Genomic DNA, 144179 nt, shown 5'->3' with positions numbered 1-144179 from the left:
CTCAAAACTAATTTAGAGGAAAACTTTTTCCAATTAATTACTCCAAATATTCAACCTATTTGGTCATTGAAAATTGGAAGGAAATATTCTCCTCTCTCCCATCTTCCTCCATTTAAACATAGGGTTAAATCCTAAGTTCTAAATATTCTCTAGCACAATTATTTCAAATAAGTGTGCGCGCGTGTGTATATATATATATATATATAATCAAAGTTATATCTTAGAAGCTATAGTTATACCAAGTGGCTCTATGTTTCTATTCCATGTCATGCAATTGGTTTTGATCACGTGACTTATTAATTATTAAGATAATTCTCAATAAAAAAATATTTGACTTAAAAAAAATGGATAATAGATACAACTTAACTATGAGAAATAAATAAATAAAATTTAAATTACAGTACACTATTTTCTATTGTCCAATTTATCTTACTTCCATCTATACGTTGTTTCTTCTTCTTTTTTTTCTTTTCTTTTTTTGATTTATACATTATCTCTTTGCTATTAAAGAGTAGGAAACTCATGATGAAATAGAAAACTTCCTCCAACTAACCACATAGTAGTTGAAAGATCGTTCACGTGTAATTTTAGTCACATGACCTTTATAACAAGTCATGTGACTTATTTAAATAATATACGTGCATAGTTTTATAAATTATTATTGGAGGAGATTTCTCAAAACTAATTTAGAGAAAAACTTTGTCCAATTAATTACTCTGAATCTCCAACATATTTGGTCATTGAAAATTGGAAGGAAATATTCTCCTCTCTCCCATCTTCCTCGTTTTAGACATAGGGTTAAATCCTAAGTTCTAAATATTCTCTAGCACAATTATATATATATATATATATATATATATATATATATATATATATGTATATATATATATATGCAATTGTGAGACCTAAAAAGATTATGTGCCACGATATTATGAGGTCAACCTATCAAATATCTTTAGTTTCATATATATTATAGATTATAGATAAATAAATAAAAGCAGCAATAGAATTCATTTTCATCTTCAATGATGATGGTAGGTTAATCTTATAGGGTAAGGCTTGGCTCCAGTGCACTAGAGCTAACACTATATGAACACGTGGCAAGAATTTGATGTGTTTGCATCATGTTGGCTCTAGTGCATTGGAGGTAAGTCGTGTCTAATTATATAATGGTGTTCAAGAGCTTGGAACCAATTTGACAAAATTAGCTAATTAGGAGATACAGTTCATGCTTCCATGTATTTGATGAAAAAAATTAATATTTTTTAATATAAAAGAATACTATAATTAATAAAACAAATTATGAGAAATTTTTTTGAGGTGAAACACTAAATGAAAAAATATTCCTCTTAAAAAATGAAAATTTCTATTTCATTCTCAAGGAATGTGTCACGTGTTAAAAACTTGGGATAGCTCATATTGGACAACTTATATTTTGAAGATTTATCAGCCAACATGTTACTTTATATACTTGGCATTTACATATTGGCAAGTCATTTATGTTGCACAATAACATTATTTATTTTGGAAATTTTTGGAACAAAAGTGTGTGTATATGTGTATATATATTCAAAGTTATATCTTAGAAACTATGGTTATACCAAGTGGCTCTATATTTGTATTACATGTCATGCAATTGGTTTTGATCATGTGACTTATTCATTATTAAGATAATTCTCAATAATAAATATTTTACTTATAAAAAATGGATAATAAATACAACTTAACTATCTCTTTGCTATTAAAGAATAGGAAATTCATGAAATAGAAAACTTCCTCCAACTGACCACACAATAGTTGAAAGATCATTCATGTGTAGTTTTAGTCACATGACCTTTATAACAAGTCATGTGACTTATTTAAATAATATGCGTACATAATTTTATAAATTATCATTGGAGGAGATTTTTCAAAACTAATTTAGAAGAAAACTTTGTCCAATCAATTACTCCAAATCTCCAACCTATTTGGTCATTGAAAATTGGAAGGAAAAATTCTCCTCTCTCCCATCTTCCTCCATTTAAACACAGGGTTAAATCCTAAGTTCTAAATATTCTCTAGCACAATTATTTCAAAAGTGAAGCAGGTTAGCCATCAATTTTGGTTCATTAGAGAAATAGTGAAGGAGGGGAGATTAGTAGAGGAGAGAGAAGGGGGACTTAAGGGAAAGGAAACAAGTGAAAAAAATGAGAGAAAAGAAAAGACTCAAAAGAGTTTTGTTAAAACCATAACTTTTTTTAGTTGCTAAACTTGGCATACATTTAATATTTAATCATTAAAATCTTGTAATGGTCAATTAACACACTCACTTTTGTGTGTTTCGCTTTATGTTTCACAAAACATAACTTCACATATATTGGTTTGAATTTTCTTATAAAATAAAATCAAACACAGAATAAGTTGTGGTTGACAAAGTATAAAGCGGAATAAAAGAGAATTTGTATTCCATTAATAACATCACATATTGAGTAAAATTGATGGAGAAGACACGGATCCCATCATGGTAAAATAGTAACTACACTAATACACCACACTGGTTTTGAGTGGGATAAATTTGAGCTATATATGGTGCATGCACCGCACATGCACATGCACATGCACATGCACATGACAAGTAGTAGTACCACAGTTCACAAAGTATTATTCCTAGCGTGACCATTTCGCATCAATGAGCTGTGAACCATATGAGTCATGAGAGAGAGAGAGAGAGAGAAGAAGTTTCAGAGAGGCAACCAACAACAACTACAATTGTGATTTGTGTGCTCAATGAAAATTACATTTATCTTTTTTCAATTTTTAGCGGCTTTAAATGAAACACAACACTACTATACTACTATTATAACTTCGAATTGGATGAGTGTATTGCATAATGACATTAAAGAGAAAGTCCACAGACTCCATGATCCTACACAGCCAAACACCCCTTAAAAATTGGCTTTTGCACATGCCTGCTGCGCTTCAGTCTTCTTGACCGACCTCACAGTAAAAAATAAAAATAAAATTAATTGTCACTGTCTGTCATTCCAATCACAGCTTGCCACTGCTTAGGAAGACATGGGTTTTCTGCTGTCCATTTCATTCAGATATTATCGGAAAATATCAGAATGCCCACAATTCTTTTGCTGTGCCAATGACCACCACCCCCCATGCTTCACAGTGATATTATTGTCTGTTAAATTCTTTTCTTGGTTTCCACAAATTCTTTCTCAACCACAAAACTACTAATAAACAATTTTTTTTTTTTTTAAATCTTAAAAACAGAAAAAAGTTAGCTTTTAATTGGTTACTAAATACCCTCCGACACGACTTAATTGCCTGAATTAAGGAGTAATTAAAGAGCAATGCTACTACATGCATAAACATTATACAACAGTTGTTTAGCCAATTCCCCTGCTGCTTGTGCCCCCTTTTGTAATTGTTCTGGTGCCTGGGAAGCACGGTGCGGCTCCCGACACGCACCGAAACCCCGTGCTGCAGCTGCACGCGCGTCCGTGGCGATTTTTTTTTTTTTCTTTCTTTCGTTTTCCGACAGCACCACTTAAAATTAATTACAGTCAGCTAAAAACTGAAAAGAAAAATAACACATTTGGATGCCATGAAGAAAGAGAGAGAGAGAGAGAGAGTTAAAGAAGACTGCAATAACTTAAACCTGAGAATCTGAGATGTTTCTATAAAATTAAATTTCCAAGCATTTACTGCCCTATCTGCTTCTTCCACTTTCACCCCCCACACAAACAGAACATGCAAAATCTAATAATACCAAAATACTCTCTTCTCTTTTTCTCTTTTTTTTAACAAAGAAAGTAAACTATGATACAACATTGTCGCTATCAGTACTAGATCCATAAAACTGAAGGAGTCTCTGCAAAATCACGACCTGGGTCTTCAAGAGAACGATGTAGTCTGCGGTTTCTTGAAACAGCTGGTCGGGTTTCACTGTTTCGTCAGTGTAGGCTGGAATGAGGCTCTTAAGGGCCTCCAACTTGTCTGAGACCACCTTGGACTTGGAGCACGTGGTGCGCCCACCATTTTTGATGTTGATGGAGCTTCTCCGAGCTCTACAAGAAGTACTACGGGCTTGCAATCGTCTTCTTGAGCTGGGTTTTCTTGTTAATCCTCTTCTCATTTTTCTCACGAAGGCTTTGGGCTTCGCTGGGGTTGAGCTCATTGTGTCAGTGAGTATGTGCGTGTGAGAGAGAGAGAGAGATAGAAACAGAGTGTCTCTGTGACTGAGTTTTGTTTATACGGTGAAAGAGGAGGGGGCTTGGGATATAAGTAATGGCGGATTAAGACAATGCCACTTGGTTTGGTCATTTTTACGGAAATGCCAATCTTGCTTTTCTTTTCTCTTTTTACCGCTTCTTATTTTAATTTTGGCTAAATGGCAAAATACAGCCTACATTTTTTAGGGTATTTGGATTTTAAATTCTAAATTTTTGAAATTTTATTTTTATTATTGAAATTTGGAATATTTGAATTTTTACACTTTGAAATTTCATTTCGCTAATATCTGGGGTGTTTGAATTTTACACCCCTAAATTTTTAAACTTTAAGATGTAAAATTCAAATACTTCCAAATTTTAGAGGTTAAATTCAAACATCTCTAAATTTTAAGGAGTAAAATCCAAATTCTAAAACTTCTAAATATAAAATCCAAACATCCCAAATTTTAAAGGATAAAATCCAAATTTTGAAAGTTTAGAGTGTAAAATTTAAATACTTCCAAACTTTAGAGATGTAGTTTGCAATTTAACCTTTAATTTTTTTAATTATAATTTTCAAATATATATACGCACACCAAGGGAAATTAGTTTTAGGTTAACTAGAGGTAGAAATGAGAAGTTATGATTGATATATACATAATTTTTACATGATTGATATATACATAATTTTTACATGAACAGATTGACAGCTTTTTCATTATTGCCAAATCAACAATTTATATTTTTCATGAAAAATTTGTGTGAATAAAATTATTGTTTTAGTGTTTGGAATGTCAAGGATCTCTAATTGTGTATCTCATTTGCATACTTGAATAGTATACTTGGAGAGAATTTGTTGAGTACATCTAATTCAGTTGCTACACTCTCCTCTCATAAAAATGTGGATTCTATGTACGGAACTCATATTTGGAGTTTATATGTCCATGAGAAGAGAATATAATACATTGGGTGCACCAATCAATTTCACATACTTAGAGAAATTGGAGGCCCATAGGCCTATTCCACACCAATCTCCTTCGTTTAGCCCTTTATTTTTTCTTGCAAGTCTAGACAACCTTCCATTGCCATCACTGGACGAGCTACCCAACTGGTGGTGCATCAACACTACTTAACCAAAGTGTGCCACATGAGATATAGCGAGAGAATATGGAAGAATTGATTACATAAAAATAAAAAGTAAAAAATAAAAAATAAAAAATAAAGAATAAAGGGGCCTCCACTTGGCATAATCACAATGTGTAGAACACAACAATATAATATGATTTGAAAATGAACTTATGTAATTTTAATGTACATTGTTTTTAGGTGAAAATAACTAAATGATTGACTATTGTATAATAACTTTACAACTCTCATATGGTGTATCACAAGTCTTATAAGTTTACATTGAATGATTTTTTTTAAATAGGTTTTAGTCATAACTTGTGTGAATATGTTACTTTTAATTAAAAAATTATGATAATTCGATAATTACAACGGGGAGGGGAGACTTGAACCTTAAACATCAGAGACACGCTAAAATGTACCAACTAGTTAAACTTCCAAACTCTTGGCTTTGTTTGCCTTTTCTCATTTTAGATAAAATCAATAGAATAGGGTTAAGCCCTATTCCATTAACTTTCCAAAAAGAAACCCATTCCATTATGCTTCTTAAGATACTATTTTTTTTTAATACCAGATAAACATGCATTAACAAAAAAAAGAAAATAAGTATACAAGGACATAACCAATACATCAGGCTTGTACAAAATTTGGATTTAGCCTACACTTGTGAACTGGAAAACAAGTAGTAACATAAGCTAGGTCTATTACATGAGCAATTACATCCTTAGGAACAAAAGGGAAGCTTGTAGTTAAGCCCTAAAGTTGAAGGTGGTCTTTTTGAATCGGAACAGGTACAACCCAGTTCATCTGATTACTACAGGGAGGAACCTAATCCGAAATATAAACCAAAAAAGTAAATGCTTGAGCTTGAGAAGCTTCTGGTCCAGTGGGCCCGTAAAACTCACTAGGATAAGCGGTATTATTGAACCAAACAAAGCAACAAGCAATAAAACCAAAAACAGCTAAAGCACCTAAACTATAAGACAAGTAAGCCTCCCCAGACCATACAAGCGCACAGCGCGCCCATCCTCTTTCCTATTTAACTACAATGCTCTCTATTAGCTCAATCAATACGGGCTGCCGCTTTTTCATTTGCCCTATTTCTAGCTGGTAGATCAGACTAGTTAGACGATGTGCCTTCTTCCTTTTTCGGAATATAGTCTTGTATTTCTGACTTTAAGCTTCATTTCGAGACAGTAAGACTGTTCAAGCCAAGATGGTCCTCTGATCTGGTTGCATACCTGTATGAGACCTTTACAGCTACTCAAGATAAGGATTCCATTATATCCCAATTCCAAAACATTGACCATTGCTTCTCCCACAGCATCCTGAATTGCAAGGTAGTAGGGATTTTTACCACAACTAGTTCCTCTTGTGAACAAAATGCTTTCTACCACTGTTATTGCCTCAAAGGCATATCCACTCCTCTTGGTTCTTCTATTGATGAAAGTTGCAACCTTGAGGACAAGTTGCCAGTTCTAATTAGTGAAAAGCTAATGTGGTTGATGTTTGCAATTAGACTTTTGGACCTGGTTGTTTTTGAAGGCCTCTTAGTACCAGCACAAGAGAGATTGGGAAGTTAGAATACCCTCCATAAGATTTGGCACTTTTCCTTGATGAAGAACCAAATTTCTATGGTTCCATATGGACCAAAGGGTTGTAAACAAGGATTGCAGTAAGCTCATTCTGTCATTTTCCCTTAAGTCATTCTGCAACACACAAGCTTCTACCCATTGTTTGATTGACAAATGAAAACTATCTAAAGTCCTAATCTCCAAGTTTGATCCATGCCAGATAGCCCGAGCAGAATGACATTTCAAGAATAGATGGTTAATGGATTTCTCCTCATCATTGCACATAAGGCATTTGCTTGAGACTATGATGCCCCTGTTAACCAAACACTCAAAAACAGACAAACTATCATGCAATAATTTCCTGATAAAAGTTAGAATTTTCAAGGGGAGTTTGACTTTCCAAATTCTCCTCCAAACATTATTGGAAATGCCAAAAGATCTGTAGTCTTGAGAATGAACAGGGTAGTAGTTTTGGAGAAGCATTTGATATGCTTTCTTTACCTTATAGTCCCCCGAATTTGAGTATTTCCAAATGAGTTTATCCTCCAAATTAAAAATTCTAGATAAAGACAGATGAAGGATTTCCTCAACATCATGGGGTTGATAAAGCCTCCTAACCAAGTCCACATTCCATGTTTTTGTATCTTGATCATTAAGGTCAGCAAAAGTACCATTAAGTAAATTGTTCTCCATTAGAGCAAGATTTGAAGTTTGATACCAATCTGGGTGGGTGAGAGGAATTTGATGCTCACTTCCAACCAACCATCTACCTTGGTGTAAGGATGATAATTGTGGTACATCAATGTTTTTCCAAGTCCAAGAGTAGTTTGGTTTAGGTTTATACTCTCTTAAGGAAGCTGTTGCGAATTTTTTTTGTTTTTTTTTTGGTAGGTTCTAGCTAGTAAGGAATTGGGGTCTTGTTGAATTCTCCAAAATTGTTTAGCAATCATAGCTTAGTTGATTAGATTGAATTTTTTCAACCCAAGACCCCCCTGCACCTCGGTTGACAGATTTTATCCCAATTAAGTAGATGAAGTTTCCTATCACTCAAATCATGTCCGCACCAAAAAGCTCTAGTGATAGAATCTAACTTATTGCAGATAGTCTCAAGTATTCTAAGGCAAGAAAAAGTGTACAAAGGCATGGCTTGAAGGACTGAAGAAATCAAAGTAATTTTACCAATTTGGGATAGGAGTTTAGCTTTTTAATATCCAAAATAGCTTTTTCTTTCCAGGGAATACCATTAACATTTGATCAAAGATTATCCAAAACCATAGTTTTTTTTTTTTTGAAAGAAAGAATCAAGAATGTGGCATTACTTTAAGCAGTCCCCCCCCCCCCCCAAACAAATTAGATGTCCTAAATCGTTTAATTGCAAACTGATGAGGAAGGACCAATCCAATTAAAATTTATAGGCCATGAGGCCCTACAAATGACAAATGTAAAGATATTTTCAAGCAATGAGGCTATATCCGTAATTTTAGCTTGGAAAAGGACACCAATTTTGTATCACAATCACAATTGAAAAGAGAAAGCGGGAAGAGGGCACAACTAGCGATTATCAGCCAGATAGGTTGAAAGCTTGCCCGTCTGTAACGGCACATGTGAAGTCCGGGACCTTCAAATTCCTCATTCCCAAATTACCCTTTGAATCATGTCAAATCATTTTAGAAGGATAAAAAAAATAATAAAAAAATAAAGGGAAAATGGAAGAACAAGATTTTGTATAAGAACATTCCCATTTACAAGGAAAATTTAGCATAAAGACATAAAAAGAACCCAGCAACCGAACTTGTAAAATCATACAATTGTAAATTTTTTTTGCAATTGTACTACAATGCCATCCTAAATGTAGGATGACACTATAGCACTTTAGTAAAAATTATAATATATTTTAATTAATAAAATAAAAGAGAGATGGGAGAGAAGAAAGAAAGAGAAAGTTGTATTGAAATATATTATATTATTTTAGTGGGTAATATATATTATTTTAATGAGTAGAATAGGAAAATAAAAGTTGAAATGTTGGATATATTGTAAAATAGTATGGTATAATTGATAAAGTAGCTTTTTGAAATTGTAAAATATGATAGGATGGTATTTTTCATTGTGAATGCTCTAAGGATTGCGACTTGGTAGTGGGTAGTTAAGTTTAGATAAGGTTGAGTTTTTTTTTTTTGTTTTTGTATTTAACCAATTTTAGTTTTTTCCTAAAGCAACTTTAGGATACACACGGTATTTGTTTATTATCTTTTCCAATTTATTTATATAATGTCATCTATTTGATTTCTCCTTAACGAGTGTAAACCAATATCTTAATTAGTAACATAATGCTTCATCCTCCCACAACCATGATAAATCTTACTAAATTAAATATATAGCAGAAATTATCATGAATGTCTGAAAAATAAACACCATCTCACGGTACTCCATAATCACCTAATAATTTTCCGTCATTAACATATTCCTTTAATTTGTCCTTATCAGGCATGCATGTTCAATTTGACTATGCAGCCACACTATCCAAGGGATGTGTGTCCCATTGCAAATATTATATATATGTTCATGATACTGCCAAAACACAAACACAGCACTGTCTGCAAACAAAGATTAATAAAGTAATTGAAAAATTAAGTGTCAAATCATCTAGAAGAAAAGGTTAACACTTGGTAAAAGAATGATGATTTGGGATGACCGACAAGATATAAGCGAAGACAAAGCATCCCTTTAAACTTATATACAATGATAGTTTAAATTATACATAGTAATTTGATAGGTGCAGAAGGGCATTGAGTCAAATTGCTCAAAAAGAAAGGTAGCAAAGTTAGTTGTATTGGGGCTGTGATTTCCATAGAAGGCACATGTGAAGGTGATATGGGCCAGCAACGCAGTAAAGCCCCATTGGAGAGAAAGAGAGAGATAGCACATGGGAAGCACATGCAAAGAAAATGGTTTTGTGGTGTAGCTTTGAGAAATGAGAGCATGTGACAAAGGAGAGACAGTAAGGCAGCACGAAATGTACAGCATGTTCTGCACATTCCCTGCATACAACTGAACCAGTGACAGCCCCTTTGGCTCTTCCTTTTTTCTTTTTCTTTTTTTCTTCACATTTATAAAGCACTTTGTTTTTAGTTATTGTTTAGTACTATTTTTTTTTTTGGTTAAAGTTTAGTACTATTATTATCCTATATGGTTCCTTGCTTTATTAATCAACGAATTCAATTTAATTAATATATCTTATATAACAACATTTTACTTGATTTGACGCACATGTTTACACTTGTATTTCAAGCTATTTCAATCCAGCATGTGTGACATGTGTATGTAATGCATGTGACTTTATATTTTTTGATATTAAATTCATCAAGTTTGAAACTCCCTTGTTTTTTCATGAAAGTAAGTAATAACCAGGACAATTTACAGAAAAGCGGTTTATTTTTTACCTTGAATGTTGATTTTGTTGTTGGTTCACATAAAGGTAAGATCGTAGTTTCATTTTGTTTTTTAAATATATAATTACATGAGGATTGTTTTGTTGGGTGAAGCTTTTGGTCAAATACAATGACATAGTTAGAGCACTCACAGCAGTGGTGGTATATTGCTATATTGCTATATTTTAGCTTCTCAACCACTAAAACTGATGCTCCAGCAGTGGAGCTATAGCAAAAAAAAATTTTGCTTCCAGCTACAGTGCACATCTAAAGATAGATGTGCACTGTAGCTTAAAGGTAAAAAAAATATATATTATTTTATTAAATTTCTCTCTCTCTCTTTTATTTAAAAAATATTTTCTCTTTCTTTCTTTTTCTCACTCTCTCCGGCTTCTCTTCCTTCTTCGTTTTTCCTTCTATCTCTCTCTTTTTTCTTTTTTTTCTTTTTTTTTCTCTCCCTCATCTACTCTGTTCTTCGCCGACCTGTTCTTCGCCGGTCCTCGCAGACCTGTTCTTCGCCGGTCTTCGCCGACCTGTTCTTCGCCGATCTTCGCCGACTTGTGGTATTTTTTTGATTTGTGGGTGTATTATTTTATTGTAATAGAAATATTATTTTATTGTGATGTTTATATTATTTTATTGTGTTGAAAGCTAAAATAGATCCACTGCTGCAACATGTTTTGTAAAATGTATAGGTAAAATAGATAAAGTAACTTTTTGTAGAGCTAAATTGCTAAAATTTTAGCTCCACTACTGTGGATGCTCTAATGCCCATCTTTATGGACCTTAATTTCCATGCATGTAAAACAATTTAGTTGCCCTTTTCCTTTTTTAAATACCATATTACCGCGACTCCCGTGGCAACTCTACTAAATTACACTTTGGCAACATTAAATTAGAGACACAATAAAAATTCATGATATTATTATATTAGTATTAAAAAAAGTTTTAAATTATATGTTGTGATGTGCCCCTATGTGAAGTGGTGTAAAGTGGTGGACTAATTTCAGAATGTTATGAATAATATTTATGATTAAAGAGCATATGGAACTTGAAAGTAAAAAAGCTAATGAGTTAACACATTTGTTGGACATATAGGCGTGTGAAGCATTGAATTAGGGTCGATTTTTTTCTCTAGACTCTAGAAGGTCAAAAAAATGAGCATAAATGGAAATGACTGAGAGACAATCGTATAGTACATGAAGTTTCTTTTATATATTTTTGGGTTAATAGGCAATGATCTTACAAAGAGACGTGATGTAACATCTTTTTTGGTTCATCAGCACCCTCTTATTATTTTTATAGATATATAGAGAGAGTTTCAGCTGTGTGAATCATGTGCAGGTTTTTTTGCTTTATTCCTTTTGTTTTTCGGTCGGCATAGGCTGCCAACATCAACATGCGTCACTCACCCTTTTCGGTTGCAAGCCAATGACCCACTTGTTTTGTCTAATGTGAACCAATTCTGAGCCTCTGGGTTGCTACTTTTCTTTTCCCATTCTACTTTTCAGTTTTGTTTGGTTTTAACTCAGATTCTTCGGTTTAGGGGTTCAATTTAAGTTATTCTTATGTTCTACATCATTGGGTCAAAATCAATAACCAAAATTATCATTCCGGGATTTGAACCACCCACTAGTTCATTAACTTAGGTCAATTTATTTATTTGATGTGAACTTAGGTCAATTTAGGTTTAAAAGAAAAGCCAACCACAGTGATGATGATCTATTAGCACCTTTCTAAATATTTACGGAGTGTTTTTTAATATAAGCCCTTAGAATATATATTAATCTCCATTCTAGGAAATTTTAAAAAAAAAAATTAGAAAACCAACCCTTAGGTTGAAAGGAAGTACTGGAGGAGAAGGAGGTTTGGGTAATAGTGGGCGATTCTAACCGAGCTTTAAGAAAAATTAATTAATTTAAAAGAAAGATGATTTTCTAGTGAAAATAATAATTTACCATATATATTTATTCGTTATTATTATTATTATTTTTGGCTATCTTTATCTTAATTCTTAAACCCTTTGTTTGATAAATTAAGGCATGTGGCTTCATTTCTCACGTAGGTAATTGAAACTGGACTTATTAATCCACAGACAATATCTATATTAGGACCATTGGCATTTGGCAATTTACAGTTGTAGTTATCGACAGACGCAAGTTGTTCCAGACATGTACTCTCTTCTTTGGGAAAATATTTGAATCCGTGAACCTTTTCCATCAACTTGCATCCACCTTTAATCAATGGGGTTTTCTACTTTGCTTTTTGAAGATAGGTAGAGAGTAGGACAATGAAAGATGAGATTCAAATTATAAACATAATGCAACACACACACACACACAAAAAACATTATCGTTAAACTATCACTTTGAACCACATTAATAGTGTCTTCAATACATTTTTAATTAGAAATTATATGAACTTGCTTCAGAAAGTAGAGATCCTTGGTTCAACTCAAGCTTCCACCATTTAGCAAAAAGAAAGAAGAGGGAGAGAGAATTAATTTAAAAATTATATGATCCTATGAGATGAAAGACAAGGCTTTTAATTTTTAGAAATTATATCATGTTTATATTCTCTATTATAAAAGTTGAATTTGAAAACTTAGGAAGCATAGAATGATTACTTTTTGTCTCTTTCTTAAAACATATTTGGATGACATGTGCATATTTTAAAGCACATCATGTCCTTTTCTCTAACGCTAATACAAGAGAAAATTATTAAAATGACTATCATTTACTACTAAACCATTTCACTTCTCCTATCAAAAAAAACCATTTCACTTCTAAATTGTCCAAAAAAATTCCCTTCATGTTTACTGTAGAGATTTAGACCCCTTAACACAATATGATTAACCTAATATTAAGCCAAGTTGATTAACAAGTTTGTTAATTAACACTAGGTTAAACCAATATGTGGAACATAAATATAATGCGGAAAAATATAAATAAACACAAAGATCTAATAACCCAGAAAAACCAAACAGGTGAAAAACCTGAGGAAGATTTAACCTAACTATCCTTAAGATAAAATAGATCCACTATGAAAGAATTGAAGTTTGTACAATAGAACTTAGACCACTAACATCCTATTGCTATATCGAGTAGAAAACTTATTACCACGATCACGTAACAGCTCTGAGTCCACGGACTACTTCTTTCATTTGATCCACAACAACCACAAGTTCTCTTACTTGTGACTTTGAGACTTCACTCTAAGATTTCAGATTTTCGTTAAGTTCTTTATGCAGCAACCAAAGTGATCACCAAATTCTTGACATCAATCTTGATAACCCTAAGTATGTATGAAGGTAAACACCTCTAGATCTCACAAAAGATTCAACACACAGCACATTTAAGACATTAGAGAGCTTTTGGGTACAAAACCCTAGATTGTCAAAAGTGACACACTCTTTTCTCTCTAAAAAACATTTTAAAAACGTGCTTAGGGTTTCCTTTATATACTAGAAGAAGTAGACCTGAAATTTTAATCCTTAATGGGCTTGAACTACTATTTGGACTTAATTAAAATTTTGTAGATACGACTCTCAATCGATCAAGCCTGTCTCTCAATCGATTCAACCAGGCAGTTTCTAAAGCAAGCTAAGAAACTGAAAAATAACTAACTCCTAAAAAAGGGGGGGAAATATGTTATAACAGAATTACAACTCATCTGTACTCCAACCCTTAATTAGCTTTCTAATTTCCTAATATACGTGGCTTCATTTCCTGAACTGAGTGGATGACTTAATCATAGTAAGGCATTGATACCATCAGAACCATTAGATCTTCCTTTGCCAATTCAGATTCTTCAATAGTTGTTTGATCAATGCCTCTTCCTACCTTTTCATCTTGAACTTTGCTCTGATGCTATGGGCTGATTTGATTGACACAATGCACTTCACCCTGATGCATGCAGAGAGCTACTCTGCTTTGTAGTTTTAACACTCCCCCTCAAGAGCAAAGCTCTTGCTTCTTGATTGTGCTTTGTGTATTCTGGATGTTGAATTTGGTAAGCAAAAATATTAATAACTTCCAGTCTTGCTAGCAATCTTGAAAAAATGTCAACTCCTAGTGCTTTAGTGAAAATATCTGTCAATTGGTTCCTTGATGACACATAAAAGGTTTTGATGGTTCCATCCAAAACTTTGTTTCTAACTATGTGACAGTCTGCTTCTATATGTTTGGATCTCTCATGAAAAACAAGATTGGCAGAGATATGTAGGGTTGTCTAGTTGTCACAGTACATCAGCACTGGCCTTTCATATGGAATATGCAAATCAAATTGAGATTGAGAAAAAAAAAACAGTTTGGAAAGAAGTGTGACCATGATAAAAAGTGTTTCTAATGTTTGTATGATCTAATAAGAAGTCTTTTTCTTGCTTTCAAAAAAAATAAGAAGTCTTTTTCTTCTTAAAAAAATATAAAAATAAGAAGTCTTTTGATTGGAAAAAGTATAACCTATGTTAATAAAATGCCTTTTTAATCTTAATTTGTATTGCCTAATCTGTCTCTGTTTTTTTTTATCCTTTTCTTTTCTTTTTTGGTTCGGATCTAATAGGCCTTTTAATTTCAAAGAAGTGATTGGCCTACGTTAATAAGAAGTCTTTTTATTATTTTATGGTTTAATGTGAGAAGTTTTTTAATTAAATGATATTATAAAAATATGCAAATCAATTAGCTAGATATAAAATATAGATAGATGTTATTTTTTTTTAATAATTTGATAATTGAGGGTGGGAGGGATTTAAACCCTAAATATTTTTGTTGGGAACACAAAACAACCCTAATCAATTGAGTTACAAGGTTGTGGGTTGTATAGACATAAATATAAGAGCAAATTAATTAGACTAAAATACAGACAAGCATCTCTTGTATATATTTGCCGAATTTGTGTGTTGTAATGGGAATTCTTCTTTATCTTTTCCTTTCCTCCTTTAAGTTAATTTTACCATTTTTGGCTCTCTGCTAGCCTAATTTCATAGGTATTAAAAAAAATTATACCTCTCATTAATTATTATTTCCTCGGTCATAAAGTCCTTATTATTAATTCCCACCATTGTTGCTGTTGTATTGCTATAAGAATCAAAATCATATCTTTTTACCTAATATGTCTCCCTTTCCTACCTATAAATACCATTTTCTTGACCTTGATTAAGGATGCAGTAGTCTCTCTTTCTATCTATCTTTATCTATCATATAGCCATGGCTAGGTCTCAAAATTTGTTTACATGCATAATTTTCATGACTCTTTTTGTGATAGCCATGAGCAGAAGAATCAGCATTGGCGAGAAAATAAATAGTAATTGGATTGATGCACATGCAACGTTCTATGGTGACATGACTGGTAGAGAAACCATGCGTAAGTATATATTTATATTGTCATAACTAGGGGTGGAAGGAATATATATAGATATAACCCTAATTTCTTAATAGTAGCGTACAGTTTTAGTATTTATTTTGTGTGTTGCTTGTGACTGTGAGTTGTGAAAAAGTCTTAGCTTTTTAGTTTCTTACATGAATATAAATCTTCTATACCACTTTTTATGTTCTAATTTATGTTTCACCAATCATAACTTATCATGTATTTATTTAATTTTCATTATAAAAAAAACCAAATTAAAGTTTTTCTCTCCAAAAAAAAAAAAAAAGCCAAAGTTTAAACTATTGTATTCTTCTTACACTACCACCTACTAATTCTCTATAATTTTTATTGACATTTTAAATAACTAGCTCTTTCTCTCAAGCATATGCATAAATACATGAAAAATAAACATAATTAAATGCATATATATTAAACTTTTTACAAGAGTTAAATACCATTGATGATTATTCTTAGATTTTGTCCACTTTAAAAAAACCCTTGTAAAATACTATTTGGTAGAACATGCAAGTTGTTCATTCTTGGTTTTTTTTTTTTTTAAATTGCTACTTCTTAAATTAATTTTTGTTCATATATTTTTTTCGTAAAAAAAAAACCTTATTTTTGTTAGGATGATGCAATAAATTTATTTTATGTGTACATCTTCAAATAAGATATGAACAGCCAATATTTTGAACATGATATACTTTTCAATTAATATTTAAAATAATAATAATTTTTTTTACGAAAATCTAGACTAGTTTTAAGAGATTAGAAGTTGTTTCGAATGTGATCTAAATAGAATGGACTAGACGTAGTTTTAAATGTATTTAAAATAATTTTTAATATATCAAAAATATTACACATTCATACGTATAATAAATTTTAATTGAGTCCTTGTAATATAATATTTATGATTTTCATAGTTGGTGATTTTTTCTTCAATAAATTGCATATTTTATCATCGACCTTTGATATTTGTTTTTAAATTATTCGTGTACTTTAAAATGTTTCGATTTAATTTTTATATTTTCAAAAATTGTTTCAAAAAGATCTTTACGAGCATTAAATGGATAAATAAATAAATAATTGATAGGTTATGAGTGTTATTTGTCATGATTATGATTTCTAACTTGAAACTTTACGTGACAGAGGGAGCTTGTGGGTATGGTGATCTTTTCGAACAAGGTTATGGCCTTGCGACAACAGCCCTAAGCACTGCACTCTTCAACAATGGAGGCACTTGTGGTGCATGTTTTGAGATAATGTGTGTCAATGATCCACAATGGTGCATACCAAATGCTGGCACAATCACAGTCACAGCCACCAATTTATGCCCTCCTAGCTCTAACCCTAGTGGAAATTGGTGCAACCCCCCACTTCAGCACTTTGACTTGTCCATGCCCATGTTCACAAAACTTGCACCATTTAAAGCTGGAATCATCCCTGTTAAGTATCGTCGAGCCCCATGTATTAAGAAAGGAGGAGTTAGGTTTCAGATAACAGGAAATCCAAATTTTTTGCTTGTACTGTTGTACAATGTTGGAGGCGCTGGTGATATTTCTGATGTCAAAGTCAAAGGCTCTAATACCAATTGGATTCAGATGACACACAATTGGGGCCAAAATTGGCAGACTGGCACACCTTTAGTAGGACAAAGCTTGTCATTCCAAGCGACTACTAGTGATGGAAAAATGTTGGAGTTCGATAATGTTGCACCTCCTAATTGGCAATTTGGTCAAAGTTACCAGGCCGCGATTAATTTTTAGAAATTCACTATCATTCATTGTTTCCTTTAATATTTGTAGTTGATTTATATGCCTGTACTACTTCTGGGAAAATGGCAATGCTGTCTAAGTTCACTACACCAGGCAATTTGTAATAAATTAAGTGAATAAAGATGCGTCTATCTTTCTTTCTTTTTTTGAGAGAGAAAGATGCGTCTATCTGATTTTTGGTAGTGTGGACGTAGATGTAGTAACGTCAAATTCATGGTGAGAGTTGTTAGTTTAATGGGGTTTATGTGTCCTTGAAAAATCTATATTGGTCAATGCCAGTTTTGCTTTCAATGCCATGTTTTGCCTTTGTTGACTAATATGCACTGAAATTTTGGTGAAACTAAATTATATGTTCCTAAAATTTAGGTATTATAAGCGTTTTTAGTTTTTAAAGTTTCAACTGAGTTGTATTGGTCCCTAAAATTTCAAAAATAAACACAATTGGTCACTCTACTAACTTTTGTTAATTTGTTTGTTTATGGGTCTAACGGAAAAATGAGTAGACATATTTTTAATAACCGTGGCAATATTTTTTTGTTAAAAAAAATCCTCTCTCTCTCTCTCGGAGACTAGCCGATTCTCACAACCTACATAGTCTTACATATATGCAATACCTGCAGCAAATATCTTGCCGTGACTTTTAAAATTAAATTTCTCAATAACCCAAGAGGAACCTTTCATTGTTCTCCACCTCTCTCTCGTTTTTAGTATTATATAATTTGTCTTTGATTTGATCATTGGTCTACTCTCTGCGCAAAAATTCAGCTTGAGTTGAACATGAAAGCTATGACAATCTATGTAAATTCTATGGGCTTACTTTCCTGTGATTTACATGTAATAAATTTGATAATTGACCAGTTGACCTATTTAAATTCTAGAAAACCCATTATTGATATGGCTCCCAATGTAAGTGAATAAAAGACTTTCTCTATCTTCCATAATGTTTCAAATTTTGACAAAATCAAATTAATTTACCCCTATATTTTGGAGTGTCAAACCAACTAATCTTATTAAGTTTTGTCTAGATCAAATTCGCATTCCATTTGTACGGGACTGGCCCTAGGCCCCATGGGCCTTGAACCCAAGCCTCAGTACAGGCCCAAACCCCAGGCTCCATGGGCCGTAAGGACCTAGGCCCCAGGCCCCATGGGCCTCAGGTCCAAGCCTTGTGACGTGTTATTTGGCCTTACCCCCGTTTTTGGTCCATGGGCCTTGGTCCGAAAGCCCCGGGCCCAATCTATGCACCCAAAACTGAAATAGAACCTCACTGACTTAAACATCATAGGCAATTTCCCCCCTCTCCCGATTGTCTTTAACCTAATTGGGGATATCATTTCCCGTAGAACCCCCATACTCGGTTGCCCAGTAGTGCCTTCGAAAATATCACTGCCGGGCAAATCCATGAGAGTGGGAATCAGTTCCAGTTCCAATGCCACTACCACTTTCCTACCAGAAACCCACCTAAAGCTGAGAGAATTGGACTCCCATTTGCACTAGTAAGGTAAGGTAATCAAGGCACCTCCACTTACCTAAGGCTATAAATAGAAGAATGGAAGGAGAAATGGAGGTTGGCAATTGGAAAGAGAAACACAGAGAGAAGAGAGAGACTATCATAAGAAAAGGGGGAGAAATTAAGAGAAGGGAAGGAGCTTGTAGGGTCCTGAGTGTTTGCATGGGTCTCAAAGCGAGGGATCACCCATAGTAGGAAAACTCAAAGCCCACGAAACAATATAGATTGTGAGCCCAAAAACATAAACAGCATATTTTTGGCGCACACACCATCCTTTAATTTTGATGAACAATGATTCAAAGAAAACTTGATCTAATGAATGAGATGGAGCTTCTTCTTTTTTTTTTTAATACAAGATAGAATTTCTACTCTAACCTAATCTAAGTGTATATGTGTGTGAAGCTCCTTCCTAGAGACTTGAACCCTGGCCCTTACCCCCCACACCCCACAAACACTTATACTTGTGGAGTAGCCACCGCACCAAGAGTGCACGATGGTATGAATGAGACACAGTTAACAATAACGAATGAGATGGAGGGAGTAAAAGATATAAAGGTCTAAATTATATAATTGTCATAGGAATTTTTATTTGAATAGCAATTCATTTAACTGTCATTTGCATCCTAAATAATCAAACTTTAAAGTTTAAAGATCAACATTTATTGTTTAATGATCTGTTAAGGGATATTTTCTATACTATTATTTAAAGGGTTTTTCCTGTTTGGATTCCTCATTTTTTAGTTCAAAATTTTCCCTATAACCTATGTTTAAGTAGAGACAAAACTAAAGGACAATTTGGTAAATATGCAACTCTAACTCCCACTAAGACATTGTCTAAAAAATATGACAACTTTCCTGTTAAATTTCAAATTACTTTATCCACTTATAAATTCGATTTTCAAAATAAAAATTATATATATAAAATAAAATAAACACAATTTTTTTTCTACAAAATAGAACCACTAAAAAAAAATAAAGCATCATCGCACGCGCTTTGCGTGTGTGATGAGGCTAATACAAATAGATAGAATGGTTCTTCGCTTTCTTCTGGGTCAGTAACGTACAGTTAGATGCCAAAAGATCATGAATTGAATTCATTCTTTGATTTTTCATGCTTCCGTGTAGGATATTATTTCCTGTTACTTATTTTACTTGTATCTATCTATACTACTATTTAAGAAGCTTCTGATGTTTGGACCGAATTCTTTTTGTTCTAAAATACCCCTACATCACTATGTTTAAATAGAGACAAAACTAAAAGACAATTCGGAAAAAATACAGCTCTAACTTCCACTAAAACATTGCCTAAGAAATAGGGCCACTCACCTATCGATTTTCAAATTTATTTATCCACGTATAAATTAGATTTTCAAAATAAAAATTATATATAAAATAAAAAAGCCTTCACTACTAGGTAAGAGGGATGCTCTACTTATTTCTCCAATTTCATGTTTTTTTTTCTTGGGTATTTATGTTTCTAACTACAGTTGTTTTTTTGGATACATAATCCCGGTTAGTTACTGATGTATTGCGTCTTGATCAATGTGATTCTCAATCATTTTTTTTTATAATTATTTTACTTAGTCTCGGGTAATCGGGTTAGATGAATTTTTCTGCCCATGAACTAATACATTTGTTTTCAGGTCGTAGTACTTGGGGTGTAATGGTTGCACTTAAAGATGTTATGGTTCTTGGAAAGCCTGTGGTTGGACCTATTTGAATTTAGTGAAAATTGTGGAAGAGTCAAACACGAAACAGTTACAAATCTCAAGGAAAAATGAGGAAAACCACGTAAAGGAATTGGATTTCGTTACGTGAGTTTGATTTCGTTACCCATTATCTTGCACTTCGGATAAACATCATAAAAAATAACTTTAATGTTCTTGTTTTATTAATGTTTTTTTTGTGTATGTGTATGATTGTATCTCAAGTTGAGGAACACAAAAAGAAGGCTATCTTAGCCGAAATATATATATATATATATATATATATATATATATATATATATATATATATATTTTTTTTTTTTTTTTTTAAAGTATAGTTTTCTCCACCCAAAAAAAAAAAAAAAAAAAAAACCTTACGATGGTGCTTATTTATATCCTGAGTTTTTGACCCACAAATCCATAATACTCATCACACCTCTAGATATTTTGTGATTCGAAAATGTAATAATCCAAATTTTAATGGATGCAAATTATTAATTTTTTCCTAAAAAAATAGAAGAGCCTCTGAACACGCGCTTGAGCGCATGCTTAGAGGCTAGTTTCTAGTGAAAAATGTTAATTGATAATGGAATATAATTGTTTCTCAAAAAAATAATAATAATAATGGAGAATAACGCTCTTCCTTCCCCAGAAACCAATCTCTACCGCTAAGAGTCTCTCATTTTCAATTCAGTTATGCAAAAGTATAAAGCTACAGATGTTGTGTGGCCTGAAATTTTATCAAGAGTTTTGTAAGATGGTGACATTATCTAGTCTCTTTATTAGGAAACTAGGGTTCAATTTCCCTACCCTGCTATATAACAATAAATTATCAAAAAAAGGAAATTAGAGGTCAAAATATTTGGTAGCAACTAGGAGTGTGTGCAGTTCGATCGGTGCAATTTTTTCCTAAATTTATCACCAAACTAATTGGAATCGGTTTTCTCATAATTGAAACCAATGCATACTGCCTAGGGTTGGTTTTCTGACTTATGGCGGTGCAGTTTTTTGCGGTCAGTTTAATCGATTTGGTCGGTTTGAAATATTGAAAGAAAAAATTAAAATTTTAAAAAAAAAAAATTCAAAACAATTGGGCTTTCAAACCCAATATCTATACATCAACTTGTTCAAAATTTCAAGTAAATACAACAGAGAGGCAGTACCTAAACAACTAAAAGCAGACTGTAATGCAAATAAAATTGATATTGATTTCCATGTAAATAAATAAATAAAATAAAATAAAAACAAGAAATGTTTTACAATGAATTTATACTGCAATTCTTTGACAAAGAAATGCTTTACAATAAATTTATACTAACACAATAGCTCTACTAAGTAAGTAGCTCAAAATCAGAAATCCCCAAGTCAAAAAACAAATAAATAAAAATACAAAGATGCTGAATATATGCTAGGCAATATTTGGAATCATTGAAACTTATCGACGGTGTTGTGGTGGACTAGCAAGGGAGTGAGAGCTGGGCAACTTTGGTAGTGCAGCAGGCAATAGCTAAAAGGCGAGAAAGAGTTCTAAACAAAGAATCTGGGAAAGAACAATTTATACCGTGACTCAATTTTCAAACCTAAAATAAAATGACATCATTTTGAACAACAATACTATTTCACTTAGTTATAGGGGCAAATTAGCAATTTAAATATATTAAAATATACATATATATATATATAAAGTATCGGTTCGGTGAAAAATATATCGGTTTTCAAATTTCAGTTTCGACTACATCACCACACCAGCGTTAGAAAAACCCACGACCTCCTCTCGCTGACCTTGGTTCCTACAGTCGGCCCCAGGCGCGATGCGGTTTCTCGACTCCGGTCGGTCGCAATGGTTAATCGGCTCCATTATTGCACACCCCTAGTAGCAAAAAAAAAAATTCTCTAAGTAAAAATAGAGACCAAACTAATTTCATTATTCCTTGTATATCAACGATTTTGTTGTATATATGTTAGGTTCAAGTTATCCCTAATATAACTCTCAACAATATTTACATTACTCTTTTTTCTTTTTATTAGAAGCAAATTTTAGCAAGTCTACTAATGGGTCACTCTTTTTTTGCGAGGGAAAAACTTAAATTATGTACCTTAGGTACTGTTTATTTAACAGAGCAAACGATGTTGACATTATATCTTTTTCCCCCCTTGTTAAAACTTAATACTCATTCATCTTGTTTGGCTTCTCTCTTTATACCACCCTTTTCTCAATCTACTCTCATCCACATATCAATCCTGGGATTGGAAGACTTAAAACAACAAGAACAATTCATCACACTCAATCTCAACCACCAAACCTCACACTCACCACCTCCTAATTTTCTCATTCACTACCAATTCTCCGACGCTACTCTTCTAGCCTCTCTCAAACCCTATCCACCCAACCCCAACCCCACTTAAAGTCCTCCTCAATTCCTCTCATTTTAAGCCTTGCTAGACCACTTCAAGTCACGATGCACCACAAAAGAACCCAACACATTCATAATTACAGTCATTGTCATCATTGGAGAGAGTCACAGGAGAAGGTAAACCCTGCACGAGTATATGTTTTCCCCTTTATCACAACTGGTGGGTCCCACTGAGGAGTGGGAGCCACCAACTATGAGAGAGGGAAAACATATGCCCAATGCAAGGTACACCTTCTCGAGCCACAGACTCAAGAAGTAACGGTGGGCCTAGGGTTCTCTTTGATGGAGGCTAATTTATGTAAGTGGGGTTTTTGGGTTTGGTGGAAGAGATTGAGATTGAGATTTGGGTTTTTGCAGAGGGTTTGGTTGTGCCGCCATTGCCATGACCTTTGTGGTGGCGTGGTAATGGGCCTGTCATTAGGGGTTTTGTTTTTGATAATTTAGAATAAAGTTAATGAATCTATGGGTAAAAGGTTTGAACAGGTTTCAACAGGAAAAAGAAAAAGAAAGATGGTGAATTCACAAGTGGCTAATTTTGAAAAGGAGTGCCTAAAAAACACCTAAGATGCTATATCTAAGTTACCTTTTTGTTTAGTTTAAAATTATCCATAACAAATGAGTTTATTGATCAAATGGTAAAAAAATATTATTCAGTAAAGATTTTATTACAATGTTTAACACTTGTCCATAATACAAATCTAATGTTATTGATCCATTACAAGTAAATGATAAATATGGCCACAGAAATACAAATAATTGTTCATAATTATTAACGCAATAAAAATAAAAATAAAAATTATGTACAGACGTCATACTGTAAACATGCAAGTGAACAAAACAAATAGTACCACTCAAGCCAAGTCTTCGCTGAATGTTAGAGAGTTCGAACATTTATCGTTGTGCCATCCTCCACAGATTAAACAACCAATGAAGATGCAAACGTACATTACACATCCATTTCAGATGGGTTCTTCTTACTTTCACTTGGCCAATAGAGTCCAACGCTTCACTTCCAATCAAGCATGTCTAATAACCATAGAACCTCATCCTTGGAATTTGCCGCATCACAGAAATCCATTTCAACCCCAAAAACATCAATAGCACCGTCATTTCCATCTTCCATGAAAAGCAAAGAGATCCATGCCCGGATTCCTGAGATGAAAGGGTAATCAGGAGAAAAGTCTAAATAGTCAAATGCCAAGGCCCTATATGCTGTCCTATCTATATAATCAAACATGGATTTATTGATGATGCAAGCAACCCTATTGGAATCCTTGCGCCCCACAAGCACTGAAACACTGACAGTCTGGCATATAGGAACGGTGAACCTTGGCTCAACAGGTAATGTCATCTTGTACTCAGGGCCCTCCAGGTGAAACCTAAGCATGTCACAAATTCCTGGAGGTGGGATCTTGATGCCAGCTTGTAAAACAGGGCCTGGGACTACTTCAGAAAATATTAATCTGCCTTCAGTCCAAATGTCAATAAAAAATTCCAAATCATCAAAGGACAGCCTTGGGGGAAGAAGAGTTCGACAATTCTGCCGTTTATAAAAGGTCTGATATAGCTTATAGAAGGTTAAAGTTGGAGGGTTAGGCCGCTTGCAGATCGAAGGCCATCTCTTGGCACATACACATTTCCAAAAGTAATCATCTCGGGCTATGTCTCTCCACTGCTTACTCACTGCCATACAAGAAGCAAGGTCCACACCATCCAATAAAGGAAAAACTGCCTTCAAAACTTCTTCATAATCCATTTTCAGCATACAAATATTCCCCTAAAACCATTCACAGCATTGAAGGGCCTAAAAGTGGTAGATAAAGATAAATCCCCTGTGGATAGAATGAGATGAAATTCAGATTAAGAAGCAATCATATAAACACAGATATTCTTTGAAGCACCATCATGATATATTAATATATAAATAACCACAGCAGCATACAAAGTATTCATAAAAGAAATTAGAAGAAGCATCAAAGGTGGGGATAGATTCCCTGCCCAACCCCGCACAAATTTTCCCCACCCCGAAAAGATGATGAGACGGAGGCAGGTGCCCCCCATCCTGTCTTGCCCCACCATACCCCAAATGTGTGTGTGTGTGTGTGTGTTTCGTTTTTGGATAAGTGCCAGTTAACTACAAGGAAGATATTTACAACCTCAAACAGCAGCCAAAGACTCCACCTCAGAGAGCTTTCCGAACTCCCTAATGGAAACAATCTCAGACTTGCCAAATTTATCCCGAGACCAGAAACAGCACAACTACCCCTCCTCTCTCTTTCATCTCTACCTCATTGATGTCAAAACTACCTCATTAGGAATGACAAAATATCTTCAAGCCGCTCCGACCTTGACCTACCCTGCCACCTCCCTGCACAGGGTTTCTGCACCTCAGAAGAGTGGACGAGGTGGGATGGGGGCACCTCTGATTTGACCCTACCCCTCCCTACTGCCATCCCTTTGAAAGGAGCAAAAAACTGTAGGCACATTACTAAAACTAAGGATTCAAACTGCTCCAAGTAACCAATGCTGCTAGGAATAGCCTAAAGAAAAGATCTAATCAAGTTACAACGATTTAACCAAGTCTGAAGCCACTTATTCTTGTGTACCGCAAAGCACTTTCTTCTATTCTGCCATCTATGAATTTTTATTGGGTAAGTTATACACCCAACTCGTGGGTCTTGAACCTACAACCTTACCCTCCATCCCATTATTGAAGGTGAAGTAAACCATTTGAACTAGAACTCATGGGCTTTTGCCATCTCTAAATATAATCCAATAATGTAGTACAGCAGCCATAATCCTCAACCGTAAGCCCACCAATATACATAATTTGCTTGCATACAAAATGCAAATATAACAACTCACAAACATATAGCTACAGACAAGAGCCTAGATGTTTACATTTTAACATTCCAATCAATTTTTCTTAGCCTATGTCTTTGTTGTGCCCAAAATTAACACTTTTTAGGAAATCATAAACAATTCATTCAGATACCCACATGCTTTGCTTCAAGATCAAAAATAACATGCTTAGTTTAAAATGGCATTAATGGAACCACTTTAACCACCATGTTCCTAACTCAATCCATTGAAGAAAACTTATCCCAAAAAAACCACAAAGAAGTAGGAACAAAAAACAAATTACTTGATATTAGTAACCTATCGAGTAATAAAAAAATCACTGATTTTGATCACTACCACCATAACACAGAAATTCCTTATATCCAAATGAAGATCAAAATTGTTGACTTTTTATTTATTTATTATTTTTACAAAACCCTAAATTTCTCAATTCATGACAAATCTAAAACCGAGAGAGAGAGACCTAACCTTAGATCGCCAACGACTCTGAGAGTTTCATCGAAAGCGAAACGAGAGGAAAAAAAAAATTGAGATTTGGGATCGCGAAGGAGATCTGAGTAGCTTAATTCTCGGTGGAATTGGTAAAACCCTAGAGCTGTTTGGAGAGAGAGAGAGAGATTTTCGCTTCGAAAATGAAGAAAGTCTAAAAACTAAGTAATGTCATAAGCATACGGCTTGGGTTGAAGAGTATAGAAAAAGATAAGCCAGGAATGATTATTAATTATTAATTAATTTAATTAACCTTATTGGACTGTGCCGCTGTCGTTGTGGGCTCTCTGAAGGTCCCACCTTCTGTCTTTTTCTTATACTTTGGAAAAGGACAAAAGTAGCTGCAACCAGCAAATTAATTTGAACTTATCTTTACTAATTTAGAGGAATTTTTTATAACCCATTACATGGCAATTTTTTTTTTTTTAAGAAATAAACACACATATTATGTGGCGACTGATAATAACTTATATGTATTATTTAAATAAGTTGTATAAGTCATATAACTAAAAATATTTATAGTATGATGCATTTGGACAACAGTATTTGAACATGTAGATTTGGATTTAAGTGATTAAAATATAAATACTTTTTTTCGATAATTTGAAACTGTTGAGGAATTTGATTTGGCCAAATCCACCAATGAATTTTAATCTTGAAGGTAATATTTGAAGGTATATACATGTTACATACCAAAACATAATTAATGAATTTACAAAGGAAAAATCTTGTATGAGATGGGCTTATGAGACTCATGTCTCCCGTCTTAGGAGATACTTTCTTATCTACAAGGGTTTAGGCACATACATTCTAAATACCATGAGTAAACCTAAATAAATTACCAACAACAGCAGACATGCACATGCACGCTTGACACATGGCCAAACTCATCTGATCTTCATGTCCATGCTTCCGCTTCCATTAAGAGCATCCACATCAGTTGATGGATAAATGTGTATAAATGTGCAAAAAAAAAAAAAATTCACTAATTTTACACATTTTGAGCAAAAAAGTCCCCACATCAGTGGGTGTAAACTCATCTATAAAATACACTTTGCTACAGTACCGTGTAAATTTACACGGGTATTGTAGCAGGTGTATTTAATATCTTAGTAGTTTTTTTCTCTCTCATCTCTACTGACTCTCACCTCCTTCTTTCTCAGACACACAGCACAGCTCTCTCTTTCTCTCATCTCATCAATTTTTCTTCCTCTAGCTTCCGCCGATCGCCATCGCCGCCAATGAGAACAAGGTCGAGCAAGCCGAGTCGCCGAACGAGTCCGTCGCTTACAACACGAACGGAGTTCTCCGATGGGTCCGTTGCCTAGAATCTCATGGGTTTTGATCCATTTTTGGTTGAGCTTGAGGCCGGCAGCCATCGCGAGGAGGTGGCAGTGCTACGAGGCGTCGATCTTGCTCAGGCCGGAGGCCTCGATCTCACTCCAATTCGTTAGGTGATTGTGGGTATGGGTCGGTGGGTTTTGATTATCTTGCTGCCGATTGGGTGGGCAATGAATGGGTTTGGGTTTGGGTGTAGGTGTGGCTCGACGGATTGGTGGGTGTGGTTTGTTGAAGGATGGGTGTAGGTGTGGCTTGACAAATCGGTGAGTATGGTTTGTTGAAGGATGGGTGTGGGTGTGGCTCGGTGGGTGTGGTTTGTTGAAGGATTTTGTTGAAGGGTGGCTAGCTGGGTGTGGGTGTGGCTCGACAGAGAAGATGCAGTGAGGGAGGGAAGGAAATAATAAAAAATGTAAAAAGAATAAATATTTTATTGAATAAATGTGTAAAATAGATAAACTGATGTGGATGTTTTGTAAAAGTAGAGGTGTAAAATAGAAAAAGTAGGTTTTTTCGTGTAAAATAGACAGAAAATTTGAACGAACTGATGTGGTTGCTCCTATGGCTCTCAATATGACAAACCACATTAGTCTCTATGAGGAATGAGATTTAGGGTTTGTCTAAAGTTAGGATTGGAGAGGAAACCCTACACTATACCTTACATCATGGATCATGTTTAAAATCCTACATTGTACCTTACATCAAACTAAGATATAAGCCTAAAAAAACAATGTGTATCAAAGCCCAATATTGAATATATGACTACAACAAATTTATCGGCCCTCAAGTATATTAATTTTGTCACATCCAACCGGTTTTATGAAACCAAAAATCTAATTAATGGAAGCCTAATTCTAACATTGAAATCTTTGGATTTGAAATAATATCTAACAGCGTGGAATTTTAGGCTTAAGTCATACTTTAATGGATTTTAAATGTTATAATTTCAAATTCTCCTACTTATAAAATGCTTAAAAACAAGAAATTTTAAAATTTACTAATTTAGAATCAAGACATTTTAATTCCCTTGATTTAAAATTTAAATTCAAGTATCCAAACACAATTGTAAATAATTTTATCAATCACAACAATGTAATGATTTAGAGGAAAGCGATTTCTAAAGTATGAATACAAGGGGAGAATAAATAGTGAAAATGGGTTCTTCAAAAACAAAAAAGAATAATAAAAAAAAAAAAAGGAGAAGGACAAGGTTTAGCTCCAAATTGGAGTTATCCCTTCCGAATAGAAATCCTTTGTCATACTTTTTTGTGTTCCATCTTATGCTCCACTAATTGAGGTATGCCATGTATTTGATTTGATTTGTTAGTCTATATCTAATATCAAATTTAAGTTTTTTCTTCTAATCAAATCCATGGTTTACACATGTTAATATGTAAAATGTGATATTTTTCCGACAAATTTTTAAGTATACATAATGATATGGATATGCTTAAAAACTTCTTCTTCTTTTTGTTGGGAGAAAAAGTTAGAAAAATACCCATACCATAAGACATATTTTGATCTATGAGAAAGTTGACGCATTCTTTAATTTCCTTTAATGGTTTATATTTTTGGTGCAAGTCCTTATTGGTTTATAGGATTTATAGGAATACTTTTTAAATTTATTCATAAATGATAAAATAAATTTTGAACTTTAGTATATAACACATAACTAAAACTAACCCACCAAGTTGAAACAACTCAAATTTTTAACCGACCCGCCATTTTTGTAGTTTAGTGCGTTAGTGGTGGTTTGGAATTTTTTCCAACCCACCAATGGCGGATTGGTTAAACCTTCCCCCCCCCCCCTTAATCTAACTTGCGCATACCCCTGACAGTTAAATGTTAAATTATTTTTTTATATATGAAAAGGTGGTGTTCTAGCCTTATGGGAAGACTGTAGAGAGTAGAATGTTCTTGTAATTTAATACCTCTTGAAGGCCATTTTATTTTTAAACATATTTCTTGTCTATTTAAAACTACCTCAAGCCCATTTAAAATTATCTCCCATATGGAACTAGTAACTAGTTCAACCCTGATAAGGATAAGATCCCTAAGTAGACGGACAAAAATAACGAAAGCAGACATTAGTGACGAAGTCGCCAAGAGATACGGTCTTGTCATTGTAGAGATTTAGTGGACGGGTTCACGACCTGGACGGATAGGAGATACGACGGTTGGATTCCTCAAGGTAGACGGACCTAAACAAGACGGTCTGCTAAAGTCACGTATCACCTTTGTGGCATGAGTGGTCTTCAAGAATCCTAATTTCGAAATGTCTTGCACTTTAAGCTCAACTACAATCGGAGGAATCCCAACAAGGAAAGAATCTCATTAATTGTGTGCGTTAAAAAGGATCTTCTCTATAAGGAAATACCTTCTCCATCAACAAACGAAGATCAACTCTACACTACTATAAAAACCCCACAAAGCCCTCACAAATCAAGATACGCATAATGATACCCTAACTCCGGTACTCTAGAGTGATAGAAAATTATCTTTTCTAACTTAATCTTTGGAGGGTTTTTGGCCAGTATCACATCAGTACTCTCTGCAAGGTTTTCTTTTTATTTGGGTTGCGCAGATTACCAAGGGCACGTAAGAACTATTCGGCTCACTGACGATTTTCAACATCATCAAGCCCCATTTAAAACTATTTCTAACTTAAAAAAAAAAAAATCAAACTCTCTTAAGTCTTTTTATCAAATCTTATCATTAACTTGAGTGTAAGCTTTTTTTTTTTTTTTTTTAGGAAAAGTGTAAGCTAAAAATTAATTTTAAAAAATTATCATATTCCCCCTACCCCCAAAAAAAAAAAAAAGCTTTTTCAATAGATTTTCGTAATGGATAAATTTCCACTACTTTGATTAACAAATTTATTGCAACATGATAAATATGCCCATCTTCTTTTTTTTTTCTTCATAAAATAATTGAGCAATTAATAACGAGCATTTTGCATTTTACCAAGTAAGAGCCCATCGAACAGCCCACCTTCCCTTGACATAAATCCATATACCTTGTGGACCCAACACATCACTCAACTAACAACGTGGCCCAACGAGCTTTTCTAATTGAGTCATTGGTTTAATCGATCAGCCACATGAAGTGAGAGCCTGAGACTCTGAGAGGTATTGTTACCAAGTTGGTTTAGGGCCATTTGATAAGAGATTTATAGTAATATTATTTATATATTTTGAAAATATGTATGGATGAAAAAATGTGTAAAAATACCTATAATATTGTTTAAATATTGATAATTGTTATTTAAACAACTATAACAAACGAGCCCTTAGTCACTTGGTTTTTGCCTTAGCCACACTGATTTAATGACTCACCTAAGATCATTCACATTGATTTGTGCAAAAAAATCTATTTATTTTAGCATAAAACCTATTTTTTCTATTTTATTTAACTACATTTTAATAAATCTACATCAAATTATTTATTCTAAACTTTATTTTATTAAAATATCAAATTTTCTTATTTTTTTAAATTATTTTTCTATATTTACAAACTACAACTACCATCAGATCTCTTTCTTTATTCTTCAGACACGTAAAAAAATAAATAAATAAACTGCAAATAAATAGTGTCAGTGTAAATTTTCATAATTATTGTATCTGTAGACGAATTTTACACGATTTTACATAAACTGATGTAAGTGGTTTTTAGTTTTTTCAAGTTGGTTGGAAAGTTTTTTGCCCTTAAGCCACCTTGCACAAACAGATGCAAGTGCCCCACTTGTAGCTCACACATTAAATAATACTTTTGTCATGGGAAACTTTAGGTTATGTTTGGTAACAATTTTTATTTTCTAGTTTCAAAATTTTATTTATGGAATATAAAAAAAAAATTCTTGTATTTTTGAAATCAAAAACATGTTTGGTTAGTTGAAAGTAAAAAAAAAAAAAAATGCTAAAATATATTGTTATTAGGATTTGAACTTTAATACTAACTCATTAAATGAAATAGATTCATTAAATTAAATGTGTATTTTCATTGACTTTTTAAAATTAGAAACTGAAAACAGTTTTTTGCATGTTTTCAATTTCCTTCACAAATTGAGTTTTAAGAATAGTTTTTGTTTTCCGTCTATTTTGGGTTGCCAACAAGTTTTTTAGTCTAAAAAATAAAAAAAAATTGTTTTTGGAAACAGAAAATAAGGGAAAAAAACAGTTACCAAACATACCATTATTTTCCCTCATTTTGCAAGTACGTTGTAATGATAAATACCCCTGTAGTCCTGCATTGCAACACACGCAAGAGAAGGATAATAAGAATATGAAATCCTCTTACCCAAAAAAAAAAAAGAAAAAAAGAAAAAAAGAAAAGAATATGAGATCTTTAAAAGCATTAGCTCTTAGCAATTTATTTTGCTTTGCCTATATCATACTTTAGACATCATCATCTTTGAATATCTCACTGGAATTGGAGCTACAATTTTTTTTACACACTACTGATGTAAAAAATGATATTAGTGATAAACCCAAATGAGAATTAGTAAAAATTTAACACAACAACAATTTATAAAAATATTAGTGATAAACCCAAATAAAAATTAATAAAAATTTGACACAACAACAATTTATAAAAATATTATAAAATAGTTCATGATTGTAGGGATAATTACAGTAAACCTACCTGTGGTATGACCCGTTTTCACTTTGTCTACCTATGGTTTTATCATTTACATTTTGCCTACCTAAACTTCAATCTGTTACCCATTCGTTTCCTACCTCACCTCAAACGTTAGAAAAACACTTTTTTATTTAAAATTAGAACATAACACGGATCAAAACACAAACCCAGTTTTCTTTTCGCCACGATCCCTAGAAACGCGAAAATCCCTTGTATTGAGCTGGGGTTTTGATTTTTCTAATTATGCTTTCATGTGAGGGTGAGGTTCTATCTGTGGGTTGTCTTGATGCATTGAATATTCGAAGATAGATCATCACCAGGTTCGACATTTCTGCTTTATGTGGGTTGGGGTTTCACGTTTTGATGGTAGCTTTGATTCACAGGAAGTTGATAATCGATGTCTTCTTCGAGTGGAAATTACTCAGGTTTAAGGGGGCATATGTGTACATATGAGACTTGTGTGCTGAGAACAAGTTTGACAGTGGATAATTTTGGGAGAAGGTTTCTGGGTTGTAGCCGATATAAGGTAAGTATACTTTTTACTTAATCTAGTTGATTTACGTGAAATTGGAATGTGATATGTTCAATTCAATTTATGAACAGGTTGGTCCCAAGTGCCTTTCTTTAAATGGATTAATAATCTCACTTGTATGCATGGGAATGAAGCTGCCCATTTGGTGCAACAAAAGCTGGATTTACTATGGAGTGATCTGCAACTTGCACATGAAAGGGAAAGAGCAGCTACCCATACAGCAGCAGAAATTACCTAAACAACAGAAATTGCTCAAGACAGGGCAGCAAAAGCCACTGATAGGGGGAGAAAGTTTCGAGCTTCCTCTGTTCAAGCCAAGGAGATAGCAGTGAGAGCTTTAGAGCAAGAGAGAAAGTGCAGAATTGCACTAATTCTGTCATGGGTTTTTTTTTTTTTTTTTGATTATGTTGTTTTCATGTTTTGACTCAAGTGAGAATGCTGGAATGATGAAATTGAGTCTACCTGGTGGGTTGTAATATAAGCTAGTCCTTAATTGTATTGTAATAGAACTATGTAAGATTTTTTTGAGAATGAGAACTATGTAAGATAGTAGATACTGTTGGCTTGAAGCCACTTAATAATATAAGCCTTTTTAAGATAAAGTGTTATTTATGTTAGATGTTGTTGTATTTTTGTTTAAAGTGAATTGGCTACTTATGAGTTGTTGGTGTTGGTGTTTTGTTGGATGGTGTAAGCTGTACCAGGATTGTGCATAAAGTGTATTGTGTGAAGATAATTGTGTTGAAAGTGAATTGTTTTAAGTGCATGACAACTATTTGTCAACTTGCAAGAAAAGACAACACACACAAACCTGCTATTCAACACATACACTTATTATTCAACACATACAGCTGCACACATAAACAAACTCATATATGAGCAACTGCAATAATCTGAATAATAATTCTGAACACATGTCATTAAGTTGGGAAATTGTATACATAATTAAGGTGGCATTGAATAATCTATCATCAACCACCAGTAAATATAAGGCATTTGGTACAACAACCAAAACAATTGCACCTGCCCATTGTTTACAAAACTTACAAAAGTACAAAAAGTGTTTAAACAGCTATATAAAAAAGTGTCTTGCCATTGTCTACAAATCCCAACAGTGTCTGCTCTACCATTGTCTACAAACTACATAAAACCCTAACACTACATAACCCTAATACATAGCAACAAAAGTGTCTTGAATTAGTCTTCATTTACTACCCTTACCTCTCCCACCACAGCTAGTCTTTCCAGCTCTTGTTTTACATTTTTGAGTCCTAACTACATCACCCCTTCCTCTCAAAGCAGCTCCTCTGGTAGCAGGTGGTCTTATAGGTGCTCTATTATCCCATGTTTCTGCAGGGATATGTGCTGCTGGCTGGCTTGTCCCATATTTCAACAGGGGTATGTGCTGCTGGCTGGCTTGAAGAGAACCAAAGAGCTCCTTTAACTGTGTACTTGAAGTCTGAAGAGTACCACTGACTTGGGTTTTGTGACCATGAAGCTCGTGGTTGTGACCATGGAGCTTGTGGTTGTGAAGCTTGTGGCTGTGGCTGTGGCTGTGGCTGTGACCCTGCTGCCTGGTTGGATGAGGATGAGGCCATAGTGTAAGGCTGAGTTAAGGATTGGGTCTGTGATGAAGATGGGGCCTGAGATCCTTGTCTGCGTGTAGAAGGCCTTCCACTTCCTTGCAACCAAATATGAGCATGTTTTTACAATGTCAGTTATTGGCATTTTGGAATTGAATAAAAAAAGTTTGTAAAAACTTACAGATTTCCCTTTCTGCAATCTCTGTCTCTTCTCCCATGGTGTCTCACCAGTGACATTAGCCTTGCATCCCCTTGCATTGTGCCCTTCTTGTTGACACCTTCCACATCTCATTGGCTTGTTTGCTTTAGACACCTTATAAGGGTTCCTTGGCTCATCAACGTCTCTCTTCCTCTTCATGGGTGGCTTGCCTAGTGGCTTATAGATAATAGGTGCAACAGGCTTAGGTTAACCACTTGACATCCACTCAAATTGGCTAGGCATGGGAGGTATGAGTGTCTTGTATGTCTCCCAAAAAGCATCCTTGTAGTATCATGGATGTGTGTAGTCTTCTGGTTTCTCACGATTCACAAAAATGGCTGTAACTCCATGCTTGTAGGGGATTCCTGTCAAGTCCCATACTCTACAAGTGCATGTCCTCCCTACCAAGTCCATCACATGCCTTTCTCTCTCATTGTCAACCTCATACACAAACCTCCCAAATGACATTGCACAGAAGCTCTTAGACTCTAATTTTAACTTCTCCAACTTGTCCTGTATGCTTGGACACAACTTGCCACCATACTTTTCTATGCCAATCTTTTTTGTATACAGCCTAGTCATAAGCCTAACTCTGATCCACTCTAACATTGATAAGATGGGATTGTCTCTAGCGTTTACAGTCATAGAGTTAAAACTCTCACTCAGATTGTTTACCAGACAATCTGTCAAAGCTCTTGAAGAAAAGTGGGATCTGGTCCACTGTGCAGGCTCTATATCAGCCAGGTACTTCCAAGCTTCTTCATCCAAACTCTTAAGATGGTCCATCCTCCTCTCAAACTTCCTGGCTGATGTTGTGCCAGCACACCTCCATAGTACACTCTTCAACTCCATGTCCCTATGATTAACCTTAAAGTTGTTGTATATGTGCTTCACACAATACTTGTGCTCCACAGTTGGGAATAGAGTCTCCATTGCAGGTAGAAGGCCTTGCAATCAAGTAAGCATTCAATGTCAGCAAGTAAGCATGTAAGTAGGTAAGCATGTAATGATAATACTTTTTGCCTGTCACTGCTCTAAGAACTAGATCCAGCTGTCCTTGTTCTCTTACTTAACCACAACCATTGCCACTGGGAATCTATTGTCATTTCCATCATTGGCAGTGGCAGACAATAATTGCCCACCAAACCTGCCCTTCAAGTGGCATCCATCCAGCCCAATAAAGGGTCTACAATCACCTAGAAAGCCAACCTTCTGAGCATTGTACCTAATGTACATCTTTTTAAACTTGGATTCCGCATTCTCATTTTCTATCTCTGTTTGCAGAATCACCTTGCTTCTTACATTTGTCATCCTTATCATTTTTGCATAATCTCTAAGTAGGCTATATTGAGCCTATTCATTCCCGGTAATAAGTCCCTAGCTGCCTTCCTTGATCTATACACCTAACTAATACTTAAATCAACTGAAATCTGCTGCATCACATGGTGCTTAACACCTGAGACCTCCCAATTAGGATTCTTACCAAATCCTCCAAATACTTGTTTGCCACATAGGCTAATGTAACTTGCCCATTTTGAAATGTAAAGGGGTAGGTACACTTAGGATAAAGTGTCTTGATCTCAAATGTGTACTCTCCAGTCACCATTGAGGCATAACACCTCCATCCACAATTGTTCTTATAATGTATAGAAATCTTCTTCTTCTCATTCAAATTCCACTTGATATCAATGTGATGCTGAATCACATACTCCCTCAAAGCCTTCCTAAACACGTAGGAGTTTGGGAACTTCATCCCTTTTACCAACCTAACATTTGCCATATCAGTCCTCTCATTGAACTCCAAATTGCTAGGCCTCTGCTCATCATCAGAACCATCCAAACTTGCAATATCATCCTCTAAAGTTGGTTTAGCCCACTCTTCATCTAAATCTATGTTTGGAGGAGGAACATTGCTTGGGCCAGGTGCATTTATGTTTGGCTGAGGTGTATTAGTGTTTGGATGAGGTGTATCAGTGGTTGGTTGTGGTGTATCAATGGTTGGAACAGTGTTAGGCTCAGATGGCACTGTGTGAGGTGGAGAAGACTCACCAAAAATGTCATCGGCAAAGTCTTCTCCTTCCAGACCTTCATTCAACCAATCAAACTCCTCATCTACCCCTACACTACCATCACCCCCTGTAACAGCTCCTACACCAACCCCTGCACCCCCTGCAGCAGACCCTACACCCCCTACACCAGCCCCTACAGTAGCTCCTGCACCAACCCTAGCAACATCAGGAACTTCAACTGCAAGTGAAGCATGACCACTGTCCACATTCAGTATGATGGTGTCTCTTGGCCCTCCCTCATTAAGCTTGCACATGGGCACCACATCTTAATCATCTTGTATGAGCCTTAAGTCTTGCTCCAAGTTGCCCCCAGGATCTAAATAATGAACCCTACACGGTTCATCAATCCCCAATTCCTCACATATACCTTGTATTTCAAAATAACTAAGCCTATCAGGATCCCTATGCACTATTTCAACTTTCCCTCCAAAGTATTCTAAACTAGGGTTCTACACAAAAGTACCCCTATAATGTACCTCAAATTTCACTTCCTCATCATCCATCTGCAATAACAAATTACCATTTAAGACGTACACAATTAACAATTAAAGAATTGTAAACAATATACACAAAAGAGTGAACACTTGCATGTTTCTGTTTTGCTTTTAGGATGCAACACACACATTAGAGGGACCACATTTTTGCTTTGCTTTTGTTTTTGTTTTACTAAATAGCACATGCAAACACTAAAATTTAAACCAACAGAAACACTAAAATTTCTCATTTATTCCACTGTGAGACACAATGACCACGACAGACAAAATGCCCATAAACAAACACAAATCCAAACAACAGGTGGCCACATTTTTCATAAACATCAACAAACACAACCAATATTCTCATTCTATTACATATAATATTGACTGATTACTCAAAAAACAATAAGCAACCACAAGCCCAAAGTAAAAACCCAAACAGTGACTGATTTCTTACCAGGATTTTAGTCCCTCGAGCAACCCGTTGCTCATCTAGGTTTACACTTGCAACACTATTTCAATATCAAATGCAGAATGGGGTTTCTACGGGGATTTTCGCGTTTCTAGGGCTCGTGAGGAAAAGAAAAGTGGGTTCGTGTTTTGATTCGTATTATGTTCTAATTTTGAATAAAAATGTGTTTTTCTAACGTCTGAGGGTGAGGTAGGTAATGGATGGGTAACAGATTGAAGTTCAGGTGGGCAAAGTGTAAATGATTAACCCATAGGTGGGCAAAGTGAAAACAGGCCATACTACAGGTGGGTTTACTGTAATTAGTGATAAACCCAAATGAGAATTAGTAAAAATTTAACACGACAACAATTTATAAAAATATTAGTGATAAACCCAAATAAAAATTAATAAAAATTTGACACAACAACAATTTATAAAAATATTATAAAATAGTTCATGATTGCAACATTACTTTTTTTCATTTTAGGATAGCATTCATACACCTCACCTACCTTCTTCTTTTTTTAATACCAAACAAAGGAAAACACCCAAGTTAACATACAAACCGAACCATATTAGGCCAACAGTAGTTAGTTGGCACTTCAGTAGGCATCACAGCTAAGTTCCAAACATTATTTAGGACAACCTTAGGAACAAAAATCAGCTTAGCAACTAAACCAAATTGCTACAGGTGACTAATATCTACCATCATTGTTCTTTCCCTCCAATCAAACTTTGTCAACCTATTGAAGAGTAGAACTAACTTTTTGTATTTGTTGAGAACCAAAACTTGCTGATAACCTAGGGTCCTTGCGTGGATAAAGGCTTCCACTAAAGCTTCTTGTACTGCACCAACAGCAAAGCTCACATCACAGCTTCTGATTCCCCAAAACACCACTTCTCCTTGTCTATTCCTAGCCTTATAAGCATAAGCAGTACCAAAACCTTTCCTCCTTTTTGCATTTGCTAGTTTAAGTATAATATGCCATTGACGTCCAACAGGGTTAGGATCAGTGGAAGGCTTGTGCTCCTTAAAATTTTGAGGTTCTTCCTTATTCAAGGCTTCCTGGTACTTGCAAGACAGATTTTGAGCCATTAATACTACACCAAGGGGGTTAGGTTGAATAATGTCATGGACAACCACATTTCTATGGTTCCAAATGGATTATAAGATGGTGAACAGAGTTTGTAGAAATCTCATAGCATCTTGATTCATCCTTTTATGTCTGAGCAACAAGGAGCTTAGCCATCCTAATTCACCTACCTTAACCCCAATTGTTTCACACAAATCCATAAACACACATCTTTTCAATTGCCTTTGAGAATTTATCCTAAAGTATGATTCTAATTTCAGGGACGGAACTAGGATTCGTACCTTGTGGGGGGGGGGGCAAAGCTTAAAACCAAAAAAAATTATGAAAAATAAAAACTAATATCTATTTCATATTCAACAAAATACTATATACAAAATAAGTATTTTTTTAACATTTCATATTATAAAATACATCAATAAAATATAACATACAAAATAAGTGTTTCTTATTTTGTGCACGATTTTTGTTTAGTCCATATTTATTTTTTTATATTGTTTTTGTAGTTAAATGGGTATGAATTTTATTTATATATTTCTTTTCTTATAGGTCAATATCTAAATATTTTAGAGGAGGAGAGACAATTATATATATATATATATTTATTTATATTTAAAGACAAATCTTTACTTTTTGTATACTAGTTTTTTTTTTTTTTAAAAGCTTATATGCATATATTAGGTTTTTGTTTTTTTCTTGGGTGGGGGGGTGGGTGGGTGGGTGGACCATGGCCCCCTCTGCCCTAGTGTGGGTCCGCCCTTGTCTAATTTTGTCCCTCATGCATAAACATTTTTTGCTAGACAATATAATATATTAGCTCTTTATACACTTTATCAAGTCTAAGTAATATATTCTTCATATTTAACTAACATTCTAAGCTCATGTTCGATTGACCTTTTGTCCTTTTCTTTTTCCACGCAGTTCTATGTATTCCATCGAAGATATTACTGTGATTTCTCCATTCCATCTACATGAATTTCAGTATTAAGCTTAAGTATGCAATCAATTCTTAGTTGAAAATGCTTTCTCGAAAAAAAATATTAGTTAAAAATAAAAAATTAATTAACCACAATTAATTGTTAATTATAAATGTAGTAATGTGCTACGTAGAATCTAAATTACTTGTCAAGATAGTGTTTTTGGTTTTTGGCCGGCAAGAAACTTCAACTATAAGACACCCGTTGCAACTTTCCTCTTTGCAATAAGTTGAGCATCTATTAGTATTAGCTTCATAAATATTGTTGCATAAAATCTAATCATGTATTTGTGATTTATTTATTGTTGAGAAATTTTCTACTTATGACGTCCACTCCTAATGATAGTGTAAAGTTGTAATTTACAACTATTTTATATTAGCTTTAATTCCGTGTCAAATTTGATTGTAATTTCTTCAATCATTTTCCTGTATTTATGTGGGTTTTTAATTGTAAGAGACGAGTGTGAAAAAGTGTAAAGACTCAAGCTTAAATCGATGAAGAAGTGGATTTCGCGAGTACCTCGCGAGAAGCTATCCTATGAAAGAGCCACGTGTAGAGCACATGACTGGAATGTGGAGAGTCATGCCAGCCTGGAGTTTTTGCAAGTGTCTCGCAGGTAAGACTTTCTCGCTAAATACTCACAACACATTTTGGTTGGCTAATTTGTCATGTTTTGTTTTACCAAGTCTTTATCCACAGTATATATACCCTCATTACCCACATATTGTAAGAAGTGCTTTTAAGAGAGAAAACCCTAGAAAATACACTTGAGAGTTAGTGATTTTAATACCCACAATCATCTACACATTTCCTTGTGGTTTTTCTCTATTCCTACCTCTCCATCTCTAAATCCATGAGAGGTTGATAGCTAAACACTACCACACCCAATCTGAGTGTCAAGTGTGATTTTGATGCTACTAGGAAGCATTGGAAGAAGCCATTCATTGGCGGATGCAATCGGGCTGAATTGTGGGATCCGGGAAAGCTAGAGAAAACGAGATTCCGAGAAGCCAATTGGTAGCAGGAGCTTGGAGGGCTCAAGTACATTGGGTAGACTAGTCTTGGAGGGTCTTTTGTTATTCATGTACTCCAATTTATTCTCTAGTGGATTGAATTACTGCTTGGAGGACAGCGGAGAGGTTTTTCGCCAAATTCTTCGGTTTTCTCTTCGATAACACATCACGGTATTATCTTGTATTTGCGTCTCTCTTCCTTATTCTTTAAGCTTACCTTTATTGTTGATATTGCATGAATATGGCTTAGGATAGTTGTATCGGTTGTTTGCGCTTATTTACTCCTATTTTGCACTTAGTTTAAGTTAAAATAAAAGCAATCTAGCCATAATTTTTATTTGGGGGTCTGAACAAACTCTTGTGTTTTCACACAAATCCGAGCTTTCAGATAGTTACTTTATCAATTGAGCTAACTAGAAATCACATATATATTTGTGATTTAAAATCCTTGTTTTGGACAATTTTGAAATACTTAATTTTTTTGGATGAATAAGGCTAGATGAATACTAATTTTAAAATCAAACTATGTATATACTAACCTCTAAGCACACACGTTGCGCATGCTCAGAGACTCTTCTATTTTTTTTGGTAAAGATTAATAATTTCATCTATTGTAATTTAGAAATTTTTTTATTTTTCAAACAAATAAAAAGGATAAACTTTAGAGATAAACAGTAATTGTAATTTCTTTTTTGAACATAAAGGGAAAATAATCCTAAATTTTAGGAATTCTCTTTTTGAATTCAAAATGAAATTCGTTATTTGACATTTATGACCCTATTTCTAAATAAAATTACTTTTCATTAATGAAGGTATTTTTAAATGGGTGGAGCTTGTGTCTAGTGACCAATTCCATTAGACATGTTGCGATGCGAACACGTGTCCAATCCGTATCCCAACGTGTCCAGTAAAACTGGCCACTAGACACAAGCTGTTCCCTTTTTAAACCACATAAAAGTCCAGTTGAAATAGGGGAATCCTTTTATTCTTATTTTTTATAAATAAAAAATAGTTAAATTATGATTTCATAACTTACATCCTCATCAAGCAATACCTAATCAACTAGTTCATTATGTTGACTTGATATTAGATAAAAGATTAAATTATGTAAGGATGTGGTGTAAAACGAATATTTTACCCCTCCGATCCCAACATGTCACATTATCTTATCACGTGTTTAAAAAATAAACACAACCACACTCAATTAATTCTAATACCCATATATAAATATAATCAAATTAGGAGTTTATTGAAATGTTATTAGGTGTGGTAGGATGTATTAAATTTTAAGTAAAATAGTGATGTGGCAATCTCTTGTTAGATGGTGTAAAACATGGGTTTTACACCTCAACCTTACGGAATTCGGACACATTAGATAAATCCCATATTCTTGTAACTATTACTCCAATATTTTAGTCATATTTTTTAGTGTTGATTTCATTCAATATGTCATACTCATATCTTCCGCTTCGTTTTTTTTTTTTTGAAAATGGAACATTCATTTATAACAAAAGAGAATCATGATACAATGCTTCCATAGCTGGTGGAGGTGAATCCTCCATCTAGAAAATAGCATCAGAGATGTTCCTAGCATATTGGGCAAGAGCATGTGCTACCCTATTCCCCCCCTCTCTGTGTGCAATAGATTGTTACCCGTTGTAAACCACACAACAGATGACAATATTTCCCACCAAGGACAGGTCGGCCTCATATGCTAAAATAGCTTTCATCACGTTCACATTATCTCCTTAAATGACAAGTTTAGCAAATCCAACATCAATTGTGAATTCTATTGCTTTCCTACATGCCAATAACTCAACTTCATCACTGATTCTCACATAAGGACCTATGGCAGCCATGGCTACCATCATAACCCCCTTGTCATTTCAGATAATTGCTCCAAACCCAGCCCTGTGGCTCTTCAAGAAGATAGCTGCATCAAAGTTCAGTTTGAAGATCGATGAAGGAGGTGGCTTCCAAACCTCACTGATGGAGTGCACCATCGATGCAACACTAAGCTGAACCTGCGAAGCTCGGTACTCCTCTAAATACTCAGCAGCTCTCTTGCTTAACCAGTTAGGATCTCGAAACTTGCCCCCATGTAACAGATTATTCCTTTAATTCCAGATGAACCACGCTTGAACGAAGAACAACTCCAGCTCCTGCACTGAGATTCGGTTCATAAAATATTCAATGAGGTTAACCATATCAGCTTGTCCATGGGAACACTTCTGCAGCTTTACTAAGCTCCCCGACCACACATCCTTTGCAACCTCGCAACTCCACAGAGCATGTATAGCCGTTTTCTGGAAATCTGGTGCAGTTTAAACATATATTATCCGCAACAGCTCTTCGTTTGGCAAAATTCATTTGTGTTGTCAATATCTAATAGCAGGCCCTCCAACCAAAAACCTTAATCTTGTTAGGAATTCTATGCTTCCACAGAGCACTCCAAACTTGTTTACCTGCACAGCCACTCAAATTTGCAATCCATCCTTCACCTCTCCGAACTTGCAAAGCCACTCCATATGCCGACTTCACCAAAAATAGCCCCTTCGTATTTTTCATCCACATAATCTTATCTGGAACATCTCTATGGCTCAAAGAGATTCTGCAAATTGCCTCTGCATCTTCAATGTGAAACAAGGACATAATAAGCTCTCTTCTCCACCAATGTAACTCCAGATCAATGAGGTCAGACACCCACAGACCCTCGAATTCTTCATTAAGCCGGGCATAGGACTTTGTTTGTTGGATGATTTGGGATCCACCTATCCCAATGAACTCTTATGGAAGAACCATTTCCAACAACATCCAAATTTAAGAATGGGGAGTGCCGCCACTATGCTTCGCCAAACAAAGGAGTAGTTAGGTGACTCAACAGCTTCAAGAAAATTAGACCGTGGGAAATATCTAGCATTGAAGCACCTGTATAGTAATGAGTAATCTTCTTGCAGAATTCTCCAACCTTGCTTTGCAAGCATGGCTAAGTTGAGTGCTCTCAAGTCACGGAACCCCATGCCACCCTCTTTCTTTGGAATGACTAATTTATCCCAACTTTTCCAATGGATTTTTCTTTCATTCCCAACATGTCCCCACCAAAACCTTGCACACAATGCATCTAGTTCATCACATAATTTCACCAGAAGTTGGAGCACAACCATTATGTAAGTGGGAATGGATTATGCCATTGCCTTGATAAGAACCTCTTTCCCAACCCTGGATAGCAACATACCTTTCCAACCTTGTAATTTCTTCCATACCCTATCCTTAAGATAGGAAAAGGAATGGTACTTCGAACGTTCAACTAATGTAGGCAACCCCAGATATGATTCAAAACGATCCACCTCCTTAACACCCAAAGTTCGTATAATCATCTTTCTGGTTGTGTGGGGTATTACGGCTAAAATACACTAACGATTTCTCCAAATTTATGCTTTGACCTAAAGCTTTAGCATAAGTTTGGAGAATCGCAGCAACAACCTCCACTTCCATTTGAGTTGCCCGGCAAAATAGCAGTGAGTCATCTGCAAATAACAGGTTAAAGATTTTGGGTGCTCTTTTAAGAACTAATACTCCATGAATCCTTCCTTCCATCTCAGCCTTAGTTAATAGAGAAGTGAAACCTTCTGCACACAACAAAAACAAATATGGTGAGAGCGGGCCTCCTTGACGGACCCCTCTAGAGGGTTTGATACTGCCATACGGTTTGCCATTAACAAGGATTGAAAAAGATGGTTTTGTAACACAGTTCATCACCCTTTTAATCCACCTTTCAGGGAAGCCCATCTTGTGCATACCCTGCAAAAAGAGTCACTCAACTCGATCATAGGTCTTGCTGATATCAAGCTTTAGTGCTAAAGATCATTTTTTTCCCTTTCTTCCTGCAATGCATGGTGTGTAATGTTTCATATGCTACCAACACATTATCCGTAATGAGACGACCCGGTACAAAGGCACTCTGAGTGGGAGAGATGACATGAGGTAGAACCTGTTTTTGTATATTTGCTAGGACCTTAGATATAATCTTATAAATGACATTACACAAACCAATATGTCTGAAATTATACATTTTCTATGGGTTCTTTACTTTAGGGATAAGAACAATATTAGTATGATTAGTATCAGGCACCATGTTTCCAGAATTCAAAAAATCTAACACAGCAATAGTTACTGAATCACCCACAACATGCCAGAATTTTTGGTAGAGATACAAAATATTTTACAAATTGCTGATGTGGTGAGTGATTATTGGTAAATGAAAAGTTAATATTAATGGTAGGCTTAAATGAAACCAATAGAAGGTTGGTCACATCAGCATTTTGTAAAAATGCTGTAAAATAGTTTGTGGTTATAGCATTACTCATATATATATATAAGTAATAACTTATTAAAAGAGTGCAATAAATATGTTTGCTTTTAGAATGCGTTGGGCTTAGACACTGTAGTTGCGCCAAGTAGTAGCACCTAATTGCAAAAAAACAAAATTAATTTTTAGATTTTAAAAAGAAAACATTTACATAAAAAAGTTTAATACATCTTAAATTGCAGCAACATAGACGTAGTATAATCTAATTCTTCTTATTTTTTAATTACTCCACGAAAAAAAAAAAGGTCTAATGTATCATAAATTGCAACAACTGTACACTACACTAAAAATAAAATAAAAGAAGAGGTCAAATGCATCTTAAAATGCAGCAACGTATACTACCCTAAATCAAAAGGTCTAATGCATCTTAAATTGCAGTAACCGTGTACTACACTAAAAAAAAAAAAAAGTCTAATGCATCTTAAATTGCAACAATATTAATATCCACCATTTTTTTTTTTTGAATTTGCAAAATTTGTCATTATTTTAAATGTTTAGTAGTTTAGATTGTTTTTAATTATTGAATTGAGGTTTCCACTTAAATATGATTTCAATTATTATTTTGGATAGTTTTTAATTATTAAATTCAAGATTCTTTTATTTAAATATACCTTGGTGATTAATTGAGTGTGATATTGAGAAGGAGTTTATCACTTGCTCCGCGACATTAGCTGCCGGTATGTAGTTTTGGTGTTGGCGTGTGAGTGTATTCCCTTATCTCATCCATCTTCCCTATATATGTGTGTGTGTGTGTGTTTCTAAAAAAAAAAAAGATACTCAGTGTTGTTGAGTCGTCCCACATCAGAAATGTGTGATATTGAGAAAGAGTTTATCACTTGCTCTGCAACACTAACTGCCGGCATATAGTTTTGGTGTTAGTGTGTGAGTATATTCCCTTATCTCATCACTCTTCCCCTATATGTGTGTGTGTGTGTGTTTCTAAAAAAAAAAAAAGCTCAATAAAAAAATAAATATAAATAATTTAATTTCACACAATTTGTATTCACTAATTAACTTAAAATTTTGTTTCTCAAAAAAAAAAAAATTTTAAGTCAAATACTCATATATTTTCATTATCTATTCTATTATCTAATTTTAAGTAAATTATTAAATAAAAATTATTTACATATGAATTTTGATTAAGCCGTGCGTGTGTGTGTGTGAGATAAGAGCAAAGTCATTAGACTAATTAAACAGCCTTCTCCAATATATATTTGCCAAATTTGTGTGCTAGTTGTAAAGGAAATTCTCCTTTATCTTTTTTTATTTCTTCCTTTATTATTATTATTATTTTTTTGGTGGCTCTCTTCTAGCTTGATTTCATGGGTAAAAAAAATTGTACCTCTCATTAATTTGTGTTATTTTTATGTCATAAAGTCCTTATTATTATTTCTAACTGTTATTGTAGTTGTATTGCTATAAGAATCATAGTCATAATTGTTTACCTTATTTGTTTCCCTTTCCCCCCTATAAATACCATCTTCTTGACCTCACTTAGGCCTCGTTTGGGAGGAGGGAATGGAAAGGAATGAAAAAAATAATTTTAGAATATTCTTCCCTTCCCTTGTTTGAAAGTTTTAATGGAGGGAATGGAAAGTTCATTCCTTTGTTTGAGAGTTTAAGTGGGAAGGAATGGAATGGGTAAGAAGAAACACTCATTCCTCTCTATTCCCTTAAAACCTCAAATTTTCATTCCCCCCGAATTGGAAGGAATGGGAGAGAATGGAATTAGATTTAATGAATTTTTTACTAAAGCAGAGGTCTAATAGTAATATTGTCATAAAATGATTCAATTACATTCCCTCCATGTTACTCCCAAACAAGATTACTTACATTCCATTCATTTTCATTCCTTTCTATTCCTTTATTTTAAAATATCTAATCAAGGATACTTAATTCCATTTCATTCCATTCTATTATTTTCCATTCATTTCCCTTACTTAAATCCACTCCCAAACGAAGCCTTAAAGATGCAGTAGTCTCACTTCTCTCTTTATCTATCATATAGTCATGGCTAGGTCTCAAAACTTGTTTTCATGCATAATATTCATGACTCTTTTGGTGATAGCCATGAGCAGGAGAATCACCATTGTTGGGGAAATAGATAATAATTGGTAAGATGCACGTGTAGGGGCAGCCTAAACATTTTGGGGCCTAAGGTGAGAACTAAAAATGAGGCATTTTTATACCTATATATTAATTAAATTAATTTTTATTTAATATTTTTATATTATAATATATTTCATTTAAAATCTATTTTTCTTGCTTTTTGAGATGCAAATTGACTAATTAAAATTTTGTATTCAAGCTCTTCTAACATCTCATTTTCAATCGATAATATAGCTAATCCATTTAATCTTTTTTGGAACATTGTCGATTTTAGATATGATTTTATTAATTTTAATTTTGAAAAATTTCTTTCTGCAGAAGCTACTGTAACAGGTATTGTTAGTAAAATCCTATAAGCAATGCATGTATTTGGAAATGAATCTAATCTTTTTATATAATTTAGTATGTCAATTGGAGTATAATCTTTTATTTGTAAAATTTCTTTTAAAATGTTTAACTCTGAAAATAAATCTAAACCATCAATATCATAATAAACATCATGTTTGAGAAACTTTTCAAGTTTAAGAGAGTATTTTTTTAAACTATCATTATCTAGTGACTTCCATTTTGTAAAGTTAAATAGAAAACCAAAAAAATCTTCATATATTTGAAATTGTTCAAATCTACTCTCACTTGAACATCATTGTTATCTTGCAATTATATCATTTCATTGTCTTCTAACTCTTTTTAGTGAATTTCTCACTCATTTGTGATATTTTCATCTAAATTTTGTGTTATATTTTGTTTATTACTAATAACAAATTTATCCATTGATCCTTTTTGAGACTTAATTAATTTTTCTTTTTTTTTTCTTTTTTTAAGTTTTTTATATCCAAATGCATATTTTCTAGTAGACATTTCTAATCAAACAATATATTTATAAAGACTAAAATAAAAAATAACTTTCAAGTGTAGAGCAAATGAGAAATAGAACCTGATTTATAGAGAAATTATTGTTGTAGTTTCACCAAACAATAACAAGTTTTTAGCAATCTCAACCTGCATAAATAAAGACTTATTTAATATATTACCACTAACTAATATATATATATATATATATATATATATATAAACACAATATTAAAATTTTAAATAAAAAATAAGCACAAGCATAACAAAAATTTAAGCACAACTATTAAACTATAACACTAGGCTTATTAATTTATAATACCCACACACACACAAAAAAAAAAAAAAAAAACACAAAACACAAAACACAAAACAAATCCTATCTATAACCCAAAAAAAAAAGGGGCTGAATCATTAAAAAAAAAAAACAAAACTTGAAGCCCAAAACTGTTACAAAATGCAAAAACCAGGCCCAAACTCAATCAGTTCATCTTATTAATTACAAGCCCTGTGCCCCCAATGTCAAACTCAAATTCAATCAGTCAAACTAGACCCCAAAATTTATAAATTATACCTGAAGTCTAAAGAATGAAGATGAAGTGAACGGCTGGAGTGGTGAGTCTATGAGTGATGAGGGAGAGAGGCGGAGAGCAAATTCGGGAGGCGGACTGAATCGACTAATGAGGGAGGCGGCGACACGGTGATGCGGACTGATGAGGGAGCAGGGAGGCGTTGACGCCGATGCGGTCCAGGCTCTAGCCGTCCAGGCTTGCTGCTTGCTTTAGTTCAGTTGCAAGAGAGAACTGAGAAAGGTAATGAGAGAATCATTGAATCAGAGAGAATGAGCGACAGAGAGAGGCGGAGAGCAAGAGAGAAATGTAAAATTTTTAGGGTTTGAGTTGTTTTTATTTATTTTGATTTGCGATTGTTTTGTGGTTAATCTCTTAGACTGGATTTGTAGTTGTGCCCTCCAGAATACGTTTATTGGGCCTAAGATGTATTTGGGCTCACAATCTATTTGTATGGTGGGCTTTCGGATTTCCTACAACGGGTGATGCTATGCTCGGCCGATCCAGTACTCAACTTTCCTGATTTTTACTATCACTTTCCCTTTTCTTCCAGGATGACTGATCTCTCTCCCTCCCTCTCTTCTCTCTCGTCTTTCTCTCCGCAATTGCCCACCCCCACCAACTGAGTCCCTCTTGCTTATTTATAGCCACAGTTAGTAGAATGATCATGATCATTCCCCCTGTGAGTGGAAGGAGAAGTCTAATACTGCCTCTCCTAAGTGGATGTCTGATTTTGAGTGGGTAGGGTGGCAGTGGCATTGGAACTGGAATTAGCTCCACTGCTAGACTTTATGCTCGGTAGGGGCATTCCCTAGGCAATGGAAGGAATGGTCCAATGCCATTTCACCTAAGTGGATGTTTGGCGATGGGTGGGAGAAGATGACAGTAGCGTTGGAACCCGTTCCACCATTAGGTTCTCTGCTCGGTAATGGCACCCCTAGGTTATCCCATGCGAGACTCCACACTCGCCGACCATGCCGTGAGTGCTTTCACACGTGATTAGTGTTAGGTTCTTATATGTGTCATTATATTCATGGGCCTCTAAGTAAGTGGGCTTGAAGGAGGGTGGCGCCCATACAGTAGTTTATCTAGATGATTTTTGGTTTGTCCAGAGGATAACAATACCGGATTTTTGGTTTGTCTGATACTATTTTTTTTTTTTTGGTTTAAATCTGATACTAATATTTTTTTTTAATCTGATACTATTTTTTTTTTCCTACTACCCCTTATTTTTAAAAATTTTGGGGCCTCCCTTCCCCTTGGGGGCCTTAGACAATTGCCTAACTTGTCTAAGGGCCGGCCCTGTGCATGTGCAACGTTCTATGGTGACATGACTGGTAGCGAAAGCATGAGTACGTATAAATATATTGTCATAGCTAGGGTTGCAGGAATGATAGAATTTAGCTATAATTTTAAGTTTTTAATGGTAGCGTACAATTATAATATTTATTTTGTGTGTTGCTTGTGACAAAGGGTCATAGAATTTTAGTTTCTTTTACTATCGCATAATACGAACTCTTCTTAACTGTTATTCACATTATAGATAAAGTCATGTAAATTTTGTCTTTGATAAATTGCATATTTTTTTTATTTGATAAATTGCATATTCTGTCATCAACATTTGATATTTATTTAAATTTGTTTTAATATTTTAAAGTGTTTCATTTTAATCTCTATATTTTCAATATATATATATATATATATGATGATGATGATGATAACAATAGCGATGGAAAATTCTTAGGTAGTTCCGGAATGTAGTGAAATTGTGCTCCCTCCTCTCACATTCATGGTGGGGCTACCATGAATGTGAGAGGAGGGAGCACCATTCTCCGTGCTCCGGGAGTACCTAAGAATCACTTGATAGCGATAAGCAATATACAATTATACATATTACAAATCTAATTCAATTTGGAAAGAAGTGTGACCACGATAAAAAGTATTTTTAATGTATGTATGATCTAATAAGAAATATTTTGATTGCAAAAAAGTGTGACCTATATATAGTAATGATTTTTTTGGTTGAGAAGTCTTTTTTTTTTTTTCCTTTTTTGGAGAAGAAGCTAAGAAGTCTTATAACGGTAGATTTCTTTTTTATTGAGAAACTCTTTAGGTCGTATATAGAGGTTAATTAATTAATTTTATTAGTTTTAGTTTTAGTTAATAAAAATAATGTTTTTTCGTTAGGTGTTAGATATTATCAGAAGGACGCTATATTTTAAAACTCTTTAAAAAGAAAAAGTTTCAGTTTCAGTTTTTTTTTTTAATTACCGCTCTGTTTGTTTCGATGTAAAATATTTTCAAATGTAAAATATTTTTAAGTGTTTGGAATGACAAAATGTGTGAAAATGCAAACTGCCAACAACCACCTCAAATGAGCAAAAACCACAAACAGCCACCCCAAAAAGCATAAACCATTAAACCACTCCAAAAACCAGATTTGGAAGAGAGGAAAAAGACAGCTACCACCAAAAAATTTGACCATTAAACCACAAATCTAAGCACAAACCACCAGCAATCCACAACATATGAGAATTAAGCCACAAATTCGACCAAACAACTCCATAACCACCCAAAAGAAAGCCAAAAAAAACCCATGAAATAAAAATGATGTTTCAGATCACAGTTTCGTTTCATCTTTGCTCGCCACCGTAGCACCTTCCAAACGTTGATGGTAGATCATGACTGCAGCACCTTAGCACCTTCCTTTGATCTACCCATGAAACAGAACTGCGATCTACATTTCAGACAAATCAAAACCCACGAAGTCTTCCTTGGTCACCGTTATCCACCGTAGCACCTTCCTTTGATTGCAGCTATCCAGATCATGCCGGAAAGCTTCATTGACCACTACTGGCATCACAGCTCCCCACCAAGAAGCCCTCCTCGTGACTTTCTTTTTCTACGCGAGATGGGTATGAGAGAAGGGAGACAGATCCAACGATGGGAGGCGCTGACGGAAGTTGCAGTTGGCCGGTGGTGCCTCAAACCTTGGACCCAGTGATTGGTGAGAGAGGGGACCAGAGGTGGCTGGGTTTTTGGAGAGAAATTTGATCTTGGAGAGTTTGAGCTTTAAGTGACTGTTGGAGTGTTGTAGGGTGATGAGTATCGGGGTGTGAGGGAGTAAGCAAATGTAAAATGTTTTACCAAAATTTTAAGTATAAAATATTTTACATAAATTTGCTTAGGTTGATTAGTTAACTGAAAATATTTTATTTTTGACCAAATATTTTACTGCAAAACAAACACCGTAAAATTGAAAAATATTTTCTTGAAAATATTTTACATTGAAACAAACAGAGTGTACATTTCACAATTTTTAGAAAGTTAGCTATGTCACTCGGCATAAGTTAAGGAATTCTAGGGTTTCAAAATCAAACTTATTCTCAACTTTGACTTTTATATGTTATATGTATCTATATATAAATATGGATATATAAGCAAATTAATTACCAAAAAAAGAAGAAGATATATAAGCAAATTAGACTACACAGCCTTCTCCTGTATGTATTTGTCAAATTTGTGTGGTGTAATGGAAATTCTCCTTTTCTTTTCTTTTCATTTTATTTCCTCCTTTAATTCTTGGTCTGATGATAATAGATATCATCAGAAGGGGTGCTGTATACTAAAACTCTCTAAAAAAAAAGGTTTTAGTTTTAGTTTTTTATTTTTATTTTATTTTTATTGCATTTCAGAATTTTTCAAAAAGTTAGCTATGCCACTCGGCATAAGTTAAGGAATTCTAGGGTTTCAAAATCAAACTTATTCTCAACTTTGACTTTTATATGTTATGTATCTATTTATAAATATAGATATATAAGCAAAATAATTACCAAAAAAGAAGAAAATATATAAGCAAATTAGACTAAACAGCCTTCTCCTCTATATATTTGCCAAATTTGTGTGCTGTAATGGAAATTCTCCTTTTTTTTTTCTTTTCATTTCCACCTTTACTTCTTTACCATTTGCGGCTCGATCTTTTCTAGCTAGCCTGATTAATTTCATGGTTATTAAAAATTATCCCTCTAGCTAATTTTTTTTTCAGTCATATAAAGTCCGTACTATTAATTCCCACCATTCTTGCAGTTGAATTACTATCAGAATCAAAGTCATATTATTTTACCTTAATTGTTTCCCTTTTCCACCTATAATTACCATCTTCTTGACCTATCTTAAGGATGCAGTAGTCTCTCTTTCTCAATATTTTATCTCTCTGTCTCTAACTCTTTCATATAGTCATGGCCAGGTCTCAAAGCTTGTTTTCATGCATAATATTCATGACTCTTTTTGTGATAACCATGAGCAAGAGAATCGCCATTGATGGGGAAATAGATAATAATTGGTACGATGCACATGCAACATTCTATGGTGACATGACTGGTAGCGAAACCATGCGTAAGTATAATTATATTTTCATAGCTAGTGTTGGAGAAATGATAGACTGTAGTTGTAGTTCTAAGTTTTTAATTAATGATAGCGTACAATTTTATTATTTATTTTGTGTGTTGCATGTGACAAAGTCATAGCCTTCTAGTTTCTTTTACTACGGCATACTAACTCTTCTTAATTGTTCTTCACATTATAAATAAAGTCATGTTAATTTTTTTTTTGATAAGTTGCAGATTTTGTCATCAACATTCGATATTTATTTTAATAATTTCAAGTGTTTCATTTTAATCTCTATATCTTCAATATTGTTTCAAAAAGTTCAAAATTTTCAATATTGATGAGTTATGAGTATTACTTGTCAAAATTATGATTTCTAACTTGAAAAAATATGCGACAGAGGGAGCTTGTGGGTATGGTAATCTTTTTGATCAAGGATACGGCCTTAGTACAGCAGCCCTAAGCTCTGCACTCTTCAACAACGGACTCACTTGTGGCGCTTGTTTTGAGCTCCAGTGTGTCAATGATCCACAATGGTGCATAAAAAATGCTGGCACTATCAAAATCACTGCTACCAATTTCTGCCCTGCTAACTATAGTAAGACTCAAGACCTTTGGTGCAATCCCCCACAAAGACACTTTGACTTGTCCATGCCTATGTTCACAAAAATTGCACAATATAAAGCTGGGGTCATCCCTGTTAAGTATCGCCGCGTCCCATGCATTAAGCAAGGAGGAGTTAGGTTTGAGTTGAAGGGAAATCTAAATTGGTTGCTTGTATTGGTGTACAATGTTGGAGGTGCTGGTGATATTTCTAATGTCAAAATTAAAGGCCCTAATACCAATTGGATTCAAATGACTCGCAATTGGGGTCAAAATTGGCAGACCGACACAAAATTAATTGGTCTAACCTTGTCATTCCAAGTGACCACTAGTGATGGGAAGATGCTACAATTCGATAATGTTGTACCTCGTAATTGGCAATATGGCCAAAATTTTCAGGGAAGGTTTAATTTTTAGAAAGTCACTAACATTCTGTAGTTTACTATTACTAGTTGATTTCTATCGCTAGTACATCTTTATGTTTTTTCCTAGAAAATAAGCTTGTACTGGGTACTTGGCAATGTCGTCCAAACCCAATAGTATGCAATTTTGGAATATATTAAGAGACTTTCTCTTTATGCTTTCCGTAATATTTTTCATTTTGACATAATTTACTCCTATATATTTGAGTGTCTAACCAACTAATGTAACTCAATTAGTTGGTACTTTTTGTATTTTTCGAATGAAAATATCTATGATTGATGATTCAACTCCTTCTTCCCCATTGTAATACTGAGTTAATAAAAAAAAAATCAAGTTTTGTTTATACATCAAGATTCGCATCTCATTTGACATTCACTTACATTCTAGAGAAAGCTTGATATAATGAATGTCTAATATAACTTGCAGAATGAAGGCCATCTCTTCTTAATAAGCCATTTTCCGCCCCCAAATAAGAAGCGATTCAAATTAAGAAGCAATCATATAAATACGAATATTCTTTGAAGAACTAGCATGATAGATGTAAATAATTTTCTGCTCTATGACCCACATCGCTCCGCTCACGACCCATTTGGTGTATTATAGGTCTAAATAAACACTTTCACTTTGCAATCATCTTCGTATATTCTAACTAATAATTATAGTAAGGTAATTATTGTTTTGGTTTTTGTTGTCTTTTTCATTCGTATTTCTTTATTTTATCATGACACAAATTCTCCCTCTACCTCATGAATTTGTAAAACTTTAAAGTTGTTCTGTAATTTATTTTTTCTTCTACTTTAAGAGATCAACTTTGATGAAATCATGTATAATATTTTCCATCTGTTATTCCTTCTTCCTCTTTTCTACCCTAAATTGTCTTAATTAATTTAATTATATTTGGTCCAGTTTATAGTCTTATAGATCAAATAGTTGACATCTATATATGTTTCTAACAAAGACATATAGTGTTCAAAGGCCAAAATGGGCTTTTGCCCTTTTCGCAAAAAAAAAAAAAAGCATGTTGCCCCATTTTCCAAACTAATTAGGAAAATGCTCATCTTTTGAAACTCGATTTTCTCAAAATCGAGTTAAGCCCTATAGCGACGTTTTAAGGAGCCTATAGTGACGTTTTTAAAAACCTATATATGCGTTTTGTAACTCGAACTCCATGAAGTCGAGTTATAGGTTAAAAAAGAAAAAGAAAAACTTGCATGTAACTTGATTTCATGGAGGTCGAGTTACAAAACGCCGCTATAGATTCTTAAAACGTCACTATATGCTCCTTAAAACGTCGCTATAGGGCTCTAGAATATTTTTTTTTGATACTCGATTTTGAGAAAATCGAATTTCAAAAGACGGTTATTTCCCTAATTAGTTTGAGAAATGGGGCATTTGCCCTTTTTTTTTGTGAAATGGGCATTTGCCCATTTTCGCTAGTGTTCAAATTCCTCATTTCAACTATTGAATAAAAAAGAAATGTTCTTAGTCTATATATTCTAGAATATTAAAAAAAAAAAAAAAAATAAAAACCTACTAGAAGTTTCATCATTCCAAGAGGCCAAATTCGTGTACTATGAAAAACTTTTTTTAGAATAAAAAAGAGAGCTATTAGAAATGCATTTACTTATGTCACACTATGCATTGTCTAGTAGGTCTCTTTTTTATATAGATTTTAATAGATCTGTTAATTACAAAGAAGTGAGTGACCTGCATTAGTAAGAAGTCTTTTTAATGTTTGTATGGTTAAATAAGAAGTCTTTTAATTATAGTAGAACAATAATAAAGTTATGCAAAGTTAGCTAGCAAAAAAATAATAATGTTAGCTATGTGCTATGCGCCCACTCTATGAATCTATGGCAAGAATTCTTTATCATTATGCCAAGTTCTATAAAATGAACAATATGAGTTTGAAGGTTTTGTCTTAGAAATCTTTGTGTTTGTTCTCTATGGTCTATTTAAATTTTTCAGTGAATAAAATTTGGTATAGGCGTAAATGCACTTTTGGTCCCTACATTTTAAGGTCATTTCTATTTTAGTCCCTACATTTTCATTTCACTACTTTTAGTCCCTAAATCAATTAACGCGTTTCATTTTGGTCCTTACCGTTACTCACTTAACAAAAATTGCTAATGTGGCAAACGACGTCTACTGCTGGCACATTAAATGCTGACGTGGCCAATAAAATAATATTAAAAATGCCACTTCAGCTTATAAATTGAAAAAAATTATTTATTTATTTTAACTAAATAAAAAATTAAAAACAAATTGTTTAAAAAAGAAATTAAATTAAAAAAAAATATTTACATTATGTTCTTCCCAGTCAGTGCATGGACAATATATACATAAACAAAAATGAAAATTGCAATGCAGTAGAAAATGAAAAATGGGTAAGAAAAAAAAAAGAAAAAGAAAGGAGAGACCAAATATCGTGAGTGAAGAGGATGAACCAAAAAACATTGAGAAGGAGAGCACAGAAGAGAAGAACAGCATAGGTACGCCCAAGTTTTTGATTGCTACTCTCAATGGCCACCAAAGCGAACAATGCTATCCCCAGATTTATCAGCAAAACCCCATTGTACAATGCTCCCAGAGATCCAATCAACACGCACCCTATCTGGGTTTTTTTTTTTTTTTTTTTCACATTATTACAAAAATCAAATCTTTAATAGATTAATCAAGAAAGAAACCCTAAATAAGTGTTTGGGTGCCAAGAAAAACAATATACAATTTTGGTCGATGATGGCGTTCATCTCGGCCTCCAAGGCGCTCCTCGTGCATCAGAGCCATTGTCTCTGATTTCATGTTTGTCACCACCATTGTTATGGGTGTGTGTTTCGATCACTCTCCTCCGCTCAGATCTGACGACGTCCGGTGACATTTCAATCTCCTCTGCTCAAATCCGGCGCCGTGGTGGTGGGTTTGCAATTTCCCTTCTCTCTTCCTCTTTGCGGAGGCGCTGTGGTGGTGGGTTTTGTAATGGATTGGTTTTGGTTTGGATTGGTGATAGAGAATTTGGTTTTTTGTGGGTGTGTTGGATTTTTGTGCCTTTTGATTTTGGGTGTTTCATGTTATCATGTTCTTGATTTTGAGAAATAACTCACGATGACTAGGAAGAACATAATGTAAAGAATTTTTTTAAATTTAATTAATTTAATTTCTTTTTTAAACAATTTCTTTTTAATTTTTTTATTTAGTTAAAATAAATAAATAATTTTTTTTTAATTTATAAGCTAATGTGGCATTTTTAATAGTATTTTATTGACTACGTCAGCATTTAATGTGCCAACAGTGGACACCGCTTGCCACATCTGCAATTTCTGTTAAGTGAGTAATGGTAAAGACCAAAATGGAACGCGTTAATTAATTTAGGGACTAAAAGTGATGAAATGAAAATGTAGGGACCAAAATAGAAATGACCCCAAAATGTAGGGACCAAAAATGTATTTACGCCTTTGGTATATGGATCCAATTTGTTAAAAATATTTCTTCTTCAAAACGGTATTTTTCTACATAAAATTTGCATTGTTACACATCTAAAATCTGCTCTTTTTTTTACAACCAAAATCTGCCCTACACTGTTTCATAAAATCTACAGTGCACTGTTTCATAAAAATCTACACTATACTGCACTATTCAATTAAATCTACATTGTTTATAATAACTTTCTGCGTTGTTTTTAAAAATAACTTTTTATTGGTTATGTGCGTACCCAGATGTGGTTATTAGGCCTGAGAGGTATTTGGGCTCACAATTTATTTGTATGGTGGGCTTTTGGATTTCCTACAACGGGTGAGGCTATGCTCAGCGAACACAGTATCCCAATTTCCCTTGTTACCCTAATTTCTATCCACCTTCTTCCAGGATGATCTCTTGCTCTAATCCCCCTTCTCCGGATTTGCCAGCCCCCTCTATTGAAGCTTTCTTGCCTATTTATAGCCAAAGTTAGTGGAATAGTCATGATCATTATCCTGGTGGGTGGATGGAAAGGTCTAATAATGTATCTCCTTAGTGGAGTCTTTAACTGTGAGTGGGAGAGGGAGGCAGTGGCATTGGAACTAACTTCACCGCTGGAACTGATGCTCGACAGGGGTATTCCCTAGGCAACAGAGTGAAGGTCCAATACCATTTCACTTAAGTGGACGTTTGGTGATGTATGGGATAAGAGGATAGTAGTGTTGGAACCTGCTCCGCCAGGAGGTTCTGTGCTTGGCGGTGGTACCCCCTAAGTGCTGCCGAGTGATACTCCACCCTCGCCGGCCATGCCGTGAGTGCTTCCACGTGTGATCAGTGTTAGATTCTCACACGTGTTATTACATTCGTGGGCCTCTGGGTGAGTGGGCTTGAAGGAGGGTGGTGCCCGTACAGGTTATCTTTGTATTTGTTTAAATTTCTCAGTGAATAGGTAGAACATATTGAATACATTTATTGCCTTGGATGGTCTCAATTTGAATTCCTTTTGACATTGTTTCCTTCATATTCAAAATCAATAATTATTAGACTACTAGGACTCTCCTCTTTGTGTTGGATTGAAGTTTTTACTTTAGCTCACAAATTTAGTGGCAACTCTCAATTGTATTTGGTATGAAGGGAGGTATTACCTATGTGGTGATTCTACAAAGTTTCAAAAATTGACGTTGAAAACAATGTACAACTCACACCAACATCTGTAATCAAGGAAAACAAAAGGAGTTATTCAATGACTACTACAAAACAACAAAGGAAAAAGATACAAAGAATATTTTAAAGTTGTCTTTTAATTTATTTGAAATATTGCTTAAGCAGTTCTTTAAATTTGTGTTTCATACATTTATTGGACAATTGAGGATGTTAAGAATTGAAATCTTAATTTTAATTTTAATTTAAGTTTTTTTTTTTTTCATTATGCAATTTAATGTTTCATATCAAGGATAGAAAATTTTGAGATTAATATCCTAATGTACAATAAAAAAGGAAAAGGCTTTACTTCTTCAAATGCAATATTTTTTCCATGCGTCGCACGGGTTAACGACTAGTTCTTACCTTGTTAGTGTTGAAGTTTTTTAAATTTGTGTTTCATACATTCATTGGACAATTGAGGATGTTAAGAATTGGAATCTTAATTTTAATTTTAATTTAAGTTTTTTTTTTCATTATGTAATTTAATGTTTCATATCAAGGATAGGAAATTTTGAGATTAATATCCTAATGTACAATAAAAAAGGAAAAGGCTTTACTTCTTCAAATGCAATATTTTTTCCATGCGTCGCACGGGTTAACGACTAGTTCTTACGTCTTATTAGTATTTGCAATTGCAAAACACCTTCGCTCTATCTGGCTCCATTATCCAATACATGGGGTTTCCATGATTGAATCTTGCTCTGCCACACCTAATTTCCATCATGTTTAGACATTTCATGCACCTTTCATTTTCAATTAATTAATAAAATATTGATAAAAACGAAAAAAATACAAAAAAGAAATTCTTGAAATTGTATCATATCAATTAACCATTTTAGGTAGTATTATTTTATTTATGTGACAAACCGTGATTGACCGCATTTACTTTCGTATAAATCAATTATTTCTTCTCAACCAATTACACTAACCAAGTGAGGGATTTTTTTTTGTTAGGAAAAAAATACCATTTTCTTTGTTGAGAAAAGGCTCTTAGTTTATTTTTTTGTCATACTAGATTTTTTTTATTAACTTAACTATTTATAATTAAATAATATACATAAATAATCTCATAAATGTTTCATCATTCTGCAAATTAAACTGTGTACTCATTCTTCCTTGTACTTGACCCGAATTCAGGGAGCAGAAAATGCCTTCGGCAGAAAGTTATTCCGCTAAAATTCCCAAAATGGGCACACTTAAAGAAGCACCCGTAAGCGAAGCAGTCAGGCAGCCCTCAGGGGTACCTTCGTAACTTCACATTTAACGCTCCGTTAAATTCCTTCCGCAGAAAATGAAGGCTCTTCACTCTCCAGTGACTCTTCTTCCTGAGCAAGCTTCCGAAGCTTTAACTAACTAGCTACCAACAACTAAAGAAGACTCAGTCAGTCATCCAAGGGTAAATTCGTAATTCAATTAATTAACTCTCAATTTTCCACACCTATAAAAATCCACAAATCCCATTTTCACCCAAAAAATAGAAAACAAAATCCCAAAATTTTTTTACCCCCCCAAAAAAAAAAAAAATCACATACTTTCCCCGCCATTTGCTTCTTACAATTCTTTCTTTTTCAACCTGATAATTCATATTTCCTCTCTTCTCTAAGTCTAGGGCTTTCGAAACTCTCAGCTCGAACCAAAAAAAAAAAAACCCTAATTCCCTTTCCAAAAACCGCCCTCAGATTTCCGCATTATTACGCTTCGTACCACTCCCTACATGCTCTCTTCGCACTCCGAATCATCGTCGTCATCATCTCGGACTCACCGGCGGTTCACCAATCGATGAGCTATCCAATCAATTCGGGTTCGGGTTCGGGCTCCGGCTCGGGCCAGGGCCAGCGCGGAATCGGACTCTCCAACACCATACACTCGGAGGTCGCGCCGTGCTTGCCTCTGCCTTCGCTCCCTGTCTTCTGCGGCGCTTCCGATCAGGACCTCCGCCTCTTCGACGAGCCTCGCAGCGGCGGTAGCTTCAGGTCGCTCAATCGCGCCGAGGTTCTCTCTCAAGCTACTCGAATCTCTGATCTGCTCCGCCAAACCGACGTGTCTTACTTGTAAGTGTTTCTCACCAAGTAGTTGAGAAATGTAATTTCAGTTTGACTCTTACGGTTATGCTCGAATAATGTACCTAATTCAAAATTTTTTTTTTAGTTTGCAATTTTGAATTTTGAATTTTGAATTTTTGAAGTGGTTTAGCTTATAAGCTCGAAGAAGTTCGAACTTCAACGAATTTGAATTGCTAAAAAATATGTTACGTTTATGAATTTGGTGATTATATGTGATTGAAGTGGACTTTAGCCGTTAACAGAGTTGTGATTCAAAATTTTGATATTACATTTTCGCTGAAATCTTTTGAAAATGCAACAGTACAACTGATTTTATTTGGAACTGTTTCATTTTTTTTTGGAAAGTAATTCTTAGTATTTTGATTTTTTAATTTATTTTTCCTTAATTCAGTAGAATTTGGAAATTCGAAACTGTTTGAGATGCTTGGTAAATGTAAATGTGGTAATTATTTATGATAATTCTTTTTTTTCCAAATTGAATCTGCGTGCTATTTATCCAGTTACTGGTAAAAAATGACTGTCAGTGTCGTCTTTCTCAAAAAGTGCCTCGGCCAGTGGTTTGTGTGGTTTCTCTGGATTTCAATTCCCCATTAATGTTGATGGAGAACCTGTTGATTGGAGTAATGACGTTATAATCATTATTGCAATAACTGTTATTGTTGTTTTCTTACGTGTGTTGTCATCTGCAGGATTCTCAGAGACGATACAAGGGCAGTTCCATATGGATATGTGGAGCCTTTAGAACTACATGAACAAGTTCTACGATGTAGTTCGGAAGCATTTGAGTGCAGTACTGCAGGTAATCAAAGTACTCGTTTACCGTTTTCTTCCTTTAAACGTGTTGCTACTGACTGTGAATTGAAACAACTTTCATTGATGGTGCATTTACTTTTGATGATGTTTTATCATTGAATTTTGATGTGCAAGTAACCATGCAACTCTTGTTTCCTATCTATGCTTTAGGGTTTTTGGGATTGTCTCTTAGTTTAAATTAAGCAATGACTTTGACATAAGAGGAAATATTTAATGACACAGGCTTTTGGTAGGCTTAGGGTTCAGAGAATTAGTGGATTTAAGGTTTAGAAATTTAGAAGAAAGTGTTAGGGTTCAAATATTGAGTAGAGTTTTAAATAATGGGGAATAAGGACGAGAATTTTTCTTGGAGTAAATAGATTGCTGAAAATTTTTGTGCGGTGGGTTTATGTGGAAATCTATGGCTGATTTGATAGCTTATTTGGTGGCTATTTGGTACGGCCAAATATGTAGGGATTTAGGATTTGGAAGAAGGGCTTAATTTGGGCTTGCAAAGAGAGAAGGAATAGAAAATGTTGTCAATGTTCAGGGTTGAACAATGTCCATGAACAGTACTTAGCGTGCCAAAGAAGAAGAAGAGAGAACGTGCTAGGCAATCATGCCTCAAAACTCAAATCACTAAATATTCTTTTAATCAAGATCCTTGATTTCTTTACACTAAGCATATTTATATGACACTATTGATCTCTTCCCTAATATAGAGATAGGACCCCTTAATTGGCTGGTAAACTAAAGACTAAGACTCTTATAAAAGACGAACTTAGATTCAATGAAAATAAACTCAAGGCACTTTAGAAACTCTTAGAAACTTTTGGGCTAGAATAAGTTATGAAAATATTCTTGATTCTCGTGAATTGTAGATAATTATTTTTTTTGATAGGTAAAAAATATATATATTCAAGAACACTACCTTATGCCAAAAAACATAAGGCAGAGAGATAAGTACAAAGGGAAAAGAAAGAGTAAAAAGAAAAAGAAAGGAAAAAAAACTAAGTACACAGGAGAGAACTAAGGAACATAGGGAGAGAATCATTAGAGGTGAGTCCCCTATCCCTAGACCAATCAAACAGAGTGCCACTAAGAGAGGCCAAAAGCTGGTCATCTGAGCTTTCCATGTCCTCGAACGTCCTCCTATTGCGCTCCCTCCAGAGACACCACATCAAGCATAAAGGAGCTAAATTCCAAATGCTAGACGAATGCTTTCCAGGCCAATTCCACCAACTGAATAGAGTATCCGCAACTGATCTAGGCAAGACCCAAGAAAACCCAAAAGATCTAAATACCAAACTCCACAGTCGAGAAGCCTTTTCACAGTGTAGTAACAAATGATCCGCCGTCTCTCCATTACTGCGACACATGATACACCAATCGACAAAATCCAACCCTCTACCCCTCAAATTATCCCCTGTAAGAATCCTATCCCATGCAGCAGTCCACACAAAGAAGGAAACACGCCGAGGAGCCTTAACCTTCCAAACCCCTTTCCAAGGGAAAATAATGGGCGTGGGGCTTCTCAACTTATTGTAAAACGAACGAATATCAAAGTCTCCATTCTTTGTCAACTTCTATCGCATACGATCTACATTTTCAGTGGGAGGAAGATTAGAACCCAAGGTATGGAGAAAATCATCCACCCCACCCATTTTCCAATCATTAGGTCTCCGAATAAAATGAACATTCCAGCTTCTCCGCTCCTCAATCCCCAACCGTTCAAGAGAAGAGGCCACCGATGCCTCTTTATTGGATGCAATCCCATACACGCTCGGAAAAGACAGCTGAAGAGGAGACTCCCCACACCAATGATCAGTCCAAAGCTTCACTCTATCCCCCACCCCTACCTCAAAGCAAGTATTCTTGCTAAAATCCTCCCGTCCCATGCGGATGCTTCTCCACAAGCCACACCCATGCGCCCCTCTACCTAGCTTGGACTTCCATCCCCCCCATTCTTCCCCAAACTTGAGGGCTATGACCCTTCTCCAAAGCCTTGTCTCCTCAATCCCAAACCTCCATAACCACTTCCCTAGTAAAGCTTTATTAAAAGTAGTTAATTTCCTTACCCCTAACCCACCATATTTCAAAGGTGCACACACCTTGTCCCATCCCACCAAATGAAACTTGAAGTCCCCCCACAAGAAATCCCTTTGCAACCTCTCAATTTTATTGGCCACATGCGTAGGAATGGTAAAAAGAGACAAATAATAAGTGGGGAGATTAGATAAAGTGCTTTTAAGCAACATTAGTCTTCCACCTTTTGACAAATACATCTTCTTCCAACCGGCCAACTTACGCTCAAAATTCTCCAAGATAGGATTCCAAACAGTAGGTGACTTGAAGGACGCCCCCAAAGGCATACCAAGATAGGTCATAGGCAAAGATCCAATCCGGCATCCCAAAAGCTCTGCTAGGACGTGGATATTAGGAACCTCCCCAATAGGAACCATCTCACTTTTCAGCACGTTAACCTTTAAACCTGTCACTGCCTGGAAACAAAGAAGAAGCATCCAAATATAAAGAATCTGCTCCTCATCAGCATCGCAAAACAGAATCGTATTATCCGCAAACAATAGATGCGATACACAAACCCCTCCCCCCCGTCCACCGTGGGCCCTAAAGCCTTGAACTAACCCAGCCCCTTCAGCTCTTTGCATTATCTTACTGAGAACCTCCATCAAAACCAGAAACAACATGGGCGAAAGCGGGTCCCCTTGTCTCAATCCCCTCGAACTCCCAAAAAAATCAGCCGGAGACCCATTAAACAATACCGAGAATTGGGCTATAGATGTGCGGATCCACCTAGAAGCGGATCCACCTAATTATATATCTTGATTCATGATGAAATTAACCATAACTTATGAAATAATAGCTTAAGTAATAAACTAATGTAATCCTATACTACTTTTGACTCAACCTATAAAACCGCACAAGTCTCACATCTGTCTAACATCGCATAAGGGTCCCACACAATGAAAGCTCTGTTACCTAAATTGAGACTTGTATATTTATCTACTAGATCTCTTTTTTCCATGGTTGCATCAAACTTCTTTGCAGTTAGAGTAAGAGAAGCGCTTAAATATATTTGGGCACTTGCATTTGAGCGATCGATCTTTCAAAAAAATTATTCTCTTATGAAGAAAATGATCATTTTTTTTTCCGTAAAAATTATTACTTCCCCCCCCCCCTCCAAAAAAAATAAAAAGAAAACTCTTGATTTGGTACTTAGCAATCATTTTTTCTTCCTCTTTAGAGTTCTCCTCATCCTCTTGGGACTTATGTTGAATTTACATTAATTCATTTTTAGGTCTTGTAGAAAATGTCTGAACCATCTTTGTTTAAAAAAAAAAAAAAAAGGTCTAAAAAGCCATTTACTAGAAAGCAATGATATTGATACAGGATATGTATACAATACAATATGGACATGATGATAAGTCAATGCTTGAAAATTTATGATAATATGGTAGAGAAATTTTCATTACTTAATATAAAAATAAATAAATATTTTTGATTGGTGAGCTACATGCATGCAATTAGATTAGAACTCATGATGTCACCCTCAATCCCGTTCTTTATAGAAGGAGGAAATGCACTCAAGTTAGAACTCATTGGCAATATGTTAACACATATTATGCTATATTTTATTATAAAAGAAAAACAAATGCTAAAGGGCATAAAAACAATACAACTTATAAAGAAAACATTAATTTCATAGAGAAAATGTGAATGATAGAGGTGCAGAGAAAAAAAAAATTTACTCTAGTATCCCGCTGCATCCATGATTTTCCTTGATCAATAATTAAATCTACCAAAGTGTGAGGCAAGGTAGTCAAAGGCGAAAGGCAGCCTTATGGTTCCATGACCTTGTATTACTCGTCGTGAGGCAGTAGCCCGTTTTACGCTAGTTGGCAAATTCTAAATACAGGTATTATACATATAATTTAAATCATATCAATCTAATGTTCAAATATTATAGTCAAGTGTTTTTAACATATGTTGCATGAAAAAATTAAGTCTATTAATTAATCTAATCTTAGGATATAAAACAAGCTTAAAAAAATAGTATCAAAGCTAATGCCAAAAAGATTACATGATTGAAGGTTATGATTATTATTATTTTGTCTAAAAATTGATTGGGAGATAAAGAGTTGATACAGAGAAAGCAGTGAGAGGAAAATGAGGAAAGATAAAAAAAAAGCCTGCCTGAGAGGTGAGAGTGGAAGAGCTGAAGAGGGAAAAAAAAGAATGAAAGGGATGAAATAGAGCTATCCGAGAGAGAGAGAGAGAGAGAGAGAGAGAGAGAGGAAAAAATACACTGTTGTGCTGTCCATTATGTTCCCAATTTGTGTGGGGTTTTTTTTTTTTTTTGCTTTGTTCCTTTACTTCTGTACTTTGTTTCAGCGTTTATTTAATTTTTATTTTGACCTAATTACAAATGCCATATATATTTTTTACCAAATTACATGAATGCCACATTTTCTTATTGGTGCTGAATATAAGTGAGGCTCCCACCTCAAGCACCATGAGCTTTGTTTAAGGTGCTTGCCTGCTTTGCTTTCTAAAGGCAGGTGCCTCAATAAAGGTACTTGCCTTGCTCAGGCACCTAGGGTGCTCAGCTCACCTTTGACTACCATGGTGTGGGAGCTATTTCCAAATTGCACAAGGTAAACTTTAGAAAAATGTTTTCTTGTGTCTTGGTTTCTTTGTCATTTATGACTCTTTGTGGAGTTTTTCATTTAGTTCAACCAATAATTGTTGCCAAAGGGACATTTCCTGTTGGTTATCAAAAAACAAAAATGTATCCAAAGGGATCTTTTGAAGTGAAGTACGAGATCTTGATGGAAAATGGACTTTAGATGTATGAGATCTATTGCTGAATCTTTTGCTTTTTGCTAATAAAGTATACTTTCATTTTTCAAGAGATCATTTTTCTTGGAGTGTAAGCATAAAAAAATAAATCTTTTTCTTTGTGCTGTTATGGTTATTTCATATCTAAATTTACCGTTGCTGTGCTTATTGTTTATTGCATTGTTCAAGTTTCTCAGGTCCTATTAAGGAGCCAATCTCTACCAGTACAGTACCTGAAAAGAAGTCCTTTGAGCAAAGCATACATATTACAAGTAAAGCTCAAAGAGACTACGGGGCAACTCACAATTATCAACCTGACTATGTTGTAGCTAATGTACGTCTGAGTTTGGTTTTAGAAATTGATGATTGAGTTGTATATATATATATATATATATATATATTTTTTTTTTTTTCTGATCTTGAAGATGGAATTGCAGAACATATCGACATCATCTTCTAGAAAACCAAAAGTAAAGAAGAAAAGTAGCGATGATTTCTCATCATCGGTTGGACCAGATCCCGCTGAGCTTCAAGGTTGATTTTTCTGGTTTTCTGCTTTTAGTATTGTCTTCAATTGATCTCTCATTTCTTTGGTATATAATATATATGTGAATATTTTGCTCTATATGTTTGTTCAGATGCCACCATTGGAAACTTTTGTGAGTTGTTGGAGGACTTCTGTGGTAGAGCTGAAATTCTTAGTGATGATCGGGATGAAGCAGAGTGGTTAGCAGTGCCTCTTTCTGATCTTAGGATGCTAATAAATGAAATAATGTCTATCCGTGCAAAGAAACTTCTACATTTGGTTCCTGTAGATATTCTTGTTAGGCTTTTAAGGGTTCTTGATCATCAAATACATCGAGCAGAAGGCTTGACCATTGATGAATGCGAGCATGTAAGCTTGTTACCATTATGTTTCTGTTCTGCGTAGTGTATGTATTTCCCATGCATCCTTAGTTCATACCTTTTGCAAGTCATGATGTTTAGTTTTTACTGCTAATTTCCCCATGTTTAGTTTTGCCTCACTTTCTTTATCGTTTTGTGTTGGAACTAATGCTTTGCAGCTAATAAAATTATAAGCACAAGTTCCTCCCAATATATTGATGTTTTCTAACTTTTCCACCTTAGCTGGGAAGGTGATAGTCTTGGTTGCTTAACAACTTAGTCCATGCTGGTGCATTGTGTTGCTTCTAGTTGATCATAGGAACGTGTTACTTTTAACATATCATTGGCTGTAAATTTGGAACTAACCTTTTCAAATCCTCCTTTTCCTATGTATTTTAGAGTTCTAGTTCATTTCTGTTTATTTGCTGGGTTATGCAAATTTTTTTTGGACATCAGTCATTCACATAAAAACCAACTAAATTATTAATAAATTTAGATAATATATAAAACTTTCTTTGATTGACCTATCTTTTATTTTTAGGACTTGACTGCTCCTAGATGTGATCGCATTACCAAATCCTTTGTTTTTTTGGAAGGTTGATTATTGTTTCTACTTCTTCCCCCATATAATGAATGCGAGCATGTAAGCTTGTTACCATTATGTTTCTGTTCTGCGTAGTGTACGTATTTCCCATGCATCCTTAGTTCATACCTTTTGCAAGTCATGATGTTTAGTTTTTACTGCTAATTTCCCCATGTTTAGTTTTGCCTCACTTTCTTTATCGTTTTGTGTTGGAACTAATGCTTTGCAGCTAATAAAATTATAAGCACAAGTTCCTCCCAATATATTGATGTTTTCTAACTTTTCCACCTTAGCTGGGAAGGTGATAGTCTTGGTTGCTTAACAACTTAGTCCATGCTAGTGCATTGTGTTGCTTCTAGTTGATCATAGGAACGTGTTACTTTTAACATATCATTGGCTGTAAATTTGGAACTAACCTTTTCAAATCCTCCTTTTCCTATGTATTTTAGAGTTCTAGTTCATTTCTGTTTATTTGCTGGGTTATGCAAATTTTTTTTGGACATCAGTCATTCACATAAAAACCAACTAAATTATTAATAAATTTAGATAATATATAAAACTTTCTTTGATTGACCAATCTTTTATTTTTATGACTTGACTGCTCCTAGATGTGATCGCATTACCAAATCCTTTGGTTTTTTGGAAGGTTGATTATTGTTTCTACTTCTCCCCCCATATAATGAATGCGAGCATGTAAGCTTGTTACCATTATGTTTCTGTTCTGCGTAGTGTATGTATTTCCCATGCATCCTTAGTTCATACCTTTGCAAGTCATGATGTTTAGTTTTTACTGCTAATTTCCCCATGTTTAGTTTTGCCTCACTTTCTTTATCGTTTTGTGTTGGAACTAATGCTTTGCAGCTAATAAAATTATAAGCACAAGTTCCTCCCAATATATTGATGTTTTCTAACTTTTCCACCTTAGCTGGGAAGGTGATAGTCTTGGTTGCTTAACAACTTAGTCCATGCTGGTGCATTGTGTTGCTTCTAGTTGATCATAGGAACGTGTTACTTTTAACATATCATTGGCTGTAAATTTGGAACTAACCTTTTCAAATCCTCCTTTTCCTATGTATTTTAGAGTTCTAGTTCATTTCTGTTTATTTGCTGGGTTATGCAAATTTTTTTTGGACATCAGTCATTCACATAAAAACCAACTAAATTATTAATAAATTTAGATAATATATAAAACTTTCTTTGATTGACCTATCTTTTATTTTTATGACTTGACTGCTCCTAGATGTGATCGCATTACCAAATCCTTTGTTTTTTTGGAAGGTTGATTATTGTTTCTACTTCTTCCCCCATATAATGAATGCGAGCATGTAAGCTTGTTACCATTATGTTTCTGTTCTGCGTAGTGTATGTATTTCCCATGCATCCTTAGTTCATACCTTTTGCAAGTCATGATGTTTGGTTTTTACTGCTAATTTCCCCATGTTTAGTTTTGCCTCACTTTCTTTATCGTTTTGTGTTGGAACTAATGCTTTGCAGCTAATAAAATTATAAGCACAAGTTCCTCCCAATATATTGATGTTTTCTAACTTTTCCACCTTAGCTGGGAAGGTGATAGTCTTGGTTGCTTAACAACTTAGTCCATGCTGGTGCATTGTGTTGCTTCTAGTTGATCATAGGAACGTGTTACTTTTAACATATCATTGGCTGTAAATTTGGAACTAACCTTTTCAAATCCTCCTTTTCCTATGTATTTTAGAGTTCTAGTTCATTTCTGTTTATTTGCTGGGTTATGCAAATTTTTTTTGGACATCAGTCATTCACATAAAAACCAACTAAATTATTAATAAATTTAGATAATATATAAAACTTTCTTTGATTGACCTATCTTTTATTTTTATGACTTGACTGCTCCTAGATGTGATCGCATTACCAAATCCTTTGTTTTTTTGGAAGGTTGATTATTGTTTCTACTTCTTCCCCCATATAATGGTATTTCAATCCATTTGTGCCCTTAACCTAGCGATGCTATCAGATATGTGGCATTCTTTTTGATATCCCAACCATTTGAGCTACTATTATCTCTACTTTCCTATTTGTGGGTTCTGTAGGACTTAAGTTATGCTTTGCCAAGAGCCTTGTAGCTCTATTGGCATCTCTTGGTGTTTTCAATGAAGACATCTAGGTTTCAAATCTCCCCAACCCCAATTATCAATGTATATAAAAAAAAGGACTTAAGCTATGCTACTTGAATTGTATTTCTCTCCAACTTACTTTATTATTGATTTCCATTTCTCTTAAGATTTTGAAATTTTTGTACAAAGCTGTTAACTATAGCTTACTAAGTTGTTATTTTTGGATTTTTCTTTGAAATAACTAGTACTTGGTTGTAGATAAAATGGAGTATTGTTTGCCAATACATGGTTTATTGTTATATGTTATGATAGTGAGATTTGATGCCAAATAGTTCTGGTCTTTGCTCTTCTTTCCTTAATGATTTTTTTTGCAATTTTCCAGTCAGATTCAGATATAGTTTCATCAATCTTTTGTGCTCTGGAGTCCATTCATGCAGCTCTAGCAGTAATGGCTTATAACCAAATGCAAAAGCAGCTCTATAAAGAAGAGGTAAATGCCTTCTTCTTCTTTTTTGGTTAAGTTTTGCACTGGTGGGTCTTGAATTCACGACCTCATCCTCCAGCTTGCTCTTACAAGGAGAGGAGGTACTGTTTGAGCTAGAGTCCATTGGCTATAGAAGAGGCAAATGCTCTAATTTAGTGTTCTTTTAAATGTTTGCAGTGTTGATATTCATGGTTTTTCTTGTATATTTTTAGTGCTTAGAGTATTCTTGTGTTTTCATATGGTTATCACCTGGGTTGTTGACTATTGTTCATGTAATTTCAGATTATTGAAAGAATTCTAGAGTTTTCCAGGCGTCAAATAATGGATGTCATGTGTGTTTATGATCCATCATATCGTGCCTTGCATAAACCAAGTGAAAATGGGGGATTTGAAGGTTAGCTTTTAGATTTTTTCAAGAAAGCTGGAATCTCATTAACCTACTTTTTTTTCCTGACATCCTTGTATTCTGAAATTGTGGTCATTTTGGGCCATGAGCATCTCATCCTTTCTTCACCAATTTGTTAGTAATTGGTATGGAACTGATTCATGCCTCACTCAAGTGTTCTGCATTTGGTTTTCTGAACTTGTATTATTTTAACTGATCCAAATTTTTTGTCATGTTATTTTTCAGGTGATGAAGATGAAGAGTTTGATGCTGAACTTGGTTCGGCAAGCAAGAAACGACGTAGCAATAAGACTGTTAAAGTGAAGAAATCGTCAATAAACAAGTGCTTATCAATATGCTGCTTTCTTCATTAATTATCAAGGCAAAATGTTTAGTGTACGTGAAGTGGGGTCTGTTCTAATAGTTTATGTGTTTACTTTGACAGGGTCTCTGCCTCTGTGAATACTATTCTTCAGAAAATGTGCACTATTCTTGGTTTACTCAAGGATTTGTTGTTAATAGAGAGGTTGTCGGATAGTTGCATTTTACAACTTGTGAAGACAAGCTTTACGACATTCTTGGTGGACAATATCCAGCTCTTGCAACTGAAGGCAATTGGTTTAATAAGCGGGGTACATATCTGTACTTTTTGTTTCTCCATGTCAGTTTGTGATTTTCTGATGTCCATGCATGTCTGCATACAAATTAATCTTCTGGATTTTTTTATTGTGTTTACAGATATTCTATTCATACACACAACATCGTACTTATGTAATAGATGAAATACTTCAGCTACTTTGGAAGTTACCATCCTCAAAGCGAGCACTAAGATCCTACCACCTGCCTGATGAAGAACAAAGGCAGATTCAGATGATTGCTGCTTTGCTGATTCAGTTGGTGCATTGTAGTGCAAACCTTCCTGAAGCTTTAAGGCAATCATCAAGTGGTAATCCCATCTTAGAAGTCTCGATTGATTCTAGTTACCCTGTAAAATGCCATGAGGCGGCCACAGAGGCATGTTGTTATTTTTGGACCCGTGTGCTTCAGCGCTTTGCAAGTTTGAAGGCTCAAGATGTTTCTGAGATGAAATCAATGATGGAGAATCTTGTTATGGATTTGCTGACAACGTTGAATTTACCTGAATATCCTGCTTCAGCTCCTATTCTGGAGGTACCACTTATATTGAGTTTTATTATTTTCGTAAATACATTAGATTGTTTCCATGCTAAGACAGGGATTTGCAGGTTCTGTGTGTCTTGTTACTTCAGAATGCTGGGCTGAAATCTAAAGACATCTCTGCACGTACGATGGCTATCGACCTTCTTGGTACAATAGCTGCGAGATTGAAGCGTGATGCTGTACTTTGCAGAAGGGACAAATTTTGGGTATTGCAGGAACTGGTTAATGCTGATGGTGCTGCTGATTGCAGATATCCAAAAGATGCATGTTCTATATGTTTGGATGGAAGGGTTGAAAAATTGTTCCTTGTATGTCAAAGTTGTCAGAGATCATTTCATGCTGATTGCATTGGAGTAAGAGAACATGAAGTTCCTAACAGAAGCTGGCAGTGTCAGTTTTGCCTCTGCAGGAAGCAACTTCTTGTATTACAATCATACTGCAAGTCGCAGTTTAAGGATGATGGTAAAAAGAATCAGAGTCGGTCAGAAAAAAATCCTGAAGCTTCTGATCCAATTACAAATGCTGAAATCATTCAACAGCTGCTATTGAATTACCTTGAAGATGTTGGTTCTGATGATGTTCATCTCTTTGTTCGCTGGTTTGTACTCATTAGATCTCTCTCCTTACTGGTTTTATGGTATGATTGATGCCAAAGGGATGATGCATATTTGTAAAAGTGCAGGTTTTATCTCTGCCTGTGGTGCAAGGATGATCCTAAATCTCAGCAGAAGTTCATTTACTACCTTGCTAGATTGAAATCAAAAGCAATAATACGTGATCCTGGAATTGCTTCTTCGTTGTTAACAAAGGATTCAGTCAAGAAGATTACTTTAGCATTGGGACAAAATAACTCTTTTTCTAGAGGGTTTGATAAGATTCTTCATATGCTTTTGGTTAGTCAGATATTTCTTTCCTTGCTTATTTATCAAGTTATGCAAGCTTTGCTCTTACAACATGATTGATTTCAGGCAAGTTTGAGGGAGAACTCTCCTGTAATTAGAGCTAAGGCCCTAAGAGCGGTAAGTAAATAATTGTTTTTTTTTTTTTAAACTTTTTGAGTCTTTATGGAAATTAAGAATTTTGTGAATGTTAGCAAATGTTTTTTCTTCTAATTCTTCTTAATTTGAATATGACAAGCAGGTTAGTATTATTGTAGAAGCTGATCCTGAGGTATTATGTGATAAACGTGTGCAATTGGCTGTAGAAGGAAGGTTTTGTGACTCTGCAATATCCGCAAGGGAAGCGGCGTTGGAACTTGTGGGCAGGCATATTTCTTCACATCCTGATGTTGGTTTGAAGGTATGTTTAATTTAGCTTCCCTGTTCATGCAGTTACTGTATCTGATACATTTGCTTTGTTCTCATAATTGGTGGGGTTTTGTAGTACTTTGAGAAGGTTGCTGAGAGAATCAAAGACACTGGAGTTAGTGTTCGAAAACGAGCTATTAAAATCATTCGAGATATGTGCACTTCTAATGCCAACTTCTCTGAATTTACGAATGCGTGTATTGAGATCCTTTCTCGTGTTAGTGATGACGAATCTAGTATTCAGGTAATTTGAAGCAATAGTTTGATTGTTACTTCTATTCATTTTTGGGGATGTGGGGTTTGGGAGAAATGAGCTATTTCTTATTTATAGGTAAAAGAAATATTGTTTGGAGGATACAAGTGTACATGAAGTATGTATCAAATCACTTCTAATTAATTAATTCTCAAGTTTAATTGTCTAAAATCTAAAATAGTATATGAGGGAAGGTTGCCTAGATTAGTTGACCAATCATACAAACTTCCTAGCATTGATTGCCTAATGACTAGTCATGCTATTCCCCTCATCAAATTGTCCACAACACTTGGAAGGGAACAATAGTCCAACTTTTAGAACATCTACTGCATTGAAAGCTCCCTTTCCAAGAACATAATAACTAAATCACTATTCATGGCATTAAAAATATCTCTTGGGACTGAAAATTTAAGCAGGTGCTGCTCAATTGATTCCCCACCATTCTTGCACATGCAGCACCGATTAGCAATTAAAATAGTACTTTACCAGAAAGTATCCACTGAAATTTTTTTGCCAAGGATGCTATCCATGCAAAGAAGGCAACCTTTTGAGGCGCCTTTACACTTCATATGGTCCTCCCAAGGGAAATATAATCATCGTAGAACCCCTCAATATTTCATAGTATGAATGAACTTTAAATTTTCCTGCTTTTGAAGGTCTCCTTGATATTTTATCCTCCCCTTGTCTACATGAGATATTAGAATACAATAATGCAAAGAATCAACAGTCAAATTCCAAATCTTGGATTGACTGGTTAAACTGAGAGTTCACACTTTGTCCATCACCCAAATAAACTGCTATTTAATCATTCTTGTATAGTACAATCATAAATAAATTCAAAAATGCATCTCAAAGACAAGAACCTCCACACCACAAAGCATATCAAAACCAAACCCGCATAGCATCCCTGACAAAGAATTGAAATTATCTTTTGTCCACCCCCTCCAAAAAAGAAGAAGAAAAGAATATCCGGATTTTGTACATATGATATGCCTCCAAAAGTGATCTTTCTCAACTCTAAACCTCCACAACTGTTTCCCCAATTGGACCTTTTATTTTTCTATTGGTGAGTTATAGATAGGTCTTGAACCCACGATCTCTTCATCTACCTAGAACTTTTGTGGAGGAGTTGCTAGTTGAGTTAGAGCTCATTGGCCATTTCCCTAATAGACTTGATTCAAGGAACTTAGTTTATAAATCCCCAAACCTCCCTCCTTCAAAGGAGAAAAAATCGTCCCCTGATCTATTAAATGGATTTTCCTAACATCCCCATATTGGCCCCCACTAAAAATACTTATTGGAGCTTCTGAATCTATTGGCAAAATGAATGGGTATTTAAAGAGTGACATGAAGTATGTTGAGTAAACTGCTTAGCCCATCAGGGTTGTGAATATCCCTGGATTACCCAGCAACTTGTCTTGGCGGTTGGTGTCAGTTGCTTGTAGGTTTTACTGCCTAGAACAAGTCCAAAGGGCTCTTCTTTGGAAACATTCCCTACATTATAGCAAAAAAAAAAGGTGATCCTCTCTTCATTTGACTACTTCCATCCTACAAGCCTCTCTTCCATCCTTTCTATAATAGCATTCCTTACCACTAGAGCTTTGAATGTGGAACCCCAAACCGAAATAAGTCATAGGCAATTGAGCCACTCTACTCCCATGATCAATGCTAGCTCTGTTGGTCTTTTTACATCTCCAATAGGTATCAATCACTCTTGCTTAGATTAATCCTCAAACCTGATACTACTTCAAAATGAAGAACACATAGGAAGTACCCAAGTTGATTAGGATTCTCCTCACAAAGCAAAATGTATTGTTAACAAAGAGAAGATGTGAGATCTCTATAATGTCGCCATTTCGTCAACCATTTAAACCTAGCTTGATGACCTTCTGTTACTCTGTGCAACATTCTGCCCAATATATCCACAAGCAACGTAAATAGAAGAGAAGATAAAAGGTCACCTTGTCTCTGTGTTCTGGAGCTATTTGAAAAGACCAATGGGGTTGTCATTCACCGGTAACAGAGAACCATAACCAAACTTCTATATTGGAAACAATAAGCACTCTCAATTGACACGTGTGCGTGTTTGGATTAGCTTTATTACTTATTTGGGTTATTTATTTATTTATTGATGAGTAACGCAGTTCTTAGTAATATAAAAAACAAGTCACCCAATGTATAGGATGTACAGGGACGATACGATCAATCACTCAAATTACAAGAATCTAACAAATCGACAACAGAACATAACGACAAACTATGCAAAACAGACATCCAATTCAACAAAAGTGACAAAAGAACAATTGTACCAAGAAAAAGTAAGGTTTTCTAAAGTTGAACATAAGCAAATAAGTTAATTGAGTTCTCAAAAAAAGCTAATCCAAACGCACATAATCATATGCCTTTTCTATGTCCACCTCACAAATAACTCCTGGAGCCCCACTATATAGTCTACTGTCTAAACATTTGTTATTCGATAAAAATTATTATTTTAAAAAAGGTCTGGAAATTCTGTCATGGCCACTGTGATCCCATCTGTTCCTGTCTTCTTGTGTGGGAATCAATGTGTATTTAACACTCTGTTTGTTTCGATATAAAATATTTTTAGAAAAATATTTTCCAATTTTACGGCGTTTGTTTTGTAGTAAAATATTTGGTCAAAAGTAAAATATTTTCAGTCAACCAAATCAACCTAGGCAAATTTATGTAAAATATTTTACACTTAAAATTTTGGTAAAACATTTTACATTTGCTTACTCCCTCGACCCCTTTACTTATCACTCCATTTACTCCCATAGTCACTTTACGCTCAAACACTCCCAAATCAGATTTCTCTACAAAAAAACCCAGCCACCTCCGGTCCCCTCTCCCATCAATCCCAGGCTCTAGGTCTATAGCACCACCGGCCAGCTCCAGCTTCTGCCGGCACTGCCTATCGCCGGCGATAACTCTCCCTTTCACTCTCAAGTTCAGTCTTCCCACAAACCAGAGCCACCAAGGAGCTCATCACTCTCAGGTTCATCGGGGCTCTTGCCATTCTCTCTTACCCATCTCGAACAGACAAAGAAAGTCACAAAGAGGCTTCTTGAGAGGTGTGATGCTGGTGGTGGTCAAGGTAGCTTTTCGGCTTGATCTGGTAGTGGCAGTCAAAGGAGGTGTTGCGGTGGAGTTCTGGGTCTTTGCGGGTTGGTTCTGAATTGGTTTTTTTTTTTTTTTTTTTCTGAAATAGAGATCTGATGACGGTGTTTGGGTTTGTTTCGTCGGTCTTGGGTGTTTGGGTTGTTGATGACGGTGGCCGATTGGATGGGATAATAGTGGGTAGGTGGATGATGCTGGCCGAGTGGATGAGATTATGGTGGGTAGGTGGATGATGGTGAGTGTGGTGGCTGGATTTGGGGCAGTTGGTGGCTGCTGGATTTGCAATGGTTGGTGGATGATGGTAACTGTGTCGGTTGGGTTTGTGGTGGCTGGCTTTGCAATCGTTAGTGGTGGCTATGTATGTGGTGGTTGGGTTTGTGCTAGCTAGCTTTGCAATGGTTAGTGGTGGTTGGTTTATGTTTGCATTTTCAAATGTTTAGGTTACATCAAAGACTTGCCAAACACTTGAAAATATAAATATTTTACAGTAAAATATTTTACATTTGAAAATATTTTACTTCGAAACAAACGGAGCGTAAGTCCCTAGCTAGGCACCATGAGACACCCCATCTATCAGCTTCTACTTTAATCTTAGCCCATAAATCTCTTTATCCCTATGATCATTTGGGCCATACACCCCTAATAACATCCATTCAAACCTGTCTTCTGCAAGAATAGGGAGGAATGAGCTACTTCATATGAAGACAATATGAAAGTTAGAGGCCTCCCACAGGGATGCCATGCTGCTTTGCATAGACTACCAAAAGTGAACTCACAGGCACATACCAAGGCAAACACAAATGCAAATCAAACTTCTGTACTAAATCTTAACCAAAAGAATAATGTTTCTGATGGTCACTTTTACTCTATCATTTGCAAATATCCGCTTCGGTACATTATTTCAACCCTAAAACAGCATTTTATGTGCAAAGTGTATCTTCCCTTCCATAAATGATATATCTACAAGCCCTTGCTATCTTTAGCTGCTATAACTTTAAAACTGCTTCCCTGAAAATAACCTTTGCCTCAAGTGGCTAGCCATTCATAAAAGCAGAAGCCTCCCAAGTTTAGAAGCCACCCAGACATTGTATTCCTTGGCCCTGCAGTGATGTAAGTCATACGCATCTGAAATTAGATGTAGCAGGATCCCGTGCTTAGACCTGTATTTTGCAGTAGCACTTGATGAATTTGCATATGATTTTCTTTTGATTTTGGTGCTAAATCTTTGTGAGGAAATCCTAAATGGGCTTGAGTTTTAATATATTATATTAGGAAGATGCTTATGAACCGTGGCTTGTGAAAAATGAAAGTTTTTTCTAAATGAATTTATCAACCTGAAAGAAAGTAAGTGAAATATGGTTGAGAAAGGTTATAAGTTCACCTCTGACAACCCCGTTGTATTTCCTAGACGGGTGCAAAATATAACATGTTATGGCCTTCCATTTATTACATTTCTTTGTAGGGAAGTTTAATTGAATATATACTCCTCAAATTTCGTTTGTATATATTAATTGAACTCCGAGCTTTATATTTCTCTCATCTACAGGATCTTGTTTGCAAGACATTCTATGAGTTCTGGTTTGAGGAACCTTCTGGTTCAGAGACTCAGTTTTTTGGAGATGGTAGTTCTGTTCCACTTGAGGTTGCTAAAAAAACTGAGCAAATTGTTGAGATGTTGAGGAGGATGCCAAATCACCAACTTCTTGTCACTGTCATTAAGCGCAACTTAGCTCTTGATTTTTTTCCACAATCAGCCAAAGCTGCTGGGATCAACCCTGTATCTCTCGCATCAGTGCGTAAGCGTTGTGAATTGATGTGCAAGTGCTTATTGGAAAAGATATTACAGGTACCCTTTTTGCCAATTAACATGCTAAAGTTTTTGATACTTTGTTTAAAATATGTTGAGAATTTCATTCTATCAGGTAGAGGAAATGAATGGTGAGGAGGTGGAGGTGCGTGCACTTCCTTATGTGCTTGTCTTGCATGCATTTTGCGTTGTGGACCCGACCCTCTGTGCCCCGTCCTCTGATCCTTCCCAGTTTGTGGTTACTCTACAGCCATATCTTAAGACTCAGGTTGTATATCTATTGCAAATATTCAATTTATACTAGTATTTTTTTTCCGAAAAATGTTCATAAAATTAATGTTGATTGCATTTCATGTATGTATTAGTTGTGGCTTTTATCCCCCCCCCTTTTTTTTGTATTTGTATATACAAAAGAACGTGAACTACCAATATTACCCAATAATATAAAGTTTAGCCTATTTTCCTTTCCTGTAAATGACTCATTTTTGTTTGTCTGTGAAAATTTTGTGGTGTCTCTCTAGAGTCTGTTCGAAGAACTGTTTTCAATATGATTCTGAGTTACACATTTGAGAGAGCAAAGAGAGGAGAAAGAAGCTCAGAAGTTTAAAATTTCAGTTCCTTATTTTTGATATTGTGTCAGAATTTTGTATATTTATTGCTCATTGCTGATGCTGTACAAGGACTTATAAGTGCAATAAATAACCATTGTAGCCACTCTGCCTATAACTGTCTTAAATGGTCATGCAATATAACAAGATTGTTTGAACTTGTCCTATTTAGGACATTTCAATTTGTAAGAACAATGTAGAACAGGCCTTTGTGAATTTAGCTTTGCCCCCCCCCCCCCCCCCCTCCCTCCACACACACACATACCTCCCCCAACACAAACATACACACACCTGTTTAATGCAAGAACCTTTATACATAGAAAGTTAAGATATAAAAGAATCTGCCAGTATTTTAACTTGATTTTTCTTGTACTCAGGTTGATAATCGAAGGGTTGCTCAGTTACTGGAGAGTGTTATTTTTATAATTGATTCTGTTATGCCATTGCTTCGAAAGTTACCTCAAATTGTTGTTGAAGAACTCGAGCAAGACTTGAAGCACATGATTGTTCGGCATTCCTTCTTGACAGTTGTTCATGCTTGCATCAAGTAGCGTCAATTTCTCAGTTCTTTTCTTACTCTTCTTATGATTACAATTCCCTTATTGAGTTTCCTGTGTCATACATCATCAAAAGGAAGGAATTATTATGTGATCTAGGTTTTTCCATCTGTTCTGCAACTGGGCAGCTAATTTGATGGGAAACCAAAATGCCGAAAAGGCTGTAAAATGGATTGTTAAAATCTAAGACAGTCAATTTGAGTCTATTGTGGAGCAACTCTTAGTAATCACTTGGTTGTAAATATTGTTTTCCTGTGCATCATCAACAATGCAGGCCTATATTTGTGTGTGTGTGTATAATGTTGTAATCTATTGCATGCATATATTTCTATAACCTTGTAACCCCTGCATTCTTGTTACTATTTTTACCCCCTTTATTATTTCGATGCATGTTGATTCTCTTACGTCAAATTGTGTAATTGGCTTATACATGATTCATTTGTAATGCATTTGAAGATTTTGTAGCTTTATATTATAGTGCATAAATTTCTCTTCCTGTGTAATATTTATTTGTATAAGATTTAAATTAAAAGTTTCTATATAAATTAGAGAAGATATTAGCATGGTGGATTTGGCCTTTTTAAAGTTGGCTACAGATATTTTTTTTGCAGACCCCAAGCAGCTGGGATATAATGTTTTGAGTTAGGAATAATTATGCTTCTTGTTTGTGCCATTTCTTCCTTAGCAGAAAGTTAATTTTGCTGTTTTGGACATCCAGCTAATATTTATTTGTATAAGATTTAAATTAAAAGTTTCTATATAAATTAGAGAAGATATTAGCATGGTGGATTTGGCCTTTTTAAAGTTGGCTACAGATATTTTTTTTGCAGACCCCAAGCAGCTGGGATATAATGTTTTGAGTTAGGAATAATTATGCTTCTTGTTTGTGCCATTTCTTCCTTAGCAGAAAGTTAATTTTGCTGTTTTGGACATCCAGCTAATATCTGTTCCCATCACAGGTGCCTTTGTTCTGTGGGCAAAGTTGCTGGAAAAGGTGCTACTGTGATTGAGTATCTTATTCAGGTGTTCTTTAAACGTTTGGATGCCCAGGCGATTGACAATAAGCAGGTTGGTGGCTAATAATCACGTACATATTTAATCAAGTTAATTGCATGTCAACCTTTAATGTTTAGCTTCAACCATGTTTTATTTGTTTTTGTGTGTGTGTGTTTTTTATACCCATGTGCAAGTTAAAGTGGTGTAGATTTGATGAAGAATCTTTAAGCTACTAAGAATTCTGGAACAAAGTGGATGCAGTGCGGGAATAATGACTTGGACCTTAAAACTTTCAGAAAGTGGTGTCTAAGTTCAGAATTTTCTAATTCTAGCTTTCAATGCATTTAGAACTTCTCTCAGAAGAATGCCTGGCTGTTCTCTTGAGTGTTTGCATTTGGGTTCTAAGCAGTGTTATGCTTAGTACTTATTAGGAGATTCACCCCTAAATTTGGTCAGTTTAGTGATTGGCTTAGCACAAATGTGAGAATAGCTTAGTTATTTGCATTACCAAATATAAGTTTGATTATTTATATCAAGGCATCGTTATTTAGTTGAATAATCTAAACTATGAGAAAGGTTTTATAGCAATTTCTTGTTCAGACTTTTAATGATGTAGTTGTACGAGACTATCTCCAAAGTAAATATATAATGTGATAAAACTGTCTCCCTTTGGGTGAAAGCAAAGAGCAACCTAAAGTTCATCTTCAAATTATATACAGCTTGGTAAATGCTAGAATATCTCAAGAGTTTGAACATTTTGTTTCCTGAAATGCTTAACCTATAGAGTGGTGATTTTTGCTTTTGCAAGAGAAGGCTCCCATCAGCTTGGAATAAAGCCATCTCCAATATGTGTATGCATGGAATTATCTTAATTATTTTAAAGTGGTTCCCACATATGCTTTGGGTTTTGATATATAACATTAGATAAATGTAAAGTGTCCTTCTCTGAAAATTTTGTTTAACTGTACTCTAGTATGCAAAATCTGCTTAACATATAATAGGTTTTAGTTAACGTTAAGTTGGGGAGTAATTTATTTCTTGGGTATACATGTCTGAAGATGAATAAGTCGTGAATTTGTTGTTATTTCCTGCTTATGAAAACTGTTGGTATTGAGATAAATGAACTTTCTAGAAGTTCTATGTTAATAAATTTTCTTTCAACTGACAAACTGTTTGTGCCAATAGTCTTTTAGCTCAACTGACGCATTCTGGTGTTTCTAATAGACATAGAGGGTTCAAATTCCCCCACCCCCCAATTATCAAATTATTAAAACTGGCAAACTATTTGTATGGTTCTTGTCAAGTTTCTTCCTTCCTTGGACTCTGCCTGCTTATGAATCAAGGTTGATGATCATTATTTCAATATGCCTTCAGTGTCTTTCTATGTCTTATTACTTGCTGAAAGTATAACATATTAGCAGCTTTAGATATGAAATGACTCATTAATATGCTTTAGATTTAATTATGTTCTATTTGCTATATTCTTCACACTGTGTGTGTGTATTTAATTCCAAGACAAAGTGAATGAAGTGCTATAAGATAAAATTGTTTCTTTTGTTAATTTCAGCTAGTTGGGCGGTCCCTTTTTTGCCTTGGATTGCTTATCCGCTACGGCAATTCTTTGCTGGGCAGCTCCAGTAACAAAACTATTGATGCTGTCAGTTGTCTCAGCTTGTTCAAAAAATATCTCCGAGTAGAGGATTTCATTGTAAAGGTTAGATCATTGCAGGTAATGCCTTCTCATCTCTTCTTGGTAATTTGTAGCCCCTGGTTTAACTTTGAGGTCTTCTTATGTTCCTTTATAATTACTGTAGGCATTAGGATTTCTTCTAATTGCTCGGCCCGAGTACATGTTGGATAATGATATTGGGAAAATAGTAGAGGCAACTTTGTCTTCTGGCTGTGATGTTCGCCTTAAGGTAATAATGACACTTCTTAATTTCCGCTACCATATTCAATATGTTTCTGATTCATTCTGTCAACCAGATGCAATCATTGCAAAACATGTATGAGTATCTTCTTGATGCGGAAAGTCAAATGGGAACAGATAAAGCAAATGAAAATGCAGTTCATTATTCTGTAGAAGGTGGCCACAGTGTACCTGTAGCTGCGGGTGCTGGAGATACTAATATATGTGGGGGTATAGTTCAGTTATATTGGGATAGTATTTTAGGTAGATGTTTGGACTTAAACGAACAAGTTCGCCAAGCGGCCCTTAAGGTGAGTCTCATTAAGAGCTGTACTTTTCATACTTAAATTTGTTGTACCTTTTGTATACCCTGTACATGGGTATATATGGGTGACACTTTTTGCTTTTTCAGTGAAATTTTACTTATCAGAAAGAGTTGTGCCTACCTCTAAGATAAAGAACATTTTAGGAAGTTTGACTTTTTACTTTTCATTACTAATCATGCTATTTATAACTGAGACAAATATTCAGATGAAGTATCAGGAAATGTTCTTTGTTAATTACTCTGTTATTTAAATGGTTGAATTTGAAGTCATGATTCCCTGGTATTTCTGCTATCTCTGGCCACTGATTTTTGTTTCTTGTTTTTTTTTCCCACCCAATTTTTCATTCTATGCTACCAAAATAGATTGTTGAAATTGTGCTGCGCCAAGGTCTTGTTCATCCCATCACTTGTGTCCCATACCTTATAGCTCTGGAAGCAGATCCGCAGGAGGTGAATTCAAAGTTGGCTCATCATTTGCTGATGAACATGAATGAGAAGTAATGTCCTCTAAATGTTTTTTTTTTGAAGTTTTCTTTCCTGTAAATTTGCTTATGCGATCTAAGTGAAGCATCTTTTCAGGTACCCTGCATTTTTTGAAAGCCGTTTGGGGGATGGCCTTCAAATGACATTCATTTTTATACAAGCCATAAGTGGCATTAATGAAAATGTAAACCAGAAGGTCCAGTCCAAGGTTATAGGAAATGTGAAGGGGAAATCTGATGGTGGCTCTGTCTCTCAAGCAAGGCTTGGAGTTTCTAGAATTTACAAGCTCATCCGTGGTAACCGGGTTTCAAGAAACAAATTTATGTCCTCAATCGTGAGAAAGTTTGATAACCCAAGCTGGAATGATTCTGTAATCCCTTTCCTGATGTGAGTTTCTGTTATTGGTGTTGTGCCTATAGTTCTGCTTTATGAGTTGTTTAGAGTGGAATAATAAGCTGGTTCCCTTTTACAGGTACTGTACTGAAATACTTGCTTTGCTTCCATTCACATCCCCTGACGAGCCACTGTATTTGATCTATGCTATAAATCGAGTAATACAAGTTAGGGCTGGGGCACTTGAGGCAAGTATGAAAGCCCTGAATAATTATTTGTCACAAAAAGATGCAGAGAAGATACCTTATGACAATGGACAACTAAAGCCAGCTGTTCAGCCTGATTTCAACGAGATGACTTCCATGGATTTGAATGGGACAGTTCAGCATGAGCCAGCTGGTCAGCCTATCTTTGATCATAGGATGTCAATGGATTTGAATGAGAGTATTCAACAAGATATTGCTGATCAGTCAGCCTTTAATCATAGTACCTTAGTGGGGGCAAAAACGCGTAGTATGAGCTCAGGTGTTTCTTTTATTCTTTCGGAAGATGATCTGCAGAAAGTCCAGGTAGCTTAAAAGCTTTCGTAAATCATTTTTTTTTTTGCACTAAGAAGAGTTTATTGATTTCTGACAAGCACGAAAAATTTTGATGAGTTGTTTATGTTTTACCTAATAAAGAAAATGAAGAATCTTCTTGTGTTAGTGCCAATATAAATATGCATTATCCATGTTTATAAACCGTTTCATTCATAATATGTTGTTGTGGCTGGATCAGGATGTATGTTGATTTTAATTTCTTTTAAACCCTGCCTGGTTCTTATGCAGGCTGACTGTCTTGCGGCAATTGCATTGCAGCTTCTTTTGAAGCTAAAGAGGCACCTTAAAATTGTCTATAGCCTGAATGACGCTCGGTGCCAGGTAATACTATGATTTGACTTAACAGCGACATGTATGTTCTATTTGTGTATAAGTTATGTATGAGGTGTTTATGCAATGTTTTTACTTTCAAACCAGGCTTTTTCTCCTAATGAACCCATAAAACCAGGAGACGTTCTCTCCAGACAAAACATTCCCCTTAACATCAGTGAAACACGCATCAGTTTGCCTGCCACTTATCAAGATCTGATACAAAGATATCAGGTAGAGTGTGCAATGATTTGAGGACCCATTTTACTCTCTCACATGTAGTTTTCATTGGCCTGATCAATTTTCTCTGTAGCATTTTTCTCTTACTGGTTTTCTTACTGCACAGGAATTCAAGAATGCTTTGAGAGAAGATGCTATTGATTACTCGATTTATACAGCAAATATAAAGAGGAAACGCCCTACCCCCAGAAAAGGACGGAAATCTGTATACGGGGGAGGTGACGAAGATGATATTGATGATGAAGACTGGACAGGTGGGGTTCGAAGGCTAAGTAATAGTGGCAGGAGAGGTAACAGCAATAGGGGAAGTAGGCAACGATGATAGTTGTAAGTATATGACAGGTAGGCTAACTTGTACATTAAGTAGGAAAGGAATAGAGATAGGATAGGAGAGAGAAGAGGATAGAAATCTGGAAACAGTGGAAAGAAAGGCACATAAGGGCCTGGGATAGTACTGGCTCTAGATGAGCACTTTCTCTAGCTGTTTCCATCTTGTAACTTGCTTCACATGATAGTCACAGCATTCTTTTTGTTAATGAAATTTAATTTCTGTAAATTGATTGTCTCCAATGTAATGTAGAAATCATGTTCCTCGAAAATGTATGAAATTTTGGTGGCACTCATTGAGGGCTTTCCCTAGGAACTTCAGATTGTACTTGACATTTTCTGAAAGTCATCATTTCATCACCTCTTACATTTCCTTAAAGATGAATCAATTCTAGGGTAATGCTATTCATCAAAATACTTGACAGAAGCTATTAGTCATTATTTTCCCTTCTCTTTTCATTGATTTGATTTGGTTTGAGAGTATATTTGTGGAAGAAATGAGTTGGGTAGCGATAGAAATTGGCTGATAGCCTGGTACGCATTTTCTGTGCTTATAAATGTCTCTTGAATCAAGTTGCATGGTGGATTGGGCCAATTAAATTTGATTTCCCAAGCTCAACTCTTAGTCCAGCTTAAAATTGGATTTGATTTGTTCCTTGTTCGTCTATAAAATATTAAAATCTGTTTGTATCATTCTGTATAGCTTTTGAAACCAGAAACTTGGTTAAGAGTATCCTTAATGTTTCTCACCTTGGATAAATGATCATTTTATTTTCTTTTTCCCCCAAAGAGCTGAGCGTATAAACTCAAGCTGATCGTCATGTTACTCTGGGAATCTGGAGAGCTGTTGATTGGCCTAGTTCTGTTTCTTTTGAACTTATTGACCTCATATTGGTCTTCTGGCACATCCAAGCCATAATGGTTACGCCACATTGATGACTCCGAATTGAAGTTAAGATGGTTTAAGTATCTCTTCATTTTCACGGGCTGCACGGTATGCTGTTGATGATATTGTAATGAACGAGGTAGGTGATGGCCATTGTACCGCTGGGAGCAGCTCAGCCCCTATTGTCTCGTTCCCTTAGCACGGAATGATCGGAAGCGAGACAGTTTCCAAACCTAAAAAGAGGGAACTTGCTTCTGAGTTCAGTACCAAAGGTTCAACAATCTAAGCGAGACAGTTTTCAAACCTGAAGAGAGGGAACTTGCATGTGTGTTCAGAACCAAGGTTCAACAATCTAATCCTAACCGAGTGGAAGATTAATCAACGTTGCATCTTCATTGAATAGAGAGAACTTCATCAGGAAGATAAAGCAGATCTTTCTACGTCTCAGACAATCCAATCTGAGACCTCAGAGATATTAAACATTGTATGTTAATTAAAGGGTTGCAACTTAAATCCAACATTACTCAGTTACCCTTACCAGGTAGTTTTCCACATCCCACATCCCCCCCTCTGCCATTTGACAAGGAGTAATGGTTTGTGGAACAACCGACTATTATACGGCAAGGAGATCCCTTCTCTCCTTTCCTGTTTTGTTTTGTTTTGTTTTCTTTTTTTTAACATGGACTCATATCACAAGTTGTTATTCACGTGCTCATATCACAAGTTGTTACTCTTGAGTAATATATGAGGCTTCTCTTGGTGTAATAACTTGTGATATGAGTCCGTGTAACAACTCAACATGAGTCAAACGGACTCATATCTCGTTTGACTCATCTTCTTTTTGTAGATGATAATTTTCTCTTTTGCAGGACAACTCAATACGTACACTTTTTCAGGGGAAATTATCATTAGATATTTTAATAATTTGTAAATTCTTACAATGCTTAGTTTGATCCGACAATCAAAAACCCATAATCTTAACTAGATCCTGATTTAACAAACTAGACAAGGTTCACTTTTCTATAAATGTCATTTTTTTTTCAATCAAGATTTCTTGTGTTGTGCAGCGATATGGATTACCCTTGATATGTCTAAATTCTAATGTTGAAGCATGGCAATTGAACTCCCCCTCTATTGGTGTCCTTCATAAAATCGGAAGCACTGAGCCTAATATTAGATGTTGACCGTAGCTCGGTGGTATCCAATAAATGGTCCCACCAGAATATTTTTAAAAAATTGATAACAAATAAGTAAATAACGCAGATTTAAAAAATGCAAGAAACAACAAACTTTATAAAACACTTGCCAAAGCTGTCTAAAATTAGGCAGCAGCGATGGCCCAGTATCAATCCTCTTACAATCTAGAGCTTTTTCCTTGTTTTATAAATAACACAATGACTATAAGACCATTATTAAATTAAAATTACAGTGTAATAGAAGCATTACTAAATGGGAAAATTCAATGAAAATTACACTGAAAAGAGTGACTTGCCACCAAGTTTAAGAAAGGGCCTTGCGCCTAGTAACTCAAGGTACAATGACAAAAAGAGGCTGCAAGGATAAAGACAGAATTCAGATAAATAGATGCAGCATACAATATGTTATATGTGCATGTATGGGTGTTTGTGTGGGTATGGATGGTGTGGAGAGAGAGATTACCGTGTCTATGCTAACTGGTTTCCCGTCCTCCATAAGAATCTCGGCTATTGTTCCAGACTGATCAGCCTGCGGGGCAAAAATATCAGTATTGCAGATGTCACGCATTAGAAGTCTCAGAGCGGAATGCAACATAGTGTCAATTTAAGGGGGGGGCAATTAAATTTAGCATATTATTACCACAACAATGCATACATAAATTTAATATCCTTAGGATTTTTATTCAAGCCAATGTTTTCTGATTGAAATGACAATAACAATTCTCCAAATCCAAGATGGGTTTTGCTCAATTGTTATGAGAAGCAGGAACAATAAGTAATTTATACTTGTAAAAAGGATCCGTAAGAGGAATAAATAGAGATCAAGAAAATGATGTATGAACCAGCCTAATTAGGTTTGAACACAGTAAAGTAAGGAACAGATACCTCAATTTCATTCATTAGTTTCATGGCCTCAACTATGCAGATGGCCTGACCTTTTTGGACTTTATCTCCAACCTGAAAAAGGGTAAGATTATGATATGAGGGTATATTGTTTATCCCTTATATTGAATAATGCAGTATATACAAACATTGCATATCAGCATGCATAAACACACAAGTAACTTGTTCAACACACAAATTCTCATCTGCCATGTCTTTTGAGGGACAAACCCTTAAGTCGTAAGCTCATTAAGGCGGGCACTCACCTTGACAAATGGTGGTTCACCAGGTGCAGGACTGCGATAGAAGGTTCCAGCCATGGGGCATTTCAGTGGTGGATGAGATGAAGCACTTGCCTTTGCAGGTGCAGGTAAGGCAGGTGCTGGTGCAGAAGGAGGAGGGCTTGCAGGAGCAGCTGCCGTGGCTGGTGGTGGAGGAGATGGAAGTGTCGCATAGTTTAGATGTGGTGGCATACTAGCAACAGGGGCAGATGGTGCTGCCTGCTGCAAAGCTTCCTTCTTTCTTATTATGAGCTCACAGTCCATTTGCTTCAGTTGCAGCTCTGAAATATCTCTTGAATCCACAAGTCTGCTCATGAAAATGAAATAAACTTCAACAGATAGCGCAATGTGGCTAATATGTGTCAAACAGCAAATAATGCATTCAAGCATGTGTATGCAAGAGTCACTTTGACTTACTTGACAAGGTCTGATACTTGAGACATGAATGCTGAGATTGATGATACATCCGAACTAGGGTCTGGTACAGGATGTGATGACTCATCTCTCCCTTCTGATGATGCAACTCCAGGCTGCGTAGAAGGTACGGGTGCAGAATTTGAAGATTTCTTGGCAGTTACCTAGAATAAAAGTATCTTTAGCAGGTGCTTGTGATTATATCTCATTTTAAATACAACTTTTGGGTTTTGGATTATTGAGAACAATCTAACCTCATTAAGCTGTGCGCACACCTTCCAGACAGTGGATTGCTTCGAATTAGGGATCTGCAGAACACAATAATACAACAAAACAATTAGATAATTGTTGGCCACAAAATTAGCCTATCATACACAAAACTGCATGTAAAAGAAAATATTCATGTAGCGTGCATTGATGTTAGTCAAAAACCTTCCATAAGACCAAAGATATTTGACAGGTTAAAAGCAAGCAATTGAGAATTTCACCACTCATTGAGAAACTAAAACAAAATATATATACCAATGGCCTTGCTGCCCATTCTTCCATAACTTCTGTTTTACATTCATTAACATCATGACCATGTGAAACACTTTTGGTGTATGTGCCACAAACCACATTTAATTTTCAGTTCTAATAAACTACCAGAGATTGGAAAGGGTAATAGTGGAGAGAAATTTTGAACTCTTTTTTTATAATCTAGATTTTGAACTCAGGATTACATTCTTCAATATAATGATAAATTATCACCTGTCCCAAAAGTCAGAGTTCATGAAATGGGCGATTTTAGTTTTTAGTCGATTAACTAATATCCAAAACTGTCTTCAAGTATGACACATAACAAAGGTGGTTCAAATATACACGTTAAACATAAAAATAAAAGGAAAAATTTTATCTCCAAATCAGTTTGAAGGAAAATTCCTCAAACCCACTACAAAATGACCATCACATGATTTTTTTTAATAAAAAAAAAGTAATATGACTTGTTTAAACACGTCTTATGAATAGCTACTTAGTAGGTTGAAGAAGGAAATTCCTCCAAATTTGGATGAAAACTTTGTCCAAATTATAAAGTCTAGCTTAATTATTACTTTTTTAATAAGAAGTTATAATTTTGCCAAGAGTCTTGTAGCTTAATTAACACACCTGCAAGTTTAAATCCCCCTAAAAAATACTAAGAACTAATAATTGAGGTACATAAGAATAAAATAATTCAAAATCAAAATCTTGACCAATACAATTCGCATAATTAAGTATCAGTAAACAAATGAAAACTAATCTACATATGAATGCAAACGAGAAGAAAAAAAAAATCACATAAATAATAGATAAGCAGACCAGAATGTGCGAAATGAAAATGGAGACAAGATTGAAGATTGGGAATAAGAACAAACCGGGTTAGGAAGCGAAGATCCGAAAAGCAAAGAGGGTCTGGGACTCGACCCACGATGAAAAGAAAGGAGCTTCAAGGACTGCTTGGGTCTAGGCTGGTTCGGGTTAGTGGAATTGGAATGTCGCAGCAAAAGGGTCTTTGGACAGGGCACCGTAGACGACGCCATTTTAACTCTCTGTATCAGTGTTTTTTGGTTTTGGGTTTTGGTGAGTTGGTGATGGGTGTGTTGTTTAAATGGGAAATGTGGGCGGCGAGATCGATGAGAGAACTAGTATGTGAGAAATCTGAGGATCCAAAACCAAAATGGGACTATTGTTGTATTTTTATTTTTATTTTGTAATTTGGGTTTTGTGGGGGGTTTCGATGTTTACGATGCGAGTAAAGTACATAACAAATAACAATCAATCAAAAAGACAGAAGAAGCTATCTATCTGTCTCTGGGGTTTGTGTTTCCCTCCCAACTCCAAGTGTGTTGTGTGCCACTTTGACGTGGACTACTATGGTGGGTCCCTGTTATTTTGATTTTCTGAAAAAAATGGACGGTGCTGATGTGAGTAGTACAGCATTAACGGCTGCGGTTTTAACCTTAGTTATTTCGGCCGTTTGGAGTAGGTTGCGAGTTGGGTACCTACATCAATATCACCTCCCAACAAGTTATGTGTCTTTTTTATCATTAAAAAAAGACAAAACTATAATATTGGTCCCTCAAGTTTACCCTGTGTGCGCAATTGGTCCCTTAAGTTTTAACTCAGCACAATTGGTCCCTCAAGTTTATAAAATGAGTTGTATTAATCCTTTACTAACTGCTGTTAGTGATGTTACTTACGTGGCTAACGAAACAATGACTTGGCATTTTTTAAATGACATGACATCTTTTAAATTAAAAAATTGCAATAACTAATTTCCACATCAGATTTTAGCGACCTAGTTGAAATCAAATTTTAAATTATAACCCAGTTACAGATTAACTAAACCCATTTATCATCTAATTTTGGTTTCACACATTCGCACGACGGCGCCAGGGAGACTAACAATGTATTTTGCCACACACACGCACACACAAAAAAAAGGCAAACTCAGATTGATATTTGAGACAATAATGCAGAAGGCAGAAAAACCTAGATCAAGATTTGAGACAATAATGCAAAAACTGAAAAGAAAAGTATCGAAACGAATTCCATACCAAATGAATGAATGAATGTTATTGCTGAAAAAGTTGCTCAGTACATTCCTCCTCTATCGCTATTGAGAATGGAGCCAAGCATACCCAACACAACAAAAGCCAAAAGTGGGCTAACATCAAGAGTGTCAAAGATGGATGGGATGATATTACGAAAGAGATTGAGATAAGGATCGCAGAGGTCACGAATGGCGGACAAAGGTTGACGGTCCCATGGGATGTTAGGGAACCAACTGAGCAAATTAGATGATAAATGGGTTTAGTTTAATCTGTAACCGGGTTATAATTTAAAATTTGATTCCAACCGGGTCACTAAAATCTGATATGGAAATTAGTTATTGCAATTTTTTAATTTAAAAGATGCCATGTCATTTAAAAAATGCCAAGTCATTGTTCCGTTAGCCACGTAAGTAACATCACTAACGGTAGTTAGTAAAAGGACTAATACAACTCATTTTATAAACTTGAGGGACCAATTGTGTTCAGTTAAAACTTGAGGGACCAATTATGCACACAGGGTGAACTTGAGAGACCAATATTGTAGTTTCGCCTTAAAAAAAAAATGAAAGTATGGTTATGATTACAAATTTGACCACGACTTATTCACTTAACCAATTACGAGAGGTGGAGGACTTCAAAAAAAAAAAAAAAATTATGAGAGGTGGAGTTGTGGAGCTACCAATTTTACTCCATCTTTAAAAAAAAAAAAAAAAATTATCATATGAGCAAACTATGACAATAGTGAACAAAGTTTCTCCCTAAACATTTAGAGAGAAACTGCCAAAAGCCTTATAACTAAATTGATACCTCCCCATGTACAAAATGCTTGGGGGTCTAGGAGAGAAAGAGTTCGAGTTACGGGGTTAGCAGCATATTGTAATTATTTCTCAAAAAAAAAAAACAATTAGAGATAAACTCTTCAAATTTCTCATATTTCTCTTTTTTGGATATGAATTTTGAAAAATCTAATGGTTGAATTTCATTTTCCTTATGTTCATAATATGCATATTAAATTTCGTTCAAATCGGATGTTATTTACTACTCGATTAATAAACTTCTTTTTTATACACAATTTTAAATCATTAAAACTTGAAATTTTAACATTTGTTTGATGACAAAACAATTAATCTTTGATATTCTTGAAAGTTTGTAAGCATGAAAGACATAATAAGAACATATAATCTAACAGTTAGATTTTCAAAATTTACACTCAATATAAAGATATATAAAAAGTTTTATTTGGCAACAGTTGTGGTGCTAGCATTTTCTAAAAAACAATAATAATAAGTTAAGTGTCTTTCTTTTAATGCAGATTGGGCCAACGGCCGGATTAATGAGAGGATTTTTTTTTTTTGCATAAATGCACTTTTAGTCCATTCATTTTGCACTTTTTTCATTTTAGTCCCTACATTTTAATTTTACTACTTTTAGTCTCTAAATCAATTAACGCCTGACATTTAGGTCATTTCCATCAGTCAACTGACGAAAATAGCTGACGTGACTGACGGTGGAATAAAAAAAATATATAATCGCACATAACATAATGCCACATCAGCATATAAATTTAAAAAATTAAATTATTAATTTTAATTAAATAAAAAACAGAAATAAAACCAAAAATCACTAAAATTAAGATCTAAAAAGTATCTTAACTCTCTCTCTGGGAAGAGATCACAAACTGAGTTCAAATTATTTTCTTTTCCATCTCACTTTATTAAATTAGTTTTCTTCTTCTTCTCTCTCTCTCTCTCTCTCTCTCTCTCTCTCTCTCTCTCTCGTTCGTGTTTCTCACTCTCGTGGTAACTGGTGGTGCAGTGGCTCATGGTGGCTGTGGTGGGTGGTGGTTGGGGTGGATGGGTTGAGATCGACTGGGGTGGCTTGAGTCGGGGTGGTTGAGTTTGAGGTTGGGTTGGGGTGGGTGGGTTGTGAGTTGGTTGGGGTGAGTAGAGGTCAGGTTGGGTTTAGGTCAAGCTGGGGTGTGTGGGTTGAGACCGACTGGGGTGGCTTGAGTCGGGGTGGCTGGGGTTGAGGTTGGGTTGGGGTGGGTGGGTTATGAGTCGGCTAGGGTGGGTAGAGATCGGTGTGGCTGGGGTTGAGACCGAGTTGGGTTTGGTTGTGGCGTTTGGGATGGTGGGTTGTGGCGGCTGTGATGGTGGTGGGTGGTGGTTGTTTGATCAGTGGAGGTGGTGGCTGGATTTTTCTATGTTTGAGTAGAAAGAAAATTTCTGGGTTTGGGTTCAGGTGGAAAGAAAATTTCTGGGTTTATGTTTAAGTTTGTTGGTTGGGTTTGTGTTTATATTTGTTGGCTGGGTTTGTTCGGTGGAGGTGGTGGCTGGATTTTTCTATGTTTGGGTAGAGAGAAAATTTCTAGGTTTGGGTTCGGCTGGAAAGAAAGTTCTATGTTTAGGTTTGTGTTCTTGAGTTCTTTGATTTGGGTTGGAGTTCTTGTTTTCTTCATGTCCTTCCCGAGTTTTTTTTTTCTTTTTTTTTAAATTTTTTTTTAATTTTAATATTTTTTTTTAATTTAATTAATTAATGTGTGATTATATTATTTTTTTTATTTCATTGTCAGCCACGTCAGTTATTTCCATCGGTTGACTGACGAAAATGACCTAAATGTCAGGCGTTAATTGATTTAGGGACTAAAAGTTATAAAATTAAAATGTAGGAACTAAAATGAAAAAAGTGCAAAATGTAGGGATTAAAAGTGCATTTACACCTTTTTTTTTTTTTTTTGAGAATCTAATGAGTGGATATCTATCTCCAAATCCAACCCGGACCCATTATGAAACAGTTATCCAAATTCAAAACTCAAAAACTCCACCTCCAAAGTCCAAACCCACCACTAATGTTATCCAAATTCAAAACTTATCACAAGAAGTTGCATCAGAAAATGATCAAGTAGTTTTTTCGTTATTATTTGTACGACAATGCCATTTCTTTTCCATTAGAGAATTGCATCTAGAATCAACTCTTATTAGAAAACATAAAAAATAAATTTGTTTATAAATTGTTGGTGCAAATATAATGATAATGGAAATAGCACAAAGAGAAACTGAATAATACTTTTGAATTTTTATTAGTTTAAAGAAAGAGATTACACAACACTATTTGGATGGAAGCGCGGCACTCGCTCTCTTTAAGGAGATTCAAGTCCTTGGTTGGCTAAACTTTGTAACCGGTGCAGACCGTCTCTGACTTGTCTCCCCCAGGATACAACAGCCCAACAAATGTCGTATGACTAGAACAACCTCTGCACAAAGTGTTCAAGCCCAAAGCTCCACCAGAAAGAACACCCTACCTTGCCAAGAATCTCTATATTTTTTAGTGTATATTGCAGTAACTTGGATTGTGTCTGAATGGGTCTATTTATAGGCTCAATGGGCCTTACGAAATTACTACCCAAATTAATCTGAATAATTAGGTCCATTATTATGATATAGTCGGTGTTACAAGATTAATTGTTGGATATTATTTTGATGGGCTAAAGTTACACAATTTAATGGTGAGATAAGGAGTTTTCTGAATAATGAAAAGGTCCAAACGGATAGTCCATTAAGTGGATTAATGGCTCATTATTTTCCATAATAAAAATGGAATATTAATTCGGGCCATTTACTCACCAACGGATATGGTAATTCCCCCTTGCGCACGTATCTGACCCAATATTTGAGACAATTCATGTTAGCCCATTAATCACCACAATTAAAAAAAACAAAATAGTCTCTCTCCTTTTCAATGTGGGATTAAACATTTTCACTAACTCCTCATCTTCCACATTCACTCCCACATCTTTACACTTATGTTATAAAATTTATTCATTTTAATTATTTAATATTAAAATGTTCCAACATAAATCTCAGTCTTAGACATTTTATAATTCTTGTATTTTTCCTTATATACCTGGCGATGCAATTGCAACATTTTTGTGTTGAGGTATTATGTTCAAAGCAAATGTTACAGGTAATTTTTCTCATCCATCAACCCTATATATTGATTAGGTATGGTCATTTCAAAATGAAATTACATTTTTTTATTTTATGGAATAAAATGAAAATACATAAATATTACTCAATGTAAATGTTTCTTTTTATTATATTATTTCTTTCTTCCTTTGCTCGGTTAAATTTACTTTGGGTAAGGTTTATGGTCGATATTTTGATTTATTTCTATATCTTTTGCCTTTTCTTTTCTTTTTATACCTTTTAAGGTAACAATCTTAATTCTTTTTTCAAGTCAAGAGTTCAAGCTATGAATTTTTGACGTACCAAAACAACAGAAAAAGTATAGTGTCAACTATTAAATAGATGAAATGTATATAGAATTTTAAATAGAAAATTATGACATTAAAACCAAAAATTAAAAAAGAGCCACATTGCATGCCTGAAGTGTGTGTGTGTGTGTGATGAGACTAGTGTTACTTAATGTGTATATGAAACTACTCTTTCACTTGGCATGATTCTTGTGCATGCTTCGTGCACCCTCCTTTATTGATCGGGTCAGTTGCAAGCATGTAAATTCTGTGTATGGGACACACAAGCTTGTGAGAGGCCTAACCCTATAAAGGGTGTAGGCACAAAATAATTTTTGATATGTGAGAGAGTGAGAGAATTGTTACATATAACGAATACATGAATCGTTGTCTATAGCGAATGAGACCATATATATTCTATAATAGAAATGGCTATTGTATAATAACTAATAACTATTTGGTTAAAGTTGTGGTGGGATTGCAAATAGTTCAAGATGTTGAATATTTTCTTTAAAAATAGGCATGACATTCTCAACCCCTACATTGACTATTCTCTTACTAATTTGATGTCAAAATTCTTTTAATCATTCTTTTGATGATTATCTCTCCTACAATTTTGACTTGAATAAACAATATTACAGTGTAATGATTGGTGAAGAAAAAAGTTGACAATGATCCGTAGAGAGCAATGCAATGTAGTCATTTATATACAAACTTTCATGTCCCTCCCCAAGCCACGTTTCTTTGCAAATGAGAAATGACACTGAGGTTTTGTTCAATGAGAGAGAGAGAGAGAGAGAGAGGTTTCTATTATAATCATGTGAGATTCATATGGTATAAAATTTTGTAATTTTTTTCCCTCGAGTAAAAGAAAGAGGAAGTAGAAACATTAAGGCAGACCACATGACATAAGGCCTGGCACCTAATTCTTATAATAATATGTATTTTTTTCTCTCTCAATTGAAAAAAAAATCAACAGATTTTCAAATTTTAAATATAGTTCAATAAAATAAAAAATAGGAAAGTACAAAAAAATCAACTGATCAAATCGGTCCAATGCAATCCATTAAGTCCATTCAATCTATTTTGGTCTATTTCTTTCAATTTGGTGAATTCGATCCAATATGGTGATGCTTTGGAAGTTTGTTTAGAAAGATGAGCTGCTTCATTTATGTCACATTCTTAGCATAATTTTGGTAGGTTCTTGATGAAATTACATTTTTCTTATGTTATTAAAGTCTTGTATTTTTTTTTCTAATATAATTGATGAATTTACTTATATTTGCTTTATCTTTAGGTCATTCAAGACGTATAGAGGATGAATCGTTTGTAAGACCAAAAGCTTAAGCATGACATTTATTATTTTTACACTCCTATTGAGCTACATTAGTGTAGGATTGCAGTCTAGTTTGGTTCACTTCAGTCTATTTGGTCCACTTCGGTCTACTTCAGTCCATTTTGGTCCATTTCGATTCATTTTGTCTAGTTTGGTGATGCTTAGGAGTTTGTTTAGAAAGATGAGCTACTTCATTGAAAAATTTGTCACATTCTCCGCATAATATTGGTAGATTCTTGATAAAATTGCATTTTTCTTATATTATTAAAGTCTTGTATTATCTATTTCATCTTAAGACCATTCAAAACATATAGATAATGAATCGTTGGTAAGAAATATTAGAAAAAAATTCTAACCACACAATTTCTAACCATGCATTACATTATTTCAAAATATCTCGCCTTATACAATAATTGAGAGTAAAATGCATTATATTTCATTAAAAAAAACCTTACAAAATTTAAAATAGTTTCAAATAACAAATATAGAAATCTTAATTTAGAAACATTGTATAAACTATAATTTGTTAGAAAATAATCACATAATTTTTAAGAAGGGTATGGTATTTACACTTATAAGTCCCATATAGTAATATTTTAATTTTTCACTTAACAAAAAAACAAATCATCAATTTTTTTCTCGCATCGCATGGGTCTGCAACTAGTAAATATATTAGTGCTACATCAACAACATGAAAAATAAATTCTTTAATTATAGAATTCTTTGACACATCAATTTATAGAAGTTTATGTAAAATAAGATTTGAAGTACCTCTAGCTAATCTATGCTACTATTTAAGGGGCTTTCCCTATTTGGGATGGACATTACAGTGGTTTAAAAATACTTCTAAATCCTAAGTTTAAGTAGAAACAAAACTAGAGGACAATTTGGTAAAAATACATTTCTAAAACATTACTAACAAAATAGGACTACTCTTATGTTGGTTTCAAAATTGAGTATTAAAATATTTTTTTATAAAATAAAGTATTAAGATATTTGAATTCCTTCCATGTTTTCACTTTTCTCTTTTTCTTTTTTTTTTTTTTTGAATTGGTTGCAATTTTTTTCTAAACGGTTATAATAAATTTTAAAAGTTTGACACATCTTTTTTTTCTAAAATTTAGCACACACCATATCTATTTAAATAAAACCACACGGCTCTTTTCAGTTTTTTTGCACAGCCTTTTGGATTGCCTCAACTTTTTGCTCACTTCATCACCATCTCCAATTTTAGAAAGATTTGTTTCCATTGATATTGTTGAAATATTAATTGGTTAATTTGTGTTTTTTTTTTTTTGTAATTTTTTTACTAATCTTACGCTTTTTTTAATCTTTATTTTTTGTCTCTTTCTCAAGTCAATTTCTATAGTTCCTTTGATCTCCACAATTATTTTCTCACTTCATCACAATCTTTCTTGATGAAGACTCTTCACGTATAGGTAAAAGCCTTTTAACTGTATCCAGCCATTAGGTCCATTCTCAATTTGAACATCCTTAATTTTTTGGGAAGTAGGACCATACAATACCAACCGCTCTTTCATAGTCATCAGCAACAATCCAAGATTCTTCCAAAACCCCAAAAGCTTCTCAACACCGCTAATGGGTTCAACCTTAGAGCAACTGCATCAGTTCGGCCAAATTTTTTCTTCTATTTTACACTAAGAATTTACTTTTTCTATTTTACACTACCACTTTTCCAAAGCATCCACATCAGTTTATCTATTTTACAATTTTTTTTATTTAAATAATATTTTTTAATATTATTTTATTAATATCTATCTTTTTAATATCTTTTTCATCTTAACCTCATCTCAAGTCTCAATCGTGTCTCTCTCTCTCTCTCTCTCTCTCTCTCTCTCTCTCTCTCTCTCTCTCTCTCTCTCTCTCTCTCTCTCTCTCTCTCAATTCTTCTCTGCCTCTAGGACACTCTCAACTCTCTTCCTCTCTCATGTCTCAAACCAAGAGGTCTGGTATACTCTGAACTCTCTTCCTCTCACATATATCAAACCCAAAACTCACACATGGCAAAAATGCGGCAGCGAAAGCAAGTAGATCTGGGCAGATCCGCAACGGCAGCATCAAGGCAAATCCGGCAGCAGCAACGGTGGCAGATCTGGTGGGTTTGGCTTGATTTTGAGTTGGGTTTTCTGATGGTTTGGTTTGATTTTCTGTTGATTTTGGGTCAATTTAGTGGTGGATTATCAACTGTTAAAACGGGTTGCAATGGTGGTGATTGGGTGGTGCTGGGTTGGTGGTTGGGTGTTTCTCCTCCTCTTCTTTTATTCTTTTTTTGCTGGATTGCGGTGTCCGTTGGGATGTTGTGTTTGTTCTATTGGAAAAATAGTAAGGAGTGAATAAGAAATTGATGTTTTCTATATTCACTTGAATATGTTATTAAAGTGATAAAAATCTTGAGTTCCATATAGGAAAGGAAAGAGATAATATATGAGTTTATATGCTCATGAGTTGGACATTGGGTTTGGCTTTTGACATATGTGGGCTGGACCTACTTGTCCAAATAATAATATTTTATTATTTTAATTTTTGAGTCAGTTAGTCTGTGCATAGTAGTTATTACTGAAACAAAGTGTCTGCTCAGTAACGTATAATTTTTTTTATAGTCTCTCATTCATAAAAAAAAAAAAAACAACAACAACAACATCAATTTTTCAGAAAACTCTCTTAGTGAGAATATTTTGTGCATTTCATTTTGTGTCAAAGAGAGAGAAAGAGACAATGATTAGTTCGCAAAGCACGACCTTGTGTGCTTCGTTTTCGTGCTGTGGATCATTTTATTCTAGGAGACAGACGTCCGTGAGTCTCAAAGCACCACAGTGATAGTGTGAGGGGTGAAGTCTTCTTTAAGGAGATTGTGTCAAACACAAGACTTAATCTGAATTGTTCATCCTTCACGCATTTAGTCTGTGAGTTTTTAATTATTTGCAAATTTCTCTTTATATACATATATTCAGTATTTGTTTATTGCTTTTACCTATCACATCTATTTGTGTTATTGCTTATTCTTAGATCTGTGTATTGTTCCTTTTGCTTTATCAAAAAAGTAAATTGTTGAAATATATCCAACAATCTTAAAGCAGATTTAATATATATTTTAATTTATTTTTGTGATTGACGGTGAAAGGAATTTTGTGATTGTTAAAAATACTTTGTCGGCAATTGGTTTTTACTTTGCGCAAAATTTTGGCAAAACTGGATTTGTGTTTATCGGTGTCATGTATATCCATTTGTTAAAACAGTGAACTTCAATATTTTGAAAACGTTGAATTTTGTGTTTGACTTCTGAATTTGGTTTGTATATACTGTTTTGTTGTTGATCTTTTTCTTCTTAATTATTATATTAGACTAGGACCTTTGTCATATTTGTTGTGTCTTAGATATTTTCCAATCATTTGATAAAGTTGATTAAATGCTTGACAGTGGTGGTGGGTTTAATTAAATTATATTATATTAGGATTTTTGTCTTACTTGGATTATTGTTTGGCTGGGGCTTGGTTTCATTTATTCAATTACAGTACGTGTTGTGCCTGCTTTGTGTTTCGTGCTTGACAATGTTGGTGGTTTTGATTACATTATATAACATTAGGCTTATTTTGTCTCTTATGGTTTATTGCTTGGCTGGGTTTTTTAGATTCTTTTGTCTATTGTGTTCGTGTTGTGCCTGCTCAGTTTATGCAGTTAGCTTTACTTTCTATTTTGCACAGCAACGTTTGAACGTAAATATTTATATTTATTTCTTAAACTTGGCTGGTTTTAAGGATTCAATTTTTTTGAATTTTGTTGAACATAGATGTCAAACAAAATTGTTGTGAATCCAGTTGTGGCTCAAACCAACATGAACCTTTCTGCTGCGATTTCTGAAGTGAACTTGGTAGGAGGGAATACCAAGGAATGGTGGGTGGACACTGGGGCTACTCGCCGGCTACTCGCCATGTATATTCAGAAAAGAAAATGTTTTCTACATATAATCCTATGGGTAATGGAGGAAAAAATTTCGTGGGAAATTCCTCAACCTCTAAGATTGAAGGAATTGGAAAGGTTGTGCTCAAAATGACTACGGACAAGTTTCTTACTTTGAAAAATGTACTGCATGTACCAGAAATTCATAAGAACCTTGTATCTAGCTCATTGTTGAGCAAAAATGGTTTTAAGTTGATTTTTGAATTTGATAAATTTTCACTCTTTAAGAGTGGAATGTATGTGGGCAAAGGATATTTGAGCAATGGTTTGTTTAAGATGAATGAAATGACTACTATTGATTAGAATAAGGGTACATCTTCTGTTTACATGCTTGAGTCATTGAATGTTTGGCATGGTAGATTGTGTCATATTAATTATCATACTTTACATAGACTAATCAATTTAAATTTATTTCCTAAATTTGAAATTGATTCTGATCATAAATGTGAAACTTGTGTGGAAACTAAGATGGCTAGAGCATCTTTTAAATCAGTTGAAAGAAGCACTGAACATCTAGATTTAATACATAGTGATGTATGTGACATGAAATCTGTACAAACTAGAGGTGGTAAGAAATATTTCATCGTTTTCATAGATGATTGCACTAGATACTGTTTTGTGTACTTGCTAAGGAGCAAGGATAAGGCAATGAGGCATTCATGCAATATAAGAATGAGGTTAAAAATCAACTCAATAAAAAGATGAAGGTTCTAAGGAGTGATAGAGGTGGGGAATATGAATCACCATTTGATGAGTTTTGTTTATAGCATGGTATTGTTCATCAAACCACTACACTTTTACACCTCAGCAAAATAGAGTTACTGAAAGGAAAAATAGAACCTTAAAAGAAATGATGAATGCAATGTTGATAAGTTCCGGTTTACCATAGATTTTGTGGGGGGAAGCTATTCTTTCTACCAATTATATTCTTAATAAATTGCCTAAAAAGAAAACCAATAAGGCATCCTATGAGTTATGGAAAGGTAGAATACCTTCCTATAAATTCTTAAAGGCGTGGGGGTGTTTGGCAAAAGTGGTGGCTCCTATTCCTAAAAGGATAAAGATGGGACCAAAAACCGTTAATTGTGTTATCGGTTATGCTCATAATAGTACTGCATATCGATTTCTAATTTATAAGTCTGACATTCCTGACCTGCATGTCAATACTATTATTGAATCTAGGAATGCATAATTCTTTAAGGAGATATTTCCTTACAGATCCACACAAGAGTCAAGTTCTCATAAGAGAAACTTTGAGTCTACGTCTAGTACCTCTCATGATCAAGAGTTGATGGAAGAGAGGAATGAGGTTGAGCCTAGACGTAGTAAGAGGCTAAAATGTCAAAATCGTTTGGTCCAGATTTTCTAACTTATATGTTAGAAGATGAACCTCAAAGCTTCAAGGAAGCTATCTCTACACTTGGGGTGTCTTTCTAGAAAGAAGCTGTCAATAGTGGATTGAATTCATCCTTCAAAATCATACATGGGAACTAGTGGATCTCTCACCAGGTTGTGAACCTCTAGGATATAAATGGATATTCAAGAGGAAATTAAAGGCTAATGGATCTATTGACAAGTACAAGGGAAGACTTGTTGTAAAGGGTTATAAACAAAAGAAATGGGTGGATTATTTTGACACATATTTACCTGTTACAAGAATAACATCCATTCGGATGTTGATAGCTATTGCAGCGTTGCATAACTTAGAGATACATCAAATGGATATAAAAAAAACATTCTTGAATGGTGAATTAAATGAGGAGATTTATATGGAACAACCAGAGGGGTTCATTCCTGGTCAAGAAAAGAAAATGTGCAGGCTTGTGAAATTTCTTTATGGATTAAAGCAAGCTCCAAAGTAATGGCATGAGAAATTTGACAATGCAATGATGTCAAATAGGTTTAGAATCAATGAGTGTGACAAAGGTGTGTATATTAAAGATACTGCAAATGGCTATGTTATTGTGTGTCTTTATGTTGATGATATGCTCATTATAGGTAGCAATAATGATATCATTAAAGCTACCAAGAGAATGTTGACTAGTGAGTTCGACACGAGAGATTTAGATGTTGCAGATGTGATACTAGGAATGAACATTTCTAGAAAATCTGATGGACTTGTCTTATCTCAATCACATTATATTAAGAAAGTTCTTGAGAAATTCAAGAAATATGATGACAGTCCAATGAGAACACCTATAGATGTAAATTTACATCTAACTAAGAATAAAGGGCAATGCATATCTCAATTGGAGTATTTGAGAATAATAGGCAGTCTTATGTATATAATGAACTGCACTAGATCAGACATATCATATTCTATCAGCAAGTTGAGTAGATACACTAGTAATATAGGGGAAGACCACTGGAAGGCATTAGTTAGGGTTTTGAGGTATTTGAAATACACCCTAAACTATAAGTTACACTACACTCGGTATCCAGCTGTACTAGAAGGGTATAGTGATGCTAATTAGATATCGAACAGAAAATACACTAAATTCACGAGTGTATATGTCTTTACACTTGGTGGTGCAGTGGTATCTTGGAAGTCTTCTAAACAAGCATGCATTGCTAGATCCACAATGGAATCAGAATTTATCGCATTGGACAAAGCAGGAGAAGAAACAGAGTGGCTTCGTCATTTCCTGGAGGATATGCCAATATGGATAAACTTGTGCGTTTTATTTGTATACATTGTGATAGCAAATCAGCTATTGGTAAGGCACAGAGTCATATGTACAACGGTAAGTCTCGACATATTCGTCGAAGACATAATACCGTGAGGCAGTTGCTCTCTAATGGAATTATTCCCATTGACTTCATAAAGTTGAAAGAGAATATAGCGGATCTGTTAACCAAAGGTTTGAGTAAAGAGCAAGTAAGCTGCTCATCAAGGGGAACGGGGTTAAAGCCTATGACCTAAAGTTTTCATGACGGTAACCCCACCTAGTTGACTGGAGATCCCAAGATCTAAGTTTTCAAAGGGACAATAAAATTGTGGAGACTAGTTTTTATCACTATGTAGAATACATCTCCTGCCTGTTCCTATGATGAAATAGTGATGCTTGTAAGTGATGTTCAAGGTAAGCTTTGTTTTTAATGATTCTTATATCTTGTAATTCCAAGTGGGATATAGCAAGATATTCTTAATAAGAGTCACTTATATGAGTGAGAAGTGGGCCGCTTCCATGAGAATTTTAAGGCTGAATTCTCTAAAGCACTTCATGAATTTACTAGGATATGTTCAGGGTTGAAATGAACACAACTATAAGAACGAAATATGTTCGAAAATGAGCTGTGTGAATTCTATTGTCTTGGTATACACAAACGGCTGAACAGTTCAAGACATCATGTTCACTGGTTAGCTAGTATATCCAATAATCTTTCACAAAGGAAAGTTCAAAGCCACAAGCTACTTCTCCTAATACAGTAACTTTTCTTCTACTCTCTTTGTGTCTGCATCACCATTTGCATTGTGTTTATCAATTTCTATTCATGTGGGAGATTGTTGGAAAAATAGCAAGGAGTGAATAAGAAATTGATATTTTCTATGTTCACTTGAAGTTGTTATTAAAGTGGTAAAAATCATGAGTCCTACATAGGAAAGGAAAGAGATAATATATGAGTTTATATACTCATGAGTTGGATATTAGGTTGGGCTTTTGACATATGTGGATTGGGCCTACTTGTCCAAATAATAATATTTTATTATTTTAATTTTTGAGTCAGTTAGTCTGTGCACAGTAGTAATTACTGAAACAGAGTGTCTGTTCAGTAACGTATAATTTTTTTTATAGTCCCTCATTCATAAATAATAATAAAAAAAACTTTTCAGAAAACTCTCCTTGTGAGAATATTTTGTACATTTCATTTTGTGTCAAAGAGAGAGAAAGAGACATTGAGTAGTTCGTAGAGCACGACCTTGTGTGCTTCATTTTTGTGTTGTAGATCATTTTATCTTGGGAGGCAGACGTCCGTGAGTCTCAAAGCCCACAGTGATTGTGTGAGGAGACAAAATCTGCTTTAAGGAGATTGTGTCAAACACAAGACTTGATCTGAATTGTTCATCCTTCATGCATTTGGTCTATGAGTTTTTAATTATTTGCAGATTTCTTTATATATATATATATATATTCAGTATTTGTTTATTACTTTTGCCTATCACATCTATTTGTGTTATTGTTTATTCTTAGATCTGTGTACTGTTCCTTTTACTTTATCACAAAGTAAATTGTTGAATATATCCAACATGTTCTAGGTATCTTTTGCTAGGTTGGTGAATGGTGAAAGAGAGAACAACATTTGTATGTTAAAAGCAAAGAGAAATGGGAATGAATAGCCTAAACAATTCAAATGCTCACTTTGAAAAATTCATATTTTTCTATGTTTCTATTTCTATAAAGTACAACATATGTTTGTGAATCAAATAAAATAGAAACTATTATTTTACGTTTATGTTTATTTTAATTTTTTTTGTTTAAGTGTTATATTCATAAATAATAATTATTAATTAATATATCCATGGTCATTCTAGAATTTTTAAATTATGTATTAAAACTAAACAAGCAAGTTGGCATTTATCAAGCTATATATAAAAATAAAAACAACATTAAGTACCCATAGTGGATGGATATCATATTATGCATTATATGATAAGTTTCAGTTATCATAATAATCTCCTTAAGAGAATGAGAATTTGAATAATAACTTTGAAACTTAAAAAACTTAATTATACCAAGAGAAATTAGGAAAATATAATGCATAATAACAATAGTTAGAAGTATATGGACCATTTTGTAAAAGAATAATGTCAATAAAAAACATAAAAAAAAATGATAAACTTATATATTTGTAAAAATAGAGTAATGGAAATTACTATTTAAAATTGTTTAATTTTTAGGGAGGAAAAATTATTTACAATGAAATTTAGAAAATAAATTATACATATTAAGTATAAGTTTGCTATAAGTTTTGATTCTCATAATAATCTCTTTTAAGAGAATGAAGAATTTGAATAATTTATTTAAATAAAAATTACACACACACACACACACACATTTGTTTATTTATTTGGTTACAGATACAATCGATAATTTGATTTTATACCTAGGAAGTGAAGAAGAGCATGCTTTAGATTTTTAAAATATGGTTTTTAAAGAGAATATTTTCTACGATAGCAAGATTGATTTCTAGATTATCATGCATTGGGCTGGGGAAAATTAAAGATCATGAATATATGATGATATGAATTAACAAGGCAGATTCCAAAACTTTAATTCCTTTCTCTTTGTTTACATATTTTTACTTCTTTATATCACATCTTTGCTTTGTTTAATTATTTGCTTATCTTTATTTAGTTTCAAAATAATCAATTTTTATTAAACTAGTTAGGATTAATTTGGTTAAGGTTTAATTAATTTTCCTACGTTCATCCAAGTCCTTGTGGGTTCGACCTAATTCTTGTCAAACTATACTTGCGAGTACTTAAAAATTTCACAACAAGTTTTTGGCGCCGTTTCCGGAGACTTGGTTAGGAAAATAAATTTGCTCTTAAATGATATACCAATTGTATTTTGGTCCTTATTGACGTTGATCATTCACATGCTCACTTGTCTTGGAACAAATGGATTTAGCATCAAGCTCATCGCAAGATATTCCATTGATTCAATACTTTTCTCCAAAAATTTAAGTCAACAGAAAAACTCAATAGAATAGTTAAACAATCTAAAGCTTAAGCTCTTCATTTTCAATCCATAAAATTTTCAAACTTGTTTCTATTACGCTTGTTGGGATCTCCTTTCATTTTCTCTGGCCACTTCAAGGATGGTGAGAGAGAAAAAAAAAATTGTTATACATAACTAAAGTAACCGTGTATATTTATATGGTTACTGTAGCAATTGTGTAAATATACACATCTTTACACCCACTAATGTGGGTAATTTTGAAAGAAAATTGTGTAAATTTGGACACTTTTTGTATTATATATATACATCTTTACACCCGTTGATGCGGATGCTCCTATGATCAGTTTTACTCCAAGACTCCTTAACACCATATTCATGCATCACCCAAAAGTCAAAACTCGATTGTTTCCATGTATTAAATATGGAAACCATTAATTGATTCTTTCAAGACACCAAGAGTTCCATGCCAATAACAAGTATAGTCATCACAATCTGGCAATGGCATTGTTTGGATGAAACAATCGAATCGGTTTTCATCATCCTTTGCATCCCACCCGCCAACCAATGACACCGACCATTTATGCATGTACTCATCAATGGATACTTGCAATGCCGCATACTCAGAGTTTCAGGAACATCATGAAGTTGTCTCCAAGAATCAGTACTTAGGGTGTATATTTCAAAGTTGTCACCAACTTTGCTTCCCACATTTCTTATCACCTTGATATCATTAGTGTTGGGATCAAACCCAATTCCAACATGCATAAAAGTATGACTTTGAAGTCCTTTCCCCTTGGTGATATTGGATTCTGTGAGCGCCTTCACTTCTCTAGTCGCAGGATTCCATAGAAAAGTTTTGTCACATGACTCAAATAAACAAAGATACCATTACAACAATCAACAACTCGCATTGCAGCTTCCATCTTTTCGGTGAATTCTATGTGCTTAATAGTAGAGGCATAAGCAGCACTGTCAACTAGGGTTTCAGCAGAGAGCGAAGAGTATGTGTTTAATAGCAGAGGCATAAGCAGCACTGTCAACTAGTGTTTCATCAGAGAGCGAAGAGAAGATGCTATATTGAACAGTTTTGTCATATTCACTAATAAGGTGATCAGTACCAAAATTTGTTTTGTTGTTTACATGGTGATCGGTGATGAAACTATGGCTTTTGATAAGGGCGTACCATGATTTGCATATGCACTTGAGATATGTCATTTGTGTTTAAAGTGAAACTCTGCTATAAAAGGTCTTGAGAAGTTTAAAAATATTATTCTAATTTTGAAACTCAGTTAATATTTAATAACATTGTATATTTTAATATAATAAAACTTGCAAGCTATTTATTGTCCCTGCATTAAGTGGCTCAATATATGTTTATATCATGATAGTTAATTTATGGCTTTTTTTAAAATAATTTTTATGGGAAGTTAATTTAGGGTTTTAAGCCACTCACTAATTATTTTGACAATATTTGTAAATGTTTTGTCTTAGATAAATTTTTTTATTAATCCGTGCATTGCACAAAGTCACAAACATACTACTAGTATGTAACTAAAATAATATTGTCCTTGTAATGGCGGTTAGAAATTTAAAATTTTATTTTAATTACTCCGTTGTCAACTAAATTTATATGAAACATATTCAACTAGTAGGCACTAGAATTTTATTTATTTTGGGAAAATTATATTTTTGTCTCTTACCTACGGGGTCTGCAATTTTTTTTTGGAAAGAGGGTTTCTGCAATTTTGGTTCCTTAATCAAAGAGTTCTAATTTAGTCCTTGAAACCTCAAAAAGAAATGAATTCCGTCTCTCAAACTACTTTACATCCATTTCTTACTTTCATTTTTAGTTTCTTAAAATATGGGGTTAATTCAATCTTGATCCCTTTAATATGAGGAGCATTTCGTTAGTGCATATGAAGGGAAAATAGAGGGAGAGATTAAATTGTTACATTTTAAAATCGGTGTGCCAACAAACTACACATGCCTTCCTAGAAATATAACCGTGGTTTTAAAATCAGGCCGAACTGATTGATCAACCAGGTTAGTCTTGAACAAGCTACCAATTCTTTTTTTACAAGCTACTGAATTGAGGGCCTATATGGCTTAAAGCCATTCGAACTGCATTCATCTCTCTTCTCCCCACTTCTCTTCAATTCTCTATCTCTCTCCCTCTCTCTCTCTCTCTCTCTCTCATCAGATCACCGTGTGGCGGCCAAGATTTATCTTTGGTTATAACTGTGAACTAACAAGTGCAGATAGTCGAGCAGATTTATATAGCGTCTTAATTTTGTTTTTAGATAATTATTTGTCTTACCTATTATTTGCTTGCCGCTCATCAAACTCAAATGCTAGTAGAGCACCTTCACCTTAGAGAGAAAAGTTGAGATCATCACAATAGTTTCCGAAAAAGAATACAACTCCTATACCCATCATGCATTTAACACAGGCAGATTTGAAATTAATACTTGACATTTTAAAGTCAAACAAAAATTTGTATCATTTGAAACATTATAATAAAAAGGGAAGAAAGAGGATACCGCATTCGTTTGGCAGAAGAATACATTTGCTTTTATGTTCTAAGAGACCACTAAAAGTTTTGCGAAGCTGACGGAACTCACAAGAAAATCAAATAATATCAGCTGACACATTAATGCCAGGTTAAACCACTTCGAATTTAGCTTAGAGCCATGTGGGGAGGACGGTGTCTTCTAATTCACAATCGCAACATTGATGGCGGCATACTTATTTCTGTAAAATATAAAATGTTACAAAAACAAGACCTAAACAATAAAATCAAAATGCCAGGCCCTGACTGCTCTCCATGGGCATCGATTTGTAAAATGGAACAAATTATCCTGAGACCAGACCCCAGAAAGGATAATGATGAGTAAATAACAAGAAATGAAAAAGCAAAACTAGTAGCGGTTCCAGTAGGTCCTGCGTCTGAACCAGTTGTAGTCAGGCAAACTCTGGATGGGCCCCATGGCAGCAATTGCAATTTCCTGCCAAACCAAGACGAAGACAATTTCAAAATCAAAATTTGAACATTGGACTGGCCAAAAAGTTCCATTAATTATTCTGAGCTTGAATTAGCCAGTAAGTTAATAGGTTATAGTCCTTACCTTGTCCCAAATAAATCGGTTTGCAACACGTTTGATGGTGCTTGCATCAACAGCATCAATTCTGGCAAACAACTCTGCATATGGTATTCTTCGGCCGTATGTAAGTAGCTGCGTGCATTGGCATATCAACAAGATATAATTAGCAATTATATGTATAGCAGCAGAAGGGATTTCCAGTAACATATGACATATACAGTGATCACTAACATATAGAAGTCACACACATCACCTTTCCAAATTATCTAATTAGGCACTAAATTATAGGGGATCGATGTTCCAAAATGGGGTTTGAGAGAACATACATCAAGCAAGAGACAAGATGAATGTTGAACTAAGGAAGCACCCAGTGAAGAAATCAAACTGACCAACTGAGAGGTCAAATCAGATCCTCAAATGATATGATTCAGTTCAAATTAAACAACACAAAGACTGCACAAAAAAGTTAAGCGCTTTCTGCTTGGCAGTTTCCATATTACCTATTATCCTTGGGCTTAGAATACAATGAAAACATAAACGAATAACTGTCTTCTCCCATATATTGTTTTAATAAGAAAAGAGTCAGACCTGGCGCCCAATATCTTCAGCTACAGGACTTGTCCCATCTATGTGCAGCAGAAGAGAAGATTTCAACTGCAACAAAAGATACCAGTAAGTGGCAGTGGCTATAGGAATACTAACTTATATAGAGGATGAACATGAACCTCAACAAATTTTTATATAGAAACAAATTAACACATGACAATCAAGACCTTTCTTAACCCCATTTAAGTGAGATCTGCAAAACCATATCTAAGAATACTACCTGAACATATTACATCCTATATAAAAAGGTCCAAAACAACAATGAGATTGTGAAAATTCATGTGCACACATCTAGAATTTGACTCTCCCTACCACTGTTAGCATCAATAATACTATATTGTTGATGAATATAAATTAACTCTTAGGAAATATCTGCTATTATTATTACTTGTTTTGCTTGGTAGTATCTGTTAACATTATCATCTAACAACCCAATGAAAGTAATTATTAAACATAAGGCAAATAAAATTTTCAGGTCATTTCCATAGAGAACACAGCAGGAACAGAGAGACCAGAAACACTACAAATTCAGATACAGTTCTCTCACATTTTACTATTAAAGTGATGTGCATTCTTATCATAAATTAATCATGAATATGACTATATCTTCATTATGCAAGATCTAAAACTTCCATCCCATATGTCCAACAATTCTTAGTGTTCCTTACAACTTTACAATTTAAACATACCCATTAAATCATGTAAACTTCAGGTAAATGATTCCACTCCAAAAGGAATCAAAGCTGCTAAAGTTGGAAGTCAAATAGGCTCAAATTAAATATTACCAAGTATGTAATTTGCTTGATTGTTTTGTCCCAATCTTGGATGACTGACTCTCTTTTTTGGTCTTAATAAAATTCATTATTTATATAAAAAAATATATATTATCAAATAGACTTAAAATATTTCATAATGATAATGAAAAGCACATATGTTCCCATGTTATGAGATGGCCAAGTGTAATATTAAAGGCTAAAGTAGAAAGATTAAGAAAAGGCAACAAAAATCCAGCCTAGCTTTGCTAGTTACTTCGTGTACACTATCAACCTGGAAAAAGTATTTTTCTCTTAGTTGACCACTGGATTAGTGGATTAAACAACACTTGATCAAAGTTATCGTACTTGTCATTAGATAATTTTTTACTATTTTTTTTTCCTCCCCTTTTGAGCAGTATTCCACTAGCTTTTAGTGCGAACATCAAATAGTAAAATACAGTGGTTTGGATTACATGATTACCCTAGGGCAAAGTAATATAGACAGCTATTACCGAGTGACCAAATGTATACCGCATTAAACTGACCTTTCTCTCATGTTTCTTGAAAAGAGAAGCATACAGTTTTATGGAACAGGATGATAAACAAAAGGATACAACTGAAAATGCATACAAAAGAATAACAATCTGATATGTAACAGGACATCAATGGAAGACTATAGTCTATTTGTGAACATCTGTAAAAAGAATGGAAAATTGGTCAAGTGCCATAATGGTCAATCATCATCAGGACATCAAAAGAATAACAATCTGACATGTCTAAGGAATACGTCCCGCTTAATGGTCAATCATAAATAAATGGTGCCTCTTGCAACCAATGATTAGTGTGAATAAACATTCTACAGAGAATAGAGAAAAGCTAGCAATCATTATTTATATTCACTAAAATAATTTTGATAATATACATATATACACACATGCACACATATATCTCTTATACCAACATAAAATGAAAGCATTGGTGGCTACCTGATTACGCGCACGAGTTACATCAGCTTCAGAAACTCGATAACATAACTTGGTTGTTTCATACATTATTGCATATGCTAAATCATCCAAGCAATCCGGCTGAAATAATAAGATAGCAAACCAAAAAAATAATAATAATAAAAATCAGATATCTGTGACAATGCATTTTTAAAAAAAAATGAAAGGCTCATATATACATGACTATCCAACAAACTTGCAGTTGCTGATTGAAAGGTACAGAATACAGACAATAGCAGCATCTCTTCTAAATACCACTTAAAAAATCAGCATATACACATACACAAAGGCATGTCCAGGGACAAATGTTATTGATGGGGAAAGAGAAAGAGAGGATATCTTTATGTTTGCTTGCTGCAACAGATATAATTATCTAAAAACAGGCCATAAATGCAGATGAACCAGCTATTTGTTTCATACAGCAGATATACATCTCAAAACAACCAGACGAGCAGTCATCACAACCTCAAATTCAATCTTACATCAGTAGTCACTATATTTGTTACAAACGAAAGCAAAAATTCAAGGGACAAATTGAAAAACCACTGATAACAGAAGACCCAAAAAAGAAATATGACAAAAGAGGAATCGATTAAAAAAAATTTGAATATACAAACAATCTAATGACAAAGCCTGAAGAAGTCCTGGCTGGCTAGTAAACTTTACAAGGTATAAAAAGTTACAATAACTCAATAGGCACTAAACTTTCTTGTCCATAATTTGTCATTAAAGAGAATAATGAGTATTCAAAAGGCAGCTGAATGCATATTATATTCTGTTAAAAGCTAGGGTAGCAAACATCACCTTAGCAACAGCATAAACACCAAATAGACCAGTGTCTTTATAGTTGGTGTTAAAAGACATCATGCTCTCTGCAATTTCATTAATGCCAACCCTTTGTGCAAGCTCAGAACTGTTTGAAGATTATCAAAATTATCAATGCATGTGCTTAAAGAGGAAAATTTTGTTGATGAATTCAAGTAGCCCAAGTTAGAAATCTATGTGCCATAAAGGTGTTTAGTTCTCAAAAAGAGCTCACCCCATGTGCTTTCCTCCGCTGGCACTTTTGTTCCATGAACCCAACATAGCCTGCATGACCATCAGAGCAATGGAATCTGGATCTGTCCAAGATGCTCCACTAAAAGCAACCGCGAATTGTGCCAAAGGAATATCATCATCAATTATCCTAACCTGGTTTTTATAACATTAATAAAATTTAACATATTAAAGAAATAATTGTTATTGGGAATAAGAAGAGATTACAGTGTACTTAAGATATATCTCCCCCACCTCGGAACCGGTAAAATCTGCTGGTTCTTTTGCAACTAACTGAGTAGCTGTGGTGGGATCTGATGACAATTTTGTGAACAATTTTTTCACTTGCTCAACAATTTCCTCATGCTTCACAGCTCCAGAAGCAGCAATGACCTGATAGATCCCAAATAAAACACCCATTAGCACAACTTCCCAAAGCATGCCTTGCATATCAATGCAAAATCCAATAGAACTAAACTGAAAACAACATCTTCACCAATCCTAAGGATCCACTATATATGAGCAGAAAACTGATGAAGAAAGCCAACAGTTTTTGCATACCATTCTGGGAGCTGTATAGTGTGTTTGTATATAGCTCTGGAGATGCTCTTTAGTGATTGTTTTAATATTCTGAGCAGGTCCAAGAATGGTTCTTCCCAAAGGAGTGTATTGAAATGCAGTCGCATGCAAATGATCGAAAATAACTTCCTCAGTTTGCCCCTCGACCTGCAACAGTTACATGAGATAAAACCTTTAATCATATGAAGCAATATAGAAAGAAAAAGCACCAGCCAGATCGCTACAATCTTAACAAGTAATCAAACACCTTTACTGTACAGAATTTGTGCTAGTATTTAGCAAAAATAACAAATTACAGTAAGGTATTGATATTAATCTTCCAAATATCAGTTAAATAGTACACGAAAAATCCAATCTTAGTTCCTCAACTCCTGCAAGCAGTCTTTCTTGTTCATCCATCATGCTACTACTTTATGACAGCAGAGAGACACTTCACACTAATTTGAAATCGGAAAAAAAAAAAAAAAAAGAACTTAGATACAATTCGTTACGTGATGTACAATAGATTCCCTAGTTAAATATAAACACATAATTGCATTGACCATTGAAAATATTTAATCGAGGAACCTATGTAACTCAAAATCATGCGTGCTTGTATCTACAAGTTATATGCATGCAAATAATCAATGTATGTACAATTTATAAGCAGAAACCCACTTATATGCAATTGCAAGTTTCATAATTGATCCATCTCTAATTGAACAAAACATAGGTTATGATATTTTTGCTGTAAATCATTGGCATAGAGCTTTTAGTTTTACCTCCTCCATTTCCCTCAGAATAACATCGCGCTCACGGCTGATGCGGTTATCATCAAACTTGGAATTCTGCAAGATATCGGCCAAGATATCGAGCGCCCGAGGCACGTCCTTGTCCATGACTCGAGCATAGTACGTAGTCTGCTCTCTTGAAGTGTAGGCATTGAGATGACCTCCCATGTTCTCGATCTCCTCCTCCAACTGCCTCGCGGTCCGCTTTTCCGTCCCCTTGAATATCATATGCTCCAAGAAATGCGCCGTGCCGTTGGTCTCGTCGGTCTCGAATCTCGACCCGGCGTCGATCCATACCCCCACGGTGGCGGTCTTCGCGGCCAGGTTCGATTCCGTGGCGACGCGGAGACCGTTAGGCAACGTGGTTACGCGGGTCTCCGGAGCGGAGAGGATCCGAGTGTGGTCCGTTAGCTCCGGGTGGGGCGACCCGTATTTGAGGAACCGGGGGTCCGGGTTGTCGAGCTGCTTGATCTTGGCTTTGACGGCTTCGGCTAGGCGGTCGTAGATCATGGCAGTTGGCGGCGGAGGGGAGGCGGCTGGAGCTGATGAAGGAGTGGCGATAGCGGGTGAGGTTGAGGATGATCGGACGGTCTGGGATAGAGCTGACGTTACCGCCCGGTGGGACCGGCGAGATAGAGATAAGAGGTGCTTCATCGCCATGACTGACTCACTGAGACTTTCTCTCTCTCTCTCTCTCTCTCTAGGGTTTCAGTGGAGAAGAGTCTTGTGAAGAGTTGGGAAGAAAGATTTGAGATTTTCAAGAGTGATGGTGTGCCAGATTAGGAATAGTACGACGTCGTTTTGGGTTTATGAGATTTTTTTCCCTCAGTGAGTCGAATATCACTTTTTTTATTAAGCTAATTAAGACAGCAACTTATTTTTGGTATCGTAGCGTTTGAACTTTTAGGTCCAATATTGTAAATGGGTAATTATACTCCCATTTATTGAAATTTGGAAAAATAATACTCCACCTCAAATTTGAAATGAAAAAACATTTTCTTTTTTTAGATTTTGTTTGGGAGGAGAGAATAGAATGGAATGGAAAGGAATGAAAAGAATAATTTTAGAATATTCTTCCCTTCCCTTGTTTGGGAGTTTTAATGTAGGGAATGGAAAATCCATTTCCTTATTTGGAAGTTTAAGTGGGAGGAAATGGAATGGGTAGGAGGGAACACTCATTCCTCTCTATTCCCTTAAAACCTAAAATTTTTATTCCCCCCGAAATTAGGAGGAATGTGAAGGAATGAAATTAGATTTAATGATTTTTTTACTAAAACTCCCAAAATACTCCTATATATTCAACCATTTATTTTAAAATAGGGGTTTAACAGTAATATTGTCATAAAATGATTCAATTCCTTCCATATTGCTCCCAAACAAGATTACTTACATTCTATTCATTTTCATTCAATTCCATTCTTTTATTTTAAAACATCTGATCAAGGTTACTTAATTCCATTTTATTCTGTTCTTTTCCATTCCTTTCTCTTACTTAAATACATTCCATTCAATTCATTTCCTTTCCATTCTCTTATGATCATTCCATTCTATTCCCTTATGAACTCCCAAACGGAGCCTTAATATCCAATTGAACAAATATTGCTAAATTAATACTAAAAATATTTTGTACAGAAGTTTTCACCTTAAAATTCATTTCAAGTGTATTTTAAAATATTAAATATGGAATTTACTTCTTATTTTATTCTTTTTTCAACAAGTTATGAAGAGATTCGTTATTACAAGTGTTTTGGTACTTGATAAAATTTACATTTTTATTATAAAGGTATTAGTTATTTTTTTAACTTTTGTAAAAAGATTCTTTTCGAAGTGTAGAATATTTCATTACTAATATAAACAAAAGGGGGAGTGTTAATTTCTTCAAAACTTAAAGGAGTGGAGTGTTTTCTCCCTTCAGGTTTAGGGTGGAGTTCATCTACCCAAACCTCAATTGAGAGGAGTGTAATTAACCATATTGTTAATAATTGTTCTTTATCATTAGACTAAAATACAGTAATTCTAAAACCATAAATCTAGGCACAGTTTTTGTCACAACTATCAATTATCTCATGTGACTGATTGTGGATTGTGGAGAAAAATTGACGAGCCCGTGTGAAAATGACAAGCAGTCAATAGTAGTCTGACACATAAGATAATTGTAGAAAAGAGCGTGGCCAAATTTGTGGTTCTAGAATAACTTGAAGTTTAAGTGTAGTGAAGTCCTAACAAGAATTTATATAAAATAAATATGAGAGGCAAGGACATTTTAGTGATTTAAAATAAAAAACATTGTAACGATATTTTTTTTTAATTTGATATTATATTACAGAAAACCAAGCAAAATAAAACAAAAAAATATTAAAATTATTACAAATCTTACTCCATAAAATTTCACATAAAAATTATAATAAAATTGTAATGGATGGCATATTGATTTGTAAATTTCATATTATAAAAATATTACAAATTTGACTATATAATATTCACAAACTAAGAGCATCCTTGATAAGGTTGCTAAATTGACTAAAAAATCAATTTAGAAACCAATACCCTAAAAATGTATTCTATAGCAAAGAAGGCAAATTTTTTTTTTTTTTAATAATTGAGTTTGAGCTACAGTGAGTTGTTATTAAAACTCAAAATAAAAACTAATTTTTTTAGTGTGGGGTGTTAAAAAAAGTATTTTAATTTCTTGATGGTTGTGATTGTTGTTTATTGTGTTGGATATATTATTTTATTGTGTTATTTATATTATTTTAATATGTTGAATGTTAAAATAAAACCTTTAATGTTAGGTGTATTATAAAGTGGAGTGTTAAAATAGATAAAGTAGTGCTTTGAGTTACTAAAATCTATATATTTAGCAACCTTGTCGTGAATGCTCTAATATGATTAATAGATTTTAAAAATATAATAAAATTGTAATTGGTGACATATTAATTATTATAATCTATTTTTTTCTATATTAATTATTATTAGCTTTACTTTGAGTATGAAAAGGCTAGATCTAGAGTCATCAAGTGGCTAAACCATTAAGCCTAAGGCCTCAAAATGTACGAATGTCCCTTAAAATGGAATATATTATATCTATTTATTTTATAGTATTGCAAAAAATAATTGTGGGTGTCAAAAACACAATTGAATGGACAAAACCAAAATATTATTGATCAACACAACTAATTTATAGAGAAGGTATGGATAATCCATAATGGGAAAGTTGGACAGTTAATTAAAGGACAAGATAGAGAAACTAAATGAATCTAATTAAAAAAGAAGAAGAAGCTCTTCCTAAGGTACAAAGCGTGAAACTGAGACTGTTACAAGGTGTATTTCTCACTCTCTCTCTCCTTCTTCTCAATTTTTCTGAATTCCCATCCTTTGTAGACTAACACCTGTTACTCCTCCCTTATCCCTCCCTCCTTTCTAGATGTGCATTTTTATGGTTGAATGATAGAAAATACTTGTCTCATCAAACCCTTCTCTTGCCATTCTTTGATTATGAAGATAGACTTTTTGGGGGGTCTCTACTATTCAGACCAATCATTCATCATTTAATTCGGCTAACATTAGGTAGGAACATCTAATAAATGCGGAGGAGATTGTTGTTTTAGGCTCTGCATCTTTCCCACCACGTCTCAACAAAGATTCTAGGTCGAGGTGTCATCCTTGGCAGTTCTATTAAAGCCTTCCTCGGGTATGGGGTTCTCAAATTGTCTTATGCTCTTGGCATATGGGTTAAGCCACTTTACTCTTTCTTGGATCTGGGCCCATGATTTTGAGATATGGATCACACCCCTTACCTCTAAGTATACCTCTCCAATCCATAGTCCACATGGTGATAATGCACCCTTCACAATAGCCTCCCATGATCTTCGCTTCATTAAAGCTGGAGTGGAGATCGTGGCTCGAGGTGTGGGCGCTTCATTAACTAATGTGTAGCTGAGCAAAATTAAAGACTTAGCCTTAGGGTGTGTTTGGTTGGGGTGAAAATAGAGAAGATGAAAATAGGGTGAAAAATAGCATTTTTCACTATTTGGTTGAGAGGGGCAGGGGGAGAGAAAAGTGGTGGGGCCCACAAGTTTTCTTTCCTCCCCCTTCAAAATACAATATCTCCAAATTGGAGAGAAAATTAGAGTGAAAAGTGAGAAATTTTTTTTGACAAAACTGCCCCCACTTTTCTGTTTTTTTTATTTATTATTATTATTTTTTAACGTGGGAAAAATATTTTAACTTTTCTGACTTTTTTTTTTTTCCCTTCTCTCTTGACTTTTCCACTGTAACGTTGGTTTTTTTTTTCTTCTTTTGTTTTGTCAAGTGGTCGGTTCTTCTTTTCTTTTTTTTGTTCTCTTAATTTTTATTTTTATTATTTTTCTAAGAAAACACTTTTGGATGATTTCTTATACTATTTTTTGAAATGTCCACTTTCATCTGTATACAGTTTTTTTTTTTTAAAAGTATAATGTATTACTTTATCTTTTATTTAAGAGGGATATGATGGTAAATTTATACAAACTTTATTTTCAACCAAACCAAAAAGTTTTCCATCCCTCTACTTTTCCACTCTCTCAACCAAACACAACTGAGGAAAACTAAAAACTTTTATATTCTCCCACTTTTCCATCCTCTCAACCAAACGGGCCCTTAATCTCACTAAGCACGACATCAACTAGGTGTACAGTTGCCAAGACAACTCCACCTCGGGTTACTATTTCAAATTCCAGCATGGGGAAAGGAGGCTGGTCTTATGCCTCCCAGATTCCGATAAGGAAACAGAGGAGGATTTCCTCGTGATCATGGGAAACTGGCACCTTGACAAACTCCCCTGCCCTATCTCTTAGGGTAGAGCACGTTTGTAGGAGTTGGACGATATTTTTACTATAGAAAACTGTTGCTATTATTCTCACACACGCGCACACATATATATTACTGATGTTGCTACCCTCTTTTGCAGCTAACAGTGCTTTCAAGAAGAATACGCATTTGATCAACGCCATTGATCTCAACTTCCGTCCCCGATTTACGTACACCCAGACGATCAACTACGAGTTTAGGGGGGCTAAGTTAAAGTTGTGCTATACCTTCTTTCAGAGGTGGTATATGGTATTTCTCTTACATATAGTATGTCACACACGTTGTTTAGGTTTCACAATTGGGTGGGATTCAAACAATACAAGTGAGATACTGCAAGCTATATAGTCTTTTGTGATACTAATAAATTAATTTTTAACAATTTTCTTTTTTATATACACAATTAAATAATCACTTGGATATGGTTATATAGTCTGTTAAAAACAAATGTAAACATTACTGTGTAAAAGTTTATGCAATCAAATAAAACCAAACAATTGAACTGAATTTATATTTTCCTCAATACTTCCGTATAATAATCACAGATACTACCTTTTTTTCTAATTTAGCTGTATAATAAACAACTAAATAAGTATATAACAATATATATAAAAGAAATGTCACGTTAATAATACTTTTATAACAAATTTTAAGTGACAAATTGTTATTGACTATCATTAGTTGACAAAATACGCACGAGAAATTCTAGTACCCCATAAAAATCACTTTTATCATAACTATTTTACATAACAAACTATAATTGATGATTTATTACTTTCACATGAACTAATTGCTTTTTTTCACCCGATACAATTTATCACATGGACAATTGTGATAAAAATTGTAATTTCCTACATGATGTTGTAATTTTTTATATAAACACATAACTAGGAGAAAATCACAAATCACTATTTCCAAATTTCAATTAAAAGAAATATTCTATCAAAAAATTAAATCAAGAATTAAATACTATAACAACTATTTAGAATAAAAAATAATAATAAAACTTAAAGTGCCTACAAGCTGGATACCATTGACATAGATATCAAGTCATAATCGGCAAACATATTACATGAAGAGAGAGACATAAGGAATCAATATTCAATAGAGTTCTACTTCTACTTCTACACAGAGGTCAGAGGGAGATACAACTATGGTTGAGCGGAGCTGGTCCTAGATCGTCAAGTGGAGGCGAGAGCGGATGACATGGTGCGAATATAGGTAGCAAGTTAGACAACCGTGCTGGTGATTTGTGGTGTAAGGGGATTTTTTTTTAGTCTTTTGTGTGTGTTTTTAACTAGTTCTACTTCTGATTAATGATCTACAAGAGATTTTATTTTTTGGTGATATTGCTTATTTGGAAATTGGTAAAAACTATTACTTTTGTTTGTATTCGGACTTTGTAGGGGCTAGGGCCCAGATAATAGTTTTGTTTTGGGGTTCTTTGTTTTTGGATTTTTATGTATCAATTCTAAAATTTGAGGAGTTTAAAATAAATTTATAGAGGGATTAAAATGGTTGTATATTTTTCTTTCTCAAAATTGCAGGGGGGTCGGTAAGTAGATTTTATTATAATTTTTGGTTTTAGTAAGTAAAATCCCCTCTAGCCCTAACATGGCTCCACCACTGCGCCGACGACACTCTCCTCCACCCTTCACTCTAGTTGATCTCAGTGTGATCATTGTCATTTCCGACCATTGAATTGAGAAGAAGAAGAAGGAGCGACTTGAGGATATCGTACCATCCGAGGAACCAGTTGCTGAAGAAGTAGCCCTCATCGAAGGCATTCCCCTCGACATGTCTTTCCAAAGACGTTGGAAGGACCCCGACTGCCTAGCCTTCACTCGTTCTCATTGCTTCAACTCGGGAAGCACAGGTTAGGGGAAAATGTCTGAGGAGAGGGATACCAAATTCCGAAACCTCTGTAGCTGAAGGTTTCGCCCTGACTGTGGAGACCCTCTCCTCCACCTCGGGTGAATTGGAAGGTGCTGCAGGTGCTCCCATCAAGCCATACGTGCGGACCTTCTTTCTTGATGGTGAGCCCCTATCTATTGTTGAGAGAGTGAGGCCGTGGAACGAGGGCCAGGGATGCTACGTGGCTGACTCTGTGGGGAGGGCTTTACTCCTTCCTGAGGATATGCAAAACTGGACGCAGTGGGAAGATGATGCCCTGGTTTTGGGTGCGAAAAGGGAGGCCGTGCTGGTATGTATTGTTTAATTTTTTGCTCCTGTTTCTATTTCCTATCAACTCTACCTCGATTACATACTTGTATTGTCTTGCAGACCTACCAAAGTATTCCCGAGCTGGAGAAGAGTCTTGTGTGAAGATTTGAGATGGTGGTGGTGGGTTGATGTTTTTTTATTCTTGTGGGACGATGCCGTCATAATGTATAGTTGTTTTTATTTGTTCTATTTTATTTAATTATTTATTTTATCCATGATCACTGGTCTTTACTCTTAATTTTGGCCTAACTCTTAACTTAAGTTTTAATCATTAGCATAGACCTTTTAATAAAGGAAAGGAAACAACTTCGTATCCCTAACAATATTACCTCCTCTTTTTTCCTAAGAATCACATCGCACTCCTGGTTAATGCGGTTATCATCAAACTTCAAATTCTGCAAGATATTAAGCGCTTGAGGCACGTCTTTGTTCATGACTCTAGCATAGTACGTAGTTTGCTCTTTCGACGTGTAGGCATTGAGATAGCCTCAATCTCCTCCTACAACTGCCTCGCGGTCCACTTCTCCGTCCCATTGAATATCATATGCTCCAAGAAATGTGCCATGCCGTTGGTCTCATTGGTCTCAAATCTCCACCCAGTATCGATCCAAACCCCGAAGGTGCGGGACTTTGTAGCCAGGTTTGATTCTGTGGCAACACGGAAGCCGTTAAGCAAGCTGGTTATGCAGGCCTCTGGAACCGAAAGGATCCTAGTGTAGTCCGTTAGTTTTGGGTGCGATGACCCATATTTGAGAAATCAGGGGTCCGGGTTGTCAAGGTGCTTGATCTTGGCTTTGGCTAAGCAGTCGTAGATCATGGTAGTTGGTGGAGGAGGGGAAGCAGTTGGAGATGATGAAGGCGTGGCGATTGTGGGTGAGGGTGAGGATGATCGAACAGTCTGGATAGAGCTGATGTTATAGCCCTGTGAGACCGGCTAGATAGCAATAGGAGGCGTCGTTTTAGGTTGATGAGTATTTTTTTTCTTGGTGAGACGACGTCATCTTAATGTACAATTGTTTTTATTTGTTTTATTTATAATAATTATTATTATTATTTTTTTTTGATCACTGGTCTCAACTCTTAAATTTGGCCTAGCTCTTAACTTAAGTCTTAATAATAATGCTCACAAGTCATACCCACTAATTTGGGTGTTAGCAATAGTCGAACCCATGTCCCAGCACACCGATTGAATTTTTAATCTATGCAAGATTTGAACCCAAGTTCTAACACAATAATTGGTTTTTGTGTAAGCAAGATTATTCTTTATTATTAGGCCAAGTAATACACCAATTGGTTAGGTAGCATTTGAACTTAGGTCCAATATTTCATGTTTCTAAACAAAAAAAAGGAAAAATAAATTCCAATATTTTCAATAATAATTGTTTTTTAATGAGTTTTTCTAGAATGATGGTGGTGGTGGTGTGCCAGATTAGAAATGATGCGGCATCGTTTTGGGTTGATGGGGTTTTTTTTTCTTGGTGAGATGATGTTATCTTAATGTATAAATGTTTTCTTTTCAAAAAAAAAAAATGTATAAATGTTTTTATTTGTTCTATTTATTTTATTTTATCCATGATTACTAGTCTTAACTCTTAACTTAAGTCTTAATCATTATGCTCACAAGTCACACCCACTAATTTGGGTGTTAGCAGGAGTCGAACCCATGTCCCTACACATCTATTGAATTTTTGATATATGAAAGTTTTGAACCTAAGTCCTAACACACAAATTGGTTTTTGTGTAAGCATGATTATTTTTTATTATTAGGCCAAGTAATACACCAATTACTTAGGTAGCATTTGAACTTAGGTCCAATATTTCATGTTTCTCAAAACAAAAAAAAACAAAAAATTCTAATATTTCTTAATAGTTGTTTTTTATTATTGTTATTAGACTAAAACATAATAATTTTAGGACCACAAACTTAATTATAACCTTTATCACAACTATCTCATGTGGTTCCTTCTCAAAAAAAAAAAAAAAAAAAATCTTATGTGGTTGACTGTGACTGGTGGAAAATAAGTGGCGGGTCTATGTGAAAGTGATTGGTAGCCAATTACAGTCTATCGCATGGGATAATTATGGGAAAGGTTATGACTGAGTTTTTGGTCCTAAAATAACTCAAAGTTTAAGTGTGTCAAGCCCCCAACAAGAATTTAAATAAAATAAATATTAGAAGCAAGGATATTATAGTGATGAAAAACAAAACAGATCGTAGATATATATATATATATATATATATATATATATATATATATTAATTCAATAGTATATTATAGAAATCTAATCAAAATAAAAGAGAAAATGTTACAAATCTTACTCTATAATATTTCACATAAAAGACATAATAAAGTTGTAATGGATGACATATCAATTTTGTAAATTTCATTCTCTAAATTTTATTTATTTATTGTAAATTTCATTACAAATTTATTACATAGTATTCACAAATTAATGTGATTAATAGATTTTAAAAAAGCACACTGTGGACACAATGGAGATGGGAGTCGCCACTTAGTTTTTACGATGGTCTAGGAACCATATATATAGCGTTCTCTTGAGGAAGGTCCTTTTGATCTTACTACTAGAGATATGAGTTTGAAGTTAAGGAACGGTCTTGGGAAGGTGTCAGACACCCAAAACCGTCCAACCCTAAGGTTGGCTTTCCCTCATTGTGTCTTATATCTTAACTTTATTAAAAGCACACTCAATATTGTTATCTAACTCACCCACACACACACACACACTAACATGCATCAAAACACACAACATGACATCAATCGTCTCTAACCATACATCTAGTATGCTTGTCAAACAAAGCTCAACATTCATCTAATCATGCATATCATCACATCATAGATCCTAACATTCATTCAACATACATGTCACAGCATCCTAACATTCATCTAATCATGGCATAACGTAAACCCTAACATTTATCTAATCATGACATAACATATCATCATCAAGGGAGCAACAATGACCAGGTAGCAAAAGGGCATGGCAATCCAACATAGGTCATAACATATATTCCAATCTCTTAAGCATGAAATCAAGCATCAAACAACACAAAAATGCATGTTCATATTGATGCATGACTTACCTTAGTTACCTTGTAGCAACTCAGCACCTATGGCATTATGCATGAGCATGTGAATGGCATCAAAGCAAAGAAAACACAAGATAAACCCTAATTCCAACATGTGAAAAGCAAAAAAGCAAACAAACATATGAAACATAGACTTAAAACCATGAATACGTGAAAAAGGATTTAAAACAGAAGTATACATGTGAAAGTGGAAGCAAAAACAAATAAAACAAAATTAAGGTTTCTGGGCTAGTTCATGTGCACGCATGAACAACCCTGCGTGCACATAATCAAGCCCGCGTGCATAGATAAGATTATGCATGTGGGTTTTTGCTCAGAAACCCTAGAAACACAACAAAGCTTTAAAACGCTAAATCTAACATCTTAACATACTTATAAAACATACAACTATATAAACCTAAGCTATATAAACATATTAAAACATCAAATAACAAGAAACTAAAGCAAACACATAGATTAAAGTGCAAAAAGGAAAAGAAAAAGAAAAATTTAGACTAGATACCTCAAACAAAAGTTCTTTAAGCCTGATTTTTTACCGTTCCCCAAATCTATTCACGATTCAATTAAAGAGTGATTAGTAATCTTAAACTCAAAAATCAAGGTCAGAGAAAGCCCTAATTAAAAGAAAATTGACTTGAGGATGTTTTGTAAAAAACTCTCTCTTTAATTCACTATTTCTAGTGACTCTTAGGGTATGTTTAGTTGGGGTGAAAATATGGAGGATGAAAAATATGGTGGAAAATGACAATTTTTACCGTTTGATTCAGGAGAGAAAACAAGAGAGGCAGAAAATGGAGAGGAAAATAATCCCTCGAGCCTATATTTTTTTATCCTCCTAATTTGGGAGGAAAATTGGAAGAAAAAGATGCTGAATGATATAATTTACACAAATACCCTCACTTTATTGCACTCACCTACCCCTTTCACTTGATATAACAAGGACATAATAATCAATTTATATAAACTACATTTTCCATCCTCCCATTTTTCTCTCTAACCAAGCAAAAAAATTTTCCACCCTCCCACTTTTCCACCCCTCCAACCAAATACACATAAGGGAAAACCAAATATTTTCTATCATCCCACTAATTTTTCATCCTCTCACTTTTCCACTCCTCCAACGAATCAGACCCTTAGTGTTTTCCCGTGGGATTTCTGTGTGTTTTAAAAATATACCATGTAAGGCTACTTATAGTGTAAAAATAGGGGTTTGGAACGACCCTCAAACAATGTGGGATTTGTTCCAAACCTCAACATTTATGTAGAAAACTTTCCTTGTTTAGTTTCTAGAATTCGCTATACATACGTAGGATCGTGCCTGTGTGCGCATGCAGAAAGCTATGTGCGCATGCCGATTCTTACGCGCGCATAGCGAGGGTTTCCTTGGCCTCACTTTTCCAAAAATAGATTTATTTGTTCATTAAAAGTTATATTTTTCATTTTAACATTTCTTAAGTCAATTTAATATCTGATTGGCTCTAAACCAACATTGGGTCTTAGAATTCAGCATCATTGGGGAACGGGGGCTCGAGTTGTAAGGGGTACAAAATGCGGTGTCTACACACATATGTACACCTAAGTCTACATCACACAATTTTATACCATATCAACTTATTAATTCAAAATCAAATAATGTGCATACTTAATATCATCATTACATAATATAAGTTATATAAAATGTCATATATGAGTATATTAATGAAGAAAAAATCCATGTCATATGTGAATAAAGTAAACAAGAAAAACATATTATTAAGGGAAAATAACAATAAAATGTCATATGTAAGTGAAGTCATAAAAGTTTCTTAAAAAAAAAGAAGTGAAGTAATTAAAAAAATGGTTTAGGAAAGAAAATAATTATTCGTTTACATACTGAGTGAAATATAGTGGAATTGACCAGAACAGGTGGAATGGAGCATAATGGGCTGAAATTTGGAACGAGATGGTGTAGAGGCATGATTTGTACATGTTAACTAATTGGAACAGAAAATTCTACCCATTTCAAGCGGAATGGAATGGAATTCATAGGTTATTAAGGCAATGGCTTAAGGCCCCGAATGGAAGAAGGTCCCCGAAAATAAAATATATTATACTAATTTGTTTTATAGTATTGCAAACTAATAATAATAATAATAATAAAGTAAGACCTCTCACCTGGCAAAAAAAAAAGAAGAAGATCTCTTCTATTGGCCAATAGAATGCCTTGTTTATCTGTCTTACAATGTAAAAATTTTAATTATAGCCCAAAAGTTTAATGAATAAAATTATTTTTAAAGATATTATATTCATTTTGAATGTTGTGAATTTTATTAATATGTTTTACTATGTTTGCGATGGTTTAAGAGTGTACAAATTTTTAATGTCACAAAAAATTTACTCTTCCTTTTTCTCTCTATCATAATTAAAATTAGAATTAGTAATTTTCTGAACAAATTCATTATTGAATTCCGTTGTTCAATGCCTAAAGTCTAATATTGCCAAGACAGACAATAACCATCTCAAACATGATATTTATTCTACTACTGATTTTAGATCTATTTTTACAATTAAAAGTTTTAAAAATATATTTTATAAGTCGATGAAAATAGTCCAATTAACATATTAGATTATGTAAAAAGGCAAGATTCTTTATACCTTGTATGTTTAAGTTATCTAGATTTCTCGCCTACCCACTTAGTTTCTTGAAGACAGTATGTTTATTCTTTATCTAATAATTGTATCTTGTATTTCCATTAGTTTTCTAGTTAAAAACCCTATATTCTAATTATCTATACAAATGTTATTCTCTAGGACTAACTTCTTTACCCGTACCTATCCATTAGCGTGTGAGAACTCTTGCCCAATTTTCACTACACCCAACTATCGATGTATTGTGTCGCTTATGGGGAACGCCCTAGATAACTCTTGCCCACTTTTCATTGTTGTTGGGGGTGCGATGTACCGCATCATTAGTAGGGGTGCCCTAACGATTATTTATATTGGATCCATTCATAAAATTGTGATTTAATTTTACATTAACCGTCAACTTACCACAACCTTCCTCCGTTACCCAAGTTTGGGACTGCATATGAACTAAACATATGACACTAAGCACAAGCATATGTGGGGTTAGTAATCAACTTCAATATTTTAGTTCGGTGGGGTGATATCTATAATATTTTGTCTTTTTCTTTTTAATTTTTTCATGTAAACTTTTGAAAATTCATATTTTTCCACATCATTATTGTGTGGGCTAGAGACATTAAGGTTGGGCCGAGGCCTCTACTAATACCCTAACCGTCACAACTAATTTGTAAAACAGGAAGACAATCTACAATGGGAGATCTAAACAAGTAAAATCTAAGTCTAAATGAGTACCTTACTAATTATTGGTATGATTACTCTCTTGCCGAGGTTACAAGAAACCAAAGACAGATACAAGCTTTCTCTAAATGTTCCTACTCACATCTTCCTAACTTTTAAAAATCCCCACTAAGTATGAGGGAAGACCCTATTTATACACCAAGTCCCTCCCTTCAGTAATGGGCTGTCACGATAGGATTTAGAAGATGCTTGTCCCATCAAATGTCTCCTTCCCCCTTTTAATGATGAAAATGAACTTTTAGGATGTAAACTGCAAAGCACTATTCAGGCTAGTCATACGACATTAAATGCAATTTGTGTTAGGTGGGAACATAGAAAATTATTGAATTCTCTAGAGTACTATAAATGTGTACTCTCCCCTCTCACGTGATTGTGGGTCCCACCATAAATTTAATTAGTGGGACTCACAGTTATGTGAGAGGAAAAGTACGCATTTATGGTACTCTGAGAGTACCCAATAATTACCTGTGGGAACACCTAATTAATGCGGAGGTGATTTTTGCTCGGGTTGTGAGTCATCTCACCTGGCTTCTCGACTGGAATTTTGGGTTCGATCTTCTCCTCGGCCACTTCACTGCTCATTTTTCCTCGGCCAAAACTGTTCGAGGAGCGACGAACTTCAATGGCTCTCCTTGGTGAATGGGTGGCCACTTCCCAGTTGTGCCCTCATTCCCCTTCTCAAACTTGGGTCTTCCTTCCCAAAGGATTTAGCATGGGCTTGGTACCTCAGACTGCCTTATTCTCTCATGGGGCCTATGTTTTGCAGTCCTTGGAGCATACTTAGAAGACCACTTCCATACATTGGGCCTATTTTTCACGGCCCTTGGAGCATACTTAGAAAACCACTTCCCTACAATTATCATTATATATATATATATATATATATATATATATATATATATGTATATATATAATTGAGTTTAGATTTTCAAGGAAATGCTAAAAATAGTAAGAATTTTATTACATTAGATTTACAAACTGACTTAGTAATGAATGTGAGCGGTGGATTTCAAAACATACGCTCCGTTTGTTTTATGGAAAATATTGTGTAAAGATAGTTTTCCGTGTTTTTCAGTGTTTGGTAGTATTAGAAAAAATGAGTAAAAGGAAAATTATCTTTAGTTAACATAAAAAGTATGGCTTATATATTTTTAGAGATTTTTTTTCCACTAATTTATTTTGGAAAACAACTCTATCGCATAGTAAGCTAAATAAGAAAAATTAAAAGATTTTTTTAAACTTATTTAAGGTTACTATCAAACATAGGAAAGCGAGATAGTTTTATAGAATTTTTTTTTTTTTTTTGGAAAATGACTCATTTTCTAAAAAACATAATTGCCGAAACAAACAAAGCGATAATAAATGAACATCTAAATTACTTTTTTTTTAGAGAGAACATCTAAATTACTCTATGTGATTGGTTATACATCAATTTGTAAGGCTAAAATTTATAGTACCCTTAACATCACTTATTTTATAAGGACCCCAAGAAAACCCCTTTTAATAGAATTTTGCCAAATTATATATTCTTTAAATGATAGAATATATAGTTTTATATATAAATAACTATCAATATCTATATACATACATACATACATACATACATACATACATATATATATATATAAATTCATATTTTATTGAACTTTTCAATGCATTACATAGATAACTGATTAGTTTGTGAAAATTCATAAGCCTTTCGTTTCATTAGTCATTTAGTTTGAAAATAGCCAAATATCATGTTTTGGCAAAATTTGTGGCAAACTAGCACTGTTCCAAAAATATTTAGTAATTTACTACTTTTTTAGTACTCAAATTTTAGAAAATCGAGTTCTAAATAGTACTCGAGTTCAGTGAACTCAAGTTCCTAATGAGTCACCAACATGGCACTGCTGACTTGAAATTTGTGTAATTAAAAAAATAATATGGTACTCAATATTACTGAAATCGAGTACTTCTTTATAGTACTCAAGCTTAAGGCGGTTGAGCACCTTGTTTTTTTTTTTTTCCTACTTTTTGTTTCGTACAAAACTTTTACTTAGGAAATGCTGATCTGTTTTTGTACAATGCTAATTTTGTTACAAATTTTGCCAAAACGTAGTATTTGGCTATTTTCACTGGTCTTTTAGACCATTTTATATGGAACTATGGGATGGATAAGCAACCACATGTACTAGTATTGTGTACAAGTGTATTGCCAATTTAAAATTGAAGGTTCTTAAAATTTATTATGATAATGTTGATTGTTTTTGTAACTTGTCATTTGTAATTTTTTTAGACTAAAGTACACTTTCCGATCTTAGAGTTTGAGATTATTTTTATCTTGATTTTTTACATTTAAATTTGATTTTTTATATTTATTTTTGTTTTCATATTGGCCATGCGGTTCAATTTTGTTAGTAATTTGACCATTAAGTGTATCATAAATGTTGCCCATTAAATCATGTCACTCGTATAATGCCAAATATCACTAGAATATGAATATTAATGAAAATAGATGATTTGGCCAGTATGAAAATGGAGTCAAAACAATTATTCGTAAAGGAGAAGAATGAAGAAGAAGAATAGATATTTCGTCTAAGCTAACCTTCCAAAAACCAATCAAACCAGTTCAAGGCTTCGAGCCACATATTCAAAAGATTCTTTCTCTGTACTTTACCCCTCATCCTCCAAAATAGTAAAGGCGAGTGATTTTGCATTTATTTATTTTTTATGGGTACATACGTGAGTATAATACTTCAATTTACCAGTTCAAATAACTTCAGCTAGAGAACCAATTCAAGCTCGGTAGTGCTGGTTTAGACTTTCCCTAACTAACTATTTGGCCAGTTTGCGTTGCCGGGACCTGGGTTGAGTTAATGAGTTGATGAATGGAACAAAACCAGCTTGGGGGTTTCTTAAAAAAGTATAGAAAAAATATTCGGCTAAGGTTTTTTCAAAAACCACAAATCCATGTGGCGATTCAAGCCACATATTCCTCGGTTTCTTTCTCTGGCCTTTATCTCTCACCCTTCAAAATTGCAGGGTTAGTAAAAAATTTTCTGGGTTAAATACTATTTTAGTTCTTAAACTTTTCTAAAAATTTGGTTTCTATCCTTAAACTTTAAGAAGTTTATTTTTCGTCTCTAAACTATAAAAAAAAGCTCATTTTTTATTTGTAAACTATTGAAAATATTTTATTTATATTCTTAAACTTTACCAAAAGTTTATTTTTTACTCCTAAACTATTGAAAAAAGTTATTTTTTCATCTCTATTTTTGTCTCTAAACTATTGAAAAAATTCTTTACAAAGTTTAAGGATGAAAAAAAAATCTTTTAAATTTTAGAGATGAAAAATAAACTTTTAACAAAGTTTAAGAACCAAAATAGTATTTTACCCAAATTTTTTTATTTTTTTAAGGTTAGCCAGTATGCCCACTCGAGTATAATGCTTCAATTTGGTTGTAATGGTTCCAGTGAACCAAATCAAGCTCAATGGTACTGGTTTAGACTTTTACCAAACTACATTTGACGAGTTTTGCATTGCTGGCTGGGTTGAGCTAATGAATTTATTTACAGTCGGTAGATAATGATTGCCGTTAATTACCAGCATTGTCCGTGGATAAGCCACCATGAGGCTATTACTACTCCATGTCAACCCAAATCTGAATGGTTCAGAAAGAAAATCACATAAGAACCTTGTTTGACATCAAAGTAGGAAGAAAAAAAAAAAAAAAAAAAATCTAGAGCTCATTTATAATTATCAAATTTAATATATATATATAAAATGTAGCCCATGTGAATTGCACATTATTCAATTCTCTTGGAATTACAATATTTCTACATTGAAAAAAAATCATTTATTCAAGCAAACAATTGGATGTTAAGAACTAGAAATATCTAGGAAGTTTGTCTAAGACCATAGATGCATACACTAGCCTGTTCCATGTATCTGGCAATCCAGGCAAACACCAGTGGCTGCAATCAGCATAAGACCAAGGTTGTCTTCGTTGCATTGCTGTCAATAGCTTCCCTTGCTTTGTTGTGTAAATTGATGGATGTGCATCTCTACGATACTGAGATAGCTTTGTGATGTTCAAGTACTTCACTGGTTTCTTTATGCTGCTAATTGTTCTCTCAACAATCTCCACCATTGACTTTGGAAATATTGCTTTATAGGACTCATCCATGATGAGTTTAGTTTCATTGTAGCACCACTGCTTCCCTTTGTGTTCTGGTGATATGCTTCGAAAAAAGACCTTGGTATTGTTTATGTCCACAGTCTTATCAATCCAGCGAGCCCAAGTCTTCATGGCCATCTCAAATGCTAATCCAGTCTCCATTTTATCCACCTCCACCACTTTTTTTCTATACTGAAAGAAGTCGAACCTACAAATTATTATCACTCCAATTAGATACAACAACACAATCTTTTTCCCATGTTTTTGTTGTGCAAGTTTATGAGCTGGTTATAATAATTCACACAAGACTAAAAAGCTTACTCTTTGATTTTCCCCGGGTGATTCCACCAGTGGCCGGTGTTAAATACCATAATATGAGCACCATGCCAATTCTGTGCTGAGGCTGAAAGTTTGTCTAGCCTCATAATTTTTTTACCACGTCTTTCTTTCAATTCTATTAGAAAGGGGCTCCAGTAGAACTCCACAGAACAATTGTAGTCCTGTTACATTGCAGATTATTCATCTTTTTAAGGATCTGTGGCTGTCATTGTGTATGAACAACTATTGAAAATACGTAGAAGAGTCAGTATGATGGAACATTCATCTTACCTTTGCTCTAAGAACCTTGTAGTCACCACTTTTCACATTAACATAGGCTTGTGAAGAAGGAATAGGAATAGCAGAGTAAAGAAGGCAAGCAAGAGATTCCCACTGATTTCTGTTGAGTGAGTCTCCAACTATAATCACTCTCTTCCCTCTAAGTCTCTCTAACATGTCTGTACCATTAAACCTTAAAAACCACAACATTGTCAGCAATGGAAGAATTTGCATTAATTGAAATAAAAACAAAGTTAAAGTTGGCCAGTTTTTAACTTAATTACCTGGGAATCTCACACCCCTTAGCTTCCCAATTCCATTTTTCGTATTTGAAATCCGGCCTTCCATTCCTTTGGCAACTAACTTGATCACTAAGAAATGGACACTGTAACCTATTATACATAGGACTAGCTGCCGGGTCATAAACCCATTTTCCATCAAAGATGTTGCAGACATGTTCTTCCTCCTTTGTCTCATTTTCATGTTCTCCAACGTTTGATGGTTGCAAAAACTGCATGCTTGCTGCTGGATGCTGAGCTGCGTTGCCGTCATGTTCTTCCTTATTTATCTCTTTTTCATGTTCTCCAACATATGATGGTTCCGAAAACTGAATGCTTGCTGCTGGCTGCTGAGCTGAGTTGCCGCTATGGTCTTCCTTATTTATCTCTTTTTTCTGCTCTCCAACATATGATGGTTCCAAAAACTGAATGCTTGCTGCTGGCTGCTGAGCTGAGTTGCCGCTATGGTCTTCCTTATTTATCTCTTTTTCATGCTCTCCAACATATGATGGTCCTAAAAACTGAATGCTTGCTGCTGGCTGCTGAGCCGAGTTGTCGCTATGGTCTTCCTTATTTATCTCCTTTTCATGTTCTACAACATTTGATGGTTCTAAAACTTGAATGCTTGCTGCTGGCTGATTGCCGCTATCTTCCTCATGTATCTCTTTTTCATGCACTCCAACATATGTTGGTTCCAAAAGCTGAATGCTTGCTGCTGGTTGCTGAGCCAAGTTGCCGCTATGGTCTTCCTCATTTATCTCTTTTCCACGTTGCCCAACATATGATGGTCCCAAAAACAGAATGCTTGCTGCTGGCTGCTGAGCCAAGTTGCCGCTATGGTCTTCCTTATTTGTCTCTTTTTCATGCTCTCCAACATATGATGGTCCCAAAAACAGAATGCTTGCTGCTGGCTGCTGAGCCAAGTTGCCGCTATGGTCTTCCTTATTTATGTCTTTTTCATGCTCTCCAACATATGATTGTTCCAAAAACTGAATGCTTGCTGCTGGCTGCTGACCCAAGTTGCCACCATGTTCTTCCTCATTTGCCTCTTTTTCATGTTCTCCAATGTTTGATGGTTCCAAATGCCGCATGCTTGCTGCTGGATGCTGAGCCGAGTCATTGGAAGATGTTGCTGGTAATGTAATGTTTTGAACACCAGATAGTTTTTCACTGTCGTGGCCCTGATTCAAACAGAGTAGCAGAATAATGCAGCTTAGGAAACTCGCAAATATACAGAACCTCCATTTGTCAGTGATAGTGGAACTTATCTTCATGGCTATGAAATCTATGATGCTATTTCTCATAAGTTGAAGGCAGGGTTATTTCTCTTTATGTTGAAGGCACGTGATGGTTTGTCTGGTTCAAAATGGACTTTGGGTTAGCTATAAATCAGTGGAGGAGCCACTAAGGGACCCCATAAGTTCCATAATGTTTTTGTAATTTTTCTCTCTTTTCTAAGGGGGACCACATGCCCATGAACTTTTTGTAATCTCTCTCACTGTAAGGGGACCCCAAAGAAAATAAAGCTAACTCTGATGCTTCAGAAACCAACTGATGCAGGTAAAAGAAGAATCTCTAACACAGAATAACTACAACCCTTCCCCCAATCCTAAGTTCTACAAGATACTAACATAATGCTTAATTAGGAACGAATGCAGTAACATAATTGTGTCCAAAACATAAATAATACATGTTATGATTGGTGGCTTGAATAGTGCACGTGAGAGTACATAGTCCTTGTCTTGGAAGGATTTGTAAACCAAGTCCCAGTTATATTAGGACTTGTATAGCTGATTTTCTGATATGCTCTCAAATAATATACCCTAGCCGACTTATACTTTGTATAAATATATTCGTTATGCAGCAATTGATTTATTAGTGATCAAAGGCAGCCGCATATTATTTTAGGGTTATAAGCTTTGTTTTGAGAGAAATTTAGGATATAAACTAAAAGCTGAATCACGTAAATCTTTGTGTTCCCAAGCCACAAGCTTCCGCTTGTACAACAATACATTTTATTTTTTATTGGGTAAAAATCATAAAGACATATTATATATGACCTCATCATCCTTATACGTAGGGGTGATTATTTGGGTTAATAGGTCATGTTTGTGTCATGTTGATGTATGGGTATTAGACTATATAGCTCAATCCTAACTCGATTCATTTAATAATCGTATCAAAACCCTCAACCTTAAAACAACTCATTTATTAAGCTGACTGACTTGACACAACCCATTTTAACTCTTTTAATATACAATCTAAGAAAAATAAAGCAAAAATAGAGTTTATCCCCCTTTGTTTTCAGTAAAAGGGTTAGGACTTTTAGTTTCAATGAAGAATTTATCAATAAAATCATTAAAATGATTGAATTACTCAATTCTTTTTAGAGTTGAAATTTATGTTAGATAAAAATGACATGTACTTATGTGAATTAAGTCATTTCATGTTAATTACACCTATTTATTAATGGTGTTAAAGCCTATAACTATCTTTGACATTAATTCCTTTAAATTAAACATAGGAAAATTGTGCGTTATATATAGGTTCATTTTTTCCAATTACAATCACTTTAGGGGAATTTAATAATGGGAGCTTTAAATTGCCTTCTTATCTATTCTTAAGAGAATTGGATAGGACATTAATGCCATTAATTCTCATGAGGTTCTACTAAAACGAATACAAATACTATAATTTATTATTATAAAATTAATTACAAATACTTGCAAGTTTATGTTTAACTTGAGATTTACTCTAAATATAATAAAATACCCCGCTCTAGAAATTCTGTGGGAATTTCAATTTTTTCTACAATGGAAATCATTTTTTCATACAAATAATTCAAAATCAAATAATAGATGTTAAGAACTAGAAATTTCTTTGGAGTTGTCTAAGGCCATAGATGCAAACAGTAGCCTGTTCCATGTATCTGGCAATCCAGGCAAACACCAATGGCTACAATCGGCATGAAACCCAGGTTGTCCTGGTGTCAATAGCGTTCCTTTCTTTGATTTGTAAACTGATGGATGTGCATCTCTACGATACTGAGATAGCTTTGTGATGTTCAAGTACCTCACTGGCTTTCTCATGTTACCAATTGTTCTCTCAATAATCTCTACCATTGACTTTGGAAATTTTACTTCATAGGACTCATCCATGATGGGCTTGGTTTCATTGTAACACCACTGCTTCCCTTTGTGTTCTGGTGATATGCTTCGAAAAAAGACCTTGGTATTGTTCATGACCACATTCTTATCAATCCAGCGAGCCCAAGTCTTCATGGCCATCTCAAATGCTAATTCAGTCTCCAATTTATCCACTTCCACCACCTTTTTTCTATATTGAAAGAAATCCAACCTGCAAATGTCACTCCAATTAGGATATAACCACACAATCTTTTTCCCATCTTTTTATAGTGCAAGTTTATGAGCCTCTCATAATAATTCACACAACACAAAAAAAGCTTACTCTTTGATTTTCAAAGGGTGTTCCCACCAGTGACCGGTGTTAAATACCATAATATGAGCACCGTGCCAATTCTGTGCGGCTGAAAGTCGGTCTAACCTCATAATTTTACTACCACGATTTTCTTTCACTTGTGTTAGAAAGGGGCTCCAGTAGAACTCCACAGAACAATTATAGTCCTGTTACATTGCAGATTATTCATCTTTTTAAGGATTTTAGCTATCACTATGTATGAACAGGTACAGATACGTAGAAGAGACAATATATGATGAAACCGTCATTTTACCTTTGCTCTAAGAACCTTGTAGGCATTACTTTTCACATTAATATAGGCTTGTGAAGAAGGAATAGGAATAGCAGAGTAAAGAAGGCAAGCAAGAGATTCCCACTGATTTCTGTTTAGTGAGTCTCCAGCTAATATCACTCTCTTCCCTCTAAGTCTCTCTAACAAGTCTGTACCATTAAACCTTAAAAACCAACCTTGTCAACAAACAACAACGGATGAACTTGCATTAATTGAAATAAAAACAAAGTTAAAGTTGGCAAGCTTTTAACTTACCTAGGAATCTCACACCCCTTAGCTTCCCAACTCCAATTTTCGTATTCGGAATCTGCCCTTCCATTCCTTTGGCAACTGACTTGATCACTAAGAAATGGACACTCTGACCAATTATACAAAGGACTTGCTGTCGGATCATAAGTCCACTTTCCATCAAAGATGTTGCAGATATGTTCTACTTCATTTGTCCCTTTTTCATGTTCTCGAGTGATTGATGGTTGCAAAAACTGCATGCTTGCTTCTGGATACTGAGCTAATACTCGGCTATGTTCTTCCTCATTTGTTTCTTTTTCATATTCTCCAACCTTTGATGGTTCCTCCGAAAATTTCATGCTTGCTGTTGGATGATGAGACAAGTTGCTGCTATGTTCTTCCTCGTTTGTCTCCTTTTCATGATCTCCAATGTTTGATGGTTTTAAAATCTGCACGCTTGCTGCTGGCTGGTGAGCCGAGTGATTAGATGATGTTGTTGATAATGTTATGTTTTGAACATGGGATAGCTTTTCACTGTCATGTCCTTGATTCAGAATGGATAACAGAATAATGCAGCTTATGAAACTTGCAAATGTACAGAACTTCCATTTATTTTTGATAGTGGAACTCATCTTCATGGCTATGATGTTATCTCTCTGAAGTTGAAAGCTCTTTACGGTTTGTCTGGTTCAAAATCGACTTTGGGTTAGCTATAAGCATTGGCGGAGCCACTAAGGGTACCCCATAGCTCACGATTTTTTTTTTTGGCAATCTCTCTCTATAGGAAGAAATTTTATTAATAACACCTTAATAATCAATTAATCATCACCTCCTTCTAAAAAGTATTTATGGGAAGAGATTTTTTCCTACTCCTTTTAGAAAAAGAAATAGCTAAGTCATAGACTTCTACCAGAGAAAGGAAAACATTTTAAATTAGGAAAAAGAAAAAAAGAAAAAAAAATCCTAATTCAGCTTTAAAAAAAGAAGGAAAAATAACATAAAATATTGTTAAATATATTTTTCACCCAATCGACATCAATTTTTATCATTGCAACTCAGTCCCTCAAATTATCGTTTTAAGCCTTCTATTATGGTTCATAGCTCACATGCTTTGAACTTATAAAATTATTGTAACTTGTAAACTTATTAATGAGTTTGGTTACGGGTACTGATGTGATTGTAATGCTTAATTAGGGACAAATACAGTAACACATGTCCAAAATGTGAATTATACTTTGTATTTTTCACAGGGTATAAAATCATAAAGGCCTATTGATATTGACTTCATTATTCCTATATGTAATATATATGTTAGGAAAACTATATGGTTCAAATTTTCAAACTGCAACCACATTAGGCGAATTTAATAATGGGAGCTATAATTTGCCTTCTTATCCATTCTCAAGAGAATATGTATAGGACAGTTATGCCATTGATCCTCATGAGGAATACCATCTCTTTTTCTTTTCACTAAGCAATTGGATTGAGCTGAAATTCAATTTATCAATAAAAAATTCGTTCAAGATGTTATTCCCAGATTTAAAGGTTAGTCAGATCCTAATCTGTGAATTAAGAAAATCAACTGATAATTTTAATTGATCTCCAAAAATATTATCACTAAAATCACTAAATGGAGATATCAATTGCACATCCAAGGAAAAGAAAACACAAACACAATTTACGTTAAAGAACATTTTCCTTGAAGAAAAAAATCATGGAACATTCTTTAAATTAATTTATATATTCACATTGAACTTGGAATATAAACTTACATTGTAGACATATAAAAAGTGACAAATATTGTACACATTTGTAAAAAGTATACAATATAAGTTTATATCGTAAATACAATGTAAACATGTAAAAGTCCTAAAATCAATTAGGATGTTCTCTCAACTTTATGCCTAACTTGAGATACTCTCAAATATAATAAAAAATTTATGTAAACTTACCTGAGATCTTCACTCATTGTTTTGGTTGAAGCACCCATAAAATTTTTTCCCAGAGAGAACTGCAAATTCATGTTCCCTAATGTATGTCCCACGGCTAAATAAATAGCTCGTTTTTTCTTGCCCGAGGCAACGCTGAGTTGACTCTCCTCATTACTTTTTCTTCTATGATGCTGCATCCTTGGCTGTGCTCTCACTGTATTTTATTTTCTTCTTTGATTTCAGGAGGCACACACTCTATTAAATTATATAAATAAAAAGTAAAAACCATATAAGCCTTACTTATTTATATATATATATATATAAGCCCAAGACTTTTTTCTTTTCTTTTTTTGTCTTCAAAAATTCAGTGTAATCTAATTGAATTAAGGATTTCCCTTTGCTCAATGAAATGTTGATTTAGGAGTACTCCACAGACTTATCTGAGTAGATGTGGATTGGACTTGCAAACTCCCATGTAGATATTTACGTATACCGTTAAGAGGTTTTTTTCTTCAGTTTGTTATAGATTAAGGTGTCAGTTTTGTCCCCTATATCTACTATGAAGATGTCTTTTCGTTGAACCTTATCTCCGTTCTATGTGGGGTCTCAATTCCCTAATGTTTCTCAGTCTGTCTCTACCTACCTTTAACTAACCATATTTTGTTTACATTCTTTTCTGCAACGTTCTGATGTACACAATTTTCTTGTTTTTCTGAAGTCATGAAAGCCACTGTACGTACATCTGGCATGAAACCTTACAAAAAATTGGGTGATGTGAGTTTTGATAAAGTTCAGTTTTGGATTGAAGTTTCCAACATCTCTATTAAGAGCATGAGTTTTGATGCGGCCAAAGCAATTGGTGATTTACTTGAGGAGGTTGAGGTAGATATCCCTTGGAATCGGGTTGAATGGGATAAGGGAAGGGAACAGAGGGCCATCCCCTTTTTGGGATTATTGGAAGGAAAAATACAAATAGTAATTATCATATATTAATAATTAATACTTAAAAGTTCTTGTTAAAACAATTTCATGTATTCTATTTTTTTTTTCTTTTTGATAGAAAATTTCATATGTTATAAAATTGATATTTGGTCTAAAAAATCCAAAATTTTAAAATAACCACCTATTTGTGGCCAGACTGGCTCTTTTCAAATAAAAGAAAAAACTAAAATCCATTTTTATTAACAAAACAAAAACAAATCCCCTAAAAAAAATATTTGATAAAGAAAAAAATCAATTTTTTTTTTAGAATACTAAATATTTGATAAAGAAAAAAAAAACCAAATTACTTATGTATTATAACCGTGTTTTGTATGACACTTTGGGTTTTTTTTTTTTTTTTTTTGGTGGGGCTCAAAATATAAATTTGGGATTTCAGGATTCGGGTATTGAACATCATTATCAATTGAACATTTTCTATGCTGAAATAAATTCTCAATTACTGGAATTAAATTATAAGTTTAGTGAACATATAGTGAAGTCACTCCTTTTTTTTTAACTCAATTTTTTTAAAATTTTTTTTATACGAGATAAAATTTCTACTCTAGCCTAATCTAAGTGTATATGTGTGTGAACAGTGGCGGAGCTAGGATTTTAGTCTAGAGGGGGCAAAATTAAAAGACGATATTAAAAGTAAAATTTATCTAAAAAACATTAATCAACAATAATAACAAAATAAATAAACAATTGTACGCAAATATGAATATATTTCATATTATTAAAATAAATAAACAAAAACAACTAATTCATAGCTACTAAAAAATTTACAAACTGATGGAGTAAAAATATGATTAGTGTTACTTAAAAAATATAATGAATAAATGTTTGAAATTATTTTTTGTGATTGGTGACATGCCAATTTGTAAGACATAAGTAGTAAAATTTGTAACATCTCTAGCATCATTCAAAGATAAAATGCTGTGAAAAGTATCATAAATAGTAAAAATGGTGTAAATAATGATATAAAATAAAAACAAAAAAATAGTGAAATAGGTGGTTTGGTCACTTTCAAGTTTCAACAAGTAGAAGTTTTTTTTTTTTTTTTTTTTCATATGACTACTAATACAAAAAAAAAAAAAAAGGAGTCAGGGGGGCAGGTGCCCCCCCTCGCCCCCCTCTGGCTCCGCCAATGTGTGTGAAGCTCCCTCCTGGAAACTTGAACTCCGACCTTTCCCCTTCACACCCCACAAATATTTATACTTATAGAATGATCATCACACTAAGGGAAAACGGTGGTACTTAATTTTAGATTATCAAGAGACATATAAGTCTTTTTAGAATTGATGATGCGTAATCATGCAATAAAGAAAATTATGGAAAGCTTTTAACAAAAAAGTCCAAACAAACGTATTACAAATAGCGATTAATTTCATATAAAGCTTTGCCCTCAATATATATATATATATATATATATATATATATATATATATATATATATTTTTTTTTTTTTTTTCCTACCCGCTTGGAAAGAGGAGGTTGGGGAATGATGTGTTCATTATGTGTGCATATAAATTTTCACTTATTTTATTATGAAAAAATAAGAAAATCTTCCTGAAAAATAATAAATTTTTATTGAATGTCTTGAATATTACTTTAATAATTAATATAGAGAAAAATTACATAGTTTTGATCCTAAATACAATCTAGAAAAAGGAAAGTATATCGATTTTATATCCTAGTTACAATATAGAAAATCCAAAGAATGATAAAGACTCCGTCTGCAAATTCAAGAATTGAATTTGGAAACTAGATTACAAATATGAATAAGGTGTTAGACGCCTATTTTGCCTAATTTATAAATCCATCTTCGAGAAATTGATGGCTACATCAGGTTGTGCACTTTCATTCAACATGTCATCATGCTATGCATCACTTGTATTTAAATAAGCTCATGTGATATTTAATAGAATAATAAACTAGATCTAAAGAATAATCATATTATTAGATGTATGATTATGCTAATCAATCCAATTATATCGAAAAACAAGAAGTTATATATGTGCAGTCATAAAGATTAAAATGGATTAAGGTTTATACATGCACGTACGACCTCTTTCAAGTAATGTCATGGCGAATTTTCTCCACCAATGCAAATTTTCTTGTTGTGCTTGCCTCCTAGAGTCAATCCATAGATCTTTCATTTGAAAGTTTAAAGGAGTTGTGCATATGAATGTGCGTTGTAGATTGTAGGATGATTTGAGAATGATTGTGATGATCTGTAGATATAGATATAGTGTTTGAAGGATGTGGATGAAGAGAGAATAGAGAATAGAGTTGCTAGGATTAGATGACTTGAAGACTAATGTTGCATGCAGCAACCTAATGTCTCTCTCAAACTTCTTTTAGAAATTATATAGCAATTTTCTAATATGAAATTTGGGTTGGAATCCCCCAATTTGATGAAGAGGTGTTGTATTTCTAGAGGTGAATAGATTAGGGATTTTAAATTTTCTTGCCTTCCATTTTTTAACTTATTTTTACCTTCATGCACAATTGAATTGAACTTTCAGCTGATAAATGAAAATTTGATTTTGGCGAAAAACTAAGACCAATCAAGTGCCGATCATAGGCTCCTTTGGCCCTCAATTTGAAATTCGCACTATTTTTACTCATTTTTCATATTTGTGCAGCGATAGTTATGAATTTAAAAGTATATTTTCAACCACTTAAAGATTAGTGTTCTCTAAGTAATTTTAACTTTCGATTAAATGTTTTTTACACAAAGATGTAAATAAAAAAGTATAATTATCTTGTGGAATTTGTTTGATAACTTTAATTGCATTATTGTCTTAAAAATTAAATCAATGCGATTTTGACATGTGATTAATTTTTATTAATCAAATTAAGGACCGACCAAAAATAATTAATCACATGGTTTAAGTCTGAATTTGTAAGAATGCATTATGCATAACAACTATTGAAATTTGATATGGCCCAAATAAATTCACTCTTTACCCTCTAAACTACACTCCTTCAATTCTCCAAATAAAATACGTAGGCTCAGACCATATGTGAAAATGAAATGTTGTAATAGAAATATCAAGCCCACAAAGAATTTGGCCTTTGCATTTTGTAGGCTTGTAGGATATTTGCAATAATTGAATGGGTGGTTTTGACTTTTGAGAGCTCGGGTTCATGTATTTTTGAGAGGGAGAGACAAAATGCGGCAAAGGGGATTTATTGAGGGAATCGAAGTTATGAGGGAATGTTTTGTTGATGAGTTAAGAGGTAAAGACAAAAGGGGATTTTATGGAGTAAATATCATAAAGAGAAGCTGGGATGAGGGTTATCATATTGGTGCTACATATATACCCAAGGAACAGCCTGAGAGAAGCTTTTTAGTCTGCTTAGGTTCCATTGCGGCAATGGTTATTATTGAGTCATGCATATGGGAATTGTTTGGGTGGGAATTGGTGGAGTTGTAGCTATATAAATCTTTTACTAGCTTCTAAAATTTTATTTATCCGAAACAGTGGAGGCTCTAGGAATTTTGTTTAGAAGGTTCATTAAGAAACTTAAACCAAATAAAATTTAATAAAAAAAAGAATTTGAATATGTTGAGGTATCAACAACAAAAAAACACTAATATATGAATTTTTACAATTTCCTTCTAAGTTTTCATATTTTAAAAATATTACAACATAGTTTATTATCAATTACCATTGTTGGTAAGTGTGACCATTTTATTTTATTAAGTTTGTATAACATTTTTAATTTTTATGAAGTTGTCATTATCCATTTGTCATTGTTTTTATAAAATATATTTTAAATTAAATGAAAAAACTCAACTCATTGTCACTGTGTTAAATTGACTCACACAATCACACTCATCCATACATAAATGATACATTCAATATCTACATAACTAATAAAATGCTTAAACAATTACTATTTTTGATTCTTGAATCACTAACTTTATAACAAAAAGTTACTAACATGATAATAATATACACACAAGTAACAAACCCTCCTCCTTCTCAAAAAAAAAAAAAAAGTAACAAACCCTCCATATTTTCTAATTATTAAATTATATAAAGTTATATTATATTT

General features: G+C 34.4%; 9 protein-coding genes across 11 annotated transcripts; 3 read left to right on the top strand and 6 right to left on the bottom strand.

Moving 5' to 3' along the window:
- The first annotated feature begins 15575 nt into the window (after nt 1–15575).
- LOC142622332 (expansin-A23-like) lies at nt 15576–17462 on the top strand. The gene is made up of 2 exons (XM_075795782.1): nt 15576–15693; nt 16846–17462. The coding sequence occupies exons 1-2, from the start codon at nt 15576–15578 to the stop codon at nt 17460–17462; spliced, it is 735 nt and encodes a 244-aa protein (XP_075651897.1).
- Nucleotides 17463–23721: 6259 nt separating this feature from the next.
- Nucleotides 23722–26629, bottom strand: LOC142622755 (F-box protein At5g39250). 2 transcript variants are annotated; one of them, XM_075796283.1, is made up of 2 exons: nt 26432–26629; nt 23722–24933 (listed from the first exon to the last, which is right to left on the bottom strand). In XM_075796283.1, the coding sequence occupies exon 2, from the start codon at nt 24864–24866 to the stop codon at nt 24108–24110; it is 759 nt and encodes a 252-aa protein (XP_075652398.1). In that variant the 5' UTR covers nt 24867–24933; nt 26432–26629; the 3' UTR covers nt 23722–24107. The 2 variants fall into 2 exon arrangements, with proteins under 2 accessions (XP_075652398.1, XP_075652397.1); XM_075796282.1 differs by having other exon boundaries at nt 26427–26628.
- An 8404-nt stretch (nt 26630–35033) lies between these two features.
- LOC142631394 (uncharacterized) lies at nt 35034–35675 on the bottom strand. The gene has a single exon (XM_075805562.1). It carries the CDS (start codon nt 35673–35675, stop codon nt 35034–35036), a length of 642 nt encoding a protein of 213 aa, XP_075661677.1.
- A 17338-nt stretch (nt 35676–53013) lies between these two features.
- On the top strand, nt 53014–54121 carry LOC142631362 (expansin-A22-like). The gene is made up of 2 exons (XM_075805504.1): nt 53014–53110; nt 53502–54121. Exons 1-2 carry the CDS (start codon nt 53014–53016, stop codon nt 54119–54121), a joined length of 717 nt encoding a protein of 238 aa, XP_075661619.1.
- A 6139-nt stretch (nt 54122–60260) lies between these two features.
- Nucleotides 60261–85655, top strand: LOC142611447 (sister chromatid cohesion protein SCC2). Of its 2 annotated transcripts, none has more exons than XM_075783575.1 (28): nt 60261–60834; nt 61536–61645; nt 66696–66832; nt 66936–67032; nt 67137–67393; nt 70439–70546; nt 70823–70934; nt 71172–71268; nt 71371–71557; nt 71718–72095; nt 72170–72702; nt 72787–72997; nt 73073–73123; nt 73245–73403; nt 73488–73655; nt 78349–78648; nt 78725–78877; nt 79595–79764; nt 80734–80842; nt 82338–82499; nt 82585–82689; nt 82757–82990; nt 83368–83501; nt 83584–83874; nt 83960–84389; nt 84648–84740; nt 84837–84962; nt 85075–85655. In XM_075783575.1, the coding sequence occupies exons 1-28, from the start codon at nt 60563–60565 to the stop codon at nt 85288–85290; spliced, it is 5400 nt and encodes a 1799-aa protein (XP_075639690.1). In that variant the 5' UTR covers nt 60261–60562; the 3' UTR covers nt 85291–85655. The 2 variants fall into 2 exon arrangements, with proteins under 2 accessions (XP_075639690.1, XP_075639683.1); XM_075783568.1 differs by having other exon boundaries at nt 71664–72095.
- A 1799-nt stretch (nt 85656–87454) lies between these two features.
- Nucleotides 87455–90794, bottom strand: LOC142621655 (biotin carboxyl carrier protein of acetyl-CoA carboxylase 2, chloroplastic). Its single transcript, XM_075794985.1, has 7 exons — nt 90349–90794; nt 89209–89262; nt 88958–89118; nt 88526–88847; nt 88263–88334; nt 87841–87906; nt 87455–87732 (listed from the first exon to the last, which is right to left on the bottom strand). The coding sequence occupies exons 1-7, from the start codon at nt 90511–90513 to the stop codon at nt 87709–87711; spliced, it is 864 nt and encodes a 287-aa protein (XP_075651100.1). The 5' UTR covers nt 90514–90794; the 3' UTR covers nt 87455–87708.
- Nucleotides 90795–109231: 18437 nt separating this feature from the next.
- LOC142606270 (putative mitochondrial-processing peptidase subunit beta, mitochondrial) lies at nt 109232–115410 on the bottom strand. Its single transcript, XM_075777654.1, has 9 exons — nt 114619–115410; nt 113840–114004; nt 113534–113671; nt 113283–113434; nt 113048–113156; nt 112226–112324; nt 110467–110532; nt 109903–110010; nt 109232–109782 (listed from the first exon to the last, which is right to left on the bottom strand). Exons 1-9 carry the CDS (start codon nt 115285–115287, stop codon nt 109696–109698), a joined length of 1593 nt encoding a protein of 530 aa, XP_075633769.1. The 5' UTR covers nt 115288–115410; the 3' UTR covers nt 109232–109695.
- A 16538-nt stretch (nt 115411–131948) lies between these two features.
- Nucleotides 131949–134506, bottom strand: LOC142622610 (uncharacterized). The gene is made up of 4 exons (XM_075796125.1): nt 133209–134506; nt 132937–133117; nt 132649–132827; nt 131949–132535 (listed from the first exon to the last, which is right to left on the bottom strand). Exons 1-4 carry the CDS (start codon nt 134504–134506, stop codon nt 132037–132039), a joined length of 2157 nt encoding a protein of 718 aa, XP_075652240.1. The 3' UTR covers nt 131949–132036.
- Nucleotides 134507–136063: 1557 nt separating this feature from the next.
- On the bottom strand, nt 136064–137837 carry LOC142643948 (protein trichome birefringence-like 42). Its single transcript, XM_075818653.1, has 5 exons — nt 137594–137837; nt 137227–137398; nt 136954–137134; nt 136671–136846; nt 136064–136559 (listed from the first exon to the last, which is right to left on the bottom strand). The coding sequence occupies exons 1-5, from the start codon at nt 137835–137837 to the stop codon at nt 136064–136066; spliced, it is 1269 nt and encodes a 422-aa protein (XP_075674768.1).
- Nucleotides 137838–144179: the final 6342 nt, after the last annotated feature.

Source organism: Castanea sativa, chromosome 1 (assembly GCF_040712315.1).
Source record: "Castanea sativa cultivar Marrone di Chiusa Pesio chromosome 1, ASM4071231v1".
Classification (NCBI taxonomy): domain Eukaryota; kingdom Viridiplantae; phylum Streptophyta; class Magnoliopsida; order Fagales; family Fagaceae; genus Castanea; species Castanea sativa.
Note: the sequence above shows the minus strand (reverse complement) of the source record. Positions and strands in the feature narration are given on the sequence as shown.

Bases quoted from the DNA above. Each gene is read 5' to 3' on its own strand.
- LOC142622332 (XM_075795782.1), top strand. From the start codon at position 15,576: ATGACTCTTTTTGTGATAGCCATGAGCAGAAGAATCAGCATTGGCGAG. The intron at 15,694-16,845 runs GTAAGTATATAT...TTTACGTGACAG, and splicing joins GACTGGTAGAGAAACCATGC to AGGGAGCTTGTGGGTATGGT.
- LOC142622755 (XM_075796283.1), bottom strand. From the start codon at position 24,866: ATGCTGAAAATGGATTATGAAGAAGTTTTGAAGGCAGTTTTTCCTTTA.
- LOC142631394 (XM_075805562.1), bottom strand. From the start codon at position 35,675: ATGGAGACTCTATTCCCAACTGTGGAGCACAAGTATTGTGTGAAGCAC.
- LOC142631362 (XM_075805504.1), top strand. From the start codon at position 53,014: ATGAGCAAGAGAATCGCCATTGATGGGGAAATAGATAATAATTGGTAC. The intron at 53,111-53,501 runs GTAAGTATAATT...AATATGCGACAG, and splicing joins GACTGGTAGCGAAACCATGC to AGGGAGCTTGTGGGTATGGT.
- LOC142611447 (XM_075783568.1), top strand. From the start codon at position 60,563: ATGAGCTATCCAATCAATTCGGGTTCGGGTTCGGGCTCCGGCTCGGGC. The intron at 83,502-83,583 runs GTAATGTCCTCT...GCATCTTTTCAG, and splicing joins CTGATGAACATGAATGAGAA to GTACCCTGCATTTTTTGAAA. The intron at 83,875-83,959 runs GTGAGTTTCTGT...TCCCTTTTACAG, and splicing joins TCTGTAATCCCTTTCCTGAT to GTACTGTACTGAAATACTTG.
- LOC142621655 (XM_075794985.1), bottom strand. From the start codon at position 90,513: ATGGCGTCGTCTACGGTGCCCTGTCCAAAGACCCTTTTGCTGCGACAT. The intron at 87,907-88,262 runs GTATCTGTTCCT...TTTGCCCCGCAG, and splicing joins AACTAATGAATGAAATTGAG to GCTGATCAGTCTGGAACAAT. The intron at 87,733-87,840 runs GTAATCTCTCTC...TTATCCTTGCAG, and splicing joins AACCAGTTAGCATAGACACG to CCTCTTTTTGTCATTGTACC.
- LOC142606270 (XM_075777654.1), bottom strand. From the start codon at position 115,287: ATGGCGATGAAGCACCTCTTATCTCTATCTCGCCGGTCCCACCGGGCG. The intron at 114,005-114,618 runs GTAAAACTAAAA...TAACTGTTGCAG, and splicing joins TTCTGAGGGAAATGGAGGAG to GTCGAGGGGCAAACTGAGGA. The intron at 113,157-113,282 runs GTGAGCTCTTTT...ATCTTCAAACAG, and splicing joins AGCGGAGGAAAGCACATGGG to TTCTGAGCTTGCACAAAGGG.
- LOC142622610 (XM_075796125.1), bottom strand. From the start codon at position 134,506: ATGAGAAATAGCATCATAGATTTCATAGCCATGAAGATAAGTTCCACT. The intron at 132,828-132,936 runs GTAAGATGAATG...GCAATGTAACAG, and splicing joins ACAAGGTTCTTAGAGCAAAG to GACTACAATTGTTCTGTGGA. The intron at 132,536-132,648 runs GTAAGCTTTTTA...AATAATTTGTAG, and splicing joins CACCCGGGGAAAATCAAAGA to GTTCGACTTCTTTCAGTATA.
- LOC142643948 (XM_075818653.1), bottom strand. From the start codon at position 137,837: ATGAAGATGAGTTCCACTATCAAAAATAAATGGAAGTTCTGTACATTT. The intron at 137,399-137,593 runs ATAGCAGCAACT...ATGAAGTAGAAC, and splicing joins GGAGACAAACGAGGAAGAAC to ATATCTGCAACATCTTTGAT. The intron at 137,135-137,226 runs GTAAGTTAAAAG...TTGGTTTTTAAG, and splicing joins AAGGGGTGTGAGATTCCTAG to GTTTAATGGTACAGACTTGT.